The sequence below is a fragment of the Caloenas nicobarica genome, chromosome 15, assembly GCF_036013445.1.
Source record: "Caloenas nicobarica isolate bCalNic1 chromosome 15, bCalNic1.hap1, whole genome shotgun sequence".
NCBI lineage: Eukaryota > Metazoa > Chordata > Aves > Columbiformes > Columbidae > Caloenas > Caloenas nicobarica.
Genome location: NC_088259.1, coordinates 14,670,763 through 14,814,941, shown reverse-complemented (window position 1 = coordinate 14,814,941; position 144,179 = coordinate 14,670,763). Strand labels below are relative to the sequence as shown.

Here is a 144,179-nt window from a genome sequence, read left to right as displayed (position 1 = left end):
TTATTTTAGTTTAAGCATGCTAGTGTAAAACTGTAAGCCTTTGAACTTAGACCTGCTTTGGAAGGCATAAAAACTAAATAGGATCAAACTTCTCGTGAAGTTGTTGCTTAAATTGTTCCTGTTTTCTGGTCTGCAGTCGCTCAGGCTCCTGAAAATTTGGCACCAGAAACAACTCTCAAGAATACAGCTTTCCGCTTATAGAAAGGCTATATATGTTCCCCACAGAGAGATGAACCTAAAGCTGAGAGCATGCTCTATATTGTCATTAAATTGTCATCAGTGCTTGCAGTGGGAACTGAAATGGCAAGACTATGCCATTTTTTTTTTAACATAATAAAACCCACCGAACCATGTGCTTAAAGTTAAGCACATGTTTAAAGTGCTTAAGGAAATCGGAATGGCTGAACGTATGTCTTTGGAGGAACCGAGTCGATAAGACAGATTACAGTTTTACCACAGAACTGACACAAAAATGGATTCAAAACTTCTTTTGAACTAAAACCAGCTATAATACAGTCTTTGTCTACACCAGAGACTTCTGGCTGTGTAACCAGCAAACTAGATTTTTATTACATAAATTTTCCCAAAAAATGTTAACTGTGCCCTCATGCCATTTTATTTTAGCTCTTCTGAAAACAAATCATAAAGTCTTATTTATACAGTTCTGATTTCCTTAGTACAGACCAAGTGCTGACTTTAAACCACTCCAGTTATATTAATGTAACTTCATTGATGACTCTTCATTTTGGAAAACAGGCAGTGTGGTAAGTACAGTTGTATAACAGTAATCCAGTTAGCTAGAAAAGTGCCCGTGTAGACAAACCCACACGACTTTTAGTCCTGGCAAATAATCCTGTACTGTTGGCAAACAGGGCTTCTGGGGGAAAGGACTTGTCTTCCTCTTTTAGCATTTTACAGTTTCTAGCTCAAAGTTCCTGACCTATGACTGCATGGATTAATTAATATTAATCATTGTATTATTAATAATGCTACTAATTGGGAAGCTAGAGCTGGCGCCAGCACATTCTCTCTGTTCCAGCCTCCCAGTAGCCCTGCAGAGCATCACGCTGGCACTTTCCCGAGGGGCAGCCCAGTTCATGTGGATGGGAAAACACAGACAAAATGAGGGGGCAACAGCGTACCCTGAAAGAACAATATAAGGAGGACCCACCAATTCAGGCCAAACCCGCCCGTTTCCCCTACTCGTTCTGCCAAAGCAATAGTGGGTTGACAACTGTAATCTGATGGTGGGGTTTCTGGTGCCATGGCCAAGCTCAGCAGGGCATTTCGAGGACTTTCAAAAGACAGCAGGCACAAGCCCAGCTGTCCATGCAGCTATTCCCTAGCCCAAATACGCCAAACTGACCCCACGTAAGTAAAGAGCAAGATTAAAGCAGATCCGGAGTGACCACGCGTGCTGTTATCTGCCCAGAGGAGAGAAACAGTCTCAGGCAAGAAGGAGCCTTGTCCCCAGCTCAACCACAGCAGCATATTTGTCCACAGTCCGAGTTTCTTTTCTGCCACCCCTCTCTCACCCCTACCAACACCAAAAAAAGAGGTCAGTATTAAAATTAGAGGTTGTTGGGCAGCTTGGCTAAATTTATATCCATACTCAGCACTCTACTGCTTCCTTAAGGGAACAGCTTTCCTATCCGAGGGCTGTTGGTTTACATCTATCGTTCTCTTTTCCAGCCCGCACGATGGTAAACACCTGTTCATTTAGCAGCTGATAGAAGACATAATAGCTGTGTAACTGTAAATAGTCAGCAGCTGTAAACGCTGATGCAAATCATACCTAAATGATTGAAAGAGCTGACAGAGCCTATTATGCATCCTGTGAGCAGCGCTGCTCCGCTCTCGCGGCATTTCATTTTTCCTGAGCAGCGACAAGCCTGGTTTTGCTCAAGTTAAGGGATGGAAGTACATTCTTTATTAGATCTAAGAATCTGTAACACCTTACTCCTGTGGTTAAAGTTTTAAAGTGATCTTTTGATAAGAATTACTGTGTCCTGGCTCCTGTCCCAGCTCTGCTGAGGGCAGAGGCTGAATGATATATTTGAAGTTGCAATGCTAGAAAATTAGTTGCGGGTGGAGGAGAATGGTGAAACTGCCTGTTCTAACTGAAAATAACACTAGTTTCGGAAATATCTTTGGTGACATCGTTTAGCAAAACCATTTTTAAAAGCAGATCAATGCAAGTAAACTACCTCTCCGAGGAGTTTTCTGGCTCAATACTACGCCGAAGGAGGGAAGAGATTCAGCTGAAACACACACACACACGTGCACACATCCTCCCCTTGCTTTTCACAGCTAGTAGGAAGTACTAGGGTTTAACAGATAAATCGCTGGAGCGGCGTTCAGGAAGCTTTAGCTGTGTCAGTTCTATTGACTCAAGTTGTGTCCTGCTGCTCAGGGTGCTGGTGACGCGGGGACGGGGCAGCACTGGCTGGGCACGCTGTGCTCTCCTGGCTGCCTGGTGGATCCCGTCTACCCGCCTTGGCTCCTGAGGGCCACGCGGGCAGTTTTAGGTGGAGAGCAACGGTCTGCTGCTGCGGTGAAGCGTTCTTCAGCCGTGGCCATGGTGTTCGTCCTTCCACGCCAGAGCCACTGGAGCTCACCCTTACCAAACCCTGCTGCCACGGGGGGAAAAGCTGATGTGGTATCACCAAAACACACCGGGGCATTCGCAGGGAGGGCACAGTGATGTGTGGCAGGTGAAGCCACCCAGGGTTGGGTCTGCCACCTGCAGTGGTGGCACCACCGTTCCCTGACCGTCCTTCTTGGTGCTTCCATGCCAGACCAGGGAACCAGGGAGCTGATCTGGCTGGGGATGAACAGACGCAGGCAGGATTTATTCCAGATTAAAGCTGCTGTAACGCCACAGCCTGAAGGCTAACGTGTCCATTAACGATGCCGCCCGAAAATGTCATAACCTGGTGCCGCGTGACTGTATTGACAAATGTTTTTTCCCAAAGACCTGCTCGGTATCTTGTAAACACCTTATAGAACTTAACTAAAGTAATCGGAATTCAGAAATACTGCTTGAATATGTTTCTGCATCATTCATTGCCCAGATAAAATATTTATGAGCAGGGATTTTATTATTGCATTATCTGTTTTTATAAAGTCTAATTTAAAGAAAGAAACCCTTAAAATAGGACATTACATTTTAAAGCACACTTCTTTAGCAATGACTGTTAAAATATTGAGAAATTTACCTTTTAACCAACAATATAATATTATCTGTGACAACACAAAAGCTATAAAACATAATTACTTGCAAAACATTGCTTGTAAATATTTTTACACTAAATATTGTTTATTTAAATACTGATTAATTAATTTAGTGTGATAAAATGTCTCGTGTTATAAATGTGTTCTTTAACATCTTCAAGCTATGTGCCTTCTTTCTTTCTGGCTCCCTCTTCCTCCTACTCCACTAGTGTCAAATTGCATTGAAGTCAATTAAGAACTGCTCATTTATTATACACACCTTGTTAAAGCAAGATGGATAATTGAATGCCAAGACTCCCTTTCCTTCATGTCCGTGATTTAAAGTAACACGATAGGTAATAAGGATTTTCGAGATTAGATGGCTTATAAATAGATGTATAGGATTTTTTTTTTAAAGGCCCAATTGTAAGCAGACCCATTTCTTTGATTTGAACTGTTGAAGTGTGCATTAACCTGTGGGGCTGATGTTGCAGGGACAGGAGGATTAAGTCCTTTTTTTTTGAATTTCTGTACGCAAAAGGTTTTATTGGAGGAGGAGAATGAGGAGGGTGGCGAAGGCAAAAAGACAGCTGGGGAATGAATGATGAGCAGAGTCCTTTGTGCCACCATTTGGTTTTAACACCAGAACTGCTGTGAAATGGTGGCTGTTGCTAATGCAGTGGCAGCACAAAAATATCCCAGCTGTGATTCCTTCTGGTTAAGCAAGGTGATGTAAAAGGAGAGAGAAAAAGAATCTCTCAAGCATTTTTCTGACAATTCTTGCTTTTGACAATTATGAATACGCAATGGAAAATAAACTTCTGTCTCTTATGCATGCATGGTTCGGTCCACCTGTACTACGTCAACATTACCAAACAAAGGATGAACTATTAAAAAGTGCACTCTGTTGCAATACCCAAACCTGGATTCCGTGTAGTAACTTTGAGTTATTAAATAATTACATTTAAGAGATTCTGGAGAGCTACCTTGGAGCCAGACAGATCGCCAGGCTCACGGAAACGAGTTTTGTTTTAGTGGCCCGAGAGCCAAACAAAGGTGCAGGTACCCTTATCCGCGGCGATGGAGAGCGCTGCATCTGGGCTGTGATGGTCTGTCTGTGGCTGTGCATGAGGAAGTCTCCCTTTTATGAAAATCCTCCATTTCATAAGCGTCTTTCGACAGAAAAGGAGAAGGATTTTAGACAAAAAATACGGGCGCTTCCCCCCACCGCCCCCGCAGTGCCTGTTTTCGCAGTGCTTTCTTTTAGACCACTTTTCTGTACAAGCAAAAATCCGAAGAGTCACTTTTTTTTTTTTTCAGCCACGAGGAATGTACATAGAGATCAGATAAAGTAAGGTTCTGACTACTGAAATTCGCACCCATAAATTATAGTTCAGACAAAAAAGCCTTGCCTAAGCCACGTTGAAAAACTTCTCTTAAATGTTCCTTCCTTCAGAGCAGGAGCAGTCTAGTTCATCCAAGGTGACTCATTTAAATACATATTTAAGGGCAAATATCATTCCACTATTATTTATTAGCTGAACACAGAGTCCCTGAACAGAATTGGAAAGCCACAATCCCAAACTAGAAGAGTTTGCTATGCACTCACTACGGATTTATTTTGCTGTTTCTGAGAGAGAAATTTACTCCAGAGGCTTTAAAATATTAATTCTCAGGTGTAATAAATAAAATAAAATTTTAAAAAAGCCTTCTTGAAGAACAGTTTCTAGTTCCACATACAAGCTGTCTGGTAAAGTTAAATATGTTGAATGTTTTTCTCAACCAATATGAAGCAATTAGGCTCGATTGTGGTTTAATGATTCACCAAATGCCTTTTTTTGTTCTGTTCCTTTGTCCTGAGGGTCCTTCCTATCACATCGGACCCAACCAAGGGCGGATGATAAAGTGCACATGTTTGATTGGGAGGTTCGAATAAGGATTCATTCCTAACCGCTTTTTCCCCTCAAGGAAATAATGGCATGAAGTAAATAAACAAACATTCAAATAATTAGGAAACTGCCTCTGTCCTATTTCCTTGAACAAAGCAGAGCTGCTATTTTTTTTACTCTTTTATATTTATTTTGCTGCTTTTGCGCTGGGCCTCTTCCCCTAGGCATCCTCTCCTGGGCAGCAGGGCAGTTTAGTGTATTAAAGGTTTCAAATGCTGATGCTTAAATATTTTCAACAAATATCTTAATTACAATGGACAAGCCTTTAGCACTCTGCTGAAACAGCAGCCCGAACAATATTTAGCAGATCCTACAAGGTGATGACAGCTCACAAGGAGTTGATAAACACCATTCCTCAGGAAGATAAACGTAAACCAAACCTCAAACCTCTGGCAATTTATTTCACAAATCAAATTATGCTACAATAACATTTTAAAGTTAAGGGGTTGTGAATTTTAAAAAGCAACAATAGAACTTGGGGTTGGCTTTTATTTACAGGCATCGAGAAAAACATGGTATAAAATGCAAAAGTCAAAACAAAAGAAGGTTAGGAGGAAGACATTCATATTCTCTACTTGTGTGGGTGCCAGCTCCCTGCTGTGACGACTTCACATGTTCATCGTAATAACTGACTCCAAGCAAATCCAGAACTGCAGAGCAAGTCCTTGTCTTTTGCAAAGTAATAATATCTTTAAAGTATTTGAAGGAGCAGGTGGATTTCAGAGCTTATGTATCTAGAGGGCTCCAGCAAAGCTGCCATGAGCACACGAGTGTGGACTGGGCTTCCTCAGGACTGCCCAGCCCAGATGTGCACAGCTGGCTGCAGGCTCTGGGCAGCCACGCACCTTACAGGTGCCAGGCCCTGTTCGTCAGACCCTGACAAACACAGGAACCACCGGAGGAGACGCCGAGCCCCTTTTAAAGAATAAAACTTCACTTAATGATCCTGTGGCGCTGCAGAAGTAGCAGCTGTCCAAGGGTGTGAATATTCTCTCACTTTCCAGGTGTACAGTCACTAGGGAGTTGGTGACAATACAAATCGGATCTTTCTTGCACAGATCTGCACGTCACAGTGTCCCATGCAATCTCTGGTCCTCAGGAACATTCAGCAGAGTTGAGGCAATACCTGGAGGATTTGGTTCCATAAACCATTTTGGCAGCTTAGCACAGGACCATAATTCTGCATAAAGACGTTTCAGGAACATTACACCCTTCTCACAGATAGATTCTCATACAATATTATGGTTTATTTATTTAAAAAAAATGAGATGACTTATATTTTACTAGCAGACTAAATTACGCCTCAGTGGTTTTAACTTTCAGTGGAAACCTCAGACTTTGGTCATGAGAATGCTAGGTGTATTTCCCTGTTAACTTTAGAAAATGACATATGCGGGAGCCATGAAATATAAGTTGCTGACATGCACACCACAAAAAAAAAAAAAAGACTGTAACCCCTGCTGCTTTCTTTCTGAACATAACTGCATGTAAACACAGCACGACAAAAGCCCAGCACGGGCATTGGAAGAAGTTTGGTCAGTTGTGCTGTGTAATGCTATTGGCACATACAGATCTGCTTTTCCCCTTTTTTTTTTTTTCCCTCCCGGCATTCATGCAGTAAAGTGCTCATAGTTTTTTTGCATACCTGAATTGCATAAGCTAAATATTTGCTGTGCGCATACAATGTGGGTCAATGCAGGATCAAAAAGTGAAGGGCCTCAATTCAGAGCTCTGCTTTGTGAATCCTGAAGTTCAGTTAAGTGATTTTTTTTTTTGGCACTAGTTCTAAAAGAGCAATCCTTTGGATTGTGTATTTTCAGGAACACCTCCTCTAGCAAAAAAGCCCACTCAATAAACAAAATGTGCTGCTTCCTGAGAATGCTCTTCTCGGTTTTAAGAAGGATAAGCAAGGAAAGGTTTTGGGATAAGCAAGAAAAGGTTTTGGGATAAGCAAGGAAACACTTCTATGCTGGGATATCAGAAACTGAAACTGTGAATAAACAAGACATGCAACAGAGACCCAAGATATGCTTATGTGCATTGGGTCATGACAACAGGTTACTGTTTACAGCTTCATTGAAATAAAATAAAAATAATATTAAAAAAAAAAAAAAACAACCACGCACCAAATCTGGCCGTACTCAGCCTGCTTTCTAAACTCCTCACTGGTACATAAACTCTGGCTTGTTCCAGTTGTGTATACAATATACCATCACGTAATTGCACAAAACATACTTGAATGTGTCCCGGGCTATTTTTTTAGTTTTAAAAAAAAAAAAAAAAAAAAAAAAATCAACGGAGCTACATCTTTCTATCAGAGTCTTCTGGGAAAAGACGCGAAGGTGTATGAAGCTTTGAACAGGCAGCGCTTGCTGCTGTCCCAGACACATAAAAGAAAACCTGCTGTAACCCAGGGATGAGGGCCCTGGATACTCTTGCTTCTTCAGTTCCATCCCAGCCACTAGCTATGCCTTGGTTAAAATACACTTTTTATCAATTCCTCAAATTAGCAATCCTATATAACGATGTTTATATGCTCCTATAAGTGTAGCAGTACTCATGCAACCACCACGTGAGGCTTCTACAGTGAATATTTTATCTTAATTGATAAATCTAATTGCATTATTATATCTGTTAACTAAGCAGAAGCACATCTAAGGCAGAAATTTCTCATTCTGATTTCAAGGAGCACACGATGAGAGAGTCACCCTCTCTACATAGTTTAAAATTCTTTCATACCAATTGCTCCACTTGTTCAGCTCCAGTGGAAGTTTGGAATAGGTGCCACGCTCATGGGTGTGATTCATACAGATTTCGGACACACATTGTGTGACACCATTTAGAGACATTCAACACTTTCTTTTTTTTTTTTTTTTTTTTTTTTTAAATCAGCATCTTAATGACTCATTTGGAGTGCTTGCACACAAACTCACACAAAAACCCCTCAAGCAATGACTTACAGTAAAGATGTGTAGGGTATGTGTCAATGACTATAGAATGGGTAGCATTATAATTTGTTAAAAGCTATTTGGCATCTGGACAAGGTTTCTGACTAAGAAATACTTGCTATTATCTAAAATATTTGGGGGTATTTTCACTGGGAAAATTTGAAACATATTGTAATCTACTGTATCTGCTTACAGAAGGGAAATTTCGTCATTCCCACCGATGTTACAATTTATTCAGCTGCACACATGAAAGGTGGGAGTCTTTGTTTAGCCAAAGCTCTACTGAATTTCAGCATTTTTATTCTACGTCGGCTGCTTCAACCACAGACAGCAGAGGCCAGTTCCTCAGAAGGCGCTGCGCAGAGTTCGTTAATAAGGCAATATTATCGAGGAATTTACCAGTGTCCACATGACTGAGGTAGAAACACGGAGGCACAGATTACAGGATTTGCTTGCGATCATTGATTAGTTCAGTGTCACAGGACAGAATACAGACTTCCTAACTCCCGTTATAAATCCGACGGAGCAGCCTTTTTCTAGTCAATTTTTAGTTGGTATATTCCGAGTGCAGTTTCTATATTCTGAACAATGCAGGGTCTTCTGAATTCCAGCTAAATATTTGGTCCCACTCAGGGCACATAACTGCTTTCTAATTATCCACCCTATTTCTTGTTGCAATATAGCACACGAATTCTCTTCAGTTGAAAGCATGCTATTTTCTGATTATTATTTTTTCTTCACATGTTAACAGTTCAGACTTACGAGACATAGTGAAAATTAACATTCATGCCTTAATTTACATTACATCTACTTTAATTGTAGCATTAGTAAGAATGGCAATAGACACAGCTGTAAATAGTATATTACTTTGCATAAAAGTGTGTAATTTATTATTGCCCAAAAACTCCCACGCATTAAAATATTTCTTAGCCCAACTGCCCCTATAGAAAATATTTATAGAAAAAGTTTAGTTTCTAACTAAGAATGACATGTTACTTTTGTTTTGTGCAAGTACTGTATCTAATACTGTGGTTGTTTAGATCTTAGGTCATGGAAGGAAGAGAAAAGACGATATTAACATATCAATGAAACACTCTCAGGAGCCATGGAGTGGGAACAATATTTGCATCTACAGTTTGTTAACAGCACAGGCAAAACTGCTAGTGAAAATTCTTAAATTAGGGTTTAATGTGATGGTCTCCGTTTTCAAAAGAGAAGCAAAAAGCCGTCACAAACCCCATGTGCTCAGAAGTGGCTTGTTCTGTGTAAAAATCACCATAAATCTCCAGTGAAGACCTGAACCCCTTTTGGTTCGGTAGAGAACAAACTCTTATAATAACGAATGAATCCAGAACTGCTTTGCTGCTGTAGTTTTGGGCTATCAACTAGGAAAATGACGCAGCTAATCAAAAGTTGAATTGCTCAAGGTGCGGTAAATTCATGATATTAGTTATCAGAAGAAATTACTACTTCATATAGGTACAGAAATCACCATATTGAATAAGATCTCACTAGATAAGCATCTTCTCCCTAATGTGGGTCAATCTAATGTCTGGGATATTCAAGGACCTTGCAGAAGATTCCATCCACAGCAGATTTGTTTTTTAACTCACATCTGTTAACAGCATCTTACGCCTTGGAGCTTGAGAAGCTATAATTTCTTTTCTTGCCCTATCTAACATACCTATGGCTATTTCTGATACACATCTAACTTTTTTTTGGCTTCAAGAACATCTTGTGATAATGAGTTCCATGGAATATTTGTGTTGCACCACGAAAAGTATTTCCTTTAGCCATTTTAAACATGTCACTCATCTCTTAGCCACCTTTATTTATGAAGTACTGCTTGCTGAAATAAGATTGAACACAGTATTCCAGATGACATCACACCATTAACATTTTATATTTTATTTTCTATCGCACTCCTTATACGGTCTAACATTTTTAAAAAGAAATTGAAACCCTGACTGAGTGCTGAATACAGATCCCATTAAACTGTCCTCGATAATGCTCAGGTCTTTTTTCACACTTGCAGAGCTCACTGGAAAAAAAATAGACCTTTTCTCTTTGGAACCATATGTCAATGGAATTGTTAGTATGTTCACTATGCTTAGTTACATTTAAAGATTCTGTTAGAAAGAAAACAAATATCAAGACAGAGTTTTTCACAGAAGGGAACCGTTTTCTGGAGCACCCTGTCAGCTTGCCTCCAAATATTCCCAAATATTATCCTCTCCTTAGGACCAAAACGTAGCAGAAGCTGAAGGAAATTCAGTATTTCTAAAGTTATGGCCAAATATTCAGGAAAATAAATATGGAATTAGGGAACCGCGCTTTACCAATTGTTTCTGAAAACCCTTAACTGGGTGCCAAGAGCTCAGCTGAAATTTCAACTTTCCAACTGTGAGTTCAGGGCCCAGTTTTCAAAGCGAGGAGCACACTGAGATTCTACAAAAGCCACTGTGGACTATAGCACTTCATAAAAATCCATCCCCATGTTGTTTATTTAATTTATTTTTAAAAGATTTTCTTTGCTTTAGTCCACTAACAACTAATTAAGCTGCCTCCAGATTAAGCGGCTGAGCCAAGAACTACAGGATATGCCACATGCTTTCTCAAGGCAAATATTTACAGTTGTTTGTTGGGTTTATGTCTTTGACATCTATCTTCTACGCATAGGCCATTAAAAAATGCAACATCACAAAAATCGCCACATGACATTATGTGAAAGATTTGCTTTTTGAAAAGCAAGATGTATTCAACGCCAGCTTGCAAATTGTTTTGCAGATGCTATTTCTATAATGCTGGCATGGCTCCTTTTAGCAAGGGGGGTCGGTGGTGGGGGGAGAAAGAAACATAAAAGACTTAGATCAAAGATTCTTTTTTGGTAGGCAAAGGCTTCTGGCTTCTTTTTCCTAATAGAAAAAGTTTGTGATATCAGAGGAGACCGCACATCAAGCAGGGTTATGCAGCCCAGCTTTAGCATTCTCTTTATTCGTGCTTTGTGCTTGCTGCCGCTCCCTTGTCACTGAGTTGGTGTTTCATGGGGGCCTCTGCGGGATTTAGAGAACACAGGCAGAAAATGCCATAGAAATAAAGACTTCTAGTAATTTGTTTATCGTTCCTGTTAAACTAACCCTCTGACTGACTGTCCTTAATGAGACTAATCCAGCGAAAGGCTCCAATGGCTTCTTGATGCTTTCAGTAATCAGAACGCCTTTATGCCTAATGGTGGCATGGCAAACGCATCCCTGTGCGGGGGAGAACGAGCTCCTCAGAGCACTGCCAGTCCTTGCTAAAATCACATGCATCTCTGACTTCAACAGCAGCCAATAACAGCTTGCATAACTGTCTGAATCTTCCGAAGGAGCAAACAGGAATTGAAGGTAAACAGACATGTGTACAGCATGAGGCTGTCCAAAGCATCCCTCACCGCCTCAGTCCTGCAGCCGTTCAGGTTCAGGATAAAGCTCCTGTTTTCTCAGTGGGCAATGCCTAGCGTCCATGCATCTGACCGAGGCGGTGACCAAATGCTTTCCCACCAGGCTGCAGACACGCAGAGTGACCGGAGCAGGCAGGTGCCGGTGTCCCCACGCAGGTCCCGGTGTCCCCACGCAGGTCCCACCCTGGGGCTGCAGACTCCCTGGAGAACACAGCCCTGTGTGCCCCTTCCAGCCAGCTCAGCAAATGGACTTTGTCAAGTCACTAAGTATATTAAAGCACAGACTTCAAAAGCCTCTGATGGGAAAATGATGGCAATGAAGGACACCATGCAAACAAATAACCTAACACTGTAAACCTGTTTAAGAGCTGGAAGAAGTGCAGGGAAGATTTTTCTCTCCCTCAGCCCCGTGGTTTTCAGGGAAAGGTCTTTGAACTTCTTTATCTGAGCACTTATATTTTTATTACAGGAAATTAAGAGGCTGAATGATGTGTGATTCAACTGTAGATCCCTGGACATGAAATGAAGCCATAATAAAACATTTTAATATGAAATCAAAACCATAAGCTTGACTCTCTCCTACTTCTGACCTCTGCTCTATGCAGGGGCAAGTACGTAGTGGGGGCCAACAATTGCTCCTTCGTGGTATTTCACCAATATGTCTTTAGACAGGTTATGTGCTGCTTTAGATTAGAATACTGGCCATGGAGTTTCTAAGAGCAGATCTCTGTTGCAGAGCAGAAGGCAGCCCAGGGATGCTTGGCCAGCCTGTGCCCATGGCAAGGTGCCATAAGGACACCAGTGTAGTTCTGCACCAGCACACGCTGTGCGTGTGCTCATGTGCCTGACTGGTCTTGAAACTGAAGCCGGTGACTCCCAGTCCGTTAATTTACTTTGCCTCTTACTACCACAGTAAAATGAGACACTGAGAAGGTCTGAAATAGAGATTTTGGTCTTAGCTTCAGAAGGATGAAGTCAAGAAGTGAGATTAGGCAAGAGAAGGAGGCTTCAAAGTTTTTTTTGTTTTTTGGTTTTTTTTCCTTTGAATATTGCTGCTTAGGAAAAACAAATGCAGACACTTGGTGTCATGCTGCTGCTAGCTGAGCCGGCAGAGAACAAATGTGTGAACACTGTAAGCATTAGTCAAAGAAATCAAGCTAATGCTCTAATCAAGTACAGCTAAAATCTGTAATGTCCAATAAAAGACAATCAGCATAATTGGAAGAGTGCCAAGCAACTGAACAATATAAATTTAGTTTTTCAGGGCGGGCCTCTCACATTAAATTAAACTAAACTAAAAAAAAAAAAAAAAAAAAAAAAATCAAAGACTTCAGTCTGACGTTGCAGCTAAGCCAGTCGGATGGCTCGCCCCACTGCGCGCTGCCTTCCCTCTGCTGTGCCAGCTTCTCTGACCGCAGAGATCTGGCTCAAGGAGCTAAACCAGCTAACTACTAATGACATTTTCTTTTTCTGACACTCAGGCTCCATGAGATGGCAAATAAGTGCCGGTGCGCAAGGGAAGTGGCAAGAATATACCTGTGCACAGATGAGGAAAACCTCATCGTTAAACTGGGTACGCTTGGATGTTACCGGTAAGGCAAAGCGGAGAACCGAGCTGTCCTTGTTTGGGCTCCATCAGGGAAACCAATCTGGATTCGCAACAGACCAGGCCAACAAAAAACAGGCAACAGCACAACAAATTTACACTAACTGCTTTGAATTCATAGTTGAACTGCAGTTGTAAATCTGAATAACTGATGGTAGAAGCAAAAGCTCACACCTAGGCTTCCAGAACAGTTCTCCCGTGGTGGGTCGTTGACTTCTGGCTTACTGGGCTGCCCGACTTCAGGGGGAGTGTTTGGAGTCATGCTAACGTTTAAATAGCGACCTGCTTCCCACAGCCAAATACAGTGTTTTCTCTTGGTCTTTGGAAATCTGAACAAGCCACTCCAGGAGTTCTCTGGCAAATAAATCAGGTGTACATCTGTAAACTGCTTCCTATCTATTCATTAATTAAGACTGCAACAGAAACACAGGACAACTCATGTGGTGGCAGGGGATTAGACTAGATGGACTTCTCCAGTCCCTTCAAACCTGAATTATCCTACTGCCCTATGACTCTGTAAGAGCGATTTTTGTCCTCCTTTTGTTCAAAACAGCTACTTTGGATAGAAATGATTCACCTGCAATCCTGGAGAAAATAGCTCTTCCACCCTCCTCACGCGAATCAGTGAGGCATACACTGGTCAGGCAGAGGGGATTAAAAGTGTCGGTTTTCTTCAGATACCTTTCACCAGACATGGCCAGCTAGATGGGACGCCTTCCTCCTGCTACTTCATTGGGCATCCCTCATTCCGCCTTTCATCTCAAATTTCTGCTCAGAGATCTGCTCCATATTCCTGTGCCAGATCTTTCAGGCAGCCCCTTCCTTATTCCATTACTAAAATAGAAATAACAAGGGTAGACAGGGATAACCGTGTTAGGCCAGTCGTACGCCAGCTATGTTGAAGAGTCAGAAAGCAGTAGTTCAAAATACCCAGGACAAAAGCCACTGTCTGGCACTCTAAAATGAAATACTCACCTGGGCACATTATACCAGCAATGTAAACACAGGTGACGCAATGACACAGAGTGGGACAACTACTCCTTATGCAAAAGTCCGTATTTCGGCTTACGCGGTGCCTGAAGTCAGTGCACATTATCAACACTACGAGCCTTGGTTACTCAGAGAACACCACCACCAGACCTGTCAAACCTGGGCAGCAAAGGCTGCCTGTGACACAGAAACCAGAGATTGATTAGCACTGAAAAGTGATACCCAAACGGGGCAGAAACAAGACGTGGAGAAGTGAAGTGATACAGAGACAGAGACAAGGAAATAGAGGGGGGGAAAAAAAACCCGAAAGAAACAAACCAAAACACAAACAAACAAAGCAACCACACCAAAACACACAAAACAAACCAAACCAAAAAAGACCATGAAAACAACCCAAAGGTTGTTTTTCTGTTATTCACATCTGAAGTGAGGGATTTGTTCTTGTTCTGTGTGTTTTTTGCCTTCTTTTACACTCCTGCCATCACGTATGCTGTCCAGAGCACTCAAATTTATGGTCACAAGCTGAGAAGATGTAAAGGAGAGAAGGAGAGGGACTGTTATTTTTGGTGTGGCACTTGCAATAGTGTGTTTCTGGTTTGTGACTAACAATTTTTTTTAAAAAAAGAAGAAAAAACACATCTATTGTAACAGCTGGTACTACAGCATCTTCGTCACTGCTTCAGAATCAATTATTCCACCTGTAGCATTTGGCTTTCCATTTACCTTTAAAAGGATGTGAAATATACAGTAAAAAACAGTATTAGAACTAATAAACCCAAGGAGACAACTAAAAGAGGAAGTGAAAGGCTTAAAAATAAGAATGAGACATAACATTTGTCTCTGACAATATTTGCTGATATGTTCAAATGGAAATGTCATATGGAAATGGTGCAACTTTTGCCTTAGATATGAGTGAACTCGCCTGTCAGATGATTTCCTCTTGTTCTCAGTAGTCCACACACAGATGAAAGCGAGGGCTACCGAGGTAGGTAACCTGCTGTCAGCCTTCCAGACATAATGCCATGAAGCCACAGTTTTTCCAAGCTATGGCAAATCCTGGAATAGTTTTATTTCCATTCCAAAATAGAGGTAAAGGAAATTTGAGAACATCCGAACTTTGCCGTGAAACCTAATAAATGATCTCTTCACCAGCTTTGCTAGAAATTCTTTTCCCAACCATCTAACCAAGAATTTCCCAAGTGTAGCTCACTTATTTATTTTCTCCAAAGGCCATAACCGTGTTGGACCACAGAAGCCCATGGTGCGATGCTGGTTTGAATGACAGAGACATTCCTCCTTCCCAAACTTCTCCTCTCACTTGGCAGAGGAGCCAGTGGCAGCTACTGAGCCATGAGTGCTATGTGGCCAACTCCTGTCTCTACTGGGGAGAAGACGGCAGGACTCGTTATTTCCTTATGTACCACTTCAAAATGGCTCGTGTATCACTAGCAGATGTGGGTTTGTGTTTAGAAATTCACGGTTTACAACTTACAAAGTTGTAACTTACAATACAAAGTTTACAACTTAAGCTACAATAGCCCCTAGAAGCCCTGAACTTGATTTGTCATGCTCATAAGATATCCCAAATCTTTCACAATCCAGGTAAATGACTGGTACAGAAAATCCAGCTAGCAAATGCAGATACGAAACCGGCGGTCAAAGTCGGATAACCAGGAATAGGAACCAGTGTTCCCAGACCCTGGACATGCCACATTCACTACATCATATCGCCTGTCCATCTAGCATGCATGGACTAATCGCTACAGGACTCTTACTTCATATTGGAGCAGCTACAAGCTGTCATCAAGTATTTATATCTTTATATCTGTGCTATGCAAGCAAATTGTCAGGTATTAGAGTCAGTTAATTTATTCAGGAGTTGAACTCTTCAAAGGCTGGGGAATGCTTCTCAGGTCTTCATCAACACATCCTCTCAATCTATACCGCACATTGGAAGACTCAGCCTGAGTTCTTGGGGTTATCAGAAGCCCGTTGACCTTTTCTAAGCGCCTCTAAATCTATCAGCAAAACTCAAGAACAGAATGATGAGGATTATGACAGTTGTAAGATAGAAGTTGTCTTTCCTTAATTTTCAAGCATACATGCAAGATACGTGACCTTTTTACAAAAATATATTCTGAGACCTGAAAAGGGTCTTCTCCTGCTGGCTAATTTAATTTAGAAACGCAGGTTCTAAGCCTGAACACGTTCTGATTGATACAGGCTTATTGAAGTAACAGTATCACAATAGCCAAGAAGATCAAAGTGTAAGAGTCAAGAAAAGAAAGGATTTTTACCTAAATAGCAGGCAACAAATGGTGTTAATTTTGTTAAACACATTTAAACCGTTATCAATTTACATGTTAATGAAGGGATATTCTGGCAGTGTCCAAACTGTCCTGCCACTTCAAGTAATGCAAGAAATTACAGCAAACATTTTCACACTTCTTTAGAGAGGACAAAAGCTTTTTTGCTGTTAACAACAACAATAAAAAGGAAAATAAAACCAAACAAAAACACCCTACAAAACAGAAGACATTAAAAGCAAATTAATTTTTAGAAGTGCCTAGGTTTTCAAAATAAACAAACTAAAACAAAAAGCTCAACAACCCCCTTTTTTGCCAACTGCCGCTTTTTAGGCCTTCATAATTAGAATAATTTTAAAAGCCATAGAAAAAATTCTTTGCTGACATTTTCAGAGTCTTTTCAGTTAAAATGTATGAATCTCCTGAACAAATCTCCTGCATAACACACCATCTTTATTTAGGAAGCTTTTCTAAGGTTATTTCTAGGAAAAAGAAACTAGGAAATAACAAGACTTGCTGCTGTTTCACTACCCTTTTTTTTTTTTCTTCTTCTAATGTGGTCGTCCATAGATGACTGGAATGTACAGGAGTAACCCAATACTCAAAAGAATAAAGTTCAAAAATAATTTTATCACAGACCCCCCAAAAACACAAGCCTGGTAATTTTTTCTAATTCCTTCTGCCAAGAAATAGAAATGCTTTCTGGTTCATTGAGCAAATTGGTGGGTCTGAATTCCAGAAATTCAGATATCCTCACAAAGGCAGCATTATGACCAAACAGGTTACGCGTTCAGGATTCTGGCTGGGTGCCACTTTGTTAATAAATACAAGTGTTGAATTCAGCTGGATTTAAAGATTGTGTTCTCTGCTTGAGCAAGTCTGAAAGTGTCAGGGTTGTAAAATTATCATTGTAGCTTGTGCTTTGAAACTCAGAGACACCAGCACCGATAAAAACTGCCTCCGATCCTGCGAAGAGAATCAGATGGGCAGGTCTCACGCTGAGCCCGGCTGACTTCAGTGACCACGACCAGTGGTTTGCTGCACGGAGCTATAAAAAGATTGCACAACCTGTAACAAACACTGAGATAAACTGCAAAACATATTTAATCTGGATTTTATTTGTTTTTAAATTCTGATTTTACACATAGGAGAAAAAGCAGCAAAAAAATTACTATAGATCAGAGCTAAAATGGTTTCTTTTGAGGTTCTCTGTGCTACACTTCATTAAAAAGAATTTAATTTTCTTCAGTAAAATGGATTATATTCCATCATCAACAACAGCAATCAACTAGAACTTCAATAAAACCCTCCCAACAGGTTTGGGTGTCTTGGTTTGTTGTTGCTTTTGTTGTTGTTGCTTTGTTTTCTTTTTTTGGCTTGAGTTTGGTTTGTTTGTTTGTTCTTGGTTTCTCCTTCCCCCCCTCCCCAGCTGAAGTACAGTTGATTGATTGCTTTAAATAAATTATTCTGTGTCTTAATTACACAGGATAAAATGTCTATTTTTTTGTTATACAACGGCAGTTATGAGAGCTAAAAAATTCCAGGCAGATTATTCATTTTTATATCTGCTCCAGTTTGTTAAAAAAAAATCTGAATTACTCAAAATATATTTGTTACTCATAATTAGTAAATACTATTTGCAATTAGTGGTTAATAACTAGACAGATTTTTTTTTTTTTTCCCCTGTGTGCTGAATTACCAGATCCGTTTTACAGGTTAAAACCTGAGGCACAGTAAAGCATCTAACCCTGCACAAAACCAAGGAGCAAACAGCATCTCCCTGTTGGAGCCTTGACCGCACTGCTGGGAACGCTCGGATTCTTTGCCCAAAACTCCCTGTGCACAGTGACTGAGGGACGGTCCTCCCCGGATTGTATGCATGCAGGTACACATACACACATACCTATGCCAACACTCAAGTTCTATCAATACCAGCTTCTGCAAATGCAAGACTGTTAACAACTCAAGCTTAGTTTTTAATCTTTTGTTTTTAAACAAGCCCAAGTGCCAAGGAACTACCAGCACTTCAGTAGCCTAGAGGCAATTCCTCCTTCGTGGCACATCTCAGTTCTTCTAATCGCTTTATACTCCCTTCCACGCTTCCTAAAAATTTGAAACTGCACTGCTATTGGCAAGAAAGAGAAAATTCTGCCCCTCCTCTCCCCATTTCTGGTACAGCTATAGACAGACTCGAGTGAAAGCTTTGTTTCATGAGAAAAAAACAAAACAAACCCAATTATTTGATTTGAAATGACTCAAAGAAGAATCCTGTTCTGAATGGCTTCAGGGAAAACTGTTCATAAAATCCTCTTGTTATTAGCAAAGGTAGGTTATTATTGGCATACTGTAATAAAAATAAAACAAAAAACCAATACACATCTGGATTGTCGCTGTCTGCAAGAGAGATCTATGGCTCTCCCATCAGGTGCTGAGTGCTCTGGCCTCTGCATTAAAGCACATTCAACACAGCAACCCCGTAGAAAGCTGAACTGAATCTTTACAACCTGCAGTTGCAAGATGAAGACAGGAATCCGACGGGAAATTTAGAAAATTCCTATTTTTCCTTACCCTTGAAACGCCTAAGTATTCTTAAGGAAGAGATACTGAGCATCTCCTAGAAGAATACGGTGAAAGCTCCCCAGCTCAACGGGTCTGAGGAGTAAGGATGCTAGAACAATCTGCTTTTTTCTTTAAAAGCAGCTGTAAATTTTGCAGTGCCCAGGTTCCTGGGACACAGGGCTTTTCTCTGCACCGGCACCGTCCCAGAGACAGGCAGAGTCTGGCAGAAGAAGAAGAAGAAAGGTTTATTTCTGTGCTGGAACCGAATTGGGAGCAGGAGGGAAAGCAGAGTTGGAATCGGTGCTGCAGGGCCAGCCGGAGCCACTCTGAGCATCTCAGAGGTTCCTCCAGCTGCTGAAGGGTTTAATTGCAGCAGCCTAATGAGGTTCTGCTGTGCCCCTTTGCTTCTGCCTCGGGACTTGGGGAGGGGACGAGATGGAGGGGAAAAGGAGGAAAACAAAAAAGCTCAGGAGTACATTGCTTATGTGGACACTTGGCTAATCTGGTCAAAATACTCCAGAACAGCTAGCGAAAGAGATCGCTCTGCACAATGCAACCTTGCAAGACATTTGCTCTTCTTTCAGACAACACCCACGGACACGTTGGAAGATTGCTACGCTTTTTCCCCGATGAAGCACATTTAAAGTCACAACTGTACCTCATCATTTACATTGCTACCTGCAATCAACACTTGCTTTGCAAAAGAAAGTGCACGTAAATATGCATATGCTCATACACACAAAATGCAATACAACATTTGCAGAAGTGCATGCGTGTGCGTACCAAGCTGTATATTTTACTTCTGTATTTGTAGAGCTCAGAAAAAGGAACAATGTAGCTTTTACATGGTTATGCTTAAGATTTTAATTCAAATGCTTGGAGACATGTATATTACAACGTCTCACCACCGACATGTTGAAGAAGAGTGGGGAAGTATTTTTGTCCATAAAAATATCACTCATATGAGATCTGTCTCACAAAAATATTCTGTGCTCCTCAGGTGAGAATCGGTCACAAATAATAACTGGTTTGGTATCTAACAATTGTCAAGATGCCTCTGGAAGTTAGTGTCTGTCCAAATCAGGGATCTAATGGATCTATTTTGACATTAAAAATACATGGAGAAACTTCACTTACTTTAAGCTGGAACAAAAAGCTTTTAATTGCTTTACAGATTACTTGACAGTGTATACCACATCAGCGGGCAGAGAAAAACCCCTGTAATCACAGCTCAGTGTCTATTTTTCTTCCAAGATACACTTGAATCTACAAGGCAAAGTCCTCAGATCTTGCTTTTTCCTTCCAAATTTGCCTTCTACTGCTCAGTCTTTGCAGAAGGCAGTGGGAACGGAAAGGGGAATCAGATATTCCACCCAGCCTGGATGGAAGAATTTTGCTGTGGTATGCCTTGAGATAGAGCTTTCATGGTTAACCTTAAAAAAAACCACTCACTTTCTCCCCATTTCTTAGCCTTAATAAAGTTCTCATTACGAACACCCCTATATTTAATTACTGTATTCAAAACAGAACCACAAGGATCTTAACAGGGAGTCAAAAGAATGGTTCCTCCTCCTCTTACCTCGTCATCTGAGTAGTAGAATGTCCTTAAGCTAGTCAAATATCATTTTCAGGGATGTAAAAATGTTCTGAGGTAAAAAGAGCTTTGGGCTTCTCTTGACTTTAGAAGGATCAATTTGATTCAATGCACTGTAAGAAAAAAGGGTTTGCAACGATTACACACATTGCAGACCTAAATGTCTTTCTCCAAAGTACGTACTTCACATCAGACCAGTCTTGCTGCAGTTTGCTTGCCTGATAATTTATTATATTTACTTTGGCTCTCTTTCTCCCCATTTTTTTCCTGAAGTGTAGCCCACCGAACACAGATAAAAAGAATGAAGTTATTATATTTGATAAATCTCTCAAAAGTCAAAGGAGAGATTAACCTATGAAATATACAGCCCCTTAGGCAGCTGAGCACCGAGCTTATGGTTTCAGCTGTTCTGCTGCTTTTTCTTCAGGAAGTGCAGATTTTTAAAGTTTGCCAGATAGTAATACACAGACTCAAGTATTTTTGTTACCCAGTGAACAAAGGAAGTGGTTTTGCTGCGAGCAGGTACCTTGTTTGGGATATTAAGATAATGAAAGTTCATCGCCACAGACAAATTGTGACTGCACCCCAGCCAATCTGACCTCAAGCTTGAGTCACTGAACGAGGAGACATGAATTTATAACAAGACTCCCTAATCCCCCAATAAATCAAATCCCCCCCACCCCAGGCTGTTAGAAGAAATCAAACTTCTATATACATAAATTTGGAGGAGGAAACAAAAATAATCTTTGAGAAAAATAGTGCTATATATACGCAAGTAGAAGGGCAGTTCAAACCTCAATCACATTTAGCTTTTCTTTCTTCCAGCAATTGCTCATTACTTTTAACAATCATGTTTCCAAAAAACCCACAGGGAGAGAGATCAAGAGGCGAATTTACTCGAAGAGGTAGGAAACATTACACATTGACTCCCAGTTCTGCAAGGCCGGTCTCTCACCAAGAGATCAGCTGCTTCTGCAGAAATAGCAGATTTTATACTTGTACAAGGAAACACAAACACACCAGCACATGTGTTAATCACAGCAGCTGAATAACTGGGCTGAATAAATACCTATGAAAGCCACTCCTAGATTTTGCAGGCACGCCTATAAAGGATCTTCTATACAGTCTGTACTTCTCTAGTTATTTAACAGCGTTTTTATTGCCTCGCAAGAGTGGGTATGGTAAACGCATCATAATCGCACAGGATAACCTGGTCAATTTGCTAAAGACACTTTCTAACCTGAAATGTTCACTTTTTCTGATTAAATGGGTAAAAATTTATGTTGGTGGTTACAGATTAAATAGCCTGGTATACTTCAAAAGCCTGTTTACCTGTGATTTAAAACCTGTATCTTTTGATCAAAGAGATAAACTGTCTCCACACTGTCTGGTGATCACTACTTTCCTAAGGCCTTTGCTCCATTTCATTCACTTCTTTTAATTTTACTGAAGTACGAAAGGATGCGAGTTTTAAATTTGTCCATGTAAGTTTACATGCAATTTTGCTGGGGTCTATCATACTGCATCGGAGATAATATTTCAGCAATTTAAGATTTAACAGCTGCTGCCAAGAATTGCAATTGGATAATCTCGCGGCTGCTGTTACTTTGAAGTCGCCAAGTCACAATGAAACCCACGGCTTCTTGCAAAAGCTGCATGTGGGATTATTACCGCTTGATTGGAAGAGCTTTTGACAATATTGAAAAGAACACACTCAGATGCATTCGTGTTTTTCTGCTAAATTCAGCTTGAAACCTGCAGCAAAACAAACCGAAACGTTATTCTTAATGACAGCGTGGAGCAGAGAGGAAGAGATGAGAGTTTGACCTGACTTCCTTCGGTGCTTGTTTATGTCATTGGAGCAGAAAGAATCTCAGCGCTTCGCAGCCCACTTCCTGAAGGCAGAAAAAAAATAACCTACATTTACTGCAAATTGTATTGAGATCGTGAAGCTCTGATATCTCAAGTCATTGATCTGGTCGAGTGCTACAAGACAGACGTGAGAGTTCCCCTTTTCAGTTACAAATTCCAGTTTAGGAGACGACAAACCAACACCAGAATGTGTTCAGTATTAAGGGAGGGAACCCTGGGATGACACTTTTCCTCCTTGGGAAAAATACTAATGTAATTTTTTCTGATAGCAACAAACAATTTGTTAAATATAAAACGCTGTAACTGAGCTACTCCGAGGGCATCACCACTGATAAATATTTACTTGAAAATAACAGTTGAAACTCAATCGAAATGCTAAAGCTGTGTTTGCTTCCCTGCTTCAGCACAGCTGAAACAACAAAACCAGTCAGACAACTTTTTTTTTTTTTTTTGGGTCAGGTATGTGCTGAATTACTGACAAAAGAAAAAGCTTTGGGGTTCTTAGAAGAGCTGTAACACCCAAGGGATTTCTCCCAGCTCCAGACAGAATGACTTCATTTAACTATCTTGGGTGCTTTTTCTGTGATTGCATTTCACCGGCTTGGACTGAGTGCATATCTATTTTGTGGGCAGACACAGATTTTCGTGTGAAAACACTACTGGAACACGCTTTTCCAAAACATTAAAAGGTTTACAAATGACAGTTTAAGGTTTCTACATAAGCAATTTGTGAGTTAAAAGGGACTGGGTTTTGTTTTTGCTGTAAACCTCCCCCTTCACATAAATGAGGACTGTGGAGATAAAACCCGTGTCCTTTATATTCCACTCCCTAGTTTGTTTGTTTTCTGGATAAAATAAAATTTCTGAAATTCCATGGTGCGTTGTAACATTTTTGTAGAATCCTTATGTTTAGTAGCTTCATTTTTTTAAGCCTTTAAAACTTTTTTTTTTTTTTTAAAAAAAAGCTGTTTAAAGAGATGGCTAGAATAGTTGTAATTAGACAACTGCAAACTTCCATGAAGTACTTTTTGCACCTCTTTTGTGTGTGTTAATGTTCAATGAGTGCCTCCGTCTCCATTGTACAGATGGAAAATTTGGAGGCAGATCCTCAGAAGCCACCTAGGCTTGAATCTTTCCATTTGCATCCCAGGCTGTGGGTGCTCAGTCAACCTCCACTGAGCCCATCCAGGCAGATCCCACGGTTGGGCATTTAATACCCTCCAGACCTTACCTGTTTCCTTGGGTCTGGGGGTTCCAGCAGGAAACAGCTTGATGGACAGAGATGTAAGAAGAGGTTTCCGTGTGTAAAGGGGAAGGAGCAATGCCTTAGAGTATCCTGAATACAATGGGAGTACTTTTTCTTCCTGCTGACTCTTCGGAGTGCTATTGCTTACCTGTGTTACCTGAATTAAAACTAGGAACAGCTTGTATATACTATAATACTATCCTTCTTTCATTTTGGGGTAAACGTAGGCTTAGTTTCTACTGCTCCAATGCTTAAAAGACATATCTATCTTAGCCTAAAGTAATCCGAACTGGAGAAGGCTTATGGGTCAAGATTCAGGAAAATGAAGTCTAAATAAATTAAGTATTCCCAGTATTCCTAGGCAAACTGATCCTCCAGCTGAGATGAGGGGGAGCAAATATCTAACTTGCTGAGATGCTTGAAAAAACCCAGAGCTGACCAAGTTCCACAGTGTGGGAAAAATATATCGTGCTCTGAGCGTATTGTATATCCTGGCATCGTGTTTTCATGTAGCTCTTTTAGCTCTGCAATACTAGAAACGTACGTAAACAACACACAGACACACACAAAAAAACGCAAACCAGCCAGGAAACAAAAAGATGTCTCAGCCCCAGCAGGCTCGCTCTAAATTAAATACAAAGGTCTTCATGAAATGGCACACAAGTCATGAAAACCATGACAGCTTGAAAGAGCAATCGCTTGCAACACTAATGTGGGGCACAGGGTGGGGAGGACTAAGGCACGACAGAGGTTGTTTTGGCCTCCATAGCAGTTACGGTAGGTGAGAAAATGAAGAATTTGGAGAAATACAACATTTTTTTTAAAAGAACAATTGTATCTGAACAGCACATAAGTAAAGAGCATGCCTGTATCTGTTCCACAGACAATACCTTTTCAGAATATTTTTGTGTGTGTGTAGGACTTTGCCAGCACAGGTCTCTCACCTCCCTTTTCACAAGGAAAGAAAAAAAAAATATTCTGTGTGTGTCTGATAATATGTAAGATTCTATTCTGTTTCATACAGAAAATGTGGTGATGCATGCCAGGATGTGGGTGACTCAAAGGTTAGCATTAATATTATGCAAAAAAACACATGTAAGAGATGGGGAAACAAAATCTACAGAAAAGACATAAAAAAAAAAATTTCTGGAACCCTCGTTAGAAATTCTCACCCACACAAAACCAGACAAATATTCATGTTTTTTGCCTATTTTTCAATAAGCTTTTTTTCCTGTTCAGAGCTTTTTAAATGGCTGTCAGTGTAATAACCGCTGTCAGAGCGTGTCTCTTTGATTGTTGTTCCATGAGTTCTCAGGTAAGGGTTTTCAAATAAAGCACAATACAGGCATTCAGAGCTTCACAAGGCCGTACTCGGTACAACACAAGACAGACCAGTAGACGCTGACCCTAAAACACGAAATCATAAATTCAGATCACTTAGGGACAAACGTAGCATCTTATTCCACATTTATTGCCACAAACTGCAATAAAGTAACTCACCAAAATGATTGATGGCAGGATAATCATGTCAACGCTTAAGTGTTAGTCTAAAGAAAATGACAACCACAAGACCTGGATAGGCAGAGGGCAGCAGATGTGTGCAGAGGCAGGGGACGCGTCACCTGCCTTATAGACAAAACTTCTGGTGTGTTAAGAAGACTCAGTATCCAAAAAAACGATCTTTAATTCTCCATATGAGGCTTTTTCTTAGGATATTCACATCTCCTTCTGCAGATTGATTGTTGTCTGAATCTAAAAGTGAAACTGCAAGATTATTGCTATTTTTGTGGCAGTTTTTCAAGAACCAACAGGTTGCTCTGAGGCACACCAGAAACTCCAGAGCAAGTTTATAGAGCTCTGAGTTTCTTCAGAAACTTGTAGGAGAGTGCGATACATTTAGGAAGTGGAGTAAGTACCTTGCCATTTTGGAGAATGGCTGTAGAAACCTACTGGCATTTTTATATGCGTAAGTGTCTTTGTTCTCTGTCTTGAAGCACTTTGGATTTCTGAAATGGCAGTATAATGGTGGAAACCGTAGCTTTGTATTGTATTTTCAGTCGAAGCAAAACTAAAACTCAAGTTATGTATTGGTGGGGGTTTTCCCCATACACCAAATTTACTGGGGAGATTATAGTGATATTATATAGCATAATGGAAGATTCCCTACCTGCAGGTAAAAAACTAAAGGTAATGAGTGGGTGAGAAGAATCACCAATGTAAACACTAGACTGCAGAGGAAGACAGTCTATCTCTGTAAGAAAAAGCAAATAAAAAAGCAGAATTTCAGAGGGCTAAACTGTACAATCTCAGGAAAAAAAACCCAGCACATTGTACCACTCTCCAAACACCAGCCCCAGGACAGATAATTCTGTACTGTCTACCTACGTCCTTCTCCTAGCTGTCTTCTCTTTAAAGCATTGCATTTGCCGTCCTTAACAGAGCGCAAGTCAGCCTGAGAAGGGCTCCTGCCAGTCAATGCCCAGGCTGATCACCGCCCGCAGCCTCAGCCGGCCCGCGCGCCGGGGCCAACCGCACGCCGGGGCCAACTGCATGCCCGCCGGGGCCAACCACACGCCCGCCGGGGCCAACCGCACGCCCGCCGGGGCCAACCGCACGCCCGCCGGGGCCAACTGCATGCCCGCCGGGGCCAACCGCACGCCGGGGCCAACCGCACGCCCACCGCACGCTGGGGCCAACCGCATGCCGGGGCCAACCGCACGCCCACCGCACGCTGGGGCCAACCGCATGCCGGGGCCAACCGCACGCCCGCCGGGGCCAACCGCACACCCACCGCGCGCCAGGGCCAACCGCACACCCACCGGGGCCAACCGCACGCCCACCGCACGCCAGGGCCAACCGCACGCCCGCCGGGGCCAACCGCACACCCACCGCGCGCCAGGGCCAACCGCACGCCCACCGGGGCCAACCGCACGCCCACCGCACACCAGGGCCAACCGCACGCCCGCCGGGGCCAACCGCACGCCGGGGCCATCCGCACGCCCGCCGCACGCCGGGGCCAACCGCACGCCCACCGGGGCCATCCGCACGCCCACCGCACGCCGGGGCCAACCGCACGCCCTCCGGGGCCAACCGCACGCTGGGGCCATCCGCACGCCCACCGCACGCCGGGGCCAACCGCACGCCCGCCGCACGCCGGGGCCATCCGCACGCCCGCCAGGGCCAACCGCACGCCCGCCGCGCGCCGGCCCGACACTGCTGCAACTGGAGGCTGGACAGAAGTGGGAGAGCTGCATTTCTCACCAGCGTCCCATGTGCTTCTGGTGCCGTGAAGACGTAGCTAACAGGATGAGGAGGGCAGTTACGGCATTAATGATTTATTTTTTTGTACTTTGGGGATGTCAGTTGCACCTTCTTTTGCCATAGTGGAAATCCATTATTAATATTTACAAGCAATTCTCTAGCAAGCAGGTAGCGGCTCATAATCAGAATCAAATTACCATACTCCTGATGATACTTCATGAGATGAGCACTTTATTAGGAAAAAAAAAAAGCTTCCAGAGAGACTATTTAATGATAAGTACATCAGTTTCTTTAATACTCGAACGGTAATTGCTAGGGAGACAATTATTTTTCTTGCCCAATGATTCGCCCCCCAGTGAGAATTGTTGTACAACGCTTAGAGCATAATATAATTATTCAGAGTTCATTAATAGACAATATTGCTTTTCCATTCATTAAACCAGATTCGTGCATCTCTTTGAACAGGACATATAAGTCACCAACCATGGAGTACCTAGTTTAATGTTGGGGTTTTTTTAACCGTCAAGGAAGGAACAATGTGAACCTGGCACTTACTATTCGATGAGTTGAGGAAATCTGACTCCTGGTTACCGCTTGCAGTTCACGGTAGCGTGAGCAAGTCTCTGTCTCTCAGCACATCTGCTCCGCTTCAGTGTCCCACATGTCAGACAAGGACAATTTTTCCCCAGCTTTGGGAATTTAGAGATGAGCGACAGTAAATGACTTACACTCTTTTTAAACTTCTGTCAGGTGGTATTGAGGATGAAGAGCAGTGATAAGGCATGATCATATGGCCAGAAAGAGGGAAGGAGCCTGGCGGCTCTCTAGTCCCATTGGCTTTTTGGTATCAGGAGGAGAAAAGCTACAGCAGTGACCATCATTTTGGAGTGACATTCCTTTCCACCACGGGGTTTCCTTCTGAAGTCTTCCTCAGCTGGATAAGCCCCTGTTACAAACACAGTGGTTAGACTGCTGTGTTGTATTTAGGTGGATGGAAGGACTAGTCGGACGTTTCTCCCTTGGCACACCTGTTGTGCTGCCGGCCACACTCACACCAGGTGATGAGAAGCAAGGGCCAAGGACAGCGGTGTTCCAAAAGGCGACAGGCAAATCACGAAAATGCTCTAATGGATCACATCAGCACGGTCTGCCTCTCACCAGGGCAGGAACAGAAAGAAACTTCCACCATACAGGTAATTTAAGGGATCCGCTTCACCTTGAAATATTAAAACAGCCTTCTCCCTTTGTCTGAGCTCTCCTTATGGCACTGCGGCTTAGCATTGACTCCAGTGTACGACTAAAGACACCATGTACTAATTTTTCTGAAACTTTAAAATTCCTCTTAAAAGAAACGTGTTAATCCTGAAGTCCTTCGATTCAGTTTGGCCTGTTTGCCCCATAAAACCCTAGTCTTATTTCAAGTCAAGTTAAGCAATCAGAGTAGTGGGAAAAACAGTTCTGATGCTGAGCAAGCAGAGCGAGGCAAGTACTTTTACTGAATGTTCAATGTGGTGCCAGTAATTACCGCCAGTAATGAGGGAAAACAAGCTAACACATCCATCTGCAGTTGTATCATAGTACCGCAGCACATAGCACTGTTTGAGTTTCCCTTCTGTGTGTTTTTGCATGCTAGGTGCTGATAAAGATCTTTTCCTCTAGTTTCATGTTTGCATGGTATTCTTGTGTAATGGCCAAACCTGTTTGGTTGCAGATTCCTCTGTCTGTCCTGATTAATGTCCTCCTCTTTGGACCCCATGAGGGAATCTGGGAAGCTTTTGGTGCTTTTTAGGCCATTTGTTGCATTATCTGGGCTGTCATTCTCTATTTCAGCTGTGGATGGCTCAAAACCCAGCGGTCTGAGCCGTGCATTGCTTGAGGTTTTACTTCCCTGTTCTCCAGAGCAACTTTGAATTGGTACTGAAACCAACTTTAGGGGTAAACACTGTTATGAGAGTATTATGTAGATATCTTAATGCCTCTTCAGTCAAGAATTTCAAGTCCTATATCTGCAGGGAACCAAGAAAAGCACAACTGTTACAAACCTCTTACGATCCTGGGCTTGTGAATTCCCCATCACCTCACAGTAGTGAACAAGATATTCTGGATGCTTGTCAGTTTTTTAAATGAAGAGACAACATCTAGTACACAGTACCAACGGCAACGAAAAGAGCATGACGTGCAGGCATTCCAGTCCCAGTGGGAGGCAATGCAGTGGGAGCAAAGGGGACAAACTAACTACCAGAGTGGTCAGAAAATTATTAATTCCTATCAACCTTAACAAAATAAGCTCAGTGCAAAATGAGTTACACCTGTCCTGTGGAGTACTATTACTTTAGCCCAAAGAACCTGGCTGTATGGGAACACGTGGCACAAAAAAGTGAATTAAATAAAGTTACTTTGATGTGACATCCCCATAGGGACTGTTGCTAGAGCAACAAGACCTTTAGTTCCTCAAGTCACTTAAAAATAAATAATACTAGTAAAAAGAGACTTTGTTTCCCAAGCCATTATGAAGATTTCAACAAAGAAACTCTCACCCAAGAAGAACTGGGGATAAGTGTTGTTAAACTCGCTCATAACACATCCAGCGGGTGTAAAGCGTTGCAGTACTGTAATCACAACTTTTTTCCCCGATTCATATTCTGAAGGCAGTTCATCATCCTTTTAATTTAACAGCATATATTACAGCCCCCCAAACCCCAAATGCAAGAGCAGGAGAAAATGATGCATTTGGCTACAATGTACTGTTTTGAATGGCTAGTAGAGAAATGGAGCAGGGTGCACGTGTGAAAAATGAAAACTATATTTATTACTGATGCTCACTATTAAATTTGACAGATAGCATTTGCCTCCAACCTTTCAAGCCAGAAGTGGAACAGATGTTCATGAAAAGCCAGTTAATTTCCTGCCATTTGTGAACTGATTAGAAACCGAAACATTAGCACACTGACACTTCTTTATTTCTAATCTTGCTCGTGTTTTGAAAGGAAAAGAAAAGAACCACCAGGAGCTAAGGTCTGGCTTTCAGATAGGAATGGCTGCACATTTTTGTTTCCTCTTTCAACCCAAACCCTCTCTGTTAAGGAAATGGAAGAGAGCAAAACTGACACCACACAGCCAGTAGCAACTTGGTGCTGCAAACCGTGGTGTTCTGCGCAGCTGATGCTGCGGGAGGGAGCGGAGCTGCTGCTCTCACACACCTTCCTGCTGCCACAGCTGCTCAGGGCACCAACAAAGCCTCTGAAGCTGTTTTCAGACACCGCTAGTAAACAGGCAGTTGCGCTTGCATAGGTCATTGTCAAAAACTAAGCGTTCTGCCCTGTAATGAGGGACAAGGAATGAGGAGCCTTTCCAGTTTTATTTTTCCAAAGAGTTGTTACTGAGCTGCATTCATAAGAGGCCAAACTGCCTCTGCTTTAATAGTTCCCAGAGCAGAAATTCAGGCCCAAGTACAGATCTGGTATAAGCAGGCTCAATTCCATTCAAAACCGAATGCTGTCTCCAGATCTAATTCAAGGACAACTCACTTTTGTTATAAATATTTATGTACTATTATTAACCGCAGTGGGAGAACTTCGGGCATGCATTATCAGTTATTTATCTACTCCCTGCCCCAAGCAAGCTGAGGCTTTTACTCTCTTGGGTCACATGTAGCAAGTTACTCAAAAGTAAAGCCCGGTCAGAAACTTTCTGACAAAGCAAGGTTTTGTCGGATAATCACAATTTGCTAAGCCTGAAACATGTTATTTAAAGCATCCCGGGGTTTGATGAACAGGCAGCGGGGCTGGGGCAGGGTCCAGCTCGGCTGGGGCGGCTGCTGGGCCAGCCCGGCCGTCCCGCCGCTGTTCTTGTCAATTTGGGAATTTAGAGATGGGCGCCGTTTGCTGGGAATTTAGGAAATAAATTCATCGCCCCGCTACCCAGGCCAAGTTGAAAACGAGCAAACAAACATAAAAAAAAAAAAAAAAGAGGAAAAAAATCCTTGCAAACTGGAAACCCTGCTTTTCGAGCCAGCTGTTCTCAAGAGTGATTAAAACAAGATCTCTGTGTTTGAAACCAAGATTCAATAGGAAAATCGGTCAGGAAAGAATCTTCTCCAGGTCAGCACACTGGTCAATATTATGTATCCTTTGCCTATGTTATGCTTACATCTACAACTGGAAAAGCGCATGCTTTCAGGCGTGTAACGTGTACTTTGCTTATCTTCGCTTATCTCCAGCCTGAACAGTGCAACTGTGATCAAACAGAAGATCCAGCGAGCAGCAGATTTTGTCCGAGTGTGTGCATGCACGTGTGTGCTCGCACATGTGTGTGCATGAACTCAGAGTACAAAAATCACAGAAATGCAAAGCTGGCACACAGCGAGAGCTGTTGGAAACGTTGCACGTTGAAAGACAAAAGCTGATGTGTTCCCTATGAAAATGTTCTTGGCTCTGCGTTTATTTCACCCAAGGTGTGCCTTTCTGTATGCATCTGGAAAGGTATGTAATTGTTTTTCTGAGTTTCATGTTTTAGTAACAGGTGGTTGGACTAATCCTCGGAAAATAGCATGCAACACACAAAGCTTAACTCATTTTGAATACTGCTTTTACCACACTGAATCAGCACACACCCAGCTTAAAGGTTATGAAACCTCTCGAGTGAAACTATCCAAGTTACTTACCTCTCCCTTAATATGTGAACAGTAAGGATGTTACACAAATATTCTCATCTGTGCTTTATCCTAAACCACAACTGAAGGCCACACCTTCAGTTGGAATAAATCAGAGCAACTAAATTGATATCAGCAGGACAATGTATTAGCTCAAAATCAAAGCAAATGGCTTGCAAAATCCAGATTTACATTATCTCACAGGATCTAGCCCTCTTTCCAAAGATTTGCTAAAAAGCGCGCATTTCCCCTTTAAATGCCTTTCCTTACTTCACTTTCGAGTTTTCTTTACTTTTTAATTCCTTTCTTCTTCCTACTTCTACCACCACTCCTCTGCTTCCTCCCTCTCCTGGGGGAGGGGAAAGGGAAGAATAAGTGCTTTGTTGTTCCTCCCCTCCCCCAGCTTGTAAAGTTTTCTTCACATATCCCACTGGAAAACAGCATTTCCCTAACCGTTCGAAAAAATACTGCGATTTTTCGTTGACAATTAGATGTTCGAAAAAGAGAATAATAATAATAATGATAATGATAATGATAATGATAAAAGAGGCAGGCTTTGTGGGGGAGAAAGAATGCTCCACTTTTTTTGTTGTTGTTGGACACGTGGTGTGTAACTCTGCGGAGTGGGACTCTGCATGACGGTGTCTACGTTCGTGATCGTATCGCTCCCACCAGCGAGAGTCGAGCAAACCAAACTACTTGAAAAGTGAGAAAAGCCGCTCCCCTCCAGCTACCGCAGCTCCATCTTCCCCGGTTACTCACTCTTGAGGCCTTTGGGGGTTTTCCTTCTCTATTCTCTATTCTGCAGAAGTTTCCTATTCCCAGCTATTCCGGTTCCTTCCCCTGCCCTTCCACTTCATACAGCGATCAGCTGTTGAGCAATTCCCCCTGGCAGGAAGCACCATTATTGCACCGAACACTTCACGTTCCAGACACGGAGGAAACGCGGGGCAGCCTGCACCAGCCTCCCTGCCTACCCAAACACCATCCTAATATCACTTTAAAATTCCAAGCAGTCTCTTCGGTACTATCTGCTTACTCCTCTTTTAGCCTTTACTGCACTCCAAAAGCCGGTCAGTTGTATGAAAGGGGCAATTTATTGTCTCACGTAAGGCCCACTGCATAATGAATAACTTCACATAAATCATAAGTGTGCTATATTAAATCACCATTGAAGACTCTGGAAGAAAAAAAACCCAACATAAGTCACCAACTAATTTTAGAATCGTACAAATCTAACCACTGAAAGGAGCTCTGAACTGACAGGGAGGGGATTGTGTAAAAAAAGAAAACAAAAACACAAACCACCAGAATTAATTTGCACAACAGTTGTAATATTTACAGAGAGCCTTCTATCTACAAAAACCTTAATCCTTTCAATTAAAAAGTTTTATATTGCTGAGTTTATTTTAATATTTCTGTATAAAGTCACTTTGATATTAAAAAATTCCCCCTTCCCCCCCCTTGATGTCCATCTGTTTATAAGGTTCTGTTGCTAACTCAGGGAATTAAAACAAAACCACACCAAAAAAAACCCAAAAAAGAAAAACAACAAAACAAAAAACCCCGCAACAAAACAAACAAAAAACCAACCAACCAAAACCACCTAGGCTTCTGGATAAATTATTAAAAAGAAAAAAAGACGGCAACAAAAAGGTTGAATGCATGTAATTTGGTAAAATTATGACTAAGGCAGGACGTGATAACAGCCTAAAATACTTGACGTGTAAACATTAAAGACTGGTATGAAACAGTGTGGGCTGAAATGGAACGAGACTGAATAGCAACACAGTCTCCTAGACTGTGGAATATTTTGCTAATAGGAGTGATGTTTGAATCACTTAAAACTAGACTGGAGAGGGAACTGGAGAACATACTACATGGATAGAGACACAGCTACATCAAAGGGTGATTTTCAGTCTGTGAGTCACGGTGACAGCTGTGCCCCGCTGGGAAAATGCAGATCACAGAGCTCAGGATGCAGCGCGCGAGAGCAGGGACAAAGCTCTGCCTGTCCGGGGGACCTGGCTACGCAGCCCCTTCGACGGAGACATCGCGCAAATCCAGAGTCTGAGCATCTTTAGGACACGCTGCAAAACTGGCTCCCCGGGGAAGTGTCTCCACTAGGAGACAAGCACGGTATCGATAGTCCCTTCCACTCGGAAAGTCCAACCAATCGACTAAAATGAAGACAAAAGAAAACAAAATCCAAGCACACCGCCAACCCAACTTGTCTATAAACAAAGATCCTGTCCCAGAAGAACTTTGATCCTGAAATGGACAAGTGACCAATACTGTGAAGTCCACCACAGACTCTCCTGCACAGCGGTGCCCACATACGGACCTGGGAATATAAATCCTTAAGCCAAAAGAACAGTTATCCCTGCAAAATTATTAAATACATATTTTCTAGTAGTTGATTTTCACATATAAATTATCTGAAGCCCAGAGCACAGATGAATCCTGAAATGACAGGGAAGTGGACCGTTTGCTCAGAATTCTTTCATTTTTTTTACTTTAAATTCACAAATAAAAAAAAATAAATAAAATCAGATGTACGGTCTGTCCAGTGGAAGCTGCTGTTTAAAATCAGCGTATTAAGGCATATACTGATTTACACTCAGGGTCTACATATGTGTTACAAAATCAGAGTTTGCTAGCATTGTTTTATTAATGTTGTATAAATCTAACCCAGTCATCAAAGCCTCACATCATCAGTAAAGTTTGCTGTGACGATTTGTGACGTTTATATACTTCAGGTAACTCCTGGTTTAAATGACCAAAATGAAAGCAACTATTCCAAAGAGGCTCCACAAAACGAAAAGCTGTAATGACAGAAATCCCCTTCCTTCATCCCAAAGAACTGCAGCTGGAAATTTCCCATGACCAATTTCATAATTAAGAAATTCACTTTCGTCTGAAAGCAAATGGGAATTTGGAAACAGAGCGAGGTCGTTCTTATTGTCTTACTGAGACAGAGCTGCTATTGGTGCATTTCCAGGAACGCCCACCCTGCTAAAACAGGGAGGAACGCGGCCATTTAACAGGCACGAATTTCTGCAAACAACAGTTCTCATGTACTAGCAAATTCACCTAAAAATTAGAAATATTTAACACGCCGTAGTTTTAAGGGGTAGTATTCTGCTCTAACCTAATCATAGCAAAATTCATTTAGCTCTTCCCCTCTTCCCAGATACATCTAAAACCAGAAAATAAAATTATAGTTCTGCAGAAAGTTCGCCTTGACTTGGGGTCGAGAGAAACTGAATCACTGGATTCATTCCAAATGTGAGGTGTCTCACATTTTTAGACTTGAAAACTCTGTATTTTTCATTTTAGAATAGATAGCACTGTAGCCTAAACTATAAAATAGACAAAACCAAATACCATGTTTTTCTCCTAAAATTAGTTTAAAAGTAACCTTGTCAAACCTTTCTGGTTTTGACCTGAACAGAATTCTGGTTACATCGATGTGATTTTATGAAGCACTTTAACTCCGAGAGTCCTGCATATAATCAGCTCTTGATTTCCTATCGGCGAGTTATCCAATTTGCAAATTAAACCAGACTCTGCCGTCTCCAGGAGCACCTCTTGCTGCTCAGTAAGTGACAAAGAGTCCGTGCTATGCTGCCTGGCCTTATTTACTGTTGGATAATTTATAGGCTTTTAGAACAAGAATTTACTGTAGGTTATTCTTATAACCTGATATCTATTCTATATGAAAGGCAACTGAAAGTGAACCACACGTACAATTTTGTCGCTGACAGACGCTGCTTGAACATGCTCTTTTTTTCTCAAGTATCTTCTTACGAAACATACCTTTATAAAAAAATGTCTTTTATTAGCAGACATAGAATTAGTTTAGCGACCTTTTTTTTGTGTGTGTGTGTGAGATCTTATCTTGTGGTCTTTCATTTTCTTTTAAACCAACGTTAAATGCGTGGCTGAAATTATTAAAAGCAGCATTATTTAGGCTACAGGAAACAAATATGGGATTATTTTAAATCGTTCATTTAGGCTACTTTTTTCCTTTTTGGTTCAATTATTCTAATAGACAATAATGCCAGGGTCATAAGAGCATGCTCACTGCAAATGAAAGGTACTATTTTCGTATGGTCTGACAGGTCTGAAATGTTTCTGTGGCCTTTGCACAAACAGTTTCATGACTAGTTCACATTATATTGCTGCAGTTAGTGCCAGCGTGGCAACACACAGCCACTTGTGCATGTAGCTGCACAGCCTTGCTGGGAAATCCTCGAGCTGCCTTTCTGCAGGTAGATGAAGAAAGTGGCCCATGTCAATACATCAAATGAAAACGGTCCAGCTCCCAAGTTGCGATGTAGCTTTTAAACCAGAGATGCATAAAGCATTACCAAAGAAATAAAGCGAGGTATATAAATGAAGAAATATTTGTGCATCGTTTTTCTTCAGAATACTGAGGAAGAGCAGTTCCATCGTGAGTACTGATGCAAAACACATATCGAATTGAACGGTCAAGGAAATGTGTTCTTGGGACGATTCTCAGAAGCTGAGGTTTTATTTGCATAATAGATCAGATAATTTGCAAAACCTGGCATCTCTTATTTCTATCATCAAACAGGAAACAGAAATAACAGAATGTGACTTGTGGCCAATCATGTGACGAAAAACTAAACACCACGAACCTCCTCCTGGACTGTCTATGGAAAAATCTCAGGACGTGGTTGGTTTGTACAAGCTGTTTGATGAATCATTGTGAACAAATAGACTTGAATCAGGTGATTGAAAACAAAAAAGGGTTAAATTAGATTGTTCATGATGGCTGTGATCAAATCTGAAAGTGACTTATTTTATCTCATTCCACAAAATATTATTTTTTATCTAAACAGATTATTGAATGCCTAAGTTTAAGGCATTTAAGTATTTCATTATAAAATGAGCCACACTGAGTAATACTTTTAATGAAGAAGACAGTTTTGAGCCTCTTGCAGTGCAGATTTGGGTCACTTATTTTGCTCAGGTTACTCTGCGCATTCCAAACTCAAACTTGACTCTCACTGACGTTATAAATGTCACTTGCCCTCCTCCAGGTACTGCGAGTCTGTTTTCTTTTTTTTTTTTTTTTTTTCCTTTTTAAGCACACTAATATTCAAACATCTTCTGTGTGGAAACAAAATCAGCAGTTTCTATAACTATCTCTGACACAGATAGCACCAACGGCTTCTGCCACAAACAGGCAGCAGCTTTCAGATAGTTTATCAGTCACTGCACACAGGCTGGGTACAGATCCCCAAATCTTCCTGGAGGTATCAGGTTCCAGAATTAGGGTTCCCGGCTCAATTCTGCTGCCGCTTGGTAGGCTTTGAAGAAGGAACTGCTGTTCCTGCTTCACAGAATAAATAACCCTGCAAAATATTGATCGCTCGGTTCCAATAAACCACTCTGTACCTTGCAAACTATTTTCCCAGCTGTACTTGGTAGATCGTTCTTTCAGTACCCCCTCCAGAGTTTTACTGACAAGCCTAAAATAAGTGATTTCTCAGAGCACAGACACGCTCTTTCTAAGAACACAGATATCTCTTAAAAAAATCTGCACCAGGATGCTCGAGCAGCATTGCTGCACGTGGGAAGTTGCATTTCACAAGCCTCTCACAACACCGCTCTGTTGTGCATGCCAGCAAAACCAGGGCACAGGCCCTCGGAGGCGAGTGTTGCATTTATTTGGTCTTCGAGCTCTGATATTGTATTAGCTACCCTGTGATCTTTATTAGAAACAAGGAAACACTAGTTATGTAGTTTGTCGGGCAGTGGCAGATGTGAAGTGGTTTTTGTTGGTTTTGTTTGTGTTTGTTTTGTTTTTTAATGCTTAGCAAGTTCTGACAGCTCTGCAAACAAACACTTGACCAGTGTACAACGTGCATTTCTTTGGTGCTTTTTATTTCAAGCTTTTATTCACTATGGTGGGGTTGTGGTCAGAAAAAAAAAAACTATCTGAAGATATGCCCTTCCTCGCTATGCTTCTTAGTGTCGTATTAACCACAACTTTTATAGCATCTGCTTGTACTATGCAGGTACATGAACACTGAGAGAGAAGCATATAAACTAGATTTATGCTGGTTGCTCAGACTGACCCTGGTGACACTCCCCGTTTTATATAATAAATCAATACCTCCCTGTGGAGGAAAAGCTGGAAGTAGCTTATCACTCAATCTTAAACCACAGACAGGTCTCCGTCCCCACTCAGCCGCTCATTGCTGCCATCTCCGAATTTGCTGGCAAGCTGCTTTTTTTATGGCTGCCTCTGGCTCATTTGGCCCGAAATCGATGAACTTGAACACAAAAGCGAGGTGGTTTCTGCCGGCCTGGCTCTTTGCCCGCAGTGGGCTTAAGAGCAGTCCCAGAGCAACTTGGCCCCCAGGCGGGGCAGGGGCGGCACCTCCTCAGCATCGGCTGGGTGACCACCCGCATCCCTGGCCCTCGCACACGGCCGCGCATCAGCCCGCAGTGGAAGCGGAAGCTCGTGTCCACCCTGGGCATCGCTCCGCGCTCCCCAAGCACCCCAAAAGCTCAGAGCCCCAGCCTGTGCCACCTCCTCCTTTCCAAAAGGATGACTGGCTTCCAGGAATGGCACTACTGATGACGTTTGCCTGACAGAAATGCAACGGGAAAACTAAAGCACGTTATCCCACCCTTCCTTATGCCAGCCAAAGCTATGGGGAAATGTAACACCCTTTACTAGGTCAACTGACAAATGAATTTTCCTTCTTCCAGGCTGCATTAAAAACTATAAATAAAAATCTTTCTGGCCCTGGTAACTAGGCCTTTGTCCATCATAGGATTTAAGTGCATGGAGAGTCAGAAATATATACCAAACTTTCCAGGGATAAAAACACAGCAGTTGTAAACACAAGGACATCAAACTAAATTTAGGTTTTTCTCCTGTTATCGTAATTATCTGCCTCCTTCCAATAACTTCTGTTTTAATCTGTGAGCTGCGATCAAAGGGTAAGCTGCTAATTGCTTCAGCCAACAGGTTTAAATTCTTATTCTTATCTCCAAAGAAATGTCAATGCAGTGATGTGCCTGTCAGAACCAACTAAAGAACCTGGCCATTTGCCTCATTTACGCAAAAATTTGATCTGGATCCATGACTCATATCTGCCTGAACCAGAATGCTGACACCGAATACCAGGAACTTGAGACACCACGTGGAGTAGGAACCATCCTTCATCTTTAAAGAGAGTTCAGAATACACTTTTTCCGTTATTAAACTGAAATAAGTATTAGTCAGTTTTAGAAGAGTTTCTCCATTTTCAGTCTCAGGAAATAGCATAGTTCCTAAGAGCCGCAACCGCAAACTAGAACCCCATTGTGTGAACTATGCAACAAAAAGACCAAGATACTTTACTTACAAAGACAATGCCTTCTCCGATTTATAATGAAAGTAGGAAATTAAAAATTTTCACGTGTGCTGAAAGGACGCAACTGATAATACGTACCCTGTATGGGTCCTGCTGAGCGTGCTTTTTTAACCAAGATGAATTTGCACTAGAAATAATTCTGGAAATGCTGGCAAATTATTTCTCAGTTTCGACTTAGTACAGGGACTGAGAACACTTCGGACCGGTGCAGACTGCAGGATAAGAATACTTCCTTTTAAAAGCGACTGATTCTGCAGTGGCTATTCTGCTGAGGTTACACAGGTGACAAGTTAAGGATCCCAGTTGTCCCAGTATACACAAGGCTTTCCCATTAATAACTCAGCTGTCTGTCCAAGCTCAGCTGATTGAGACGGGTACGACTGCACTCCTTTTTTAGTCATGCAGTTATGATTGCATAAAGTATTTAATTAATTATGTATGTAACTAGGCAATTATGTATCTCACAGAGCAGTTATACAGTTATCTGACTTACACATGAACTGAAAGCACAGAACTGACTGTACAACTGTATATATAGTTATGACAGATGTAAAACATGAATCAGTTGTCTTTGCTTAACTGCATGCAATTGTCAGCCACCAGTCCTGTTTGTATTTTGTACCAGACATGCTTCGGTTACTTCTCTCAGGTAACAGCTTTCCCAATTGGATGGCAGTGTTCGGAGGGAAAGGTTTACAGTAAGAGATTTCATAGGTCTCAAGCAGAAAATTGAAAGTTGCTTTCTGAGAAGGATATGGTGAGAGAAAACAGCACAGTTTTCCTTCAAAGCAATGTGGTAAAGCACACAGGTAAGCATGTTTCCTCTCCAGCAGCCATCTGGCACTGCGCAGTCTTTGTCCCTCTCTTGTCACTAGCATTGTTTTTATTTCATTCTTAATATGAACACGGCAGTAAGAGAGGAACAATAACACATCCACAATAGAACAAAAAGCGACTTCCGAGTTATGGTGTTAACCAAATCTCTCTTGACCTTTTTGTTTCTTCCGCATTTGAAAGACCAAGAGAGAATGGAGTGGTGAACATGTCTTTTCATACACATGAGGCACTTATTCTCATTTATCGTCTCTTTTTAATTTAAAAGCAGTGCTGTGGCTTTTGCTTAACATTCATGTCACACTGTGCATAGATACATTTTTAGGCACGTTATTGTCTTTTTCTGTCCTAAGTGCATGAGTTTTTGCAAGGCAGCAGATGAAGAAATGAGAGCTCTCTCATTTCCCCTTTATCATCACCCCTCTCCCCTTCAGTGACACCCCTTCACTTTTGAATGCCCAGACTCACACGCTCGACATCACCTTTTAATCAGCAGGATCCCAAAAAGGTACCAAACGAAACCCCGTCTCCAGCGATACCCTGAACAGTGCTGAACAGGAGCTCTCCTGAGCCAAACATCGAGAATTAAACCACACAGTGGCATTGCTTTATTTTTTTGTGAAGGGTAGGATTAACGGGAAACCTGAACAGAGATTACTGGACGCAACATCCAGCTTGAGCTGTAAATCCTGAAAAAAAAAAATATCGAAGAGCAAGCAGAGGGAGAAGCAGGGAGGTTTGGAGGCGTGCGCTGCCGTCCTAAACCACGGTTCGGATAAGCCACCATTTCGCTGAGCCTGCAGAAGCGTTATTTACCCAGAGCACCGCTGCAAAGAAATTGCTCTGAAAACGTTTTGGAGGACTCGTTCATTAGCCTCCCTCCATGATCAGAAAGATCCTTCCAAAGAAAACAGATGACTTGGAGTTTCCCCAAATGGTGTCTCCAGCATCTTCCCCTGCAGTGACATCCCCGTCCCTGGCACATCTGCACCTACTGGCACCACTCGCCCCTCCCTGATCTCTAGATAAATTTTGATTATGTAGGTCTGGGATTTTTTTTTTTTTTTTTTTTCTCTCCTATGAATAGGACAACAGGAAATAAATTTTTAAAAAACCCTGCGAGTGCAACTACTTGAACAGTTTTAGTGCCTGAAACGTCCAAGAGCCTGAGTCCAAGTGCCCTCTGCTGGCACTGGAGAGAGCGGTGGTAACGTGGGAGGGGAGGGGAGGGGGGGCAGAAAGAGAAGTGAGATTAAGCAATTGTAAAAGGAAACTGTGTCAATAAAGTGGGTACGGCCTGAAAAATATAATCACATAGCAGAGCTATTAAACTGCTGGCAGGCTGGGTTGTTAGTGTAACAGAGTACACGCCAGAAAGCATCTTGCTGTGTGAAAGCAGTGACAGCCAGGATGTTGAAACAGCTTCTGTTCTGGGGGTGGGGAAGGGGGAGATCATGGAACTCTTTTTAATGTAACGTCTGTACTTCTAATACATAAGATCACTTATTTTCCCTCTGTTATAAATTTATTTTATTTTTGGCTTTTAAATTTCACATTGGAAAACATTAGTAAGGAACGAAAGGAAGACGACTTTTGATTACTCAGTACTTACATGTCTTTATTTTAAAGCTGAGAAAAGCAGTTATGCAACAACGACATTACCACATGAATCTGGTCTTGGAAGAAATTATATCATGTGTGCTCATGGGAACTTAATCCATGAGATCCCAGGAATGCCGGGATTGTGTGTGCGTACATGCACGCACACAACGCTGACAAAAGGGTTCATGGAAAAATCTGTTTCAGACAGTCATTTTTGGACAGAACGACTCATTCTTGCCCTGTTAGAAAAGCAGGGTGTACAATTTTATTGGTACCACTGCGCTGACTTTTAGTGAATTTGCAAGATCAAGAAGTGCTGCCTAGCATACAAGTGCAGAGCATTCAGATTTTACTGAGTTCAGTAATCCACAGGATCTTATCCACTGCGTCAATAAAAGTTACAATGAACCTAGCAATATTCTAGATAAACAGATTAACTGCAGTAGAACAGCAGGGCTATGTAAGAAAAGAGAATGTAACAGAAATTCAAGCAGCAAACTTTGATAAACTGGTGGATAAAAATATTTGTATTTCTGGGAAAGTACTTTTCAGTTCCTGTAATGACAGCAGTGACTTTTTTTCAGATTTACCAAAGAGACCATGTAATGACTGGAGAATCACACAGCATTCACAAGACACGAAGACGCTGGGGAAGTGAAGCCCAGGACAGGAGAGCAGGACAGAGATGGGATTCAGCTGCCGCATGAGGAGGCGACTTGGGGAAGTGACTGTTTTGTCTGTTTTTCTGCCAGGAAGGCAGGGGAGGAGGCTGCTCTGTACAGTCTGAACAGAACTGGATGGGATTGTGATTAATCACTGGAAGACTGATGTCACTACTGCAGATCTGTGTCCAGCGTCCTTTTTTCCCCCTGATACGTCCAGAATCAGTTTCAGAAACACTAAGTAATTCAGTAAGTAGCTGCAATGCTTATCATACCGGGAGAGGACAAGAACCGCTGGAGATTTACAGCATTGCGTCTGTTCTGCTAAATTCAGTTTAGGTAATCCTCATGTAAACCCATTTCCTCAAAGTAAAAGCAAGTAAAATTCTGACATTTAAATTCTCGTATGTTGATAGTATGTTGAAGCCTACTGGAAATGGTGACAAGACCTTTTGTGAAATCGGATTCATGCATTATACTTTTTCTTAAAAACCACGTATTATGCATTCGTTAGACTGGAAGTTGAAGTGAGGATCCTACTGCGTTCCCAGCAACCACCACCAGATCAGCCACACAGTACCAGCCCGAAAAAGCTTGAAATCTTGGTCACCTTTCACACATAAAAATAAATAAATACCCAAATTCTCCTGCTAGCCAGTTAGCTTAAGGTCTCTTTCTGTATGAAACACATGTTGATATTTGATTACTCCCTTTAATAGTGTCCATCTGTGGAAAGGGCTGCAGTGCTAATACACATGCATGAAAGTACTAATCTTATTTTCAATACCAAGGACTGTTTTATCCGCTTCATCTTTAATATTTCAGTGCTGAGAACAGGTTGTGCATATGGTTCTGCAGCAGCTTGTTTGCAGTCCATTTCATTGTGAACACCTCCCGCCTCACACCTTCCCTTTTCCACCTGAGCTGATTCTTTATACGGTGCAGCAACATTAACTTTTATATAGTGTTCATCATCTGGTCCAAGCCTAAACCTCCTCATGGGCTGGATATTAAATCATAAACTGCTTAGGACTGGTTCTGATAATAAAAGTTAAATATCCCGCCAAATGGGAGGGAGGGAGGGAGGGAAGGGAGGAAGGAGCTCTTGCCTAAGCATAGACATATCTGGCTTGAACAACAAGCCCATGTGAGTCAGGGCTATGGTGAGGCTGGAAACATCGTCCCCTGGAGATGTTTGCCGAACCTGTCTTGTGGAGAAACACCTCAGGTGTAATACACACTGTGAAAAATGAAATTTAACACATACATGTGGCTATCTTTATCTGCTCCCTGCAGACTCTGTGGGGAAGAGCCTTCCTTGTCCTTGCATGGTTCAGGGTCTGTGAGCTCCCCCGAGCAGCAGAGGACGGGCAGCCCCACAGCCCCAGTTTGGCACCGTGGCGAGAAATGGTGTAAAAAGCCTCCAGCATGTCTCACGTGGCACATCCAGGAGGCTGCGAGGGAAACGGGGAAACACCCCAAGGGCGCCGCCCTGCAGACTCCTCTCCTCTGCTGGGCAGCGTTGCAGCGCTCTCTGTACCACTGGCTCTAATGTAAAGAAGCCCAATTACATTTCCAAAGTAAAAAGAAGTGTAGGAACAATAATGCATCTTACTGGAGGTGTCTATTTTGAAGGCAGACATACGATTAACTTGCGAAAACTGATCTTTCCAGCCAGAAAATATCTTTTTTTTTCCCCCCCTCTAGACAGTTAACAGCAAGATCCAAATTCAGACTAACGACTGGAATAAAGATCTCACTTAAATATCTGAGATGTTTATTGATGATAACTGGATTACATCAGTTTAAATGCTCATCTCAGATTGCAAACTGAGATCTTTCAGAAGTACTTCTATACTTCATGTTCTCTTGTTGGTAGGGCAGAAATCAACTAGATGTGTTATGAGTAAGTCAGATACAAAAAAGTACTTGGATAAAGTACCAATACGTGGAGTCTGACAATAATTTTTTGATTCTGAAAACATAAAAAAATATTCCTCAAAAACATATAGTAAATTGCCCCCAAACTTACAAATCCAGTTCCAAACTAACATCACATTTTTCAGCTTTTATAGGACCTAACACCACAGTCTCCTGTACAGTCAACTTGAGGGAGCAAATTAAAAATAAATGAGAAGGTTGAAAGCACACTAATAATGTCAGTTTGGGGTGACCTTTACAATATCTCTCTGCCAAAGAATCAGTATTCATAAAAGGTTAAGTTCTTTGAGAAGTTACAAGCCAAATATCCCCAAATTGAAGCATGCGTAATCATCAGTTGCTTAGGAAATTCTTGGCAAATGTGTGTACATAAGAATAAAGATACATCTGTGAACAAAAAGCGTAAGGAACACTTTCTGCAAAACCCTAAATACTATTTCCATCCTAGAATATAGACATTTACAAGTAATTCTGCCAGTAACCAGTAGTAATTTTAGTACAATGTTTGTTTCCAAGTACTTGAAAGCACCTACTCTTGTGTAATGGACTAGAAATAGTAACTACCATCTTTATCCTGTCTACAGCAGTGTGTTTTATTTTTTTTTTTTTTTCTTGAAGCTAGAAAAACGAGGCACAGACTTGATGGAAGGAGAGCAAATCTTTCTAAATTCTTCTGCTTTCAGCATATGGTTTAGTTTCACATTTCTCCAAGCTAGGACAATATGCTTTACGGGAGACAAGATGACAAACGCTTAATTTTGGGTTCAGTTAAAACAAACAACTTTCTCTAAAAGCACATGCTTTGTTTCAAAGTGACATTCGTTAAAAGCCTTAGTGTCCATATTATATTACATCACTGCAGGTCAGCTCTCATGACTGACACGGTGACATGGGACAATGAAAGGCGGCAGGTTTGCCTTAACCCTCGCCACGCCACGTCTCCTGTATGCTCTGAACGCACCACAGAGTCTGGGTTCCTTTTGCACTATTTCTAAACCTCTTTGCAACAATCAAGGTAAACTACAAACTTAAGGTACGTAGAGACTTTTGCTTGTTGAGAAAAACAAACAACAACAAAAAAACCCAAACAGCAGCCCTCTCCCTCCCCCACAAGATGAACCCAATAAAAAACAGACCAAAGAAGTATTTACTATAAAGCACGCACCAAGAAACACGATTTCATTCTGTCTGGCACAGGCAGGCTTTCAGATGCGGACAAGCCAAATCCCAACCTCATTCTCTCACATCAAGACACTCAATACAAGCCCTGCCTGGGTCTCTCAGCGAGGCTTTGAAGTGACACATCCACTCATTAAATACCAGTGCATTTTGCAGGGAAAGGCAACTTTAAAAAAGTTAGCTTGTTATTTCTGTGATGAATGTTCCTGTGTACTTCTGAGCTTCAGTAAACTTACCATTCACATTTAAATAAATATTGATTGAGGTCAAAGTTGGTTATGTTTTCAGGGTTGAAGTTAGGTGGCTAAGTCCATATTTAAGCTTCCAAAAAAAGGCAAGAGAGCGCATTGCTTCACTGGGTTACAGGTGTGCAACACTTCCAAAAGGCTGGTTTTTAACAAGGGCTTGAGCTGAGGCATTGCCACAGCACTTCCAGAGAAATCACACCCCAAAATCCAGAAGAAGCTAAAAGCAGAGAAGTTTATCAAGGACTGGTGTCTCCTTGAGCAGCCGTAAATGGACACCACATGACAGGCTGAACACATACTCCGGATTAAAAAGACAACTAAACCACCTACACCAGTTTGTCCACCCTGCGGGATGGTTTGGTAACACACAGCTCCTACCTGGTCCTCTCCAAATCCAGCCTTTCTTCTGACAGCAAGCTCAATCTTCCTTCCCAATCACTTTCAAAGGAGCTTAAACCTTCTCAGCAACTCATATATGAGAACCAACTGGGCTGACTCAACCCCCAGCAGTAATTAACCCTTGCTAGGTCTCTGTGGGACTTGCAGACCCCACCACAACAGCAGATTGATGGAGATAAAACCCTAGTTTTCACTTGGCAATTTTACTGGCAGGATTGTGTGGAGGCAAGAGGGTGGGAGAAGAGAGCCCAAAATTATTTTCAAGTATAGCCACAACATCAGTAAAAGCCTCAGCATGGATTTAGTCACACTGGCATTAAATTGTGCAGCTCATGTCTCTGGCAGCGGTGCTCTGCTAGCACAGTTGCAAGCACTTAGCTGTAATCACCAAAATGCTTCTAGTGTGCACCATCAGTGGGGTCTCTGGCTACAGAGAATTGTTTCTACGACATCTAAGACCAGGTTCTGTTCCATGATTGGGGATTTGAATGTAGCTACATCCACTGTGTGTCAATAACCAGGTGTTAATATAGTTATCTAGCCCTGATTATGGAATTTGACAAAGGGTGTCTGCTAATTGGTGCTGTGGACATTTCAGAAGTTACTGTCTCCACCTCTACTTGCTCTCCTATTCTAGCAGCTGAGTGAGAGGACTCCTTTTAGTCCTCTCAGGTCACACCCAGGGATTTCAGTTTACAGAGGTAAATACCCAAAGCTGTGAAATACTTGAGCTGGAGAGGTAGTACTTCCAGGGAGAATCACCAGGCTTTAGGAACTTACTAGGTATCTATTTAGCTAGATGCTTACGTGAACCTGATCTCCTCAGCAGCCAAGCATGATGTGCCTTCAGATATCATGTGGTATCACCATCAGAGTGGTGGCAGCACGCACTTATGTTCATAGATTTACTAGAAATAGCGTAAACTATGTAGAGAGAAGAATTTATGGTCTCCTGTACAGAGCTGAATAAAGAAGACTCTGAGAAGGAACAGATAAGAGGTTGGCAGCAGGACATCTGCAAGCCGAACTCGCACCGTTCCCACCAGCCTGGCATTGCAGCAGCGACTCCAGGGCTGCCCCGCGAACCCACAATCCCCCCCAGCCCGTGGAGGCTGCAGGCAGCTGCTGCCAAAATCCCCAAATCCCACACTTTCTTCCAAACCCTCCGTTTGTGCCCTTGAAGGGAGACGCTCCCCAAATGCAACGCTCTATGGCAACCTGCCCGCAGAGGAATCGTGACAGCAGTGTTTTGATTTGAGCCTGCGAAAGTGAATGAGTGATAGGAAGATTGACACTTCTACCAGACAGACATATGTTCTTATTTCTATCAGACTTCTGCTTATCAGGGGTTATATAATCTATTTGTGTAGGAACAGGGCATTTGATAATTACATGCTTTTCCAAAACTGAGGATCAGTGGTTAAAAAAGAAAAAAACGATTGCTCCAGAGGCAAGCTCAATTGTACAAGCAAATTTTTCACAAGCAATTCTTTTCCTCTGCTTATGACAGTCACTGCCAGAGCTCAAAAGCTGCAAAGAGAAAGCTCCCTGTGATGGCAGTGCCTCAACATACTGGGTTACTTCAATCTCATTTACTCAAGCGGTACAATTTCAGTTTATACCAACTAAGGACCTATTTCTCCAATTGACTAGAAACTGCTGACAGAAAAAAAAAAATAGTGAGAGCTCTGCAGTTTAATCCTCAATTCCCTTACATTTCCCAAACAACTCTAATGAAGAAATCACAGACATCCTTGAAATCCATGAAATACTGCAACAAATACGAATCCACAAATTTAAATGTCCTGAAGATTGTGTCCAGGGTTTGTCTTTATCATTCTCCATGCATTGCAATAATCATAAAGAACCTTAGTCCTGCTCTGTGTAAAGGTAGGTGAAGGGGTAGCATAAAATGCCGCATCACCTCCTTACAGTGGGATGTGCTAGAGAAGGAATTTGGACTTTGTACCTTTCCGGTTTGAAGTCAAATTGCTAATGCTTCCTGTGCAGGAGGCTCTTTTTCTATGCAGTTTAGTAGGTGACAAATTTAATAGGAAATGATTAAGTAAAAGAGAAGAGTGTTGATAAGGTTTTTATTCTTCTTCAAGGCTTTTGATAATTTATTTTCAGAAAATAATACAATCTTTAAGGAATTTAAACTCATCTTCAGCCTCCGTCAAGGCTGCTGCAGAATTTCCTGTTTTTGTGTTCTCAGAACTGCTAAACTGCTGAAGTTGTCAGTAAAGACCTGGGTGTGTTATCCAGAAGAGGTGGAGTCTATAGCAAATCCGGATTCTTCACTGATATTCTCAAGTGAGTGTACTCAAATTAGAGCTATTCCATCTCCAACCCCACAAATGGAGTTGGTACCCACAGCCACAACTCATCTGTGCACTAACCCTTTGTGTTAATCTTCTGTTGTGCTATCTTTTTTTTGTGTATGAAACCATGGATTTTATTGCATAAGTCACCTCAAAGCCATACATTATGTAAAAAGGTGTTGAGGTAGTCTTAAAACGTGTTTTAAGTCCTGGGTGCAGAACTCGCAATGTGAAACACATGCACCACGTTACTCCCTGAGATGTCAGATCCCGGTCTCAGTGTGAGCAGAACAACCCCTCATCTCTTAAAGAGAAGAATCTCGTACGTAACAAGGGGCAAGACCCTAATCAGATTCCCAATGGAAAGGCTGCTTCAGCTTAACACCAGGCTGAGTGTAGATACAGGTCTGATATGGTCAACAAGGAGAAAGTCTGTACTTTCCAGATACTCTCAGAGGTGGTTATTGCTTTGCAAACCTCTCTGGGATTGCAAACACAGCGTGATTGATGGATGGATCCACACAATTCAACAGAACAAGTGGCTGCAGCAGGCAGGTGGCCCACCGGGAACCTCCAAAGATCCTATTAAGCAGGAACGAGAGTATAATCATATTATGGTATTTTCAGGCATATATTCTTCCGGAGCTGGGACCTGCAGGAACCCCTCAGCAGTCCCCTCGCTTGGGTCAGGGCAGGAGCAGCAAGTGGAGGAGGCAAAGGAGGGCTGAAAGGCTGTGCACGAGGGGGTGGGACACCGCGGGGTGGTGGTGCCCCCACACACAGCCAGCACCGCGGGCACAGCAGCACTTCAGCCCCCGCAGGCAACGAGGTCTCTTCCTTCCCGTGACCCCCCGAGCCATTCCTTACACTTTGTGGCCACTTTGCAGCCGCCAACAGGCCCTGTCCCAGCGCTCCCGCTAGGGAAAAGCCAGGCTGGGTGACAACAGCCGTCACAAACCTACTACCCCTGAGCACAGACACGGGCCAGGCCTCACCCTCAGCCCTGCCTCAGTTTCCCTCTATACCCTAAAATGTGGGGGGAGTGTGACAACGCTGCCAGTCCTCCTCCCCACCCTGGGGACAGGGACAGGTGACCCTGGGACAGGTGATCGGCTGGACATTTTTTTGGGCAAGGGTCTGTAGACAGTGCTTACAACAAATAAATATTAGCTGCTAAAGTGCAATTACCTGTGTTGTGCGTACTGGTAATTAGCTGCCGGTTACGTGCACAATTAACGGGCACTGTTTAATACCAGAAATCACATTGTTCTGCTCGGGCTGTGCATCATAGCAGTCGGCACAGGGCAGTTTTGCCAGGAGTTATCCATGCAAACCTTCCTGAAGTGCAATGAAGTTGAACATCTGGACAGCTTCCAGAGAAGAACAATTGAACTCAGACTTTCGCGGGAGATAATTTGCTTTCGGGTTACGAAAACCCGCAGCACCCAACCTGCTGGGAAGCTGCTGGCTTCTCCGTGCTTCAGTGGTGGGACTGGCTCGCTGAGGGCTCATCCCAGAGACAGCGGGATGCGTGTGACAGAGCCCTGACCCTCAGCTGGGAACGTGCTCTTTTACGTAGTGGAGAGCTAAACATCTGTCTGTCGGAGAGGAGCATTTCTTACAAGAGAAGTAGCAAATTGAATCCATTCCCTGGGATTTTTATATTTATCAGAGTGCATTAGCTTCTTAAAATTCTTCCAAAATGCCTACATGAAACACACCTTAAAATCCTTGAAGCAGTCCGATCTGCTTCGGTACCCCTCAACAGAGCCTATGCATAAAAGCAGAGCTTATTTGTTGACAACAGAGTCTAAATGCAAGCTATTGCTTTGGCTGCTCTTCCTCTTTGTCTTGGATTGCAGCCTCTTCCAAAGCTTTGATTTCCAAATGACTTGCTAAGCTTTACCAGGATTGAACATAAAAACTGTACTTTCATGTTTCTTACACGGCATGTGGAAGGAGGAAGCTCAACCTAGCTGTGGATGCATCTCCTAAGACCTTTCTTCCTCTTGGGGCTCCATGTGTTGCTGCTTTATGACAAGGCTGATTCACTTCAAAGCTTGTGCTGTTCCTGTTATCGGAGAAGGATCAAGCAAAACGGGGAGTTTCTACGTGGGAGGCAGTGCCAACACTAACCGTTATTTCATCTGCAATAATAGCTCGGTGGCATAAGGGACATCCACAGCCAAACTTACTGTTTTTCTTGATTTTCTGCCAAGAGGATTTCCTGATTCCTGAAATTAGTCCCATTGCCAAGCGATACGGTCAAATCACATGGTCAGCAGTCCCAATTGCCTCAGGAATACAGAATTCAATCAATGCAGACCTGCTCCTAAACTGTGGACTAAGGAAAAGGTTTTTTTCTCCCACAGAAGGCCTGATCTATCCATAATATAATAATAATATCTACACTATAATATAATAATATATGTACAGTCTATAATATAGTTAATTAGCCAGAGTATATTTTTATTTGAAAATCACTTAGTTGCTATTCTAATACAGAGGCAATTACAGCAGTATGAAGTCAACAAAGAGCATGATAGCTTATTCCTCTTTTCTGCTAACATTTTCTATGCTGACATCTGGCACTTTAACACCAGTATGTGGTTGCCTCAATATATGTAGCTTTATATGCATTGACTTTTTAATTAAAGCTGTTTACTCTCGTAGTGTAGACAGAGCCTGAGACTTCTTTTGTGGAGCAAAACTGGCTATAACAAGCCCAAATTTTCTCTCATGCCACCACAAATGGGGATGCACAGAAGTCACTGGTCCTACACAGATGTAGAAGCAGGTCGTTACAAATCAGGTCTGAAATCTGTAAGCAGTCACTCTTGATCGATATCACTTTATATGGCATCAAAGGCCCGTTGTGCTAGGGAGGAGAACAGAAAGTACTATTATAACTAAGGGATCTTTTGTCTGTGCTCTCTGTGCATAGAACCACTGGCAAGGTTTGGTGTCCGCCGCAAGTCCACGGGTTTGCAGAGGCCAGTGCAAAAATACCACCTCCCTACAATGGCTCCTATGGAGAAACAAGGCTCTTTTACCTCTGTCTTCTATGACTACTTAGAAATTTAATTCTGCAGATTTTACAGAATTCTCGCTTGATTTCCAGTTGTAATCTTTACTCAAATAAAGAATGACACCTATTAACTTAACAGGCAGGGTTTTTATGTGTTGATTTATGCATTAATGTCACATCAATCATCAGGAAACAGTGATGTAAATCACAAACTTAGTTTTAAGATTAAAGCAGCAAATTATTTTTTAAAAGAGTAAGTATTCGTCTGTTCAATCATAATGAGGTCAAAATATACAGTACTCTATCATTCAGATGCTAGTGTGGATTAAAACGTCAGGCCCACGGTTCCCTGTCCAGGTTAGCCCAGGGTTGAATAAACCACAGTAATCTTAATTTTCTGTAAAATTTATTAACTACAGTTACTACAGGAGTCTTGTGAAGCAGGGGGGTGCCTGGATTTTGGGTTTTATTAGGATTAATTGCAAGTACGGATATAAACAAATATTTGATGAAATAACTAAGTTTCCTATCATCTGAAAAATATTAATACCAGGATTGTAGGTACAGCCTTGGCGTTAGGGCTACGGCGAGGCCGCGGGTGCCCCCTTGTGTTCTATTAGAACCTTAAAGAGTTTTTAATTTGTTACCCACCTCACCAAGATGAAAGAGAAGTTGTCTCGATCATGGAAAGCCTTTGCATTTTAGCGTTTTAATTTACATTAATAACCAAGATGAAGCATAACTTTATAACCACTGATTCAATTATACTGCAGACTTTTTGCTAATCTCAGCTCTATTGAAAACCACAGAAGGTGACTGGGTTGTTTTTACATTTAAGTATAACATTTATCAAAGGAGATTTTTTTCTTGTTTTTCCTGGCCGCTTTAAAGTTCTCTAAAGCTGAGGATTTGTTGCTCATGCCTTGCTGCACAAACTGCGTTCCTTTGTCACATGCATTTTTTTTCTGCCATTTATTTAATTCACTGCCACTTTCTTACCTTACATACTCTACCCTCTGTAGACTTGAAATCATCCACATGATCTTTCTTTAAATATACTATGCATTGCTCGATGATCTTTAGAGTTGCTTTCTAACATCTAATGAACAAACCCTGTAAATGATACACCTCAAATGACACACCGGTGTTTGCTTTAGCCTCAGGCATTTGATGACAGCCATGTAAAGGAAAATAATGAGTCATCTCTACTGCAAGGGAGCTTAGAGAGAGCTGCTGATCCTTCAGCAGCCAAGCGGATTCATTACTTGGATTTCCCAGCAGGTAGGATGGACACTGGATCTGTTTGCACTTCTGCATCAGACATCCTTTTGGAACCCTGCGGAATAAGATACAGAAATTTATAAAAAATGTCAAATATTTCAGAATAGTTAAGTCTGGGATTAATGTATTAGAGTTTTGCTACCAGATATTTTCCACTCATTTCACCTCTCTGCTTTTCTTGATTTGCCCTGTATTTAATATGCATAAGTATATAAGCACCATCTGTATAACGATAATCCCAGAAAGCTACTGCTTCCAGCTTTGCCTAAATGTGTTGGTTATTTTAATATAATTTTCCCAGTCAGCATGGAAAGCAATTGTATTTAGAAACTGGATTAACATACCAAAGACACGTTGCTGTGTACTTGTAGTATTGCAGTTTTGATATAACTTTCTCTAAAATACCCCTGGTTTAAACGGTTTGCTGAAATCATGCTAGGAGTCCTTCAAGCATGATTAATAGTGTATTATAGCTGGCCTTGGTCTGCTCTAAGTTAAAGGAACATTAAATACTTTTATGCATGACAGGTATTTGACAATGTTAGAGTGAAAAAGCTTTTTTACACTACAAATATAATTCTGATTTTGGAACCAGTTCAAGACACTAATCTGGCTTAGATGAAGGAAACGCATAGATCTAGCTATACCAACTAAATTTTTGACTAGTAATTGATAAAAACTTGGCTTAGGATGCCTTGAACTAATTCCACTGGCCTTGAAGCCATCAAAACTTCAGAACACGACAGCAAAATGGATCCACAAACACTGTTTCAGAGGTCACTGTTGACATTGCATAGGATGCCAATCCTGTTTGTAGCCAGATGCTGAAGTCATTACGTGCTAAACAGAAAAAACAGCACGACAAAGCTAAAGGTGACTGCTGTGTGCTTTCCCTAGAATAGGAACTGTGCAGAATCATACCCGAGTTGTCCTTTCACACAGTGCGTTTCACACTGGAAACCTGACTCATCACTTCAGGTCACCATAGGGCTGTTCTGTGTCAGACCCGGGCAGTGAAAGAGCTGGACTTCCTCACCTACTGAAGGGAAGTACAGACAGTGGGGTTTTCATGCTGATTAGACTCCCCCTCACTGATATTCTTTTAACTTTTCACCTTTGAAAATCTAAGTATAAAAAAGAGCAGCCAAAAATCACAATGGACTAAAAGAATCCCTGGTCTTAAACTAACTGTAACCTCATGCAGCTCAGCTGGCTGCAACAGGTTTGCTTCTGCTTACATTGGTGTTGAGTTTGGAAGATGCTCTAGAACAGAATAAAATTTTTTGGCCACTTATATGTAGCAACAAATGGAAGACAAGTTAAAAAATGTAATAGTTTCTAGTATCCATCAAACAATACCAAACGAGCTAGTCATTCCAAATTTATCCAGCAACCCTAAAACCCTACACATCACTTAGAAGATTTCACATATTACAAGAATAATGGAGTCAGTCAACTGTAGCTGTTTCTGTCTGATGCATGAAGATTTTAAGTGCTTTCTAGACTGATCTAGGAAACAAGATGATACTATTTGCCATTCTTCCTATAAACGGGTGGAGGGTCAAGTAGAGAAAGGGGAGTTTGTTTTGGAAAATCCCCATTTTGGCTCATTTAGCACATTTGCAGAAGTATCATTTGTTATTTGCTTATATTACAGTCTCCCTGCTGCACCCATTTTCAGGGTGGTTGCTGATTAAAGCAGGAAGCTTTGAGGGAGGCTGGCTGATGATTCTTGTTAAACTGGAATTTCCAAGCTCAGTGTGAAATAAAGAACTTTGTTCCTGCCCTTTTAACTGACAAATTCCAGCTCTGCATCTGATTCAGAGGCACAGGTCCCACCAGCTCAGGTCGTGCTCTCAGTTACTCTGCAGAACCCCTTTTGGTGCCGTGGAAGTTGTCTGCATTTGGGACAGCTAAGTTGGAATGTATTATTTTGGGCAGAGCACTTTCAAGTGCACACACAGGAATGTCATGGTACTGGAGTATATTTTTTTTTTCCAGCTTGTGCTCAGGAGAAGTTTGTGTCAATAGAGCAGCTACTCTGATCAGAATAGGTCAGAATAGTTTCCACATGCTAAGCACTCCCAGCTTCTGACAACTTAAGTATGAGTTATTCCAGCTCAGAAAACAATGCCATTAATCTTTTTCTTTCTTCTCTAATCTAATCTTTCTAAGGCTCACTAAATACCTTTGCATTTTATATAGCTTATAAATTAATCTCTTTTACCATAGGAACAACCACTGGACCTTATCGCCTGCGCTAAAACCGCGCAGCTGGGCCGTAACACTGTTTGCTTGCATAAGTGGCTCCATTTGAATCGAAAGTTTCAGCCGATGCTTGAACCGAAGCGTCCTCATCAGCTGCATTCCTGCACTCGCACATCCCCGTACTCGGTGCCCTTTCCCAGAGGAATCGGCAGCTTCAGGAGAGAGCGGTGTTAAAACAGCTGCGGTGGAAACAGCTCGCCAGAAATGAGGAAGATCTCGGTGGGCACAGGCTGTGCGAGCATGTGAGGTCTGCTGGACCCCCTCTTAAATATCTCCTGCTTCCATTTTATCAGCATAAAGCTTAGTATTTCTGATGAGTTGTTACCAGATATTGGAGCTGTTAACTTGAAATGGGAATTTCTGGCGTTGGTTTTTGTGTGATCTAATACTTTTAGATTAATGATTGCACCTTCCTGGGACTTAGTATGATTGCCTAGGAGATGTGTAGATTATCTTTTAGAAGCATTGCAGAACCAGGTTTCTTAGGTGTGGGTGATCTTCTTGGGGATATTCAAAAAGAGGCAGTAATTTTCTGAGAGAGATTTTCTATACACAGACCTCATTGTGTTCCACCCCCCTCCGCCTTCCAGTTCAAAAGCACAATAAACTGGCCAAATCAGCTAAACTCTTATCACCAAAAACTTTTCTTTTTTTGTTAAGTGCCATGCTCTGTTAATGGGAGAGGGAAGCTGTAGGAATGCTGTTGGCCTCTATAATTGCAACAGAAGGAACTATACAGCCAAACTATCTGGCATACTACTTGAGCAAGCACAAATATCTCACAGAACATCTCTACTTCCTCTACATTTATTCTGCATTTTTCCCTCAAATGGTCTTTTTACCCCTCCGTAATCTCCTCTCTTGATCAAAAAGCTTTTTCTTGTCTTTTAAATCAGAGACACCTTTCCTGCTCCTCTCTGTGCCTTTCATGAACTTGCGCTTGAAAGCGTGTTTACTCCCTAGCTTGCACTTCCTCATACCTCTCTTCTGGAATAATTCTAAATTTGTATCTGTTGTTAAAATATATGGAAGATTTTTTGATACAGCTTAGATGAATGACACCATGCAAAATAAAGTGCAATTCCCAACAGACCAACCGTTTCTCACACAGTGGCTACAGTGAGAATTTTGACAACGGAGAGTTGTCAGTGCGTAATTTCAACAAATCTCCAGACCAGAGAAACAAATCTCGGTTACCTCCAGAAATAGTAGAGGAAGTTAACGTTTGCCCCATTCCTAGATAACCTATGCCAGAAAAACGTGGCTGTCTTCCGCCCACTCCTGTTGACGTAAGAGATCTGTTACCATCATCTAAGCAGTTTAAGTAACAGAATTCCTGATTTCAGGGCTGGGGGGAGGTCGCCAATACCCAGAGCGGGATATGACACCTACACATCGTGCGTGTGAGCAGGGGCAGCTGTTACACACGTGCACCGATGTTGTGTACAACGGGAATTTCAGACAAAATTTGGAGTCAAAGGGGGCAAGGAAAGAAAAGCGCACATGAGCATGCCTGTGTTTCATAACTTCGATCAGCTAGTATAACTCACAGCTACATATAAGACAATACCCTGGCTTTTCCACGTTGTGTTAGGCAAAAAGATTTCTCCTTTTGACTTCACTGGGAGTCAAGATGAGTGGAAGCCAATGCAAGTTGTAGTTATTCCACGTAAATTCCAGGACTTCCTTGCTCCATTTTAACTACAGGAAAATCCCACTGATTTTGTGGTGGACGAGGATTTTAGCTCAGAACAAGCGGGGTGAAACAGAAAGCAGAAGTGGCTGAACTGTTGCTAATGAATATTGCAGAAAGTTAGTTTTCTTTTGTTCTTAATTCCCCTTCTAATGTATAATTATTTTGGTAATGCAAATTGCCCTCTGTAGGATACGTAGTAATTCTGTGAAATGCGTGCAAATTGAACACTTCTTATGATGTGGAAAAACATCTGTCTCTGCATGCGTCACACTGGTCTGCATGGCAGCCTAACTTTATAGCCCAGTGTCCTAACAAGGCTGATTTTTAAATCTGCAGTGCCATTTCACTAGATATTGCCTGACCTTTCTTCTTTCAGGCCTGGAGGATTGCCTAGCTGTCGTGTTCTTTCCTGACAGCCCTAGAAGCAGGGTAAGGAAGAAGGAAGAAAAGCTGCATGTCGTACGTCTCAGGGGGGCAGATTCACTAGGAATCACTGCAGGTAACAGACAAATCTGTTTAGGTTCTTTACATCACTTGAAATTTGAGATGACACTCAGTTTACACACAAGGTTTCCAAAAGAAGCTGAAAATGACCCCATTGCTCTTGTGACAGCGTGAGGACAGAGGAGCAAATTGCATCCTTCCAACTGACTTATAACAAGCAATGGAAACCTCTTGCAGACACTTGAGAGGCAGTTGCAGGTCTAAGTTGTGCTTTAGTTTCTACATTGGCCTTTGAATATGGACAAGGGGGAAAAAAAGTTTCCATCTATTTAATTATCTGAGGAACCACTAGCTACATCAGTAACTCCAAGCCTCACAGAAACCCAGATTTTTAGAACGCTGAATGCTTTCATTTCCACATTTCATGTTTTAGTGAAAGGGGCATAGCAAATTTAGGGTAAGATCTAACAAAATAAAGCAGGGAGAAAAAATACTACGTGTAATTTGTTTTGGTGCGCTTTAACTAGTCTGTAACTGATTGCTAACACAAGGTGCTTATCTTGTGAGCACTCTGCTGGTTCCTACCCACCCGGTGGTCTACGTTGGTTTTGTCCTTGCGGGGATGTCTCACCTTGCATGGATGTCCCGGCTGCTCCGAAGCAGCAGCTGAACCTCCACCGTGGCAGGCAGGTTACTCCCGTAAACCAGCACCACCTCCACTTTTCCTCAATAAACACACTAATTTGTAGGTGGTTCAGCACCAGCTACAGGAAGAGTTGACTCATCCCTGTAGACAAGGCACGAACCTCTAAATCAGGGGTGTGGGAACGACTGTAGCTCTGCCGTATTAAACCATACCTGCCTGTGCATCGGTACCCTGCGGCGCAAGTTTTCTCTCCTTTGCCCAATAACTTGCTCTCGTCTGGTCTTAGCGCTGCAAGCTGCTTGTGCAGTTGCACTCCGTGCGAGCACAAACCTCGCACGGTTAACAGCTCGCAGGCTGGGTGCTTAAATCAGCTGAAAAATTACTTAAAAAGATAAGATCAAGTTAACGTACAAGGCCCTTAAAAAACCCTCCGAGCGACTGCCTCTTCTCTGTCTTCTTGAAGGAGGGTTCCTTGGAAGCGTCTCCTCCGTTCTGGATGGAGTCGGTCTCGGCTGCCGGCTGCTCCCGGGAGTCCGGCTGCTCCCTGGGCTCCTGTTTGCTGCCCTTCTGCTTGCTCAGCTCCGCCGGGGACTTCTTGTCCTTTGAACTCTCTTTGCTCTTTTGGCCCACAGGTTCGCTTTCAGCTGGGGCAACTGGCCTCTCTGTGGCGTTCAGTGTCTAAAGCAGTTTCAAACAAGGGTTATTTTTAGTGCGTAACGTAAACGTTTTAGAAAGCGATCCATAAATATGGTAGAAAAATGAAAGGCCACCTGGCAGGGAGAAATCCTGCTGTCCAGCAAGTTTTCATTTACAGAGTTTGGGATGAACTCCTGCAGCCTTGACTTGGGGAAGGACTCCCAGGGAGCTGGTAGAATTACATGAGCAAAGACTGCAAGATCAAACCATCCCTGCATAGACTTGCTTTATTTACATATATGTCTATGCTGAGGCTGTTTTAGGAGGCAGAGAACATGCATGGGAAGGCGCAGAGAATCACAAGCGTGCAATGCCGACAGAGGCTGCCCCAGCTTTTGCATCCCAGGCTCAGAAAGCACCCAAAAAGTGCAAGGGAAAGATAAATCAAAGGATGAAAGCAAGTCTGCTATAAAACTGCAACACTCCACCAAATGATTAACATAGAGTTTGGCCGCAGTGTCGTAGAAAATTTCACGTACGAGCACAAAAGAAGAGACAGCAAATATTCCAAAGACGAACACAAAGACAGAGCACCTATTTATAGTAAAGGAAGAGATTCTGAACCTCAGAAGTACGAGATATGTTTGAAGTTCACGGGAGAAAAATAATGTCTGGCAAACAAAGGATAAAGCAACAAAACTGTCACTGTTTGCAGAGTAGCAAATGGCTAGATATGTTTTTGCTAGGAAATCTGTTTGCAAATGAGATTTTCTTTTTTTCTTATGCATAAAGTCATGTTGCCTTATTTATTAACATAATAATTAAAATAGCACACGAATTTACCATGTTGTAAAGCTGGAAATCTTATATCTACGCACAGAGCATGGCCCAGAGCATAATGCTGTGTAACTTTCCAATTTTGGGGATTTTGCCATGAGTCTTGAAATATCTGGTGTTCTTCTAAAGGCCTAGAGTTATATGCTCACATGATAAGCTTAGCTTTTGTTAAAAACAAACCCACTTTTAGATATCATGATTTCAGAGAAAAACCTGAAAGCAGACACCCTAGAGAAACAGAATGCAAACACATCTCAGATATCTATCTAAAAAAAAAAAACCAAAAAAACTCAAGCCACTCTAATTTTGGAGAAACAAGAATGAGAAGGGGTAGAAATACTACCTCTGGCCTTTTTCACTTCATTTGCCTTTCTTACCACATTTAAATTATAAAAGCTACAGCCATTTAATACGGTCTTGACCAGTAGGCTTAAATCCTTGACAAAATGCGTGTTTTTATTTAACTATTTCCTATTCCAAAGGACAGACATATGTGAGTATATATTTGCTTCCATCTAGATTTATCTGCTTTTAGACTTCTCACTCATTTTATCTATCAGACGGGGAGCTCTCAGTTGCTGAACACATTGGCTAGTTTGACAAGACCCTTCTTACTCTAATTTGCCTCAGCTCGCTTTTGAAATGTTTCTCTTCGGTACAATTGCAAATGTGCACATTCAATTCAAAAACAACCACAGCACCAAAAATACAGTTATGAGACTGGATAGGTCTGAGTTCAAAGGCGCCAGAACAACTTCTAACCCTTATTAACACGCTGTGAAATCTGTGGGTTTATTCTGCGGCGGTAAAATTAGAGTCAAGCCTTCCTCACCACGCACGTGTCTGTGTAGGTGCCTTGGTTACAGCACTGCAGCCAAATCCGAACTGGATGCACCAGCGCTGTATCTGTGAGCAGCTTCGAGCCTTTGATGTTAGTCAAACTAAACGCTTAAAAAAAATATTCATCATACGTTTTCCAGGCAAAATAACAGGAAAAAAAAAAAAAAAATCCAATCAGATAATCTCTTTGAGGTGTTTCATATTAACCTTGAAAGGCAGGAAATTGGCATATTTTATATTGATGGGAGCAGCTCAGGAAATACAAAGTGAAGCCTATGAATAATGAAACATGTTAATGTTTCTTATTTTAAAGGGTGATCTGCACCTGACAGATTGCTTTTACTCTCTCAACATTGACAGTGCCACTGAAAAAAGATTAGCAGGATACTATTTTTCCCCATTGTGTTACAGAAGACCTTAATCCAAGGCTGCTTTTTAAGTGCAAATAGCAAACCCCTAAATTTCTGTGGATTTTGGATCGGTGTTGTAGTGCATTTCTGTAGCACACAGAATGGTGCTGATGAAAACCAAAGAAGAGTCACAGCATTCCAGAGATGCAATAGCATAATTTAAGGAGGTCGCTTCACAGAAATTCTAAAAAAGGAAAAAGCCAATAGCAGATAAAATCTTCCTTGAGCTCTTCTGTGTAATAAAACTGTGCTAATTTACACCAGTGCAAGTGAGAGAAGAAGGAAGACAATAAGTTGATTTAAAAAAATGGAAGGGAAACTGGCTGCTAATTAAAATGGTAAAAGGTAGACCCAGGACTGTAACGTGCAAAGTTTTGGTTTAGCTTTTATGAACATAGAAGGAAAGAAACAAAAACAGAATAAGAAAAAATATTTACACAGCTTTTGTTAAACGTCAGTGAACGGTTTTCATTCTCACTTTACTTTCTGTTCTACAGAGTTTCCACCTAAATGGTTCTTTCCTCAGCAGACAAGTAAATCAACAAAGTCAAAATTATTCTAGCTGTGTGTATTTAGTTTCACTGCTGAAGCCAAGGTACATGCAGAAAGTAAGAGAATAGCAAGAGAAACAGGAATAAAATTGAACATAAACCCACTAATGTGAAGAAAAGAAACACACCTGGAAAAAAAGCATTTCTTAAAATCTGATAGGAACTCTTTAAAATCTTGTTTAATTGTGTGAATAGATAAAATAAATAGATAAAGAAATATGTAAATCTATGAGGCTCAGTGAGCACAGAGCACCCTTCTTTCAGTGAGTTTTACATTTCAAAAGCCAGAGTTGAGTTGAAGTAGGTAACAAGAAGCCATCACCAAAAAATGAAAAAATCCAGGCACTTACTTGGTGACTGGGGCTCGGACCATTTACCTCTTCTGGACTGGTTGTCCCTCCATCACCCTTGACTGACTAAAATAATAAAGGATTATAGGACTTCTAACTGGGTTGCTGTTCGAGATATTAGTTCAATATAAAAACACACACGAAGCAAAAAATACAAGGTTTGATTGAAGGATGCTCTTTGCAACACTAAAACCAGACCAGACATTTCAGAAACTCTGCCACCATTTCTGAAACAGCCGCATCTCCAAGGCAGATTTCTGCTGCTGCTTTTCTATGTGAAGTGATTGTCTCTTGCAAGTCAATTTTCCCATTAAGGCCTGAGAAATATGAATGAGGTCTCAGGGGACCAGAGATCATATCAGCCAGTAAACAAGGCAGCGCTATCAGCCCTGCCACTGGAGTTTTCTAGGAAAGAGCTTTTGCTTGCTTTTCAGAGGCAAATCTGTCTTACAAGATCTAGCGGGACTTCTTTTCTGTTTAACGATCATACTGAGTGCGTACCCCGTGAATAATTAAACCCCACTCAGCTTTATGGATATATTTTTACATTTTAGCATCGGCACCCGTTTTCCACAATTTCTGCTTTCCAGTCCGTGCCTCCTCTCCGGACACACCTACGGAACGGCGCTCCGCTGCCCCTGCCCGGCCAGCGCAGACCCTGGGCCACTGCTGCGGCATTCACAACAAACCCTGACTCCGAAATTTGGTTTCCTGAGGCGTGATCCCCTGTTTCTGTCTATTTATAAAAATGAGAAAAACCTGTTTGGCAAAACCAGCTCAATGAGAAAAAAATGACAAGATTTGTGACGATCAGATTAAGGTTTAGTTACAATTAGTAACACCGGATAAACAAAGGGAATAGCATGAACGCATTTAATTAAAAAGCGTGTTGGAAGGTGCAACATGGTATTCTCCTGAGTACCATATAAACCACAGAGCTTAGCAGTAAAACATAAACGCCAGAAATTCAAAGTGCCCAAATTTAAATGCCATTTTTCATTGTATAAGTTCAATGAAAACAATGAAAGGATGTGACTTTTGTTCTAAAGATAGATCAGGCGGGTCTGTGGTTTTCTGCAGCTTGAAGATTTGTTACTTGGAGCACAACAGTATCAGTGTGATCCTATGTACGGTGCTATTGCAAGGACCTATATAATTCTCCGATTTTCTTATAAAACCACAGAACACCAATATGTAGCAGCAGCACGATAGAAAACTAACCTACTCCATGACAATTCATGATTTGTCACAAATTCTGGGAAAAATTCTCTTTCTGGAACACGCTGCTGCACAGTCTCTTGCATCTTTATGCTAGTGACTCTTCATCTGTGTAAGAGGCTGCAGAAATGGAGGGGAGGAAGCACAGTGTGGTCTGTCTTAACATTACAGGACAGAAACTCAGTCCAGAGTGTATGAAGATGTGTTGTGACAAGATCTAGTTGGCACATTTCTATTTCAGTAAGTCTTTAAATGCCTTCCAGGAAAAAAAAAAAAAAAGAGGAAAAAAAAAGGAAATAAAAAGGAAAAAAAAAAGGAAAAAAAGGGGGAAAAAAAGGAAGAAAAGAAAAAAAAAAGAAAAGAGAGAAGAGGAGGAGAGGAGGAGAGGAGGAGGAGAAGTGAGAGAGAAAAGAAAAAAAAGAAGAAAAAGAAAAAAGGAAAAAGGAAAAAAGAAAAAACAAAAAAAGGAAAAAAGAAAAAAGAAAAAAGAAAAAAGAAAAAAAAAGTTTGTGCTCTAACAGTAATCACTCTGTTACTTTTTTCCTCAAAAAAAAAAAAAGGAAAAAAGAAAAAAAAGCCCTGCTTTAGCCAATCTTTAGTAATCCATTATTTTGTTTACAAGAACATGAGTGACAGAGTAAAGTCTTTAAGGTCTTTGCCTAGACAAAGTTTCCTCCTGCCCTCAGTAAGACACTGTAGCGACGACAGGGGTTTCTCCGGGTGCTGCTGACCTCCTGCCCCTGCCTTTGGCCAGTTTTGGATTGCTGCTGCTGCAAGCTTCCTGAAGGGCTTTTCTGCTTTCTGCGGCAGTAAGGGTGCATCAGCGTATCTTTACATGGAGGAGGGTGGGGACAGGTAACAGACTTGCTACGTTTTCGTGAACGGTGAAGGAGAATTAAGGTGGGACAACATAAAATAGTTATTCTTCATTCCAGATACTATTTATTACGTAAAAGTTTATTTACATGGGGAAGTGGGCCAACATAGACACTGGCCGCGATTTGGAAATAATCTTTACGTTATTCGAGAAAGAAATGTTGTCCTTGGGAGCATCTTCATTGATGCAGAAACAGGACATTTTATCTGACCGCACTCAACGCCATCTCAGACCAGCCCTGCTGCCAGTCACCTCCCCGGCTGAGGACAAAGGCTACGGCCTCAGTTTACAGTTGGTAATTCTGCTCGTTCTGATTCAAAAATGCCATTTTACACCCTTCTTATCTCCGCAATATACCTCAAACCAGATATTTTGAAAAGATTTATCTTACTTAGCTTTGCATGTGTTTGTATTCTATGGAGAAAAGTGGGAACTTTCAGGGTGCACATAATCTGATGCGTCCTAGACCTTAAGGGGCTCTCAGACCTGCTCACCTCCCCTCGGGGCTTTTAAGGGGCCTGATCTACCCCACGCAGTAAGTAAAATAGTTATTTGTTTGTGAATAATGAGGCATGAGTGCCTTTCAACGGGCAGTACAGGATTTCACATTCGTGTGGGTGTAGCCTAGTTAGATAAAAGAACCGTGGTATTTCTTCATCTCATTGAACCACAGGCCTTTAAACTAATACCTTATTTATTTCAATAATTTCCCAATAGCTTTTATAGCACTGGTTAACCCTCTCCCGTTTTAACCGCAGCAGTCGCTTTTGTGACCTTTGCAATTGCAAACAATTCATCACAAATAAGGGCCATCTGCAGTGAGCAAGTCAGCAGGCAGTCTCAGAGATACACACTGCCTTTCCCAGAGTAAATTACTCCTAGTTCTTGCAGTGGCTATCCTTGTGGCAACAGTGTTAACTGTAGTGCGATGGATCTAAATGTTTTACTTGCTCTCAGTCTGTTCCTGTACTTTCTGAGCAAAATATGTCAAAGCTGGGGCACATGGACGAATAACTGACTTGCCTGTCTGAGGCTTATGGTAGACTGAAGAGGAATTAAACTTGATTTCTGAGTCCCAGTCTTGACTTCTAAGATGAGCTACCTTCTCTTAGGCACCTGGGCGGTTAACCCGTGTAACACAACTGCGGATGTTATCAGAATACCTTGGGATCATCTTCTGCAGGCAGAAGAGAAAGCCAGCAGACAATCACGTTAAACTAAAATTAAAAGTCAATCTCTTTCAGACGCCAGAACAGTAATCCATCTATTGCCTGAATGAAGACCAAACAATAAAATATATCAGTAAACAAGAGCCTGGGTTTTGCTGAGGAAGTCCTGCCACATTCCTTCCCACTGACGAGCGGAATTTGTTTGAGAGACCAGAAGTACCCGCGCTGATTAAGATCTAATCTTATTCATGGCTCGATTCATCGGCAGCAAGGAGGGAGGATTGCTCCAAGGGGAGCTGCTGGGTGAGCCAGCCACCTGCATCCCGTGGACGGCGCAGTTTGTACAGGCTCGGATGCCACCTCCGGGCATTTCCCGCGCCTCCAGGAGCCTCCTGCCCCAGTCACCTGCGGGAGGTGGAACACCACGAGGTCTATTTTGGGCGTTGGCTGAGGTTTGTCCAGATTTGCAAGTGAAAGAGGTTGAACTGATGCAACCACCGTGAAGACATCATTTCATCCCCAGTGCTTCAGGCGAGAGGTGCTAAGGATGGAGTTCCTCCATGTCTCCTCCTCTGCAGACATTCCAGCCCGCCTGGACACAACCCTGTGTACCCTCATCTGGGTGTTCCTGCTCCAGCGAGGGGATTGGACTGGATGAGCTTCCGAGGTCCCTTCCAACCCCTGACATTCTGTGACGGTCTGAAGTCAGGCCCTTTGCTGTGCTCCTCAACAGTCTAGCATCAGTCCGATTAACTAGCGTTAGTCTGAACAGCAGACTAATGACATGAGCATGAGGAGCGAGGAGGCTGCAAATGGCAGCTCCCTAAAATGTGCAAATTACTCTGCTCCAAGCTCCACAGTGCCAGAATTACGCTGCTACCAGGACGTGAGCCAGCTGGTGCGAGGCTGGCTGGGGAACTCCTCTTCTTTATGGCTGTTACTGTAAGGTAGCCAGACCTCAAGAGAAAACTACAGTGGAAATGGACCTTTTCTGAGTGGAAATTTCACCTTCCAGTATGCAGTCTGCCAGTATAGCTATGCTGAGCAGAAGGGCCCTGTTAGACATCTCCAGAGTACTCAGCTCTCGGCCGCACAGCACTGGAGCTTGCCCCACTTTTCCTTTTGAGAAAATCAAGCCTGTGTCGGAGTCTTCAACATTTCGTGCATTTTCAGCACTCACCATTAGTTCAAAAGCTTTACAGAAGCTAATTGTTTAGCAGTGGCTTAAAATCCTTCTGTCTGCCTCAGGAATCAGAAATACTGATTGAACAGCGGTCATGAAGCTGTAGGGCAGCTACATAGCTCCGATTGTGCACAACAGTGATCCAGTAATCCAAAAGTTATTCAGAGGAAACAGCCTGGGACATACTTCAAGGACAATAAATATATTAAAATAATCAATGATCTGTTTGGAAATTGATAGCAAAAGTAAAGCAGATTAATACTAAGGGCTTCAAAAAGCTGCAAAACCAGTTAAACAGTTAATACAATTTTGTTTCCCATGGGGGTAGGTATTTACCTACATACTAGCTTTGCCGTCTAGGCTAAAATCTAGATTAAACCCCTGCTCTGATTAGAGCAGCGTTACATCTACCGCTTTTAACATAGCTGTTTTCTTCCATGGTTACTAAGATGAGTGTGGAACAGCTTTTTTTTTTTTAATTGGTGCTATTTTTTTTTGGTAGGGTGACATGATTTGACGTCACGGTTGCCGCAGAGGTCACTGTTTGATATATGTTGCTCCTGAGTCACCTTCTGCATGCCCAGCATGTGCCATGGTGAGGAGCCTCTAGGCAGGATGACCACAAGTCCCCTTGGATTTAGGATTAAGGTCGAGATTTTTCCAAACTGACTGATTTTGTAAAGTTATTTGGAATTAAGGGCACAGAGGGTGCACGATTCTTGGCTGATATTGGGAATTTTAGCTTGGATCCTGAAATACACCAGAGTGGCTATGTAGTAAAGTAACTCTGAAGAAGAAGTAAATGCACCCATCATGGACTGGACTTAGGCTGATAAACAACTGAAAACAAAAGAAACACTGCAATCTTTTGGAAATAAACAAATAAACCAGGATTTGAGGTGTTGCTTGTACCTTCTGGGATCTGACTCAAGAGTTCTAACCATTCGCGATGTGACTGTTCACAGCTCTATGTACCAGCATGTACCTGAGAGCAGACAGTTCAGACGACCTCTGCTATTGTGTCACAAGAAACCACGGTTTTCACGTTTTAATGTAGAAGCTACTCTGACTCCCACACCATGTAGCTGCCTGAAAACAGCATTGATTAAAAAAATAGAAATCTTTCCTACACATTTGTAAACCTTGCCAAAATAGATCAATTGCTATGTAAATCCTCAGGGTCTACTACAGTTTTAATCAGAGGAGTGTTAGTTCTAGACTTGGATTATTTTCCTGGCTGCTTTTCTAGACTCTTTTGAGGAATAGTGCCTGGCTGCTGCTCATGCACTGATCCGTCGGGATTATAACCCACAACCACAGGATGATACCAGCCACACCATCACCTCATCTTCTTTCGGGAAGAAGGATTAGATTCTACTTTGTGCCTTTCTTTTTTTTTTTTTTCCATCTAACGTATGACATCCTCGAAGAAGCAACTGTATCCTTTTACGTGCCAGTTTAGCTAACCCACATAAGCTGCCAAAAAAAAGGTTTCGCTATTAAAAATCTGACTCTCCGAAGCAAGCACAGGACTTGACAACGGCGTGGTGCGGCGATGCTCGGTGCTGCCGTGGCTAACAGTAGCTCTTTCACACCAGGATGACCTGCCCAGCTCTCCCATCACCCAGCAGAAGTGGTTTGAGAAGCTGGAGGCTCCTCGGCGACCATCGCGAGTGCTGCCCCGAGCCCCTCGACCTGCCCTGGGCCACCTCGGGGGGGACGCGGCCACCGCGGCTGTTCCCGGCCGGGCCACCAGGGGGCGATACAGGACGGGGACAGAGGGGATGGGGGGACACGGCGGCTTTGGGGGGACACACGGGGCTGGGGTGTGTGACAAGGTCTGGAAACGGGCAGGGCCGCACTCCCCCCCTCTTACAGACATTTATTTTCAAAAGATCTGCCACCCGCTTGCAATGAACGCATCAGTCTGAACTCCCAAATTCGGCGTTTTTGCGTACTTACCAGCTTGAAAAACTTCCTCAGGTTTGCTTTGGGGGTTTTACTTTCTTCTCTTCTAGGTTTCACTTCTGCAGCTTGTGGGCTCTTACTCTCATCTTTGTCAGGAGCCACAGCTTCTAAAGATGCATCTGCTTTCTCGTTGCTTACGATCTCCGCTTCTTCCGACGCATTCTGGGGTTAGTTTTGGTAAGTATAAAGAAAATGGAAAAAAGCATTCAGACTTAATCACCAAAGTGGTTTTTTGTTTGTTTTTGTGGTGGTTTTTTGTTGTTGTTGTTGTTGTGTTTTGGTTTTTTTTTACAGCCAAAGTGCAGCACAGTAAGTTAGTACATCAGAAACAAACGTGGCATGAAAGTGTTCTCAGCTTCACTGAATCTGTGCACGTTTCTTCAGCGTTTTGATTCAGTATATCAGCTGGCAGGATTTTAAGCACTTGTTTAGACTGGAGAAACAGCCTTTCTTGAATTGCAGTAGCACTTCCCATACACAATAATTTATCTTTGATTATAATTCTAAAAAGAAAATTTAAATGAAACCACATACAGTGGTATGTGCCCTACACAGACAACGCTCAGGTAAAACCAGGAAAAATGAGAAAGATCATACCCAGAAGTCTGCACATAAGAGCAGGAATAGGATTAATTAAGACACACCACGGACATTATTAATTGTTTAAACGCTGTTTAGCAACTTTCTTGCTGAAATATGGAAGTACCAGCCTTCTCAGGCCGGTCACATTCTCAACGCCAGCTCCTGTTCCCGGTTGCAAAGACATAAATGACTTCCTGAGGTACGAGGTAGTTGAGTAGCTCATCTATTATTTCACCTAATCCCATGGGTCACAGTCGCCCTCTTTGACAGTGTTGACCCTCATTTGTGTTCAGGAAAAACTGCCGGGTACTCAGCAACATTCTCTTTATAGAAGGGCTTTGGGTCCCACTGAGCTTTTGTCTATTACTGGAAAGTTTCTTCTGTTCTAATAGTGCTTCGAACAGAGGCGTGTGTTTTGTAAATTCCTCCGAAATGTGGATCCCTGTAAGATTTATTTATTAATCTCCCGCACGTCTCATTCCACAGCCTTCTCGAGGCTACCTGGGCAATGCCCGGTGTGTTTAAGTGAACAACAAAAGCTGCGGAGCAGAAAACGTGAACAGGAGGCACATTCCTGCCGGAGGACGGGAGGCAGAGCGGGGCAGGATGCTCAACCTGCCTTTCCCCAGCCGACCCTCCTGCCCTGGGAAATAACACCCGTCTGCGCCCTCAAGAACCACCAACTAATTCCTATCCCACTGTAACTGTGTAAAGAAGTACCTTTCTGCCGTAAAAAGAAGCTATTATGCTAATAACCAGGTAATCTGACCCGAAGCAAGCCCTTCATCAGCCTATTGCAGAAAGGTACAGAATGTTATAAAAGCAGGACAAGTCGCAACCTCAGCCTCTAATACTGAAGCAGTTACCCGCGGTATTGGCATTTCGACACATGCTGCTGCTTAAAAGTACTGCATGGTTAGAGCTGAAGTATATACTGTGGTTATTATGGGAAAGAACTGCTGTAAATGAATCTCGATTATTTGTATTATGCTATTTTTACACATACTTGCAAAACTTACATGTAAAGCATACTCATAACTATTCTGAACAAATTAATTTTAGCCACATGAACATGAGAACAATCTAAAAGATAACACCACAGATTCACCCCAGCCCCACAGCCTGTCTCCGAGCAGTAAAAAATGGTTACCTCCTCCAGCAGGAGCTCACACTACTGCTGCCCTCATATACCTTCCAATGGTCTTCAACTCAACAATTCCCATGTAATATCTTTAATAGCCCTTGATGGATTTTTGTTTCCTACAGAAATTTAGCTAAACATTTTTTGGGGTTGATATAAATTCCTGATACCCAGCAGCATCCTGTGGGAAAGAAATCTGCAGCTAAAATGTCTCTTTGTTTTTTTTTTTTTTTTTGAAAAGTACTTCGCTTTTGTTTGTCAGAAAATAATTCTATTTGATACTGTACCACTTTTATTTTGAGCCATGACTGATCTTTCCTGTTCACCTTTTGTGTTACAGTAGTCATTCTGTACACTGCTGGCATCTTCCTTTCTGCCAACCTCTTTCTGAGCCAAAAAAACCCAAAACAAACAACCAAAACCTAATCTATGTAGTTCTTCATACAGAAGCCATTCAATGTATTTATGCATTTTTCTCTCGGTATTATACCTTTTAGTTCTATCATATTCTCTTTCAGTTGGGGGACCCCACGTGCAAGGTGGAAGATGGGGACTCACCATGATGGCTACAGCAGCGTGAGAGATTTTGCTTTGCTCCTCACCCTTTTGTGGAAGAAATGAACATTTTAGGGGTGGAAGGGGAAAAGAATGAGGAGGGAATAAATATTCCTAGTCCCCTGCTGCCTGAGATGCCCGCAACACAGCCTGCTTTCCCATGGAACTGTAGATTTAATTTATATTTATAAACATTTTTGAGATAATCAATCTATAATAAGTTTAATCTATATTTCTGCCTATTCACACACACATATAATCAATTCGCCATCTATTTGCTTGAAGGAGATGATTTATTGCATGAGATGAAGCAGTGGCTCAATAAAGCAGCAACGTAGCTTCTGGGAGCATCTCGTTCAGAGATCAGGGGTTGGGATCACGTCACTGCTGCGCCCTGACAGCTGCAGCCCAAGTGGGGTTTGTCTCTCGAGCTCTGGCTGTGCAATGGTGGTAGTGCCACTGCTGGTAACAAACGCATCCTGGGACAAAACGCTAAACTCTAAAAAGCACCGTCTCTCTTAATAAAGAGCTAAGTGATAGTCAACTATTCTGAGACTGATTTGTTTAAAGTAAACAGTGACTTTTTGTACATGGATTCCATAGGATACTTTAGGAAAGCTTAAATCTTGTTTTAGTATATCTAATTTTTTTTTTTTTTTTAACCGTAACTATCCAACATACCTACACAGTTAAATTCGGTACTCTATTAGCCATATCAAAGTTGTTGCAGAAGTTACAGGTTATCTTGTTTGAGATCTTAGGCTTGCTATTAAAAAAATTATGATAGCTTTATTGTAATTATCTCCAGGAATCATTCCTGTATACACGTCTCCCTCTGTAAGACTGAATTAATGCTGAAGGCTTTTCTTTTATGATTTTGTGATCCCAAAGATATCCCTGGAGGCCCAGTCCAACCTCCTGCTCAAAGCAGGAGTTGCATCAGGTTGCTGAGGAATTTATTGAGTTTTCAATATCTCCAAGGCTGGAGACTCCACAACTTCCATGCAATCACATCAGAGTATTACAATATGCTGCAACAAAAGGAAACTCTAGACACATCACCAAATCATCTCAAATAAGATCGACCACGGTGGCAGCTTCTTAGAGACTGATGACACATAACCACGGTATATTGTGTGACATACTTTTAAGAATAGAGTTTTTAAATTTTGTTCCTGTTTCCCCTAGGAAGCTAGAAGAAAATTTTCCATTTGTGTGTTCAAGAGAATCACCAAGGTGTTTCTGGCAGGAATTGAAAGCATAATAGGAAGAACCTGACAAAGATAAAGTCAATAAACCTTGAATGATGTTACATTAACATAAACTGTTCTCTAGAGCAAGAGGCTCAGTTTCTCTATTTCACCTGGGAGGAAAAAAGAAAAATTATGTCAAGTTTTGTGACTAGCTTTAGGACAAAACTGCAGTTTGTGTATAATAGTAATTTGCAAACAGCCTAGCTCTATCAGCTTTATGAGTCTTAATTGCATAAGTGTAAATTATCACCTTATACCTATAAATTGCATCAACTGAGGTTACCCAATTAACAGGTCCAAATTCTGCCTCCAGTTTCCTTAGACACAAATGGTAATAAATTCAACCTAAGTCAGCAGCTACTGCTGTTATGTACCATGGAGACAGAGGTGCTATTGAGTTATTTTCTTTTTCTTTTTTTAAAGGCACTCTGCCAAGCTCAGAAAACATTTCAGGATACATTTGTTTGAAGGACTTAGAAGAGCACCATCCTTTGTTCTTTGTGTTACAGAACTACCCGTGTTTCCTTTTTCAAAATAATATTTTAATTTATAAACCACAACTAGTAAAGATCAGAGTAATTTACTAGGCTGTCTGTTTTCCTATGTTTGGGAAGCATTCTTTTATTTCTTAAATGATAATGTCCCTAATTTTCTTCTAGTAATAAGCCTACTTAAAGAATGTTGTGGGAGAAAGTTTGTTTCTACCCTTCGAGTCCTCTTTCTGGTTCTTACAAACTCTCCTATTGTTTTGGTGAAGTATTACCACGCCACTTTCTTGTCTAGGTTCCTGACCATATGAATTTTTGCCTTGTGAGAGTGTAACTTACTTTGTGACCTGGATAACTTCGATAGGAGTTTTTCTTTTGCATCTTTCCTCAAAACTGAGGTGAACACCGTGTCCTGCTTTGATCTTGTGCTGGGCCCTGAGCGGGCGCTCTGCGCTGCATTTCATTAGACTCGGGGAACCGTTCTTCTGTTTTTCCTGGGTCACACCTTCTGTGGGAAGCAGCTTTGCTTTTATCTTAACAACACAGACAAGAGCTGACCTTGCGCTCAAGAAATCTCCACTTAAAAGAGCAGCCGCGCTCGCGGTCGGTTCCCGCGGCTGGCGGGCTCGTGGGCAGGACACAGAGGGGCTCCATCGCCCGTCCTGCGCCCTGCCGTCCTTCGCCAGCGCAAAGATGATGGAGGCAGCTCCGCTGTAGCCACCAACCTGCTCTCAGACCTCCCCCCCGCAGCCCCTGGGACCCGCAGCTGCTGCCCGAAGGTGCCGCCCAGCAGATCTCGAGCCCTGACAGCTCAGACCGTCAATTAATCGGTATTCACAACTGTCAGCTTATGGTTCAACCCACACCGCTCCGCGAGCAGCCCAGCAGCCTGGTTCGGGCTCGAGTTCTGCCGGATTTACCCGCTGGGTTGAGGAGGTTGGGGTCCCTCCCGGCCGTCAGGATGGCAGCTGTGCCAGGTTGTGAATTGCCCCCCAAAAGCCCATTGCCTGTTGTCCTCCTCACCCCCTCGACCGGGCGGAATTATCTTTCAAGTGTTTTCATCCATTTACCCAGAAAAAGAAAAAAGGCCAAAATCTCCTTCCCTCCTGCCTGATACTGCTCCCACCCCAGAATATACAAGAACTTAGTAGTTCCTGGGTAATTTTAACATATCTCGCACACTCCGCCCAAATATTCATCTTTGCTTTCCTCTGTCAGAATGTGGTTGCAGGCTCAGCAATAAAAGGTGTTATTCTCATTCGCTTAATAGCTAACCAGGTTGCTGTTTGTATTGTCCATGCATAAATACCCCTCAGTAAAAGGAGCGCAATTTTTCTGCATTTGTGTGGCAACAGAATTGCAACAGCTTAAAATTCTAGTTTTTTTAAAAAATACATCCACTTTAAAGATAATGCACAGAGTAGTCTGCTAAATAATGCTCCCTCAATCACTTTTCTCCATCAGTTACTGGCATGCTTTGATCAGATATAAATGAAGTGTCATGTTTCTCTGCCCTGATCAGATATCTAGAAGGTCTTGAAAACCAGGTTTCCAACACAAATACATGAAATAACTAACTGTAATTTTCTATTGATATTCCTTAGTATTTACAAAAAATGTCAGTATGACAAACATTTGAGTAACAGTTATGAAAACTTTTGTACAGACTGATCAGGAAATGGGGCAAATGCAATCAGAGTGGTTTCCATCTGAGGAGTGGAATAAACATTTTATTTCTTTTTCTTCTACATTTATCCATCTGTAGTCAGAGCAACGGCATTAACTGCACCGTGTTGACAGGTACTTCATTAGCTTTACTTTGAAGTGAAATCTCATCAGAAGATATTTGAGAGATTGCCTGGAAAGAGAGGACTTGGATCTGAATCCTGGATTTATCGAGTGTTGTGGTTGCGGTTTGTTAGTTCAAAAGGGAAGACTATACATCACTGAATTATGCACCTACTTGGAGTTGCCTGTTTTGTTTCTCTAACCTAGCAAAGGACAGTATATTAAAGGTGCCGGAAAGAAAGATAAAATCACTGCAGAAAAAAACCCCAATGAAACAATAACAACAACAAAAAAATAAAAACAAACAAAAAACACCCACAAAAACCCCTAAAATCCTCAAACCAAGCTGAGTTTGAGGTTAACCTGTAGTCTAAGGATGGGGTTTGTTTGGTTTTTTTAACATCTATGGTCCCTTTTTTAATTTTTTAGCTTCGAGCTGACTGGGTCACTGAGGTCTTCCGTCAAAGGAAATAATATTATTCTCTAACAAGAAAATCCAGTAAAGCAGCATCAGCCTTTTACAGGTAAAGATTCAATGCTCAAGCAGGCAGATTTTGTTGTTGTGTTTTTTTAAAATCTGTAGGAACAAATTCAGTTCTCTACTGCAGAAATTTACTCCAGAAAACTTGCAAAAAGTTTCAGAACTTACTGGGTTTGGAATCATCCTAACTAAGCAGAAATGGCCTCATTTATACAAAGTTAAAAGTCAGATTTCATACACTATTGTAGTTTAATGCATTTAGGTAAATTATTTAACTGACCCTTAATACTTTTTGTAGCAACCAACATCTACTCGGAGTTATAGAGAGGTCTTGACACTTCCCATTCACTGATGTAATTACCTTTAGCTTAATGGTGATGTAGGATAAATCAAACCCATCATCATGAACAAGCAGAAGCAAAAGACAAAATTTGGGTGCAAGAGTTAAGCCCTCGAGATGTTTGAGATCCCAGAATTTCCCCCTCAAGGAACAATTTTTCCACTATTTTTTCCGCAAGAAAACTTTCCCTTCTTCTATGCTTTTTCTTCCTTTCTCAAATACACAAAAGGTCTTGTTACTTCATTATGAAAATACTGAAGTTCAGACCAGATTTATTACTCTCAGTTTTACATTGAAGCTGTAGACAACCATCTGCCAGAGGGCCTTTTTTTTTTGTTTTGTTTTCTTATTTCATCCTGATGTTCAGCATACATCCTGCTTCCCATCGCTGTTTTCAAATAAGCCAGACTACTCAGAGGTGGTTTCCGTAGCGATAATAGCTATATTATTTGGAAGCAGTTCATTTCTGGGATTTGAACTTGAACAGAAGCCCAGGAAAGCAGTTATTCAACACTGAGTGATTCAGTAAAGTTCAGTACAGCTCCTCTCTTAAATGAAACAAGGAAAGAATAAGCCTTCAGGTTATAAACCACTAAAGATCATGGAAACCATGTTTTCAAAAATCAGTCCTAATTTTAGTTGAAATAATTATTTAACCTCAGAAAAACACGTGTCTTGCCAAGCAATTGACCTCAGTCCCAAACTTAAAGACTGATCCACTCTGCTATGAAACTTACTCTATTGAATAAGAATAGACCCAAGAGATTCCAGGTTTTCAGACTTGAAGAACTAAATAAAAAAAATTCTCAGAAATAAAATGTGGTTTTATACCTATATCTCTATTAATAATGTAATTTGGTAAAGAATACTGTAATCTCTGTGGGATTTTTAACAAGCCTGTTGAATTGACAGAGTAATATTCCTTCTTCTGTAATATCACTCAAAAATAGCATGGAGAGGTTTAAAAGACTGCAGTTTTATGAGATTCTTCTGCAGTAGTCTAACCGCCGTCGTTAGCCACGCGTATATATGATTGCCCAAAGTCCACATATGCGTCTGTAACCGCAGATATCACTTATGCCCCTCAGGCATTTAGCATGCGGGACACGCTCAGCTCTGCGGATTCGGCTGCTTTACCGTGACTCCTGACGCTGTATGAAGATGGACCCGCGGGATGGACCCGCTCCTGAACCCAGACGTACCTTTTTCCAAAAGAGCTTGCTCAGTGGCATGGGAGCGGATGACGCTTTCTCCTTCGTCACCTCTTTGGGTGCCTCGCCGGCCACCGCCGGCTGCTGGGCTGCAGCCTCGGGGGCTTTTGTGTTCTGCTTGGTCGGCTGCGGCTCTTGGGAGGAAGGGGCATTTTTGTCTGGTTTTACAGAGGTAACAGGCTGCTGCTCAGTGCTCTGGAAAGAGACAAAGACATAGGGCTGTTGGAAACCTCCGCAGGACAAGATAACTCGCAACGCCGTGGCGCAGGACACACCAAGCAACAGGGGGGCAGCTCATGAGCTGCACTGCTCTGTCCTTTTAAATGAAGTAATGTCTTAGAGGAAACAAAATGCACAGCAACCCACCCTTCATCACAGATAATTAATTGATTAAGAAATTAAAACAGTGTCTTTCAGACTGAAAATGACAAGAATTCCCCCTTGACTGCATTATTCATACAGATAACTTGAACCATCCTACTCACTTTGGTATTAGTTGTCTGTTGGGTCTCTTTTGCAGCCTGAAGGGAAACAAAACACAAAGGCAAGTCTGTCTCTGGCAATGTCAGTGCTCACACAGTTCAGGAATTGTCTGTGTCACATATTATTTTATTTTTAGTGAATGTTTGTGAAAGTTCTGGCTCCCGCAACCATGGAAACTGGTCCGTGGCAGAGGCGGCGCTGCCTGCAGGGGCTGCCAGCTCCCGTCCTTCTACCTGCAGCACCATTGCTGCCTCCCGTTCGATTGCTTTGTGCTCATGCCACTGTGCTTGCAGTCCTCAACTCGTTCTTTAAAAATGTGCATATTTACATAGGCATTCCCAGTTTCTTCAGGTAAGACATTACACAGGGTTTTAAGACAGATTTTCTTTCCTGAGCTGGGTCTGCACATGCAACTTTAATGCACATGGACAAGGCAGAGCTGGGTGTTTTCCACTTGGGGAATTGCATACCAGTCAGGGATGTGCTAACGTCACCTTCAAAGCAGGAGGCTTTGCTTTCTGGAATACAAAACATAGGCAGATGACTGCCTGGGTATGAAAGGCACAGAACAGCAGTGGCTTTATAGCTCTACAAAGAGAAGCTCTGCGAATGCTGGAAGTTAGTTTAGTCTGCCCACTCGCTTTTGTGCATCAGGTGGGATTTACTCTTCTGTTTTAAAAAAACCCAAAACACCCCCAAAACCAAAACAAAACCCAAAAAACCCCCCAAAACCCCAAAACCCAACCAAACAAAAACAACCCACAAAACATTCACAATCATGGATCTCCTGGTTTCATCAAAATACAGGAAGCCAGGAGGGATCCAGTTAAATTCCTCTCTGGCCAGTGATGCATATCAGGATCTTTTGACCCTAACATCCAGCACAGCCTACACCGAAGGTGAATATCTGCGCTGTACAAAAAGAGGAGCAGCAAGCCACAAACTCAAATACAAGCCCAGCACCCCTGGGTTTAGACAGTCTGCCCCATGCTTTGCGGATTTCTTGAAAGAATAGGTGCGAGTTATTTTGCAGGAGCCAAGAACTTCTTTCTGTGGTTAGCTCTAGTGCACAAGCGGTAAAAAGTAGTGTAATGCCATGAGCTGGCTTCAGCAGTAATGCTGAAAATAAGTGATTAACCCTTCCAAGTGAAAATTCCATAAGTCAGTCCAGTTATGCTGCAAAACTGACATGCAATGCAAGGTAAATATACATGGATGGGAATAAAAGAGCTGAGAGGGACCCAGCTGCCAAATGCCATCCAAACTCAGCCTTTGAGGTCAGATGGCTAAATCCCATTCCATCAGCTCATGGTTTATATTAGGATGTACCTTGCTGTTTGAAAACAACATTCACACTAGAGTTAGTATTTTGTAAACGCAGGACATTGAAACCCAATGTTTATTAAACGAATAGTAAATCCTAACAACTCATTGTCAGATTTTGAACTATTGGAGAAGAGACATTGCACCTTAAAAAGTGCCAGCCAGTTACGTTTTCTACCAGGAAGTCCTAATTCATCATGAACAAGTAATTAATATTTTAATTGTATTAAATATCAAAATGATTAGCTATCGATGTAGTATATACAAGATGAGATCTTAACTTTAACCTGTTGACAAGAATGGTAGATTAAAACCATTGGGAAGATTATTATTCCTTCAGTAACACACAGATGACATTTTTATCTCAAAAATGAGACAGTAGAAAGAACATTTCTGTTTTGAAAAGATCTTAAAGAACTCTCTTTGCCTCATGTCCTTGATTATAAAGCCCCCTACTCACCAGAAATTCCACGTGGGTGTTTTGAGTGAACATTAAATATTAATTACTTTCCTCCTCCAGTGGAAGGGTCTCTGCTGCTGCATTCTTTGGGCTAAAAAGCTAGAATTCTCTCAATTCTGTTTCCCTGCCACTTTAAAGTATCCTTGAAAATCAAGCTTTTTCCTTCCAAACTAAACTTGGAATTCGATCAATTATTTTTCTTGTTTTCAGTAAAAAGTAACTATTTCTGAAGGAAATTCCATGTTCCAACCTTGTCTGTGCCACATCAGATGCCCCAGTTCCCCAGTTTTAACCACATCACAGTGCATGCTAAGGCAATGTGGATCACAAAGCCTTAATTGTCGTTGGACTGAGCACTTAAACCTGTCCTACAATCGCAGGCACTGTTCACATCTGCATAATTCTTTGTTTATCAGTACCTCTTATTTTGAGCGTCCAGGGAACTTTAGTCAGCGTTAGTAACTGGGAAGCACACAGTAAGGAAGGTTAGAGGAATTGTTTCAGAATCCTGAATTCACAGATGGTATAACAAAAGAAATGTTGCACATAAAGATGGTTTTTATAAAGCATGGCAGAGAAATACTCGTGCCAGTGGTTTTCAGTGCACAGCACAGCTGGCCAGATGCTGATTGCAGTTACCAATTAAATCACTTTGCTGTGCGACAGGAGCCATCTGTTACTGCTCAGGGTTCTGCTCTTGCTGGAATTTCATACAGACCTTATGCCTAAAGAGTTTGCTAAATGTACTGTGTCCTAGCTTGGGAGACTCTGCCTTCTTTTTCTTGGCTCCTTTAGTTTGGGATTCTGCCGCTGTCTTCGGAGCAGGTTGCCCACCATGGCCTTTTTCCGCTTTTGATCCCTTTTGTAAAACACCATTTGAAGTTGAGTACTTATTGCACAGTTCTTACTTGGTTCATGAAAAACATTAAAGCACTCATACATGTTGTACTGAAACCAAACATTTCCTTATTTCCCTGGACAACAAAATGCATTTTTTTCTGAATGATTGCTCAGTTCTTCTAAGACTTTCTTCCACTTGAGTAGTGAAATAAGTCGAAAACTAAGGCAATCCAGCTGACTCAAATCACAATTTGCCCCTAAAATCTTCATTAAATTGAGACCCAGGTCCCACAAAGACTGAGACTCCTGAACTTAAAATTCATGAGTAACCAACTGCGTTTGGGTTTTATAATTTTAAAATATGCAGATATATGAATAAAAATATTTGAAAATATTTTCGTTCTTTTTATTGTCGTATTATAGGGACTTAAAATTGTCACATTATTTAGGAAAAGGACAGTATGAGTATTCATGATATATGCTACATAAAATATTTCAAGTTTTCACTGATGTTCATGAAATTAGTTAGGAATGATAGATAGACTGATACTAAAAGTGTTGAGTGAATACCGCTTCCTTCTCATTCCATTCTAAATACCTGCAGGAGGCACTTGTTTTGGGGATCATCACCCGCTGATGTTAGATACGAGATCTCTAAAAAACTAGGCAGCACTTTCAAAAAAATTCTACAAAGGGCTATAAAGTAAAGAAATATTAATGTTTATATGGGAAAGAAACAGTATCAGGCCATTTTTAAGAAGTGGTAGCAGACTATCTGCAGCTCAAGGCAGACCAAGTAGCCCTGCATAGGATAGAGGCGAGCCTGTTCAAATACATGACTTTTCTACAAGTCTTGTAAAAACTTGACTAGCATTTGCTAAAATGTTCCATTTAACTTTCACAGCATTGGAAAAAAGTATTTTTTTAAACCATAATTCAAGTACGTCCTCAAAACTTACTGAAGTCACAGTTGTTGTCCCACCCCCACATCATCAGCAGTCTTAACACAACCCTCTGGATTTATCAGTGCAGGAAAAAAGGCTTGAGTTTTCATGTTACGAACAAGAGGCTTTTTTTTTCCCCCCCTCCTTCCACACCATTTTTATGTTTTCAGTAACAAAAAAGGAGGGGAGACACAAAACCAGAAGTATCCAAGGTTGCCTAACTAAGCTTCAACATAAACAAGTTAAGGCAGGTGTCTGTTCTATGGTAACTGCACTGTATATGCACCCATGATATACGACTAATCACAAATAATATGGTGTAGCATTGTTCAGTGTTTCACTGTGTCAGGTTTTAGAGCAGTAAGATGACTTTGTGAGTAACTAGTATAAAAGAGGATATACCATTTCTTTTACTTACTACTTGCTAGTATCCTGGACTTCATTCTGATTTCCCTTAGGCAATTTTGTTCCCAATTTACTTAAGAATCAGGCCAACATATAGTGAAGAAATACAATTTTTTAAAATTGTATTTCAAGGGATGATGACTCGAGCATTCACCCTCTGGGTAATTAGCTTGTTCCTTTGCAAACTTCATTCTGTTTTCTCCTGCACTTGAACAAGGCAAAAATAAAAGCTTCCAACTTAGTAAAAAGCTTTGTCAAAAAAATTTTTTGAAGTGAGTTCACAAAAAATTCTAGGAACCACAGAACCACGAAGAGATCCAAAGTCTGAAGAAACAGCCAGCGTACAGTATCTGCAATGCAAAGCATCAAGCACTGTGGTAGGAGGAAAGGTCCAGAGTACCAAAAGTAGCAGTTAAGAGCACGTTGAGATCTTGGTCTCAAAATTGTTTCATTCAGTGCAATTACATGCTTTCTACAAAGTGTTTTGTGCTATGAAGAGGCTGGGGTCAGTTGTGTAAAAACTGGCCATTTTTCCATGCTGTACTTGGTACGATTCCCGGTATTCCCTAATGTACAACAGCGCGGGAACAAGTCAGGATCTGCTGGAGAAGGGTCAAATAGATAGTCGGGGGCAGATCTGATCTGAACGCCACAGTTAGTAAGAACTCGCAAGGGATCAATTAACCCAAGGCACTATGACTCAACTCATGTTCTACTCGTGTGTTTACACGGATGAAATGACAATTGCTAAGGGTGCGCCCCGGCTGCTGAAAGCATACCTGTCTTTAGCCAGCTGATTAGAGCCAGAGGCATCGCTGACGACAGCATAGTGGTGCAGAACCACTGAGTTCAGCCCCGCTGATGCCGCACACCTCCGCGTTTCTGCAGGAGGGAGCACGCCGCCCTGCTTGGCTTTGCAGCGGGCTGGAACCGTTTCTCAGAATTAGGAGAAAGCTTGTCTGTTCTCTCAGCCATGGGAGAGCACTGCTGAGACACTGGGAGCGTACCAGCCCTGGTGCGATAAACCCCAGCTCCTCCCTGCAAAGGGGGTGCATGAGCAGCCAAAATGAGAGTGTGACCAGGAGCCAACGTCGCCGCGGTCCCCGTGCCGGTCGAACCACGTGAAAGCCCCGTGGCACGCAGGGGAGCTCAGACTGCAGCGGGGGGAAAGCCTCGCTTCAGAGCGCACCTTTACCACCAAAACAGAAGTTATTTCTCAGGGGGAAAATGGCCATTATTTAATTATACATGTCAGCTGTAAAATCCACAGCTTCTTCTGTATGGCCATTGGCAAGTGAACCTTTTTAAAGGTATTTTTCCTTTAATATAGTAAAAATGTCATTATTTGTATCAGGAAAACACTAGTGAAGATAAAGGAATTCTTCATAAAAAACTACTCCCATTTAACCTCCCTATAATGAGTTTGCATATCCTGCTAGTCATCCGGATTTGTTTACCCTCCCAGGTGTGACAGCAAACCAAACCCAAACAGCATATTTGTTTCCAAATTACAGTACACCTGCACCAACAGGCACCTGTTACAGAAGCACACGGGTGCGCTTGAGAAAGTCAGGTATGCAAAGGGGACTGAACAACTGGATTTTTCGGGAGCTGTTGAAAGAGCTGCAAGTCTCACTGAAACAGTGCATTTTGATAGATGCCTTTTCTGGACATCTTAAAAAACACCCGTCGGCCTTGGTGACAATTTCCAGAAGTACTGAGCTATAATCAAGGAGTGATGTGTATCCCTCATGTACTCATCAAGCTTTCTGGAAAGACTGACTTCAGTCTATATAAAAAGTCGAATCAGACAAAAGGAATTAAAAAAAAAAAAAAAGATGAAAAAAGTGTTGATGCCAATAGTGATTTTGGCTATCTAATAGCTGCACGGAAAGACCCTTTCCTTTTTTTAGAGTTTTATTATTTATTCATTAATTAAATTTTATCATAGGCATTGCAAGAAAAGCTTTAGTTATCACAGTCATAAGAATGTGCAAGGACATTTAATTTGGAAGTTTCCAGTAATTCAGTGATATGCGTGTAAGCCACCGAAACACCACAAGTCAGAAAGCAGCTTAATATAAATCATCTCAGTTCTGCTTCTGTTGAAAGTATTCTGAGTTTCAGCACTAACTTAACAGGGAAAAAAAAGGGGAACGGAGAAGTCTTTGAACACCTATATTTTTCCACTTTAAAATATCGTTTTCAACTTCAACTGTTTTACAGTTTAAATTTTTGCGGAGTGTGGTTCCCCCCCTCGCCCAAGTTTGGCAAATACTTTGGGTCGATCTGATATTTTCAATATCTCTAAAAATTCAATCTCTCTAAAAATCTCTGCCCGTCCTTCTGTACCCCCAGGGGGGACCTGCAGTAGCTTTGGGCTCCTGCCCCCCCAGCTGCCACAGGCTGGGACCTCCTGTGTCCTCCCCAGCAGGACGTGGCAGCTCCAGCAGGTGTGAAGACGGATAAAGGAGACACACACACACACCGCTGGAAATGAAAAACCGGCAGCTTTGCACAGCCCTATGAGCAAATGGATTTTTCTGTGGACTCAGGAGGGTTTCACTGCAGAGACCTGTAGTTTTAGATCAAGGACAAGTCAGAATAACAACCAAAAGCGTTACCAGGTCATCATCAACCTTCCAGAAAATGCTACAGTTCAGACCTTCATTGCAAAAGTGCAAAGAATTGCACTATTTAAGCTCATCTTTCTTACAAATTTATTCAGGGGGAAAAAGTATTTTAATTACTTCAAATGGTAACATCAACTGGGGAAAATCAACACAATGAAGAGGAAATACCTGTGTCAAAAACATCTAGTGAGCAGTGACAGAATGAAGAATCTGCCTACCTTGTCTTCAGAATCACTTTTGGCTTCGGCTTTGCTTGGGGAGACCTTAAATGTATTTGAGAAAAAAAACCAGACCAAACCAAAACAACAAAAAAAAAAAGTCACAACCAATTCCGTCTTTCAAAATATCTGAAAGATTATATGTCTGAAACTAGCAGTTTTTTCAAGCACAAAGGCGAAAGTAGTACAAATATTGCTTCCCCCCCCCATATGAGAAATATTGTAAATGTTTCTTAAGAACAGTTTAAAATCAATGGCTAAAATGAAATATATTCGAACCAAAGATATACTATTCAAGCTTATATGTCTGATTAATCCATAAAATTGAACTCTTAGAGCTATTACAAAATAAAGTTTCATCACGCAGAAAATCCGTAAGATGGCTAAATACCCCCAGGTCTACAAGTATCTATGCAGCAGAAATTTTCCAGAGCGGGTCACCATGATTTGATCATCACTGCACTGTACATACACATCTCTATCACTCTCAAGTCATTTTCTAAGGCATCCTTCTCGGTTACTTCTCGGTGCCCATGACAGTGAACATGCTACATTTAGCTCAACACGTCCACGTGGGATTTTTATAAGCAATTTAAAGCATAGCCTAGAGATGAAAAGGGAAGGCAGAAGCTTACCAGTGTTTTAAGGAAACTCATGACGGGGTTATCTACTGCAGCAGCTGCCTGGGGGTCGTCTGGTTTTACCTCTGCTAGACGGTTGACACCTGCTGAGTCCTGCCGTAGGTCTTTTTGGTTGCAGTCATCTATCTCCTAAAAAAAAGAGGGGGCAGAGTATCCTCAGTCCTAGCATAATTTCCAGTGGAATGCAAAAGTAACATTTGTGACTTGCATTATGTTGCTCTGAGAGTCACAACCCTAATTCCAACCATAGTTCTCCAGCCTACGTATTCCGAACAATCGAGCATTTATACATCTCTTTCCCCTCTTTTCTAATATATTCAGCATTTGCTGTTGGTTGAAGGAACATTGTTCTCAGCTACCAAGTATAACAAATACAAGTAAAGTTGCACCCAGCACCCCAAACAACACCACTTTTCTCTTTTCAAGGCTGAACTTGTGAATAGGAACAAACACTGAGATTTTGGCCTTTGATGGCTCAGTGTCTGATTGTACCATACGAAGATTGCTTCCGATACTTTGTGTTCTGCAATTCCAGATATAATTTTAACCTAGCAAACACAAACATGGTACAAAACAATTAAAAAAGCAAGAACCAGAAGTAATTCTTCTGAGCCAGATGGAGCTGCCTCCTTTCTTCCTGGAACTACAGTTGCCAGAGCCCAAAAATAGTTTTCCAGTGCTCAAACACAACTATGTAATATTAAGTTATTCAGTTTCTGTTTAGACACCTAAACAAGGGTCTGTTTTTTAAAAAAACCTCTCCTTAGACCAGTTTTGGAGAGCCTGGCACCCTTTTATGCTGAATTTTTCTGCCATTGTGGCCACTTTTGGCATGAGCCTGCACAGGTAAAGCCAACACAAACCTTGCTCAGGAGAGAACAGCCTGAGACAGGTTCTCATGTCCCATTCAGCATTTCCTTTTTAAAATTTCCGTACTACATCAGGCTAGTAGTGTCTGAGTCTGTTACCAATAATTCTGCTCCCTTTTGTCTATCTGTCTACTTTGTAAATGCAGGGCTGGATCTGGCAGCTATTCTTAAAGTTAATTGTGCCTAGCACGATGGCGGCCTCGACTTTGGTAGGGGATTTGAGACATTGTTGAACAATCACAGCAGAGCCATAACTCCTCAGCAGAAGTTATCACCCCCAACTATTTAGACAGCAGGAAAATAAAACTTAAGAACATGTCCAGGTGCCTCCAGTAAACAGCATCTTTGCATTACTGCTCTCAAAGACTGTCTGGATGTCTAAGTGACATCAAGGGTGTTTTCCTAATCTGCCAGTTAGACATAGTTGTTCAGTGCCATTTTTACTAGGAAAAGTTAAAAATAAAATTATACTCTTGAGAGCCTTTCCCTATACTGAGCAATTAAAAAGGCCACAATATTTGTATAGGATTTGCAGGGGACATACATTTCTGTAGGTCACTAAAGGAATGAATAGACTAAAGATCTGTAAATGTTTTAAAACTTTGGGGGGTTGATTTGGCGTCAGGAAATATGAGCATGGGATGACCAGTTTCCATGCAGCATTTAAAGAGTTAAAATACACAAGGTTCTACTTGCAAGAACAGACTTCTATCTAATTCTCCACCCACCGTTTTCCAAGTTTGCCCGGGAAGAAACACAGCACAGTAGTTCAGAGTGCTTCAACAGGCTCTTAAGAAGTTTCTGACAAGGGTCTAACACACCACTTCGTCCAGCTGCCAGTTACGGGTCAGAGCGGCTCCAAGAACAATCTGTCCCATGCAGAACACGCGTGGCCACGCCAGCTTTGGCAGCCCTGCTGCCAGGAATGCCATCTACAGAGCTCTGGTCATATGAAAGATGCTGGCTCCATTTCAGATATTAAAGGCGCAACAAAGGCTTGAGGCAACAGACCGAAGAAGGAAGAGACAGAAGATATGTTGCTAAACAAAAGGAGCTTCATTACTAGAAGTAGTTGATTCTATCAAACTCTTCACTACTTGATGTTATCAAACAAAAACAAGCAAACCTTATTTTTACACACACGAGCTCAAGCTCTGGTGTTGGGCTGTGCTCTGTTTAGGAGGAAGGGATCTTTTTGCCCAGCACTGGGTGAACACAGGTGTGAGCAGCAGCAGATACCACCTGGGACAAGTGCAGAGGTGACAGGTACCGCCGCGGGCAGCATGTCCCGCCCAGGGCATGTCCCTGCTGAAGCCACACTTTGCCCGGCAGATGCAAAAGCTCTTGCAGACTGTGCAGAATTTGAGGCACGATACCATCCAAAACCATCCCTGAGCTCTGACTTGCAGAGCTCAAATGGCCCCGTAATGACTCTCTACTGCACGGGGAACCCTACATCAGGATTCCCAGGCCAAGGCTGCCATTAGCTACCAAGACACAACTCAGATCTGGGCTTTGATAGATGCTGTGATCCATCTTGGGCTTTCCTGGGAATACTGCCGTAGGAAGGAGCACAGACTCAGGCCATCAGCATATAAATCAGGGAGAGATAATGTGGAGTCCTGCAATATCACATTTTCAGAGCCATAGTCAAATAACCACAAAAACTCTGTAGCAGCTCACTGCATAATATGCTGCGCAAAGCCCTGGAGGCAAATAATAATGAAAGAAAACTCTACAAGGAACAGAAGAAAGTCAGTATTAGAAGTTAACAGATACTGTGTAAATGTTCGATTCATTTCTTTGGGGAGTCAAATTTGGGAGTAATAAAAACCTTAAATACTTATACTGTAGTTTCAGTTCAGTCATTAAAAAAAACATATCAAAAGAATGTATTCCTGCCAGCACTTTTGTTTGTATGAATCATGGCTCAGTGAAACATTTCAGGCATATAATTTATCTTTTCTTTGGCTTACATAGTAAATGCTTCATGAATTCATGAATTCTGTCCTTGTTTTAATTATGCTGTGTTCTGAATGTAGTTTTGTAGACCACAAAAATAAAGAGTGGTTCACCAAACACAGAATGTTTGTGCAGCTCTTAAGCTACAACTGTGGAGCCTCTCTCTTACTTACCAGCAATGCTGTTTGTTTTGTGTTGGCACTCAATTCAGGGAAACTTTGATTTGCTTTTAGCTTTTACAGATACTACAAGTCATAATCCACCAAAAAAAAAATAAAAAGAGACACTGTTGGCAGCAATATCTGGATTTTTAGTACAATTATTTGGTAACATTTGTAGTTACTACAGTAACAGCAATTAAATTAGACTGGGTCATTCTCCCACCCTACACGAGAACTAGCAAATTTAGAGGGAACAGAGGGCGACTGTGCTGCACAGCAGAGCAACAGCCTTTGTTTTAGAAATGGACTTAAAGTAAGTTTGGCAATGTATCAGAAGTGTTCGGTCCCAGAAAAGGTCCTTAACACCTCCCTGCCCCCAGCATATGCTGCTTTTCATATTTGAGGAACGAAAGACAAAAATTATAGGCTGGAAATTCAAGGATAAGGTTAAAGTTCCACTCTCCCCTGTGCTAGAGTTCTGCTGCTGTCACTTATGCTGAACAACTTGAACCCCGATTTTGTGAGTCCTCACAGATTTTCAGTGGTACAGCTTTAGGCTCACACGGAAAAGATGTACAGGCGCTTCTGTTGAACAGGAGACTTGTCCTCAAGCAGGTCCCCAGGCACCAAAAAGCTGTTGTGTGGGCGAGGATCCTGCAAACACACACATACCAAACGTAACCTCCAGCTGAGGAGTGCCTGGGATTTCCAGATTATTCCCATTAGTGAGGTTCAGGATGTGAATGGGTATACGACGAAGATGAAAACAGAGTTCAAAATGAATAACAATTCAGAACGAATAAGGGAGTATTGATATAAAAAAGCTCGATCTGAATGAACAGTGCTTCTAGTAGCTGTTTAAATTGGCAGAGCAAGACTTAGATTATCTTGTTCTGTCCCCTGATGGTTGCTCGTTACAAGCACTTACTTGAGCTTTCCCAACATATTTGCTACCAGAAAATATTTAACTCGGACTTCTGGTTAAAGTCACTTCAGATTGTTGTTTCATTACAGAGAATTTCATGCTGTACTACTTCCACAGCACAACCCATCACCTTTCACACTCTGTAGCCTGCAATCACAGCAAAATAGGAAATGATGAATTTTTCACTTGATTGTAAAAGTAACAATTCTTGCGAGCCGCAGGCAAAAGTTATTCTTCGTGTGTATTAGTCAAAAATATTTGCAGGAATTTACAGTGCTGAAAAGCTACAGTCTTATAAGCTACAAACAGAGGTGCCAGTAGGCAGTGAATAGATTATTCATTCTGAATTGCTTACCCCATTCTGTTTATGTAGTAAATGAGTTGATATTCTGCTAGGTTAAGACTACGGAGTCTTTAAATGTGCATGTGTAGCTGTCTGAAATACCAGTAATGGGTCCCGCTTTTGAAAGGCAATGGTCAAAACCACAACTGTTTAGTCTTACAAATGAATCTTCAGGAGAATATTACAATTTATAAGTTTATACAAGAAATGTGATCTTCAAACTTGAGGAGACATAGGACAGAGCAGACAAGGTAGAAGAACAGAAATTGAAGACACCATTTGGGACAACGTGCAGTGTTGTCAGTGCAAGCAGTGAGCATCTTGTGAAGTATGTCTGACCCTGTGCAAAGCCTTGGCGATCATAGAGCCGTCTAATTTGAAACCCTGAACTAGGCCGATAAAAGCAGTCACTATTAAAATGGCATTTACACAGATTCGGATGAGAGGGCCATGCGGGAAGTTCCTTCCTCCTGTTCCTGGTGTTGGACAGGATTTGAGCCGGATCACCAGGCAGTGTATACTGGCACCTCCCCGGTGGAACTGCTAAGAGTTATGCCACTTATTCTCACCCAAGGATGGATTTTTTTCAATAGTTAATTAACTGAATATTAGTCCTATAGTATATTTGCCGATATTAATCTTTGCAGGAAGTGTAAAATCTAAACGCACGTCTGTTTTCAGCTCCTTTCTTTGATTAGTGTGCTCTCTCAGATGAGTTACTTAATTTCTTATGTCACATTTTCATCCTGTAAAACCAATTCTAAGGACCACGTTTCCTTGACTAAAAAACCCACAATAGCTAAGAGTGCAAAAATTGCTACTGCAAAATATTCCTTATTCTGGTATGTAGGGTATGCAATTAGCAACTATTACTCAAAATAAGTAATTATTTTATAATAATGGCACAAAACACAGTAAAGAACTCCTTTGACCCATTCAGTGTCAAACTCCAAGCTCCTAAAATAGAAGAAACTATTTTACTTTCAGGTATTTTTGCTTTCATTTGTAGCTGGCTGCTGTTCATCGTCTTGGCAACTGGAACATGAACACAGCTATCCCGCCCAAACCTTTTAGAGAAATACAAATGACCTCAAAGTCAAGGTCAGACGCCAGCATTTAGTCATGTAGCAAACACCAGAGCTATTGCCGGTCCACCACAGGGTCTCCCATAGCTCTGTTCAGCCACCCCTTTTGGGGGTCACCTGCCGTAATTTTTCGAGCAACACTGGTGAATTCACACAGCCCCCATCGCACCAAGTTGTTCCTGCGCTATTAATATTCCTAAGTGGTTTCATTAAGAGGGAGATGGATATTCTTATTCAAGCACTTGCCTTCCCCTGCGGGACGCTGTTTGATGTGCTCCGTAATCCCGCAGCCTCTTTCGCTGTGATGTGCCCGTCAGGAAGGTCTGAAGTCTGTCTTTCCTCCTGGGTACCAATTTGCGTTCTGCTCCTTTCCTTTCCCTTCTCCAGTTTGAAGATCCTGTCAAAGAAGGTTACTTGTTTTGGCTTTGAGATGGCCACGTCCTCTCCCTCAGGTGTCACGGATGCCGTGAGATCGATGTCATGAAGCGATGCTGCTGACGGGGCCCGGGGCAGGTTTTTATGTGCGCCCTCCTCCCGCCCAGCTGCCGCGGGAACCTCCGCGCTGTCACTTGCTGCTTTGTTCGCTCCGGGCGCCTCCGAGCTGACATCAAGTTTTGCCGATCCAACCGATGAATCCGTCGCTGGATCTTCAGTACGGCCTGGTACAGACCACGCAAACGCGAAGACAGAGCGGGATTTAGCAGATGGCAGCGCTCTGCTGGCAGCGCTCCCGGGGCTCTGCCCGCCCGCCTCGGGAACCGGGCTCTGCTCCTTTGTCTTCGGGGAAGAAACGGCCACATTATCCCGTGCAACACTTGCCTTTGCATCCGCTACAAACAGAAGCATAAAACAGTAATTATCCAGTACAGCAAAGGAGTTATACTGGTTGTACAATTAATCATGGTGGTCTCGCTCTTTAATAAACTAATTCCTAAACGTGGAGCCTCGGGGAGGACCACACAGAGTGGAGCTTGTGTACAGACCCTGTTGTCTTCCCATGCTAAATACAAGCTGCCGCTCATCTATCAGATCTGTCCATCTGAATTTCTTTCCTGTCATTCCTCATTGAAGTCAGTGCAAATTTTATGTTCTCTGTAGCTCTCTCAGCTGCCAAAAGTCAGATAGGGGCTCAGGTTTTTGACCACTTAGCCCACTGGACATGCTAGGGATATTTTACTTCCCAATTAAAGTAGCGATACACACACACACAAAAACTGGAGACAAAGTTATGTATTAATATATTATGCTTTCCTCTAAATGGGAAAAAAGAATGGAAACTGTGAGGGCTGATTTCATTTCCTGGCTTGCCAGATTCCCCAAGGGCTTTGCAGTCATATCCTATTTCATTCATTTTTCTAATGCTGTTCCTTGCCTTGCTGCCCGCTCTCCATAGTGCAGTTTCTACTTGCACTTCTCCTCTATGTCTGTAGGTTAGTCTAAGCCTGATTTGAATAGTTATAAATCACATCTGAGCCAGGCTTTTTATCCTTACGTTGCTGACTCTTTTTACTCACAAGCAATACGGCTCTTAATCACATTCCCCTCCTCAAAATTCTCACAAATAATCTCCCCTTGCGTACACACATGGCCACACTTCAGATGCAAACAAATCTTTCATCTTAAAAGTCTATTTTATGACTTATATTACAATGGCACTTTTATAATACAGCTGAGGTGAAAATCCCTAATACTGTATGTGCAGACAGAAGGAAAAGGCTCCTGCGTTACAGAAGACAAAAGAAAAATATTTCTTCTATCTGTCTTGCAGATGGGAGATTGAATCGTCGATTACGTGGTGTGAAAGCCCAGTAAAGAGGAGGCGGCTTGTCGAGAGGTAATCCTTACTGCTCCCCTCAGCCCCAGCCTCCCTTCCCTGCTTTGACTGGAATATGTATCTGATTTCCCTGTCAATCACCACCACGGATTTCAAGCGTGAATTTAGATCTACTTAATTATAACTGTGAAAAACTGTCAGCCTGAAACTGACTTGTTAAATTAGAATTTTTAAATTGTCAGTTTCACTGTGAAATTGAACATATTTCAAATTATAATTGTAATAGTCTCGTCAATATTATGCCCTTCACATTTTACCTTTACAGAAATAAAACCCCAGATACCAACAAAACCTAAAGCGCCTGTCTTCAATTTCATTTTTAAAATTCATTTGCAAGATTAGAAAAGCAGAACATTTTTAGAACACAGCTTTCAAAACTACCCATTTGCTCTTCACAGCAAAATTCGCCCACCTTTCCACCCCTCTCCTGCCCAGGACTTTGCATAAGAGCACAGAAGCGCCAGCAGGCGCTGTGGAATGTGTGTCCTGCAGCTGCGCAGGGACCCTGGCCACCGCCCTGTGCAAATGCAAGAGGTGTCAGAGCCCCAGCATCCAGCTGTGACATGCCCATGGCCTTAGCTCGGTAACCAAGGGCCCCCACCGGACCCTTTCCTCGCCATCCAGGGCTCGTCCTGACTGACAGGAGGTGGGATCCTCCGTAAACCCCAGAGACGAGAGGTACTGGAAGATGCCAGCGTCGGTCTCGAGTGACTTCACGGAAATCCTGGCCAGCAGCAGAGGTAAGAGCTGACGAAGTCAGGGCTGTGGCAGCAGCATCCACAACCGCAGCCGGTGTTTTACCAGCTGCCAGGGGGGCTGGGGCTCCTAATTTCTCTACTTTAACATTTTTCATCAGACATTTGCTTTCTTATTGTATTTTGGGCATATACAAGAACACAGGGGGGCCAGAGTACTTCTGTTCAACCAAATAGATTTTCACTTCTTTGTGTGCACTCTAAGAGAGAAAACGTCTTTCTGCAGGTCCTCTGTTACTATTCATGTAAGAAAGTGGCTCACACTAATAAGAATCCTTTGCCAGTAATATTCTTTTGCAATACTCCATGAGCACCATTTTTAACATACTGACATGCAAATAAAAGGTACAAATAACTACCTATTCAACTAACTATTCAGCTATTCAGTCAGGGCCACTAAATATCAGTTATAGTTTCCTAAGCCTCCTGTAGTACAATATGAAAAAAAAAGAACTGAAGTACTAACTTCTAATTATAGTTGGAAACTTGGGAAGGAAGTAAAAAGCAAACCCTTCCCCAACTAAAGAAAGCAGAAACTATATCCACTGGAAAATAATAGTAATAGATGCTGAACTTCTGCTTTATGTAACAGATAAAAACCAAAACAAAGGAAAACTGTCTTTAGTATAAAAAAAAGGAATACAAGCTCATCATTAAGAAAACCAATGAAATAAAAACTAGCTCATGAACCTACCAAGCTCCTTTTATCTCTAATTATCATGGAAGGAATGAAAGACCTGGAAAATATCACCAGCATGAGCTCTGCAGCATGTCTCTAGTGTCAAAACAGTTCAAACTGTTTTAGGGAAAGTCTGCTCAGACACCAGGCAAAGCAGATCCCACCACCAGAGAGGAGACACTACAGTGGTGGGCTGAACAGGAGTTTGATTCATGCCATATTCACAGCAAACTGTGAAGGGGAAAGGTTTTGAAACTGCAGGATTTGGAGGAGAATGTCACAGTTTTGACAACACTGTCCAACCTCTCAAGATGTTCCATTTCAGACTTTGTTTCCACATAGGGTTTAATTTTTTATCCAGAATCCCTACTATTGCTTGTAAATGCACAGTGATGCCCAAAAGATTTAAGAGCATCTTCACAGGTATCTCCTTCCAACTGACTTCTCTGAATTATCTGATTAAGGCTTAATTCACTGCTCAGTGACTTCACTGGCACTTAAACTGGAACCCCATGAGACAGAAAACTCAGCAACTCCCAACTGCTTGCTCCTCTCTCAATCACATTTATTTTGGAGCACTCTGAGTCTCTGTAGGCCATTGAGGTTTCCGCTATCCTCATGGCTAATACTTACGCATAGGTAACATAAAATAAGCTCCTGTGATGTCTTACATGGGCAGCCTCTCACCTCCTGTCATCTATCCTACTCACTCTTCCATAGTGCAAGTCATTTTTAGCTGTTGAATAAGGAACGACTTGAATTAGCAAGGTCTTCACCACAGATATCTCCTCCTGTAGGCCACTAGCGTGTGAACATGCCATAAAAAGAAATACTACGAGAAAGTGTTTTCTGATATTGTTGCTTTTGACAACAGGAAAAATTTCAGGTTTTCTGTTGAAACTGAACCGAGTGGGCCATTAGCTACAAAAGTGGTTTTAGTATCTTTGACTATTTTGAATACAAGCCTGTTACAAACAGATATTTTGCTCAGCAATGTAATTATAGTACCACAGCATTATCTTGTTCCCTGGTGTTCAGATCATCACGGAGACAACAGACTTTAATCGCCTTGAAGGAACCATTAGGGGCTACAAGACAACATTTGGCACTAAGAGAAATCTGGAAAAGTCAGGATCAAATCTGCCATCGTTTTACTTGCAAAGCAACATGCCATGAAGTAGCAATAAGGGCACCGCTACTATTTAAATGGCGTTACAGGAGAGGGAGGTGGGTGCGAGCAGTGTGCAATGTCTGCATCGCTGCTCGGGGCAGGAAAGGCAAGTCATGGAAAGAATCCCCAAGCCCACACATCTGTCAGCCTGTGTGAGCAGGAGCAGCAAATGTAGGGAACCAGCCACCAATCTGCTGAGCCAGATGTGAAGCAGATGGTGACAGGGCTCTCCCAAATAACGTTACTTCCTCTGGCCATATTAAGTTAACTCTCTTCATTATATTAGCAGATCTAGATTTCATAGACTCATTTATCAACTATACCATTTAATGCACAGCACATGGTCAGATCACTGGCAATCACAGAAATGCAAACTAACAAGACAAAGACCACAAACATACATCTAACACTATAAATAAAATCCTCTTGCTCCACTTGCCTTTTTGCAGCTCTTTTGTGTTCTCCAGAAGTGCTCACTTTCTGACTGTAGAATAGATTACAGTACCCATTTCTTGCATTATTTCATTTTAGAAATAGTATCAGCTACATTTTCTACAGGAATAGTATCTATTGCCAGACAATACTTGCACTTTTATTTCACAAAGACCTTGATTACATTACAGAAACCAGTGAGATTTCAGTGGTATTTAAGTAGTTAATGATTTTCACTTTATTAATGTTTAAAAAGCAGTTAAGATATGAGTAATATCAACACAGGGCAGTCCAATTTTTCAACTTGCTACTTAAACTGATTTAGTAATTACATTAATTAGGTTATCCATTTAAGTAAAACAATACCATATGCTTCATTTTATATGTTAAGAGCAAAACGTACACATATTTTCAAGGTCTTCAGACAGTGTAAATCATCTGGCTTTTATTTACTTCCCAGAACTCCTCTGGTTTACACCAGCAGAAACACACAGCTACAGGCTTTTATTTTCTAGTAGGCAACCATTTAAACTGACTTATTATAGCTAGATGGCATTAGGAAATTAGCCGTGGAACAGAAATTCTGAACTGTAATCAGTACCATCTGCATATTTCCATACCAGTCTGATTATTTTCATCTAAGCTTAGATTTTTCAACTAGATACCAAAGGCTGAGAGGATTCACTTAATAATGAATAATAAAGTAATATTTTATTTCCTTACAGAGATTGGAGAGATTTTTTTTTTTTTAAATTGTATTCTGAAACCAGAAAGAAACCCAATGTAAGGAAAACACCGGTAAAATTAACATGGCTGAACGTGTAGAGAAGTAAAACTGAAGCAACACGCTCCAGATGAGGAGTGCTGCCCAAACGCTGCCCAGGAAGGCTCCAAAGCCAACAAGAGGTGGAAGGAGAAGTTAACGAGGTGCCGAAAGGTGAGGCGAGAGACAGACATCTGGATGAGGCTAATTGCCCACGAATATGCGGAGATAACATTTCAAAACTTCTTGGAGGCAAATTTTTAGTGCTCAGGCCATATAGTTGACACCAGGGTTTGAAGGCGCCAGCTCTGCAGGGGGGCTCAGCTGCTGCCAGCACCCGGGGAGCCCGCGGTCCAACCTGCCACTGCCACCGTCACCCCAGGACTTGGTTACGGTCCTGAAACATCAGCTGCTGACGCCAGCAGCAGGGATGCCACAACGCTATTTAAAGACAACCTGTTCTCCCGGCACACAAACTGCTGTCTTATTCTGTTCTGCAAAATCATGTTTCATGATGTTCCCCGCAAACACAGAACTTCACTAACAAGCCACTGACCCTTGCATTGGTTCCGTTGCTGCATTATACTCCTTTCAAAAGCCCAGATTTGTGCTCCTTGCAGCAATGATTCCTCCAAGGCTTGTCAGAGGTACTATTTCCACCAGAGCCTAAACAGAGATGGTTTATCACAGGACATCCTGATGTTTGGGCAGCAACCTAAAAGGGACGAGTGCCAAACCACTCCTGCCCTATAACTTCACACTAACCAAAATCTTCAGTCTAATAAACCACTTTTTGTGGGCGAGATGCAGAATAAAATTCCTAGAACAATTAAACAAATAGCTTCTAGAGGAACTTGGCAATATTTTCTTATTTTACTCTTTGTTATCTTTAAACTTTCCAGCTTCTGAAAAACCACGTGTATTGATTCACAAGAGCTGAAACACGAGTTCATCTTTTAATTTGAGACCACACACCAATATTTATTGTCGCTCCAGCATAAACCTCTCTCTGCCTGTCTGGTGGCAAAAGAGGCATAAACATGCCACCCTTTCCCCATACATACCTTCACCGTTCATCACAGGAGAATGAGGCTGAACAGTTGCCACAGATCCATTTTTGATATCGTCAGGAGATTCCGATAGAGCCTGAAGTAGCAAATAACACAATTCTTAGGACAGGATACATTATGGGTTTTAAAAAGTAGTGGTAGCAATATGCAACAGCTAAGGAAGATGAGACAGGCAGCTCTTGCTTACCTGATAACTCTTTACTGTGCATGTATTGTCTTCTTCAGCTTCCTCTGGGACACTCATTGCATTCCCCATAGTTCCTGTAAGATGGAGTGGAAAAAAAAAAAAAGAAAAAAAAAAAACCAGCCCAAATCACTCTTTCTCATTAATATGAATTTACTGCCAAATTCGAATTAAGAGACAGCCAATGGTGACAGACTTTGGCAGGCAGTTCAAATTCCTAAAAAGCCCCACCTGCTCCCCCAAAGGCACCTGCCCTTGTCATCAGCCTGCACCAACCAGTCTTACTCAAACCCAGTTATGCATAAGGGCTTGCAGCTGCTTGCTAAAAATGGTACAACATAACAGACTTTTCTGGATTTCTTCATTAGGACCCAATAGGTAGTAACATGGAGTTAGCAGCGGAATAAAGTGAAAAAGACCAAAATATATGAATAATCTACAGCAGCTTTGTGGGTATTTGTATTTCGGTTTGGTTTTCATTTCGAAAAAATATGATAGAAAAGAGGCAGCATGTAAATAAATAATGCGTGTAAACTCTGAAAATCAGGCTCTGTATGTCCTGCAGTTATGTATAACAAATCCTCTGGGGAAAATTGTCACCTGTGGAAGTATTTGGCCTCCTCTAGACAACTTCACTGGTCAGCTCCGGCTCACAGATGTACCTGAGCTATGTTTCCTTGGCTAGTTCAAGCACTGCCAAGACTGTAGCTGCAACAAGTCAGAGGCAACACGAACCAGCCACCCCAGCATTCACCCGTGCTCCTGGATGTGGTTTTTGAGCATCTTGTGTTGTCACAGGTGCATACCTGAGCTAGTCAGCTTAAAATGACTTTCCTATGCTCATACCTACAGGAGTCACAGCTCTGACTACAGTTTAGGCATAATCTTGGCTACTTAATTACTATTAATTACTTGGCTAGTTAATTACTATTAGTCCGTTAGATAATTCACCGCTTAGTGAAACTGTTTTGATTTCTTTAAACTTTGTTTCAGGAGCGATGTGTTTAATTCAATTTTATCCTCTTTCCTATGTACAAGTACACGTAATGATTTTCTTTTTTCCTTTTCTTTTCCCTCTTCCCCTTTTTCCTTTCCTTTTCCTAAATCACGTCCATTAGAGTTTCAGTGGGAGAACTGGGGGCAGCTCTCCTTTCAGCCCCCAGCCCCATGAGTCTGCTTCCAGCCACTGTTTACAGAGCTCGAGCTGGTTGTGGTTTTTTGCTAACCCAAAGCTACAAACTGTTGCTTGACAGGGATGGTCCAGATCTGGTTTCTATTTTATGCTGCGTCCTAGCTGATGTGAAATCCAAGCTGGGCCTCTCCCTAGAGGTGGTTATTGTTCTCCAAGTGCCTGATGCTGCGCTGGACACCGAACGGCCCCACTGATGCTGAAACATGAACTGCAGTCGTGCGCTGCTGAGAATCCCTGTATAAAGAGTGGCTGTAGGACTCAGCCTTGATTTCAGAGTGCAGAGTTCTTTTACAGGGCTTTTATCTTCTCAGCTGATATTTCCACTATAAATCAGAACTTCTGATTTACGGTGGAAAACAGCCAATGTTTCCCCATGGATGTACAATGGCCTCTTGTCCTTGCTATGTAATTCTGTTTCCTAGCAACTTTAAGTATTATCCTATCGGAAGAGAAGAAAACAAGATTCAAATCCTGCTGCTTAATCTTCGTGGCAAATTTAGTATCTGGTTGAATCTAGAGGATTTACTTTTATTTTCCATTCACAGGGCTGCCTGTTTTATGCCAGGAGGCAACTTAAGCAAAGAATGGAATATCTGCAGGTTACGTGCTTCCTTTTTCACATGTCCTGTAAAAACAGTACATATCTGAGGGGAGTGAGAGAAGCAAATTCCTTTTTTTAAAATTTTATTTTATTTTCACAATGATTTGTAGCTTGATTCTCAATTACTCCTGTTGATGCAGCTCTACTCATGTCAAGTAAGTTATCTTTAACTGATACAGAGCAGAGATCACAGGCTCTGATCTCTGGCATATTTTACTCTAGGAGAGAATATCCATTTTCTACAATCAAGATTATAATTCTCACTGAAATAAAACACACATAGTGGTCATGTAGAAATTTTAGAGATTTTCACTCACCAGAACCCTCTCTTTCATAGAAAGCTGGATAAGACTTGGAGGCTATTTTTACTAAAAATGGGACCAACTTGCTGCATAACCCCCTCAGCATATGATCCCAAAACACCAAGCACAGTTTGCCACCATGCACGTACACATCTTCAGACTTTTTCCCTCCTTGCAACTATAAGCGATTATTGTGTTGCACTGATTTTTGCGTTGCATGAACAGTATGACAACTGTCTATTTGGCGTGCTCTGAGGCTGAGTGGCTACTGAGGAAAGGTGACGAGTCTGTGGTGGTTCGTTTGGGTACAGAGCACAGCCTCACAGTCCTGGCCCAGATCCTGTAGTAAAATCAGGAAGATCTCTCTCTATATATGTATACTCCTGCCCTATTTTACAGAAAAAATGAAAGGTCACTGCCACCTATAGACAAAACTGAGAATCAGCAGAAGTGATTATTGTATGTATGATATACATACAAAACAGCATCAAATAGGCAGAGTCTCAAGTTGCCGAGCAAGTAATTTCACAGCTATTCACTTCTGCCATCACAACTAGAAATCGCTGCTGCAGAGACTATTGCATCTGATTGCACCCACATATGGCTCTAGGTTTGCATAAACGAGCAACTCCAGCTCGGTCATTAACATGATATGGTTACGTTTTTCCCAAAGTGCTCAAGACTCTAGTTTATATGAACGAATCAATTTTTCTCTCATTTGAGACATGTTCTCTTGAAGATAAAATTATTAAATATAAAGAAGAGGAGGTTTTTGGAAAAATAAGGGGGTCCCACAAGTCTCTCATTTGGAGTCTTTTTTCATCAATGAATTTATAAAGACCACCTTTTCGAACATGGGCTGCCAAAAGCTAATCACCAAGCCCCATTTTGGCACCCAGCTAAAGTCCTTAGTCAAGGAAACGGATTTTCAAAAGCGGCTGAGGACTTTCAGTGTCCAGTGACTTGCCCGAGAACCACAAGTCCTGGGAAGCTCTCAGGATCTGGCCATGTGCTTGTGGGCAGAATCAGACACTGTCAGGCACTGAGGACCTCTGTCCAGCTGGGAACCCCACAGCCTCTCTTTGGATGCTGACTTGGTCTCTTCATTGGGTGTTTTTGGTATGTCCCGGTTATTAATCGTGGCTATTTATTAGTGGTACAGCCACCAGGCAGGACCTGTTTGTACCCTTGGTTCTACATCTGAAAAGCACAAAGCTAGTCTCTGTAGTAAGGTGTGAGTACGGAGCAAACCTCCACCAGATGTGGGAGGTGTCGCTGGCAAAATGTCTGTTTTATGAGAGGTTTTGACAACATTTACAGAGACAACGCAATTTCTGAGGACTGAGAGGGGAAAAGAGATGATCCTCATGCAAGAACTTTTTTCAAAATTAGAAGAAAACCCTTAGATGTTGAGAGGAACTGGAGTAAGCTAATTTTCATCCTTAGTCTTTCTTTCTAGATATAGCTATTTCAATTAAGTTTCAAGGATATTATCCTTGTGGGGGGCTCATTCAGACCAGCTGGAATGCAGCCTGACTGGTTTAAAAAGGAACATGAACTACCAGCCTCCAGATCAGACACAGCTCTGAAACAGTTCTTTTCCCAGATTATGCTTCGCTGCTTCTACTGTAACGCAGAAAATAATCCAAAAGAGAAGTTGTATTTTTTAGATTTTTTTTTTTTTTTTAATGTTATATGAACTCTAGTGTGCCCTGAGCATGAGCTCAAGTCTTGGTAAACTCCTCCTTTTTCTCTCACTCTCAAAAATCCTTGTTTTGGTCCTGTCAGAGTGGTAAAAGCTTTGAAAACTACAAGAAAAAACTAGAACAAAATCCACGATCTACTGTGTACTCTGACTAAAGCCAGACAAACCTGACCTTTCCAATGTATTGACCAACCCAGAATATTACAATCGCATATGTCACGGTGTCTGTTGATATAAAAAGTACACAATTAATTCCTCACTAAAACTTGCCATATGTTGTACTTAAATATCAGAAAAAATAATCAACTTTACTTAGTTCTCTTTACATCTCATTTCATTATAGATATGTCCACTCTGCAAGTGTCAGGGAAAGACTTAAGTAAACTCACTTATATTCCAGGGGCAGAGGAAAGACCTAGCATGCACTGATTCATGCAAAAGGCAGCCAGCCTTGTGGCCACAGGGCAAGAGCTCGATCCTCTTTACTCTGTTTCCCTGAAAATAAGACCTACCCTGAAAATGAGCCCTAGCATGATTTTTCAGGAGTTTTGAGGATGCTCAAAATATAAGTCCTACTCCAAAAATAAGCCCTAGTTACAGTTCATAAAAAAGTCGATTTAAATAGTGTCCAGGCAGCTATACATAAGAAAAAGTAGTACGTTTCAGAGCAAAAATTAATATAAGACCCTGTCTCATTTTCAGGGAAACAGGGTAATACGTCCCTGTCCCTCATCCTGCCTCTTGGAGAAGACGTGAACATGGGGGCATGTCAGTCAGTGTCCAGTTAGAAAGGCAGAAGCTCCTGCTCTGATTCATGTGTAGCCAAGGATAGACTCATAAAAGGATAAGATTCGAGAAAGTCTCCTTACCTTCCTTAAGTGCAGCTCTGAACTGCGCTCCTGCAGAAAGAGTTAACTCAGACGCGTGTTGGGTATGATGAAACCAGGAGAGAAACGCATCTGAGCATTGTTAGTGGCCAGAGGGGAGAAATGGACACACGATAGATAGTGGTGAAGGGGCAGGAGAAGGAAGGATCGAGATGACTCACCTCAAGCAAACAAGAAACACCCAAGAATAATTTGAATAGCAACCTGGCAGCTGGCTGTGCACCCAGGACATACGGAATTACAGTCCTTAAGGCACTAAGGGCAGTTTTTAATACAATTCTTTCAGCCACTCTGCATTGTAGCCAAACGTGAAACACAAAATGGTTCAAACATTCGCTCCCTGGGCTTTCAGGGAGGGAACAGTTCAACGATGCCACAAAGGTGAACGATTCCAACCGAGCTGGTAGAAATGCTCTGCCAGAAAGCCGATCTTTTTATTCTTCTGTCCTTTGCAGAAAAAGCCAGTGCACCAAAAGGGAAAATTTACACCAGGTACTTTAAAGCCCGAACAAAATCAGCCAAGCACTTGCAGGAGCTCCCAAGATCGTTCAGCATGAGAGCACATGCAGGACTCTACTCAAGCGTGGGACAGCAGAGGAAGAGTGAGAGCGGAACCCAAGAAAAGCCAAACCGCGGCAGCAGTAGGAGTTACCTGGGGGAGGTTGATCGGGGCACCCAGCACCCCTGGGAGCCGGAGCTGGTCAGGGCGAGGTGCTGCTCACCCAGCCCCGGTGGCTCTGCCCCTGTCCCTGCCGCTGCCTCCCGTCAGCAGCCCAGGGAGTGCTCGCAAACACTGGGTGCAAACACAGAGGGGTGGAGTAGTCCACCTTCCCATCCCTTCTTGAAATATTTTCTGTCTGGCCACCCAAACCTGTTCAAATGCACGCTTGACTTTGCGGCTTTGGGGCAGCCCGATACCGACGCTCTGTTGTTGGAAATTGCAACGTTTTGCTGAACACCTAAAAATCCTTCCAAATACAGATTTTTTTCCACAATGGCAGAAGAAAATGCAGTACATTTAACAGCATGTCTGTTTGCTGTACTCAAAGTGGCTCTTAATATCTTTCCGCAATGTGCAAACTGGCTGTTTGTATTTTACGCCTATTGTCACAGTTTACTGCTCCCTTATGCGAGTCACTAAGCCCACGCTCAGACTTGGGGTGTCTGGAGCAGGAAAAGGCTTTTTGTTCTGAGTTTTCACAACACCTCTGCCAATAAAACTTGGTTTCAGGTATTGGAGTTCCCACAGGCTGTCATAATACCAACAAAAAATTCCTTATTTTATAGTTTGAGAAAGCGATGGCAAAGAGTGGTGAAAGGCTCACACGGGGCGATACCATAAACCAGTTTGGGGACTGGCTGGAGCTCCTGGTGCGGGAGAGCCCAGGCTCCCCAGCACAGCGGGTGACAGCAGCAGTGCTGCTCATACTGTCACCATGTGGCGATACTAAAAGCACAATGTCAACTTCTCCTTAATTATTAATGAAATATCCCGAGGCCAGCGGTTCCCGAAGTTCTCTTTAGGCTTCCTTTCATCCAGGCCTGGTGCACATAGATCACTCGACTGTCAGCTTCAGGTGTTCTAATATATTAATCAGCTCATTTCAAGTAGTGCATTGTCTGCACAGAGTGTGTCTCAAGATTCAAATAAACTGGAATACCATTGCAACCCCTGCGATCTTCTTCCCTATTGACTTGCTTATATCATCCAAATGGCATGTTTATTTCTGTGTTGCCTTGTGGTTTTGAATATAACTCTTTTATTAGACATGACAAAGAAATAGATTTGTAGCAAGGGTGATGTGCTGGCTGTGAATGGTGTCAGATGCTTCAGAGCTGCTCATTACCAACACCAGCTCAGCAGCGCATGGGAGGGTGAGTGGGCATTCCAGCTCCTCCAGTTCTTCAAGCATCGGGTCAAGCATCTTTATCATTTTGCCCTTAATTTATTACCTTAGATAATGCAAATCCATGCCTACAAGCTCAGACGATACCCTGCAAGTTCAGTCTCATAATCCTGTCCAGAGAAATAATATGATTTTGGGAATGGTCTCTGGATGGCACATGCGGTGGTGACAACAAAACTTATCTGTGTTCTAAGGTACAAAATACCAACCTGACTGTGAAACCAGTCACCCATTCAGTGATTCCGGAACAGTTTTCATTCACTTTAAAAAAAAAAAAAGTTCTTTCTCCTTGGTCTTAAATATGATCATGTAGTAATTTTGAAAGGCAAGATGTGAATATTTAATTCCAGAAATACTTCATTTCCTTTAGAAAATGTTGTTAAGATTCAGTATATGTTTGCACTATATTTTGTTTTCCATGGATCTATTTGCTCCTAAAGAGTCATCAAATTCAGCCTTAAAAACTTAATGTGCATCATGAAAAAAAAAAATTTGGATTATCGTAAACTTCACCTTATGGCATGTACTGTGAATATAAGAATAAAAATACTTTTCCTCAAAAAAGTCTGTTCTTAGAATTGAGCCCAAACAGATGGTAGTATTGCTGAAGGATGTTTGTACACTTTCCCTTATTTTCCACAGAATTGTGTTTGCCATTATTCATCTAGCCATTTTTTCCCCTTCATGACTTGAATTGGGCAGGAATAATTTAGATCCTTTTAAAAGAAAAGGTCACTGCCCAGCTTTGGGCATTTAACGTAAGTGCTGAAGCGAGGGGACGAATCTCGTTCGGATGCTGCAGAGGCTGTGCTGTGAACCTGTGTTAACCTGGACAAACAGAGGTTGTCGTGACACCCTCTGAAGCACCTTTCTCTCAAGTCCGATCCCTGAATTTTGGCAACTGAGTTGGATACCTGCAGCCAAGCAATGTGAATACTCTCAGTGTCCCCATGTGTCTTTCCACAGGACCAAGGCCACTTGTGTTGAGATCAAAGCCGTTTCTCCCTCCCCTCCTCCTCGTAGCTCATCCTTCTCTGACCTGGTTTGGCAGCGCTTGAACAACAGAAGGAACTACAGCAAATATCAGAGGAAATATCTTTCTGCTGTGACTCCTCCAACATCAGTGCAATTATCCTGAGAGCTAATTCGATGTGCAGTCATTGAGATGCTCTTTTGATTACCCTGGTGTAACCTTATTAAATTAGAGAGATCAGAGCAGGGTTTATAACAATTTAATTTTTCCCAGTTATGTGATCCTAATGGCCAATTATCCATCCGTTCTTTGAGGCATATTTCAGCTCCGGTTTTATTATTCTTTTACAGCTATTTCAAAGACATCCCCTGTATTCATCAAGGACAGACCAGAGGTGCACACAACGAGTTTTATTTGCCTTGTGCTTGGGAATTATTTAGCTGGGTGGCAGTGGAGGGAGGACACGGGGCACAGAGGAGGATCCTCCCCAAAGCAGAGGAAACTCTGTGCTTCTTTCATGATTCGGTGATCAAAATGCATTTTTTTTCTATCCAAAATCTGTAATGAAACTCTCACCAAAAAAAATCTTTCTCCCCTGCAGGAAATGCTCAGCTTGTGCATCTGACAGCTGCGTAAAACCTCCTGTTAATTAATGGCACGGAGCTCCCAACAATTATATATGATTAGCCAGCTTCTTTTATTACTATCCAAAATGAGAGCCAACACCATTCAAATATTGACAGTTGAAGATTAGGTTAATATTGGTCTATATTTGCATCTCCTTTTGCTAGATGAAGTCTTGAAAGGGGCTGACGTTAATTTAAGGTGAGGACTTCCATCTGGCTGTCAAGGTTTATTTAGCAGAACAGGAGGGCTGAGCAGCAATACACCATTAGCAACACTAGAGAGAGCTGAGAGAAGGAACCTGCAGGAGAACAGCTGAGGGGAAAAAAAAAAGGCACAAATCCAGTCAAATTCTGACAGTTTCAGGCGAAATACAAACAAAGCTTTGACTCAGCCTTTCCCATTTCAGTCCCAGGAGGATGGATGAAGTGAGTCATGGACTTCCTTCTGCTCTCTGATGAGGGAGGACCAGCCCAAAATTTGCATTGCTTAATTTACTGCAGGTCCCAAGCGGGGAGAGCCGTGGGAGCCACCTAAATCCCAGAGCCAGCCCCTGGCAGGACCCGCCTGTCCCCTGTGCCCGGGCAGGTTTGGACTGACCGCCCAGGGGGTGACACACCGGCCTCCGAGGTCTGCAGGGTTTGTCCTGAGCTGAGTAACAGCCATAAACAGGGACGAATTGTGAAATAAAAGATGCTCATTTATGCTGAAAAATTCCAAGTTCGTTGAGTTTGGTTTCATTCCTATCCAAGAAGACCTTGGAAAGGGTAAATTGGCTACATTTCTGCCTTCTTTGGTCAGAGAAACGGGCTGATGTACAAGGAATCCAGAAGGGCTGCAAATCCGAAACAGGTGATTTGGTTCTAGGCAGCCCTGGAAGGAAGCAGACACTAAAGTAAAGGGAGTTGGTGACATCGAATCGTTTCTCATGGAAACTCAATAAATCTCTCAGGAGGTACATGGGCATCTCCCTTTCTACCATTCTGTGGTTTCAGCTTAATCTGAACATCCAAACCACTTTTAATGTCATCTGAACATCCCAGTGGGAATTTTCCTTGTGAAAAGGTTGGCCAAACGAGCCAATCGGACGCATCACATCAGCAACACAAACATCCCCATCTTTTGGAGAGCAGGTGCTGTTCAGAAGCAGACAAAGAAAAGCACATCTGAACTCACGTGCCTCCAAAGCTGCAACGCCTGACTTAGAGTTACAGGGAAAACTGTTTCTGCTTAAGTTTTAAGCTTTATTGGATCTGGCTTTCTTACAGTTAGTGATTCCTAGTGATTACCGAAGAGTTATGTTTTCAGCAAGTAGGTTTTCCCCACTGTCTCTTATGGAGTCCACATTAATTGTGGAATCTGTCTTGTATTTAGCCAATGCAGTCTGAATGGGTAATGAAAAGGAGAGAATAATTGCTTCAGCGCAGGGAGCTCCAGGGAAGCGGAATCACCAGTAATTATTACCATGTTCCCCATACTTCTCAGCGGGGACCACGAGCTGTAGCCTGAGTTACTGTGGTCTCGCTCTGAAATAACTCCCCCAATCCCCATGGAGTCCGTCCAGATTCATGCTAATGGGAAAGCAGAATTTGGCTCACGCACTTCGGCTGAAACACCGTGCTGAATGAGAAACATTCGCTCGTGCTGCTTACCAGAAAGAGCCCAAACATGATTTTTTTTCCAACTCTGTATTGCAACCTCTAGTTTCTCCAGACGCTGACTGTGGTTCACAGTGTTGATGTAGGAAGAGAACTGGTAATTTGTTATTGTCTCCTTTCCCTCGTCACCATTTGTTTAAAGAGGGAGAATCACAAAATATATACCAGCTATTTCTTCATGTGGGAGCTTCTAGAGCAGATAAAGGTTACTGTGTCAGGACTGAAACAGAGACTTATTGTACACATAGTGCCTTAGTGAGTGGGACGGGCATTTGAACCACAATTATTCTCCTGCATGAGCATTTTATGTTTCCATCAAATATGCACTGATGATGACAATACTATGTTAAATATTTCACTTCATTAATACAGCTTCTGCAAAGGCTGGGTCATGACTTTCACTGGCTGTCACAGCTTTGATGCCTGCTAGCTGTACTTTCCCCCCATCAGTCTATCACCCTTCCCCAGCCTGAAATAGAAAATGTGAGGGACTTGGCTTACTAAAAAGAAAAAGTAGAGGAAAAAACAGCTTATAGTAGACCATGTATTTCATTCTTCATTTTAGTGAGAAACTAACCCGGTCACAATCAGCATGAACCTGCAGCAGCATTAGCAGTAAGAGAAGTAATTATCTTTGGATCATGTCTACGATGCTTTTCTGTCCTGAGCAGGAGACAGGCGAGAGGTTAAGCTTGTCCCTGGCTGAGCTGGGGATAAGTGCTGGCTTTAGGCAGAGGTCACATCTCCACCGCCAGGTTTTGGATCGGCAGATGCCTGGTGCTGATGGCCACACAGGTGAGGTGTTGTCAGCAGTCCTGCCCTCTGTCCTGGTGCTGATTTTAAACCTGCGTTTCACCACCAGCTGCCCTCATGGCTTTGGGCTGAGGAAAATGTCCAAATTTTCTTTTCTTTTCCTGTCTTTGGATTTTTCCCAAGAAAACAATATTGCTTGGCCTCCTAGGCACCTTGTTTTGATGCTTCACGCTCACAGAGTATGATCTGGGAAAACTCTGTGGACAACTCTGGTTGTGAATTCCTGCAGCTGCCGCGGTGTGCGGAGTCAACACTCCTCTTCAGTACATGGATAGCCCTCAACTTTAGGACACTGAAGGTATAAAAGCTTTAAATTGTCAAGGAAAAGCTAATTTCAGTAAATTGCTGTGAAGTATGAGAGTATTATATAGTTTTATTGCTACCACTGGAGATGAGCTTCTGCTGAAATATCAGATATGACCTCTGCTGGCTCCTGCACTGCCCCTTTCCCTTTCCGAAACATCATCTCAGCACTTCAGCTAAACTCCCTGACCCCGCCAAATTACTCAGCAAGTTCTTGATTGTTACAAGCTCAAGCTTTATTTCAGGATAACTCCCAGATTTAAACAGAACGGGCCTGTCCTTCAGCGCAGCTCCACGGACATCGGTGACATTACACCCGCAGATCAGCTCAGCAGCCGGGCTCTTTGGAACTAACTCGTTATACAGATGCATGACCAAAATGAGATTCCCTTGGATTTCGGATTATTAACGTCCTAAACGTCAAGATTTTCTCTCATTACAGGTCTCTAGCCAATATTATCCAAATTCCTATAGTGTCACAAGGTCTTGCATGTCTCTACAAATCAACATGGAGGAAACACCGTAAAACAGTCCAGGTGATAGCTGAATGAGTAATGCTCACAAAAGTAAGCAAATTATAGATCAGATAAGCAAAGCCTGGAAGCAAATGTGGGTTGGGTGAAAGCACCGATCGGTCTTGTTAGTACAGGGTGATTGCACTTTGCCTTTGGGAACGGTGCCAAAGGGAATGCCTTCTGGGTGGAAAAGCATGTCTCCTGCCTAGCTTCGGTGCTGCCTCGGGTCGAGACTACGCAGTGAACTCCTCCGCTAGTTTAATCCTCCAGCGGGGAGGTGCAATGTGAGCAGCACAGATCTGGGCACAGCTGATTGTGAGAAATGTGAGTTAGCCACACCTCCTGCGGCAATAAACACGAACCGAAACCTGGAAATGAATGGTCGAAATGTCTTGAGCAGCAACACCACGTACAATGAATTGGTCCATGTGAGCTCAAGACAGGACATTCTCCTACCTTCCCACGAACCGCAATGCATATCTTGCTGCAGCGAGGCGCTCACATTGATAATTAGGGCTAAGGAAAGATATAACTGCATGGAAGCAACTGTACTTAAAACCCCCCACAACAGCACAGAGTGGATTGTTGCCAGAGAACTTCAGCTCAATAGGAGCTACCAAGGTAGACGTTGTGAGATGGTGTGGTCAAAAGACAGTGACCCCGAATTTACAAGGGTCGATTCCTCTCTCATTTCTTGCCCGCACCGTCACACAACTTTCGCTGAGGCTGCTCCCAGACGGGGCTGTTTGCAGAGCTGGGAGTTGGTGTGTGCTGGCACCCAGCCCTGCCTCTGGCGGTGACCGAACTGGGTGGCACCGTGCTGTGTCCTCACACAGACCGGAGGTCCCTTGGTGGCTCCCAGGGAGCCTCAACGTGTGTGTTCCCTCCATACACAGGGAATATGTGTGTCTGGATGTGGCCCTGGCAGCCGTCCTGCACAACATGCTCCCTCAGGAGACCCAAAACCCTTCCAAAAGATTCCTGGTATTTTGCCCATTTTACGATATGAAGTAGGCAGTCCAGCTTGAAATTATCCAGTTAAGAAGATTTCCTTACATATCTCAAAAGTATGAAATACAGAGTGCAAACATGTGACTCATCTACCAATTTCTTTTTCCCCAACCTGCCTTCTGTAGGAATAGCTTAAGGGCAAGACATGTAAGAGATTTTGTTGACAACTGTCTCTTATTGCTTCTAATAAAGACTCAAGAATACGTCTTCTCACTCCATGGTTCGTTTTAATCCAATCCTCCTCTGATAACCATGAATCACCCAACTTTTCCTCCAGTACTTCAACCTGAGTTCTTTTAATATTTCTCTTTCTCTCAAACTCTAGTTAATTTAAAGAATTCTTCCTGGACCTTTCTCTGCTTTGCCAATTTGGAAATTATAAACATAGACTAAATGCATAAATGTCATCTTCATTGCAAAGAGATCACAAGGTTAACTTGTTTTCATGAATACAGCTTGATATACATTTAAAAGTCTTCTATATACTTACATTAGAAATGAAATGATGAAGTTGCTCTTTGCTGCTTGTGCCTATTGGTATTGATTGTATGCTACTTTTGTTCTTCCGCATAAGTCTTTACATCGAATCGTGTTTTTTGTTTTGTCTTGTTGGGGTTTTTTTGGTTATTGTTAGGTCTGTTTTGGGTGGGGTTTTTTGTTTGTTTGTTGGTTTGTTTGTTTTATGGTGTGAACTATTTATCCTCTAAACCGCTTCTTGATAGGCTCTTTACAGCAGTGCACGAAATGGTGCCTGCTCTCCACATATTTGTTTTCTTGCTGATTCAATAAAACAAAAGTTTACCTTCAACAAGGTGAGCCATCATCAGGTGAGTCAGGGCTAGTGAGAAATCACGTGAATTAAACACAACTAACACTAAAACCAGGCTTTCTATAGCTCTGTTGTTCTTTGTGCACAGAGGTTCTCTAGTTTTTGAATTCTGAGTATTTACAAGCTCGGACGGCTCTCTAAAAGAGAGCTAAGCTTTCACCTAGGATTTCTGCTGAGAAATAGGCAAGAAAAAATTAATTCTTCACTAACTAATATCTCTTCCACTACAGAGACTTAAGCATCTTCCTGTTAGTAAGCTTCTCCAGCTGTTAGTAAGCATATCTACTTAGGGAAGTTGATAACCTTTGACATCTCTTTTCACAACTGTAAGAGGGCTGTTACCTGCTTTGCACCATTTATGCCTCTCTGCTCAATTCTTCTATGGCCTTTAGTCACACATTAAGATTGAACAGGGTAGGAAACAATGTGGGCTGGAGTTTATAAGGCAGAAAGTGCAGGGGAATGTAAATCCAGAACCGCGGTTGGGAGGAACTACAACACTAAAAATTGTAACTTCTCCAAGCAGCATATTTGAAAGACTAGACTTTTTTTTTTTTTAACAAAGAATAAGAGCACAGGTCAGGCTGCGGCTGCTACTGACAAAATTCGTTCATGTATAGTGGCTAATTTGCCCCATAAATTTTATTTGGAAACTATAATCAGATCATTGAACTACCAATACTACTTTTGTAGTGGTGTAGGGTTTTCGTATTTTGTTTGTTTGTTTGTTTGTTTCAATTATAAGTTAGAGGGATGATGGCAACTATAATGCATGAGACAGCAAAAAAATTATATAAAACCCCACAACTTCCATACCATTCTGAAACATAAAAATGGGGTTGAATTAACCCTGCTGGACACATTTTCCCCATTCGGACAGCAAAAGCCGGGAGAGGCGTCCCAGAGCCCAGGGACATTGCTGCCTGTGTCGGGCAGCCTGACAGCAGATGGCAGCCTTAAATCGTGCAGAACGAGGCGTCCCGCACTCTGTGCAGTATGTGCACTATTTTAGACCAAGAGGCAGCAAGGAAACAGTCCCTGGGATTCCAAAGGCAGCGTCCACTGGAGAGGGTTTGGCGTCTGCCACCTGCTTTGGAGCTGAACCCGGGTGCTGCGTGACCCCCCTGACCTTCCTAAAGAGGTAAAACCACCCCCGGGTGCTGATGCTTTGGGTTGCAGCTGCTCATTTCTGCATCTGAGTGGTTCCACCTGCTCAGCGCTATTGTGAATGGTCAGAGATGCTCCCGCTAAGATAAAATGCCTTCAGAGAGCAATGTCTTCCATTGAGGGTGTTAGACTAAAAGACGGGAATGCCTTTTTCTTTCTCTGCATAGTTCTGTCACACATTCACAGGTGACTTGGCAACATCTAACACTTAACAACGAGCGCTGCAGTTCAGTGAGTGAAAAAATTACTCAGGGATGACTACAAATGAAAATATTTCTCCAAAAAGTGAAAAAGAAACCCTCAAATGAGCTAGATCATCTGGAAAACTTTATTTGATCAGAAAGTATGTGTTACATAACCCCCTCTAATTTGTTTAAAAAAACAGATGTTAAGGATTTACAAAGTGAAAACAAAACTTCTGAATTTATTGGAACATTTTTCCCTACTTTTTTTTCTTGCCAAAATTGTTCACAGGATTTAAGTAGTTTCACCCATATCTAACAACAATTTCCCTCTCACCTTATTTTCCAATGTAAGAATTACTTGCTGAAAATAGTTCATCTTAATCCTTACTAAACACAGGATGATTTTGGCTAGACTCTCACACTCAATACACTTTTGCGTGTGTAACCTTACCTGAATCACTTTGTATTCACCTCTTTACAAACTGGCTGAGTCCACACGCTGCAGCACAAGACCAGAACGTTTGAGCCAGACAAGAGGTCATTCTCTATTATATCTCCTTTGTGATGACAGATGTGTAACTCTCGCACTTGTTCGTACTTACAGAAAGAATGCCCCTGGTCAATGGGAGCCTGTTGTCTGGCAATGTGGCTGCTACTGCTAATTTTGGAAATGGATTTGGGAAAACACGTGCCTGGCTAGTTACAAGTGAACGATGTGGGCAGCTGGAAGGAGCGTGGTCTCTCGGAATTACAAATGAGGATTCTCGGGGGCAAAACGCTCACTTGAGCTGCACGCTGGCATTTCTCTGTTGCTCTGAAAGCTGGTGCGAGCTGCGGGCAGGTGATTGACAGGAAGGAGCTGATCAGAGGAGTACGTTCAACAGCATAAGAAAGAGTGATTTGTGAAAGGCGATGTTAAGGAAGCAATATCTGGGGAAAGAATGGAAATTTGGCAATCAGCATTTCTCATTGATGTTGTCTGCTGCAACAGTGACTCATCGGGGAGCGCCTGGAACGCTGTGTCTGGTTTGCATTTCACTTTCCCCATCAATCTCATTAGTAAGGTCAGGTACACATGTCACCGGGTGAGCCACCACAGCTAGCATTTCTTATGGACTTGGGTTTTTTTGGATTTAATCATTAAAGCAATACTTTGGATATACATAGGTGTGTCATCATTTCGCTCCTTTATATCCCTGATAAGCTGTAGAGTTTATCAGCTTGGTAAATGCTGTGCCTTCTGCCACACCTTTCTCCTTCATGACTTCACGCCTGGCACTTTTAGGATTGGCATCTCCTTTTTTTTCAAATGCTGATGTGTTGGTGAACACAGTGACTATTACAAATGGCAAAGGTTGAACCATAGCACGTGCGAAGCTAAGATTTCAGAAACCTTCGAAGGAGATTGGCTGCCACATGAAAAAAAAAAATATCCAGGGTAACAATGGCTAATGCCAGTGTGCTTTTGAAATAGTCTTAAATTAAACATTGTAGGGTTTAAGACAATCTCTTACTAGAGATTAAGAGCGCTTTAATACAGAACAATGTGTTTGGTACCTAGATAAAACCATCTTTCTCGTGCCTTGCTTTGAAGGTCTTGGAGCACTCCTGGAGGCAGCGGGATCATTGATTGACCAAAGGTCTCACGTGGAATAGGAATTCCAATGATTCAATAGTCTGATTGTTCAATAATTTAGATGGCACCTAGGTAACTATAGTAAAGAAGAACATTCCTAGCAACAAGCCTTTTTCTTTAATATTATTTCCACCAAATGAGAGTATTGTATCCACCAAAAAGTTCCATCGTTTCAGCAAGTTTCAATTGTGTCCATTATTTTCTCTCAATCCAGGTTCAAGTTCCCAGAGGACATTACAGTCAGTACAATCTGAGCATGTGGACTTCTGGTCTTCTCAACTCATCCTGCAGGTATGACTTTGGAAGTTTGCCTTTCCAAACCTGTTTGGTCTGGTTCGTAGCTGTCCACCGTGTTTATCTTTGCACAATTGTTTTGCAGTCAGTTTATGAATTCTGGACTAGAAAGAACTCAGTGCCTCAAGAGAAGTCCTGTTAAAACCACCAAATTTTTTCCAAGCCAGTACAACTTGCATAATTTCCCCAACAGAAACCAGCTTTCAGCCATACGCTGTCCTTGACACCAAGCTAAAGGCCAACTGAAATGTCAAACCTGGGATTACTTGAAACAGAGATTTGGACTGTCCGGGAATTTGGCAGAGTTTACCTTGCCATGGGGTTTTTACTCATTTGGCAACGGATATGGGGTAGTCTGAAAATGAGTTTGCTTAATCTGTCCTCAAACCTGAGTGTCAGCAAGGGACTGACATTCAGAACATAATTTACACAACTATAAAATTTCTGTGTCCCACAACTACAAGCCTTGCCCTTTCCTCACTGACCGCAGGTGTCATGAGGTGATCAGTCTCATTTTTAAGTTTCTGAACATTTCTGTGACTCTAAATGGGGTACTCTCATGCAGTCTCATGCCTTGTAACTCTTCACAGGTACTTCCAGCCACCTCCTCCCTCCTGCAAGGGAATTTTCTATCCGCTCTCCTTTGCTGTCACCCAAGGACAAACTTGGCCCATTAACTGCACACGTATGTGTATGTTTGTACAGCTCAAATTGGAAATGACATTTCTACTATTTGATTGCCAACCCTGAAAAAGACTCATCTTTTTAAGCACTCTGGTTTTTCTTCACGCCGCTAAAATGCACGCTGTTTCCCTTGTGTTATTAAAATAGACAAACTGTGGTAACTGTGGTGACTGAACAGAGAGTTTGGCTGCAAAAGAGCTGTTCTTATGACATACTCATGGTCAGGATAGTTTTTTAGCATCTGTATTAGAACCATAAGTCATAGCTGTGAAAATAATACGTAGACATCAACTGGTCAAGGATATACACATACATCCTTAAAGAAAATTAGGTAGCCCCCACAGCATGTTATCATTTTAATGGCCTTTTAAATAATGAAATACAACCAAAATCCAGGAGAAGCTAAGACTTTTCCTTGAGACTTGGCTAATTAAGAATAACTTGAACATTTCTTTAACTGGCTATCAAATTTCTCTCTTTAGCATAGACTAGACAGGACACAAATGCGCCAGCTGTTAGGATCAACTCATTGGGCAGCCATAGTATTTCTTATTCTAGCTTTATTCTTTTTTCTCCTTTTGAACAAAAAGTCCAATTTAGGCACGAGAAACTTTCTGAAGATGCATCTACTTTCCTGTCTTGTCCAGCCACGGCCCCACTGTGTGTAAGTCGTGACATGACTCAGGTTGTCTCTCTACCCACATGACTGGCTGTGTGGTCTCAACAAGTCGCATTCTAAAGTTAGCTTCTTTTCGGATCAAGTTTTTCTGTCGTTAAATTTGTTCCCTGGGGTCATAGAGTCCACGCTGACATTTTCAGGTGGGGTTAATGATTTAATGTGACTCATATGTCAGTGCTAACTCATTCAGGTCTCACAACAAACCCAACCAATGACTCAGGAAGCCTTTTTATCATTGTATTTAGATGATGTGTGCTTACAGTGCCCAAGATTTTTAAAAGAAAGAGAAGTAATATGTATTTGCGAGATTTTTTGTCCCTACTATCTCTTTTCAACTTCGTCAAGTGATTAGATAGCCCTTATCAGAAGTAGACCACATCTCCCAGAAAACACCAGGTTATGGCCTCCCTGCTACTGATAATGGGATGGGTTTAAAGAGGACATAGTGGTTAATGGTTTTGCAGTTAGCATGTGACTCCAGCCAGAGGGGACACACAAGTAAGAAGAGAAAGCAGATCTGCGTATCATGTGGCACCGTCAGGGCTGCTGAGTGCAAAAGACAGAATCGTTTCAAGCCTCAGCTAAACATGTTCAAACCCAACAGAAAGGAACCCACCAATTTTAGTAACCTTTGGAAACCACCTTTAATGTGCATGAAGATAAATAAGAACATTATAGAAATACTATTGTGTTTTGCAGGTGATGGCATGCACAACCTTGGCACTCAGACTCGTGCTCAAAGAGAAGAATGGCCCCCAGCTTAGATGTATGTGTGCATCCCAGGTCCATGCCAGGATGAGACCTTTGCACAACTCTTTTCACCCTGCTCCTGATTTCCCTGGGGTATGGCACAAAAAGGAGCCAAAGGATATTCCAGGTAAATAGTCACCACCTGCCCTGCAGCTGAGATATAGCCAACAAAAACGACTAGTTCCACTGGAGAAGCATTTATTCAGTAGGATATCTTAAAGTACATTCCTTTCTTTATTTCTGAAAATGAGCTATAATAGTTTTTTCTGTGTGTAACCAAAGGCTATTGAATGCTGCAACTCAACACTGAAAGCTTTCTTAGCAGCCTTTTTTTTAACAACTACAAACAAGAACTTGGTTATGAAGCATTGAACTGAATTAATTTTCAAAATGGCACTGAGCAGGGATGATGGTACATATAATGGCCACATGTCACTGTCCCTGTTGATTTGGCAGAGGCAGAGGCAGTATAAATAGAGGCTGGGTTTTTGGACAAAAGTAAAGAATGAGCTTGAAACATTGAGTCGTAATTGACCCCATATTGGAAAGGCATGGGCACAGCGCTGGGCTGCTCATAAATGGGACATCTTTAGCACATATTAGTAATAGCTTAAATATCATGTTATATAAGTCTTTGTCATGCTGGGGAGAGATAGACACTTCTTATTTTTAAGAAAAATTTTGGTTGGCAATTCTAAGATCGTCTTTACTATATTTTTGGATCTTGCAACTTCAGAAGAGTGATCTTGATATTTATCTTACTCCGGATTTTTAAGAGTTATAAATAACTGGTAGGAAGTACCACACATACCATTAGTTTGTATAATATTTAAAAGAGGTCAGTGTGCAATGAACTCTTCAGGTAACGGAGTGCAGTAGACAATTATTGCCTGACACTTCAGTTTTCTATTTGGATAATTTGACCTTTTAATTGAGCACTTAACCTGAAAGTTGACACAGTTTGGGGCCACTTTCAGGGAAAATAAAACCCCTCTATTACATATATTCTCCTCCAAATTTCTAATTGAAAGGAAAAAAATTTAAAAATGTAAGAGTTTTCATTTAGCTGATGACTCATGTTAAAGCTCACAGGAAAAATACAGGGGTGTTTTTCACCTCAAGCAGTAGCGCCCGTATTTTCCATCAGGGCAGAGTGGGTCACGTACTCCCATCAGAGCTGGGATGGGCTGCACTCTTTGGCCTTTCCCTTATCGCATAAGGGATTCCTGCCGTATATTTGTTCCACACACACATAGTAGACCCAGCATGAGGCAGGTTTGCTGTGCATACATGACATGACTATATTTTGTGTTTTCCCAAAAACTTGATGCTTTCCTGGAAGCACGGGATTCACCATGTTTGTGCAGTTAATTCACGCAGCAAATTCTTAAGGACGCGCCGGGAAAAGTCTTGAGGCGGCAGCAGCCAGGACTGGGCTGTTGCTGCTGCCCCTACAATCCAGCCTGTCTGCAACCTGCTCCCTGTGTGTTCCCAAACTGCCCCCAAGAAAAGGCGTTTCCAAGACTGGGCCGAGTACTCTTTTAATTGTCTTGATGGTCTAGATGGTCTAGATACTGCCTGCAAGTTGCAGGCTGAGTTGCATACCTAAGGATTGAGACTGGTTATAAACGTGAATTCTGCTGAAAACATTGTTTGTTTAGAAAAGCCACATCTTGATTAAATAAAAAATAAATATTCTTTGTGTACTTTCTGCAGCAGCTAGTTAATTTTACAGTTCTTATGGGCTACCCAGCCGGTAAAATGGGTGGTAACACTACCAAGGAACTAGCACGGGGTTCTGTGGCCTCAAATTCCAATGTTCTTTTTTCCACCCTTAATAGTGTCTAATAAAAGATAAAGGATGAGAAGCAAACTGTTTTCCTTTAGATCAATGATTGCTGAAAGCAAGGGCAGTGCTCTTACTCATAAGCAAGCGTGATAATCCCAGCAAACTCAGTCATCCATTCTCTGAGATGAATATATTCCAGTTCAGATCACGCAGTTCATTGCTGGTAAGAAGGAGGAACAAACTTTTGTAATAAGTTCCTATGAGCTGATTTTCATTTTCTATTAGCTGCTTTCTAACAGATTGCTCAAGAAAACTAAAGAAAACCCTGACTAGACTTTCCCACACCACTGACTACCCAATGCTTTTGTTGGCTGCAACAAACCTGGACTTGGAAGACTTTGTGCAACATGTAGATAGAATGGGCAGTGGGGAGAAACACTGAAAATGCAAAAACACATTCAGGGTTTAGGATATGGGATTTAGGATACTTCTGCTTTGGATGAGAGAGAGAGTCAAAGATAAAGAAGTTTGACACAGAACCAGTCCTAGCAGGAATTTCTTAGTAAAATGTAGAGAATTCAGGAAGAAATCAGCGCCGGTGATAATTTTTATAACAGTTCTCAGAAGATTGGCATGGCAAAGGAAGAACAGTGGCGATGAAGATTTTCATGTCTTTGTTGCCAGTTAGACTCTGAATATTTTTAGTATCTTCTGTGCAATAAGAAAGTGGTCTTGATGCAAGCCTCACTGGATGAGATATCCACAATTGTCCTCATTGGCAGTTCTAACTAAAAAACCCAAGCAATTAACATGCAAAACTAATGACAGCCTCTCTCCTAGAACAAGACCATCCAGGTAAAGGCTAATGGAGCTTTAATGATGTCTATCTAGAAAACTGAAATGGTCATTTCCAGCACAGCCAGCCGTATCCTTTTTACTAGCAAAACCAGGAAAGTAACGCTGCGCATCTGCGATACTGTATGTTGTCATAAGATGGAGGTGTACAATTAATAGAGACATAAGCTTTAAAGTAAATATAAAGAATCTTGTGGAGCAAACATAGTAACTTGAACCTTCTTCTGCTGGGGCTAGTGACAATGACCATATGCATTTCCTTGTACTTGGTCAGTTTTCTTTAATAGTAAGCCATCAACTAAGTCATAAGTGGAAAACAGAGAAAATGGCTAAAAAACACTTTACAAAGAACATCACATAGCTGCATTCCTTTTTTTTCACATCACTAATAAATAACTTGCACTGACTTTCCCAGTGAGAGTCGGGGTCCTCTGGGCTGGCTCAGAACAGGCAGGGGCTGCTCGTCAGTCCTCGGGGTGAGGGTTAAATCACCTCCTGCTTAACTGATCAGAGCCAGAGGAGTTCACATGAGCTAGCAAAGGAAAGTCATAATCTCTATATATTTATTATACTCTCAGCCAACTCATTCTGCCTCCAGCCTAGCCCCAGGACACAGCCACCCCAAACCTTGTGCTCCCACTATTCTGGCTGTAAGAGCTTTTTCACCTTTACCCAAGGAATGGTATCTGTGTGCTCTGAACTGATAAGAGCTGGTGGAAATCTTGCTCTGAGAGTGCCCGTGAGAAGGAATGTTTAACTTGTAAGAGCAGGGAAGAGCAACCAGTTATTCCGTATGTTTTTATTATTTGTGTCTTAATCCTGTCCAGTTTGGAAAGTATAAAAACAAAGGATACTTTATTTCTTATGTGAACATAAATATGGATTAATACCTCTAACTTTACAGAAAAGTGGGAGGTGTAGAGAGATCAAAAGGAGGGGAAATCCACATGGGCCTGGAAAAATGTTAACATTTTTTACAAATAAACGTAACGTGTAGTCGGGTGATCAAAGCTGCTGGATTAGTTCAAATATTATTCTTGGAACAGAGTAGCAAACACTCCGTTTCTGTTTCTCACTTAACCTTTTAAATAAAAATATCATAAGACATTCAAGTGTCATATATTGCTCTGGAATAAATGCAGCTCTCCTGGCCCGGTTTTCCTACTCTTTTTCCTCCTATCTTCTGTGTTGAGATGGCTACAATGTGCTGGGTACCTACACGCTGGCACTGACTCCCCCTTGCTGCACCATAACCCATGGTGGCATTTTTGGTTTATACACGACCCACATTATCTTTGTGCAATAAGGCACCTTGAAACGATCCGATCTTTTATTTCCTCTGAAATCATGACTCTTGCTTGCTTTTCAGACTCAAACCAGCCCTTAACGTGTTGATATTAAGGGGTCTGGGAGAGAAGTGCAGCTGAGACCTGTGAGCCTGCATCTGCCACTTGTCCCCGCATCCCTGGTCCCTGGGACACATCCTCCGACAGCCCCACGCTGCTCCTCTCCTGCATCAACAGAGGGGTTGAAGCTGGAAGCCTGTGGCAATTTGGCCAGCGCGGTGCCACCGGCAGCTCTGCGGCACCCGCTCCTTCCTGCCAGCCACCCTGCCAGAGCCCTCAATGGCTTTTTAAGTGGGTACCAAGTCATAAAGTTCACAGAAGCGGAATGCAAAGGAGTGGGAATGTATTATCACGCACTGTGAGACTGCTTACTTATTAAGCCCTTTTTCTATTAATAGTAAAACACCGCCAAGAGATTAAAAAGGCAAGTTCAGCCAGTGCGTTTTTCAACTGAATGATGCCAAAAATAGACACAGAAAGTCCAATCCTGATAAAACTTTAAGCTTTTTTAATTAAAAACACATACTATACTAACCCTGTGAGCCCTGGAGGCACTGATCCCTGATACTCATTCACTAGTTCCTCAGAAGCTATGGAACAAACATTGTGTTAAAAAAAGAGCAGGCGAGCATCATTTCCTTTATTTGTAATCTCTCTTGTCGCGGTATTTCCAAATTAATAGATATCAAAAGTTTTTTCTACTTCTCAGCTTATGAAATGAAGTTCAAGGGTGTTTAAATGGATTTTATTAACTATAGTCAAAATGAAGACAAAGCAACAGTTAAGTCAATTCTGAACTAAATAAAGTATTAGATATCAGTTTCAATGTTACGAAGCTGGCAATACGAATCCTTTGACTGTGGTAATTGCTAGTTTGGCATGTGCTGACGTAGCTGAGAACCTACCTGTTCCAGAAGATATTCTGCTTAGGACTTAAGCCTACATTTCTTGCACACTTCCCAACTTACAAGAAAACTGACAAATATTTTCAGCATTCAAGAAAGACAGTATTGAACATTGTGGTATATAAACACTAACCAAAACGTTACTCTCCATGTCTGAAGAACTGTTCACCAAAAGCACAGGGGAAACAACAGCAAACAAAGGAAAGAGAAATTGCCACAAAACTCTCAAGCCAATTAGCAAAGCACAACTAAGTAGCAAATTGTTCACATAAGAGAAGTTCTTCCTCCAGCTGGAGCTCAAAGCAGCTGCAGAAAATGTTTTGGAGATGGCGTTGCCAGTCATATCTTCCTTCAGGTCTTCCTTCACCGTTGACTCTGAGATTGACTCATTTGGTAGAAGAGTTTTGAAATAAGCTTCTGAGGACAAAATAATTCAGCAGGTGACACTAAGCGGTGTCACAGGTCATTTTAGGAAAACATTTAGCACAAGTCAAGCCAGTTTAGTGAAGAAGACCTACCAAATGTGTGCATTTTTGCTGGAGAGGAAATGTACACCAGCCCAGCTCATTCAACCCAGCCTTATCACATGGACATTATAAAGCATCTGCCACCTGTATCACTAGCAACGTCATGATAAGATCAAAATTAAAAATACAATGAAAATACAGTTTCAAGTCTCATGACTTTTCCATGCAGCTGAGATGCACAGGTCATTGTCTGGCTTTCCAGTCAGAAGTCCCTATCTCCATAAGAATCTGTGACAGACTCTCACCCAGTAATTGACCCACTACGGCACCCTCTGTGTTTATCCAGTTGTAGGCCATCTAAAAGTATTTCACCTCAATGGCAATATTTACACACGGAGTCAAGCATCTTTGCTCTTAAAATTCAGTCAACCGTTGGATCATCAGTAATAGTCCTCACACAACTGATTCATTATTACCTGAACTTTCAGGGATTAACAACGAAGTAGTTAAATCTCCTCATTCATGGATATGCTGAATAGCACAAATATTTGCGGTAAGAGCTGCTCCAGGTCCCTCCAAACACAATCTTGACTAATTTTTCTCCATGCTCCTCTATGAGAAGAAACAGTGACAAAACCAAAAAGCAGGAAGGGCTCAGAAGAAAGGAGTCATACTGGCTATTCCGTCTCCCCCCAGCAGTTGCAAGACATTGCAGAGATTATGAATCATCATTTTGTCTAGACATATTTTGTAAATTTTTCCTCTCCTTAAAAAAGATCAAAATCCACTACTGGATGTCATTCATCAATGGCAACAGGTTCATATTCTTTCACACTCTACACAGGCTTGCTGGGGCAATAACTGTGCTAAAACAAACCTTCTGGCCATAATTTAATAGTACAGTCATGGACATGGGCAGAATGCGTTGTCTTCACTGCCCTGTCTGGTTTTGCTCAGCTTGTCCCAAGGAAGACATGGTGCAGGCTGGGAAAACTGCCCAGGGGATGCTAGAAAGTGGGTAGCTGGGTGAAACACCTTATGTGGGGATTACCCAGGAGTGAAGGAGAAAGGTCTGACAGGCTGAGATAAGCACTGAGGGTGAGAATTGGTGGATACTCGATTTCTGTCCAATCGCAAGAGATAAAGCGGGAAAGGTGCAGCAGGAAATGAGAGGACGGTTCCCTGAGAGGAATCAAAGGAGACAGACTCTGCCTACTTTTGAACAAATACAGAATTAACTCTGAGCCAAATGCTGTTGCCTGGGCTTTAAAAATACCTGCCTGCTTCAAGTCACTAATAATATAATATTTATGATTTCTATGCAAGCTAAGAATATTATGAACTTGTATGCAGACTGTCAGAAACGGTTCAGAGGACGGGTTTCCTCCATGAGTGACACTGCCTGATTGAAGTCTGGTTCTCTGCGCCAGGTGCCATATAAGCAAAACTCAAGCTCTGAGCTAGCAACTGAAAATGAACTAGTTGATTCTGTGTGCACATGTTAAGACAAGAGCACGTAGGAAAGGGAGCAATGGTTACATATTTCTGCAGAATTAAGTGTTATCCACGCACTAAGAAAAGGTACAACCTTTGACAGAATTCCAGTGTAAAGTTTTCTGATGAATGAATATTTTTTCCTGCTAACTCAAATAGTGTTTGTGTGAAACCTTGCATATGTCTGACAAGCATGGTTAAACTTCTGCATCTGATCACAGACTGTTTCACTAAGGTCTTCTCAACCATATGAACAGCGAAAGGTTTCATGGGGCAGGTTGTCTATCCAGTCAGTCAGAAGTTTGGCGCTGAATGAACTACGTACACCAAGAACACATCTGTAGAGGTGGACAGTGTACCTGGTCCTTTCACACACAAAATATCAGTAATTTAATCAGCATCTGCAAAGTTTCAGATGGCTATCATTCATGCTGCAATCATTAATCAAGGACTAGAGGAGTGTTTCTTATAAAGCAAACACAGAATTAAAAGTCTTGGGGCAAGGAAAGTGTTTTAAAAGCAGGCTCAAGAGTTCCTTGGACACTTTCTGTTCAGAACAACTTCGTCTCCAAGGTTTTTATACAATTTCATGTGGCTGAATTGTGCCTGATGATGCTGTTCCTGAAGATGTTTGGACAGACCTACTTTCTTAAAATCAAAACATGCCATGAGATTTAGGTGGTTTTCGTGAAACGTCCTTTCAAAATGAAAATGAAGAATTGTTGACATAATAATGTTGAGAACTACTAGTTAGGAACTTGACTGAAAGAAAAGCCTTTGTCTTGGCATACTTGCTTGTAACAACCCTGCTATTTCTTGAAAACAAGTCCAAGTTTTCTAAAATATTCCTTTCCACAATATTTGCATTCACCCTGATGTCCTTTCTCTCTCTTAAACTTGATTTTGCTAAAAAAAATCTTTAATTTCATTTCATTCATATTTCCAAGCACAAAAAAACTTGAAATTTCGAGATTGTCCAAAAAAAAATAGCAAACCTAGTTCCCATTTCTCCTTCAGCTGCAATAAAAGGCACCAGCCTTATGCAGAGTGTAAAGACAAGGATCTGTCAGCTTCAATGCACATTGCACAGGAGCAAAACATTCCTCCAGAAAGAAGAATAACAAGTGAAGGAGTTTGAGCATGGTCAGCATGAGGGATGTGGCTTTGCAGGGCTGCACGGCCACTTTGTCGTAAAATTTTGAGCATCGTGTGAGACCATTAGGGAAGCCAGCGGGGGTTCGTGCTTTGAACAGGGCATTTTGTTACAACCATACGAGCACATTTCTTGGCAGCGTCAGCCCAGGCTGCCCTGCTCACCAGCTCTGCCCTGACACGAGCGCTCGGGCAGCCAAACAACATCCGTTTCCCTTCATAACCCCCATCGCTCTTGTACCTGATCTCGACAGACGTGTTAGTGATTGCTGTGTGATCTGTCTGAACACCCTCTACTTCAGTTTCCCTTATGAGCACGTTATTTCCATTGCGCAGAATTCACACCTTTGTTCATTTGCCCAGGAGCTCTGATTTTCCCCAGAACTGCCAGTTGCTCCTTTTATTGTTTTTTTCGCTGGATCCCATTGACTTCTATATATAGCACAATACCCTTTGTGTCCTCAAAAACCTGTCACCTTTTCCAGTGAAGCACATTGGGTGCCAATCACAGCCCAAGAGGGGCTCGGAGGAAACAGTGGCTTCCCGAGGGGCTATTGAATATGCATAAAAATGTGTGCTCTGTTTTCCTGAGGGCACTTGCCAGAACTCTATTGTTAGATGAAAACACAGATCAAATATTTGGCATCAGCCATATCCCTTCCCGAACATCTTCACTTGCAGGTAGTGTAATATGCTATTTTTAAATATTTATTCCATTCATTTCTACCTACACACAAGTAAAACTTCCCCCCTTGCAGTGAATGCTGAATATCCGCACACCGTTGGCTCGCAGCTAATTCTTTGATTCCTCAAGCAATGAGCTGATCTAGTTTCTCTTTCAATTCTGCCTTTGGGCAAGAAATGCTTTGCAGGAGTTATGAATCAACTATATTCGAAGCTACCCTGCTTCCTGGAAAATGTCCTCAAGCACATCTTCCCATGCATTAGCTGCCAGACTTCTCTCTGCCTGTGTCCCTTTGCTGGAAGTCTTCTTTGCCACAATTCAGCAACAAGGACATATTTTGCAATTAGTTTTTCTTTTCTGATTTGTTCAAAATGGAATAAAAGTTCCTGAGAGGTTCCCACATATCCAAAGTGAAACTTTGGCACTTAGAAAAAAAGATCCTCCTGATTTAGGTGGCTTACTTTCACCTAAATATTTAAGAACCTGAGGGTCTGCATCTCAAACTAAATGATTCAGCACCCATATTACTCTTAAGAGTGATCTTGGGAATCACTCTCTATGTCAATCTGTGCAACTACAGCTATGGTGCAGTCCATAATTAGTCTGTGAACCCACAAAGTTATCTTGGGGTGCAACCTCCACAGGGCTTTTATTGCAGGTTAACTACCACACCTACAAAAATTCATGCAGATACCCTATCTATTCTTTTGAATTGGTGTGAATGGCTTCTGTGGACTGGTCCTTTCCATTTTCCTAGAAGCTGCAGAGTTTAACTCTCCTTGACAGCTAGTTAACATCATTGAAGGCCCAGATGTCTAAATTGATGATGAAAGCATCATTTATAAAGATGCCTCAGAAAAACAAACTAAAACAAAACCAAATCCTTACAATTGTGGACTTGCACTCTTCTTGTAACTCTGCTCCCTGAAAAGTTGTCTTCAATCTGCATATAAATAGGTATTTAATAGACAGGTAGAGGTAGGTTAAGCAGAAGATGCAGCACTGCTTCTGGGTTTAATAAATTTAAATTTAATAAAGCTGATAAAGCAATATTTCACTTCTCTGCACTCAGTCTGCACTTTTTATCAGTCCTTTCAAGAGAAAGCACTTGGACGAGAACTTTAAAATATTTAATTTTCTTAGGAAAAGCAAATGCCTGATATCTTTTGGAGGCAAATTCTCATTGTACATCTTGAGTAATGTATCTTTCAATTTCCCTCTTTTGTGGGAGTTGGTGATTAAAAAAACCCCACAAACATAGTTATTCTTAGTCTGATTAAAATTTCATTCTTTCATTCAAGCTTTGGAATGGATAAATAATCTTTAGTGAACATTTGTATGGAGTACTGTTTTGAATTGAGCTGGTTGCCATTAATAGCAATGTGTACCTGGATGCTTGTTATTTAGAATCGTAACAGCTTTTCACTAAATAAATCATTAATGGCCAGAAATTATCTTTTTCTTTGCAAAAATCCAATGTTTATTCTAAGGCTTCTCTTCAGGGAGGTGTACTTTTGACTGTATAAAAATGTGACTTTTTAATAGCTTCCTTGATGACCACCCAGCATTATTTTGTGTTATCTAACAAATTTCTATTCCTCCAATGATTTCCCCATGGCCTTCAAAGCTAAATGTCAGACACTGCTGTACATCTCCCTTACTAAAAACAAACACCCTCAAATTCCTTTATTTCTCATGTCACAAGTAATCTCTTCCTCATTTACTGATGAATAATGTCTATTAAAATGTAAAAGTGATTTTTTTTCTTTAACAGAAACTCCATTTCATCAAGAATTTTATTTGGTCACTATCACTGCTTGCAAAATATCCTGAGTTTTTACTAAGTGTTTTTAGAGATGTTATCCATGATTCTTTCAGTCTTTTGACTTTTAAACACACACACACACAAATCTGTTTCATTCACTGTGATTTTATAAAAGTGTAATCAGTGAAAGACTCTTATGAGAAAATGCATGCCTGTTTCATCCTGTAAAAATATTTTTAAAGAGTATTGGTTTCAATTTAATTTTAAAGCAGAAAAAAATATATTTTTTCAAAGCTAGAAATTGCAGCTAGCACCCAGAATCAGTATGCTATTTAATATAGTAAAGATATATTGCTGTGGATCAGATAATATTAGCAATTCAAAGATGTGAAGTATTAAAAAACAAACAAACAAACACCCCCTCCCCCAGCCTAGCAGTTAATTCTGTTTTCTTTGAAGTTATTTAAAGATTTCACAATTCTGTAAGTTGCACAACCTGCTTCCATCACATAGAAAATCCAAGATGATCCAGGGTTTAGTCTTTAATGATTAAAAACACCTTTCTGTGGCATTCCAACCTCTTGTACACTTATTAAAATATGCAGATGCTACAGTGGAAGGTTCCAATAAAAATTTAATAATATGTCCAGGGTGTCCAATTACTTGAGAAATTTGTATCAGAGTGTTCAGTGACTGCATACAAGATACCTCCTGGGTTTTTTTCTTTTTTTTTTTTTTTTAGTAGAGTGTGCTTTGAAGCTTTTCACTTGCCTTGAGATGAGATACTGAATGTGTGCATCACAAGGAGCAATGTCTATTTATAGCTTTTCTTTCCTATTGCTCTGACTTTCAGACATAGCCAGAGGGAAGACAAGATCATTCTGGAGTACCAAAATTCGGCAACTCCTGAACCAAGCAAAATATATGTGTGAACCAAACTATCTTCATGTCTTCCTGCCCTGGAAAACTAGTCCCAAAGTATTCCTTATTCTACTTATTTTCTGTAGCTCCCATTAAAAAAAATACTGAATTTTGGGTCGTAGCTGAAGCTTTCTTCTGCGCTTTATGGTAGGAGAGCCAGTTCATTCCTATCAACTTACATCCTCAACATAAAGAGTGTGTTGGCAACGTGCAGTTGGGTATCTGCAGCCTGTGGTTGAAGGTTCCTGCAAAGCCACCGAGCTGCTCCCAGTTTTAGGCCTGGGGCTGGCCTTTGTTTTAGGCCCAGGGCTGGCCTTTGTTTTAGGCCTGGGGCTGGCCTTTGTTTTAGGCCCGGGGCTGGCCTTTGTTTTAGGCCCGGGGCTGGCCTTTGTTTTAGGCCCAGGGCTGCCCTTTGTTTTAGGCGCAGGGCTGCCCTTTGTTTTAGGCCCAGGGCTGGCCTTTGTTTTAGGCCCAGGGCTGGCCTTTGTTTTAGGCCCAGGGCTGGCCTTTGTTTTAGGCCCAGGGCTGGCCTTTGTTTTAGGCCCGGGGCTGCCCTTTGTTTTAGGCCCGGGGCTGGCCTTTGTTTTAGGCCCAGGGCTGGCCTTTGTTTTAGGCCCAGGGCTGGCCTTTGTTTTAGGCCCAGGGCTGGCCTTTACCCACACGTGGATCGAGCTGGCTTTTGGCTGACCCTGATCAGATACCTGGGTACCTTTGCCCTGAACCAAGTTGGGACTGAGCTTGATTCAGGCACTGATCTCACAGCAAAGCTATTTGTGATTCCCATTGTTATAACTGAGACCAGAATAAAGGCTTTCGTCTGTAGGATCTTGAAAGTCTAGATAAGTGTAACTCACACTGCCCAAGGTTTGAGTTTTTCAAAGACTTCCTTCCATTATTTCCATTAAATTTAGAGAACATTTTTCCTTTCGTCGCCTTGCGCCAGCTCAGTGCTGCTGGAAGTCCAGCTGACAGCCAGGATACCCTTTCGTTCAAGGTAGGCAAGACCTGCACCATTCCCCTGCTTCTCTCCTATCTCCTTTCTTTTAAATGCGGAACACAGTTCAATAGCAGGATGAATCAGATGTGATTTGTTTGATTTACTATCGAGTTTCTGGCACCAAAGTTGATAGCGGAGGGTAAAGTATCACAAATGTGCGCAGCGATTTGGGAAGACCAAGGGGTAACTCTTGTGCCCAGAGTTCCCCTTTATTGCCTTGTGCTCCCTGCCTCCGCTGCCTCCCCTTCTCTGACACACGGTGCCTGGAGTTTATTCAACGCTCTTAACAATTAGAGGCAAGGAGTTCGAACTTGTCGAGACAAACATGCCCAAGAAAGCAAAGTATAATTTACCCTGATTATAAAATGCATTCCATTCCACACTTGTTTTGACATTGTCCCTTGGAGAAAAATATTTTCCCTCATAAAGAACTCTCGTTGTTGCTATTCTTGTCAGGAGGAGGATTGCTCCATCCAAACCTCGCAATGTAAAGATTTCTAAAACTCCTTCTGGATCCAAATACTATAGCTTAACTTTTTATGTTGTTCCAAAGCCACGGGCTACTGATCATATAGCTGAGAGAAAAAGTATAGAGAAGAGTTGAAAGGCAATTTAGTGCTTCCTCCGCTAGCAAAGAAGAATATAAGAATATAGAAGATAGGGTCCAGATAAGTATTGTATGAGGTGTTAATGCACTTCTGGAATAACAGACAAAAAATAAGTGAACAGCAACATTCACACAGAGAGCTGGGCTGTCTTGGAAAAAGTGCACTGTAAGGATGAACCAGGTCCCAAGTGCGGTCTCCATCCATGCCTGTTACACTGCCCTGCAAAAAGAATTGTGCTGGTTCTGTAGTGGCTTATGCCAGTTTCAGGTCACTTTACATTTCTCAGTGTCAACAAATGTATTGCCAGTTTATATCTCGTTGTGTGAAAGGGATTTAAGGCAGTGGGACCGCGGCCCCGAGCTACTGTACAAGAGAGTAGAGAGTTGGCAGGAAGGTCAGGGCATGTGCTGTTTCTGTGGCAAGAAAACCTCAGCATCTCTCTGTTTTTTACTTTCTTAAAATATGATACTCAGAAATCTGATACTCAGAAATACCCAAGAATGCATGTAAATGAACAAGCATAATGCTCAGTTTCGTAATATAATATTAATACTTTTTCCCGAACCATGCCTGGAAGGACAGATCAAAAAAATTTGAATGCACCCACCCACACTACAGTACATCAATCCACGAGTTATCAGAACAACACAAATATCCAGGATAAGAGAATAATGAGATTACTTGTAGTCTCAACTCAATAGGTCCTTTGTTTCAATTATCTGAAGAAGAAAGGCAGCTTTTTCTTCTAAAGCTACAACTCTTACATGAATTCTGGATATGTGTTCCACAAATGATATGCTAGAAATTGTTAAAATTTCTCCTTTTATAAAAAGTAGTAATGCATTAAAAACCCCACACATACACATGCAGTCCCACTGAGGTCAAGAAGTTGTTTCACGTATTTAAAATTAGGCACGTGCTGAGTTGTTCTCTTAAAATGTGTTCTGAAATGAACTCCAGCTATTAATATTTTGTAGAATTCATTTTTCAGAGCTTGGCCTACTTTGCCCCATTAGTTAAAGTCAGCACCAACAGGCACTAGTTCTACCTCTAGTTGTTGAGAGCAAAGAACTTTCTCAGTGTGGAAGAAGACAAACTAGAACACATTATCTGTCATCTAATCACAGCACTGAAAGGTGTAAGCAGAGACTGACTCAGAGCAGTTGATAATGAACAAAACATATGCAAAAAAATGCAAGTCCTGAAAACTGTCAATATTTATTCATTAAAAAAGAATAATTAAAAAAAAAGCACCGATTAGTTGGCTCCAACTTTGTCTATATCATTCCTACTAACATGCCTAAAGCCTGAACAGGATTAACTTCCTTTTGGATATGTAAACCTCGTTCACTTCCTTGTTGAGAAAGTTAATGTGGAGGCCAATTAGTTCCATTCATTTTACAATCCAACTGTCTTCCCCTGAGGAGTAACGGTAGGAAACGATGACAGAGAAGTAGTGTTGTCATTGTGTTTTTAATGTGTAATTCTGAATGAGCCAATCATTTCAAAGAGGCAAAGAACTGAACTGAATTTATCCAGCTGACCATGAGTAAAAGGTTTCAGAGACATTTATTAATCTCAGAAGCATTATGCTGGTTTTCATACTTCCGAAACACGAGAAAAAAAAAAGAAGCCTTAAGGCCTTAACGTGCAAGTCTGGCTTGGTCATTCATTATCTGTGTAGTTTGATAATTACCTATTTCCTAGGCAAATTGCTTTGGACATTTACTTTGAGGTAGCAGATTAATGAAGTTCTTTGAAAACTTCAGGAACTCGAAAATCTACAAAGATTCCGGAACAAAATTTTCCAGGTCAGTGGTTATTGTACTTTAAGAAATCCAGAAGACAGCACACATTTGTACCTCTGCATGTATAGACTTGGTCAAAACCTTACTCAGAGCAACACTCACGTAGATCTTTGAGTCCACTAAATTTAAACAGCGAAAATAATAAGCAGTCCAGTAAGCATGAACCTGTGATTTACTATACAGAAATAATAAAGGATTTCGAAATAGCTGATAACCAGGCTGTCAAGGTCAGTTCAACTAGATAACACCTCTTCTCTTTGGTTGTCTTTAAAAGTTAAATCATCAGAACATTTGTGAGCAACGTGATATGCCTGGAATTGAACAATAGTCCTGACTTTCTGTTAACACTTCTTTCAAGTTGCCACAACTCCATTGACTCTAATCAAGTAATATTAGTTTATAATGCTAGAAAAAGAGACTTAATGTATATTATTGTCATAGCAGCTTGGGTAGATCTGCCCACGCAGTCTTGCACCTTAGCATGAGCAACCCCAGCTCCTTGGGACGGGGTGAGCTCCTGCGGTCTCCCAGCCCTCCTGCCCTGGGCTCGGGGACCCCATGCTCCTAGTTGCCAGATTAATTCCAGCAGCACAAGCTACGGTCACTGTGAAGTACACACGGCAATATGGTTTGCAGAAAAATGACATTCTCACCTAGTGCTGTGCAGTTTTTCTTACACCATCATTCACTCAATCAGAGGCAGCCTGCACTTGGCAAAGACAGCATGGGTTTGATATCTGTCAAATTTGCTCTTTGTGTAACCATCAGGCTGTCAGTCACAGTGCTGAGTGGATGGCTTTTTTATATATACATCATTTATTCTGATCCTGCAAAGGTTCAAACTAATTTATCTTTCCTCAAAACTTTATATTACAGAATTTATCTTGTAACAGCAGAGAAATGTAACAATCCCATCCCTGGAGACCTGAGTATTGTGCCTGCTGCAGAGGAACACATTTGGACTGTGCTATGGATGCAGAAAGCTTGCATTCACTGAGGTCTGACAGGATCATACAGAGGGAAAGCAACTGTAGGCATGGATGTAACGCATTCCTGGACACCGGTGCTAGCCTGGGTTGAAGGAATGGCAAGAAGATTAATGGCACAAGAGGAGTTTGGCACCCAAGCTCTGTGCTGCAGGGCTGAACTCCCCCACACTTGCTAACCCGGGATGCAGCTCCCTGGGCTGGTCCTGTGCCAGGCAGCACCCGCTGCACCCTCCCCAAACACCTTCCCAGCTAACGCCTGCTTATAGAACACAGTCACGCAGCTTGGGGGTATCATAAAGCAGATTTTTTTCAGCGTTGAATTAAAGTAACTTGATTTTGTAGAACTCCAAGTTCAAGCCCATTGAGGATATTAAGCAGAGGGGTGGAAGTACCATGGCAATTTTTTTTGGCAAGAAGTTACCATGAAAGACAGGATTTCTGTAATGTTACAAAGACTTTATAACAAACTGTGGAAGACTGTTTATAGGAAAAAAAATATAAACCTTTATTACAAAATTGACCATTACCAAATTGACTAGAAAGATTCAAATGATGCACAAATTGCTTTACACATCGTAATATGGCTACATTTACATGTCTGAGTATAAGAGCAGAGGAAAACAAACAAAAAGAACTGCAGGAGACAGACCAACAAATGCTAACAACTTGTATCATTTCAGAATGTAAAAAAATAAAAATAACCATTAATGGTTATATATATAAACCTGTACTTGAAACTGCATCATGGGAAAAATACACTAGTGACCATAATAGCTAACACGGTGTTTCATGCAGGGCAGTGACAACTTTAACCTTTAGATACAGATATTGAAATCTTCACAAGAAACAGACCTCTCTGAAATGTTTAGGGTCCTTATTTCCTGTGTTTTTTGAAACATACATTTAATATTACTTATCTGATGAATTAACTATCCTGTTAGGATAATCATCATTTAATAGTGGCAGAACCCATAGGATTCCAGTGATTCCATTTACGGATAAGGCCTCTCATGCAATAAAAGGCCACTAGGGTTTTATAAAAAAGGTGTGATAAAATGGCTTGTGTGGGAGCTGGAGCCATGAAACCCGCTATGGATATGAGCAGGGTATGTGGCAGGCACACTGTTGGAACCGTCCAAATCAAAGTACTGTGCAGGCATGAAGAATAAATCCTGTTACACAGCTTTGTCCTTATTTCCCTTCTATTAAGATAACACCCTGATTTTCAAGCCCTGTTGTCAGCGTTTTTACAGACTGCCATCTCACTTCTCAGTTTAATTCATGACATTGGTGATCTGATAAGGACTAAGCAAATTTCTTGTTAAGCTGATTCGTCAAAACTCTTCAACTCTGAGCTAACAGGACCAGTTCAGAGTGGCCGTTGTTCCCCCAGGTGTCCTATATGATACCCACAAACTGGAAACCAGCTCTTTCCAAGCCAGCCTGTTCAACAGCCTGAGGCTATAATAACTTCACCGTGTGCTAAGAAGAACCACACATAACACTCCACAGCTCGTTATCCAGCTCTATCCCGCACAGTCCCTCAGCTGCACTAAATCCGTATTTTGCATAGGTATATGAACGTGCATGGTATTTTTCTTTCCTCTTAACATTGCTAACTACAACTGAAGTAACTAACCACATTTTCCAATAAAACAGTATGGGAGCTTTTGTTGATACTATTTCTGGCTCAGCAGCTGTTCCAGGGACGTGTGTTGCAGTTTCTCCACTGGTTACTGTAGGTTTTGGCTTTCCCAGTCAATGCATATTTTTCAGAGAAGGCAGCAGTAGGATTGTCATCTGTTTTCTGCAAGCTGTACTAATGAGAAAAATAATCTATATAGTGATTGATTGTTTGAAAGCAAAAGCACTGCACATGCTTCAGTTAAAGTAGTTAATGGAAGGAATAGCCTTACTCAAATGATCTTGGGTGTTTTTTTTCCTGTGGTGTTGGCCAGCAAAAAAAAAATCTCCCATGGTATTTAAATGTCACTTGACTTCTAATTTGAGGACTTAATTCTAGATCAAAGACTCAGTTTTCCAGTTTAGACTTTTATACAAGTAAGATTTTCTTTTAGCTTGTTTGTATAAGTTTGTGAGCAGAGAACATGTTACAATGTATAATAAGTTGCAACACTGTACAACTATTTACAAATAGATATTTATTTTATTTGTCCTTCTGCCTAAAATCAAGTTTTCTAATATAAATTCTGTAGTGCCCTGGCATACTGTTCCTTCACTAGGGCATTTTCTTTTTAATTTGTACATTGATGCTCAAAATCAAGCGCTATTTTCCAGGAAATATCTTTTAGAAATGCAGTGGATAAGTTATATTGTAACAAAATAATGGCTATTATTTTCCCCAACAGTACATACATTTTGATTCCCCATTTCTGATCTGTATCATGCACAGAAGACATGCTCTCTTGGAGTTTAAAACTAGGCAGCTAACTTCAGAACCTTGAGACATACAAAATTTGTCTTCTTAGCACATCGAATGTTTTCTGGTAAAAGTAATAAAATGTGATGGCATTTAATAAATCTCACATTGTGAGAATAAAGCTTAGAAAAATGTCTGTTCTCTTACACTCACAGTTCTATAAAAATTCTAAATGAGGCTCAAAAAACAGTCTCACGTACCCCAGAGACCCTCATGCACATACCTTATCTCCTGTGAAAGGCAATGGGAAGCTCCCGGCTGGGAATCAGGATTCCAGAGTGGAGCGTTTCTACTGGTTTGTTGTCAGTTGCTACAATTTGGTATTTGCGAATGAGCTGAAACACAAACATTTCAGTTAGCATGCTTTGGCTTCTAGATCTTCCGACTAGACGTAGGACAACAGCCAGGCATTGTGTGCAGAAGAGAATTTACCCAGCAAAGGGCCAAGTGAAGCTGCAGCTCTGCTACGCGGCGCCCGATGCACATCCTCTTCCCAATGCCAAACGGAACATGGGAAAAAGGATTTATTAAATTCTTCTGAAACCAGCGCTCTGGCTTAAACTGAGTCCAGCCGTTGAAGTACTCTTCATTGCAACCCAAGGCATGGCTATTTATCATCAGCACGGTCTATAAACAAAGCAATAGAGAGAGGCTCATTACAAATTGGCTTAGAGCTACCAAGTGAATCAGCTTGTTAATGGGAAAAAAAAAAATGCAACAGCAAAGGCAAGGCAGTTTCCTCAGAAGATGCCGTGTAATTCTCTGGAGATTAGTTCAAACATAAAAAAGTCATAGTTTCCTCAGAAAATCATAGGAAAGTTTGAAAAATGTTTTTGAAATAGCACACTAAAATATTTTTGTCTAAATCCAACAGCAGTGCAGGCATGTATGGTTTTCAGTTTACGGGAATTCTTGGTGTGAATTCCTCATGCTTTATCCGGGGACTAGTCCTTGGGCAAAGTCATTTTGAGACTGAAATATGACCAGCTCCAGTGGTTTACAGGACAGTTAATCAACGACAAAATATTATAATAACCTAAATTAATTGACTTACCCCTTTGGGCAGTACATAATCTCCCAGAACTACTTCTGTGTCGATGGTGCGAGTGGTGAATGGCACTGACGGTGTTAATCTGCAGGGAAAAAAAATAAAATGGGTTAAATTTCCAGCATTTTTGTCTTCCTGTATCTGTCGTAGTTTACCCTAAACAACAAAGTGAACAAAATTGTATTCTAGAAATTTCTTTCTCCCTAGTACACACTAGCTGGTAAAAAACTTTGTGATCGTTTTGGTTTTTTGCAAATTATTTGAGAATTTTACCTCATGGATTCTTTCAGACATGCTTTTAGGTAAGGCATATTCTTCAAGTTCTCAGCACTTGGACTCTCATTAGCAGCCAAAACGCTCTGTATTTCCTGGAAAAGCTTCTGCTGAACATGTGGATTGCGCGAAATGTTATACAAAGCCCACAGTAAACTATTGGCCGTCTGAAAGCAACCAAAAAGAAATGTAAGATCTCCATTTGTGATGACAGAAACAAGAAGTTGCCAAAAGCTCAAAGCAACATTTATGGCTGGTCACTGCCTTATGGTGTTTTGTAAGGCCAAGGGACTGTGAGCCATCCCAGTTGTTCTCTTGGGGCAACGAACAGAAGAAAGATCTAGAGATTTCAGGTAAAAATTAACTGGTATTTAGGCCACAGAACTACAGAACTAGCTCACTCTCGAATGTTGTGGAGGAAAGCAGGGGGTTGGCAGGATGGTCATTTTAACCAGCTCTTGGAAAGTCGGGTTTACCGTTTCGACGCCGGCGATCTGGAGCTCCGCGATGGCCGCGTACAGCTCCTTCTTGGACAGTTGTCCCCCAGAGTAGATGTCGCACAGGAAATCCTCCCGGGGGTTTGCAGAGTGTTTTTCCAACCGACAGTCAATTGAGTGCTTGGCTGAGGAGGGAGGAGCAGGAGGTAATTAATGGAAAGTCACTAAAAATACTACAAAAATAAAAGCAAAAATACATCTTACATGCAGGATTTTGAAAGAGGACACCAAGCTGTGCTCTTTTTTTTCTAGCAATTAGAATGATGCTGGATAAATAATGGTATTTTCACTTTTTAAACAAAGAACTTGGTCACGAAAATCACTTCTGAACAGAAAGAGCTCTTGCAAACTATTAGGAATTCTGCTTTCTTAAATTAAGAAAGGAAATCAGTGATGTGTTCAGTGGAATATTTAGCAAACAGAAATACAGCGTGTAAAATTCATAAGGTTGAATTTTCAAAGGGGATCAAGGTGTTAAAAAAATCAAAGAGACTTAGCACTCAGACTCCCCGAGTGGAAATTTAAGCCTCTGATTTACTAGGGGAAGATAAAAATATATGTCAAATTTCTACATGCTATTTTTTAATATAGAGAACTAGCTTTTGTCCGCCCTTTCTTATGAATATACCAATTGTCAAGACCAGTTCCTAGTAAGGAGCTATTCATGTCAAGTGAAGGTGTCAAACTGTTTTTTCTGAGCAAAACTGGTTTAAAGTGTCATTCCTAAAACCCATAAACTAAGAAGCAATAAAATAAGTGCATGTGTGGCTAGCATGACCAAAACTCCTGAAGTATCAAGTATTCAAATACATGAGAGAAATATATCCCTTAGTCTTACAATCATCCAAGTGCCAAAACCTCTTAATCTTTAGCTATAACTATCACTGTCTAGCGAAATACTGAAAAATATAAACTTAAATTAATATCTGGAGTTAGAGTAATTTTCATAACCTTGAAGGCCAATTCATCTTAAGTAGACAGAAAATGTTGTCAAAAAGCCAAACTGTACCTTATGATTTCAATTGCTTCTGTTTTTAGAACTTACAACTATATTCCAGGTTGTTCGGAAGACCTATAATTTTTTTTTTTTTTTTAGCAAACAGTCTTTTGTTGCATGTAAAATGTTCTCATGTTCTCAATAAAACAACTCCCTTTGAGGTCCCTTTGAGGGAGGTCCCTTTTCTCACTTGTCTACCTTGCCTTAAAGAGATTATACACTCATTAGCTATTTACTTCTATGACAGATGAAAGTGGACTCATGATGTTGCTGGCTCCCAAATTTCTGGGGCTTCCCTGGGAATGAGTTATTGCTTCACTGAGCCAAGTGTTAGTCACAAGAAAGCAGTGCTCCTATGCTTGGAATAGGTTTGTGGTTCGCTGCAGCAAAGGTGGCTCAATCTGGGCAGCAATTAACAGCAGTGTAGGGCAGTAGCAAGTATGAAGAAAGTTAATTGCACCCAGTAGGAAACAGAGCAGAAGGGAAAGGAGAGAAATCATGTTAAAAAAAAAAAAATAACCTGTTTTAAATATATCATCCCATGCTTTAGTATGAGCTTGCCAGACTTTTGTGTTCAGACCCTTGTGGAGTTCCACAGGGGTCACCATCATCATTCCAAAAGTAGCCATCATCTGTAGTGGAGAAAGAGTTTTTGAAATCTTTCTTTAATCTAGCTGCTTGCAATCTGTGAACAAAATTAGACTGTAAAGTAAGGGGCAATTTTCAGGAAGTCATGATTCTGACAGATTTTCCATCCTGGACAGAAAGGGTGGGTCTCAACCCACTTAAACTCTATCCAGCTAAAAATTAGGGACAGCCAGTACAGGATGGGAGGCCTCTCTGGTGGGTGATTCATCTTATCTATTTTAGGCAACTGGTTTAGAATTGGACAAGCCACCGTTTGGCAGTGACACTCTCTCCCTTGACAACGGATGGAGCTAAAATACTAGGCAAGGCTAGATGCCTATCTTTTAGATGGCTAAAATTAGGCAGATACATGTCACTGGAGTCCAAGTTGCAACAAGATGCATGGCAGGTGTGCTCGCAGGAATGACTAAACCTCCACATCCAGCGTATTTGCATAATCCCACACAACTCCAAGAGGCCCACCCAACTATCAGCAGTGTTGCACAACAGGTGTCTCAGAGGGAGAGGAAAGTTACCCAGCTAATCTGATGACTCTATTTCCAGGATTACCCTGGTGCCCACACAGCGTTTTTCCCCTACAGATTTAGGCATTTCATAAATGGGACAGTCAGATGACCAGTACTAGCATTGCACATACAAGTGTTGCCTTGGATGTGCAAAGTTGCCAATATGGATGTAGCACAGAAGCCTGAACTTTTTTCAGGTGACCCATTTAAACTGGTACCCTCTCATTATCAGTAGGGGTAGAAAATCACTACAGTAAAGACTTTTCCATACCGTTTTTACAGCCTTGATGAAGTTCAAACTTTCTTCCTCTACATCCTTCTGTAAAAGACCAAACCTCCTTCCATACAGCACCAAGCAGATACCTGTTGTTAAGCAATCTTATCATTAAATGATATAAACAAAAAGGGTGCATGGTGTCCCCCGTTTATAATCAAGGAATGGCTTGGGTTATCCTTCTGAAAAATGGTCTCTGTTCTATGATACACATCCATGAGAACAGCACTTCACTGTCTGCATGTTTGCCTCAGACCTAAGTAGCAGCATATCTAGCTAAGGTGCTCTTACAGTAGCATTTTCTTCACAGAATCTAATTACCACTGATCCCCTTACATAAGCAACAGATCATTCTGCCAAACAGGGCTGGCATATTTAGCAAGTAAGCTGCTTGGCAAAGCTACTGAAGAGAACAGAGTAGTAGGAAAACAGGATCTGTGTAGGCCACCTAGTCCAGCATCTCCCAGCCCTTTCCACAGAAACCACTTGCCAACACTGGCAGCATCCCACACTCTACCAGTTTCCACCTCTTTCCACTTGATCTCTTTTTTTTTTTTTTCCTAAAGTTGTCACTTCCTATTTCTTCCTTTCCAAAAGCAGCCATCGCAACTGAACCATTTTCAGGAACTCAGCGCACAGGTTGCTGAGATGAGCCAGCCCAGAGCACACAGGTCTGGCGGAGCTCGTTCAGTTACACACTATACTCAATCTTCCCTCTGTGATGGGAACTACTGATGCAGCTGCTTCTGCCCGAAGTCATTCCCGGCTCCTTACTGTGCTCTGACAGGTTTCTAAAGCTGGAGGCTCCTGTCTTGGTAACTTATTCCAGTGCTTCCCAATCCCAATGTAAACATTTAAAATAGGATTTTCCAGCCCTTGTCTACAATGAGCACTTATTCACCATTACAGGATCATTCAATTGATCTTGTGCTGCTGATAATTAACAAATATCAGATGGACAAAAATGGTCATGTGCTATCCCACTCTAGCTAAAAGCACTGTGATTCCTCCAGGTTTTGGATAAATCACTGTTCATATTTGATTTATTTATTATTTTTTTGCGAGCCCCATAGATAACCTGACAGAACCGAAGAGTTTGTATAGATGCTGATGAATTCTGCATGTATACTGATGGTCCCCTGGCTTTTATGCAACCCACTTTCCATGATACTGTAGCTGATAGTTTGGAAACTATGAGCCTTCACCATCATCATTGATTGTGCTTTAACTAAAATGCCATGGCAGGTACAAAATGTGTATCATTCTCAGGCAAAAACAAACTTACTTTCGAAGGACCATTTGTTGAATTCTGAATAGACATCTTCTATTTGTCCGCTGTGGTTACAAATGTCATCTATTCTGTGCATGAACTCCTCTAGGACCTAAGTGGTGAAGAGAAGAGAGGGAAAAGAAGGAAATAAAATGACATTAACTAATAAAAATCCTGTGTAATTTAGCATTTCAACTGTCTTTTAACTAGATAACAATCTCACATAAGGGAGAGATACTTAACATTTCCTGTTCTTTGAACAAGATTACATTTCCCCCTGTGTTAACGTATGTTTGGATTTTACATGACTCTCATGCTATTACTGTTCGTAATTTGACAAACCGAGCTTTCCTCCACAGGGATACTGGATTTTCACAAAAAGAGAGGATTAAGCCGCTTATCACAGATGTTCCTCAAACTCAGTGAGGAACACAGAGGTTAAAGAAGGTGTTCCCTCAATGGAGGAACATAAGAATGTACAAGGCAAAAAACACTGAATGCAAGAAGAGTAAGTAAAAAGTCTGTTTGCAGGAGCCTGTATCATTGTGGAATCATCTTATTGTTCTGTGGAGACAGACAATCTCAACTACAGGTTTCTGCCTGGTCTCACTTTTGGTCAGACCCTGATAATCAGTTTGTACTTCTTATTCCCTGATTTCAGAATATTAACTCGTGGTTTTACCACTATAAAGCAGACAACAGCTATCCAGGTAAAACGGATCCCTTGATCTGCTTTTACTTCCCAGGTTTCCAAGGGGAGTGGAGCGAAAGAAAGAATTTCTCCTAGCGCAGTACCTCATTGATCGTGCTGTCCAGTTTCGCAACTTCCCTGGGTTTCATTAATTTCTTTTGAAAGGCACTTCTTACCCTCTGCCAGTCCTTTCCTTCCCTAGATTGAATTAAAAACAGCGAGATTGGAAAGAGAAAGGCTTAAAGAACAAAGAAAGCGGAAAAAACCTCAAACCCGCAACACGTGCAACAAGACATCGCCGGGCGCCGGTTCGCCTTCATCGCACCGACGGGCGTCAACCTGACGCCGCAGCCGCTTCTCGGGGGGCAGGGGATGGAAGCTGCTCCGGGCGGCGGCTCCGCCGGCACCGCCGGCCCGCGGGAGCGCAGCCCGGCTTGGGCGCCCCGGTCCCCGCGGAGCCGGGCGCGGCAGGTTGGCGGCGGCCGCCCGCCCGCAGCATCCCCCGGGCACCTCGGAAACCGCCCCCCTGCACCGCAGGGAGCGACCGGCCCTTCCCGCACCTCCCCAGGGACGCTAACAGGATCCACTTACAGGATCAGCAGCCCGTAGCCCTCGTCGCGATAGTCCCGATAGGCTTTCCAGGGCTTGATCTCCAGGCGCTGGGGGCAGGCGCTCTCCCGGCGGTACAGGGCTTCCAGGAGGCAGGGGGCTGCGATGTGCACCGAGTCGAAAGCCCCCAGCTTCATGCGGAAGATCTTCCCGAACCTCCTGTGGTACTCAGCCTGGGGGCGCAGAAGAAAGCACCCCCCTGGTGAGTGCGGGGTGCTCCCCTGGCTCCCCCCGCCGCAGCATCCCCCAGCCCTCCGCCCGCCTCACCAGCGTCTCATGCTGCCTCTTGAGCCCCCCCTTCCAGAGGACGTCGGGCAGGCTGCCCATGAGCGGCCAGCTGGGGGGGCCGGGCAGGGCGGCCAGGGGGTGTCCGCGGCCCCGCGGAGCGGGGGGCGCCGCCGGCCGCAGGGCGCTGAGGGACGAGGCGCGGAACCGCTGCGCGGGGGCTCCGCGCCCGGCGGGGCTCCTGGCGGCGCGGCCGCAGGTGAGGGCGGGATGCCGGAGGAAGATGCTGCAGGCTGCCATGGCCGCGGCGACAGGCACCCATCCGCATATATGTATATATATAGCAGCCGGGAGGCTCGCTGGACTTTCATCGGGGGCCAATGGGAGCTCTGGGTGGGGTGAGGTGGGGCCGGCCCGGCCCGGGGAGGCTGCGGGGCAAGCGGTTCATGAAAGGGTTCAGGCGAGGCAGGAGGGCACCGAGCCAGCGCCGGCCGCGCCTCCGCCCGCCGAGCTGCCCGGGGGCTCCCGGCCGCCCCGGCCCCGCCGCCCACGGCGGGTCCCGGGGGTCGTCACGGCGCCGGGGCGAGCGGGGTCAGGAGGCGGCCAGCGTGGCAGGTAGCGGCTCCCGCTCCCTGGAGAAGCTGCCTGCCGTTCGTGTGAACAGTCTCATCAAGCATTTTCTCTTTCTTTTTTTTTTTTTTTTTAATTTGGACCTTTTGCACGACACACACCGGGGCGGGGGGGCTCTGCTGTTCCTACCACGATGCGCAGGTGGCTGAATAGTTCAGTCTTCCTTCAGCATTTGCACTTTGAAACGATGGAATAAAAAAGGCAAGGAGCTGAGGAATAACAAGTTTTGATGGGTGGACTGCTCTTACCCTATCTGGCTGACTAACCACCTATTTATGCAAAGGGCATGTGAGTGCATCATCTGAGAAGGCAAAATTCCCTTCACTGTTAGTGCTGGCAGCCGTTGAATTCTGACAAAAATCAGTTAATGCCATGAGTCTTTTAATCGGAAACTGCACAGTGACCCTCAGAGAGAGCCAAAGGCTTTCACACTAAGTGAAGGCAGAAGATGTGCTAGTGTAGATAAAACAGCTCAAGTCACCTGGTGCTTACTGCTCTGTCCTCTCCTTGCAAGAGAAGTCAGAGAGGCTGTGGACAATAGCTACCTGTAAACCAGAGGATTTCCGGGAAAGACGGGTATGCTACAATGAAGACTTGATTTTCTGACACCCCACACTACCTTTTTTCATCTTTCCCAAGTTGTGTTTTGTGACTCAGCTCTTAATCTCCTGTATTTAAGTTTCTGACAGTAAGATGCAGAGTGTGCAGATAGATGGGTGTGTTAGACAAGTGACGAGCAGAGGAATAATCAGAGGATGAGTTTGACATGGAACTTAAGACCCATGAAGGTACACGTCTCATAGTAAAATTAACAAGGTGGTAGTGTACAATACAGATGAAGGTGTACAAAAGCATAACATCTCACTTGGAGATTTTTCCTGTGGTTTTGGTACTTCCTTCCCAATCTTGCTCTTCTGTTTCAATGGTTTTCTTCTATGGGATCATACTATATGGGCCAGAAGATCACAGCACTTTCTAGGTGGGTTTTAAAATTAAAGCTGGTTCAAAGGTTTGCACTTTTTTTTTTTTTTTTCTTTAGGGAAACACCACAGCAAGTTGACATTCTTGTGATTTGTTTTCTCGGAACCAGCTCTACTGAAAATGCATGTTGCTGTCCTCGTGGACTGAGTGCAGTTCGGGCTTTGTTCAATGATAAGTTCTTCTGAGAAACAGAAAGAAGAAACAATTAGTGTGCTCGCTGGACACCTGTCTATTTAAGGAATCAAAATGAACTCATTTGAAGGGTCATAGCTTAGTGCTTGTGAAACAATCTCTTTAGAAGAGTCTGGAATAGGCAAGTCAAGACTAAACTGGGCGCAGGTCAATTTTTCCATGTTCATCACTGCTATGGGGAAGAAACCACCCTGTTAATACGAAATCTTCTCTATTAAGTTGTTTTTAAACTCCAGAATGGAAAAGGTTTTATTTAACTTCTGTGGTCGTGATGTAACTCTCTGGCAGGGAAGCTGGGCCTGAGCTGAGAGAGCTAATGATTGCCTCAAGTTCTGGTAAAGTGCAGTTCTAAGGGCATTTTCAGCCTTTACTTCTTCCTCCCCTCCCTTTTAAGAGATCTCAAAAACAAGTCTTTAATTTTCAGCAAGACCTTTTCTTGTGACCTTTAGAACATATCAAGGGTTGTCATAAGAGTAAAGCGACACTAGTCACAGGGTTCTCAAATTGAATTTTGGGGGCATATCATCACAGGAGTATCACTCCACTGAGGCACCTGTAACAGTGAAGATGTCACCATTGTCCCACAGATGTCTATCCACCAGATTCCCCAATATTTTCTATCAATTGTAGCAGCTAATGACAACTGTGAGAGAAAAACCCTCTTCACTTCTATGGCAAGGAGTAGTTTTAGACCAGGAAATATCTGAAAAACAAAACTAAATAGCTTATGATACATATTTTTCTATGCTTCACTTTCGCTACAGACAAAAAAAAAAAAAAGGCGTTTTGATTGCTGCAGTCTCAGATGTTAGGAGATAATGTTCCTCAAAAAATGGTCTGTCGGTGTGATGCTTCTGGAGAAGATCTGACAGGGACTGCTGCAGAGGAACAGAAAGGCTGTATCACAGTGGAGCTTTTTCATCACTAAAATATTTAATCGGTACCTGAAGTCCAAGTTTTAGAGCTCCTTCCTAATGACAATTGCTAGTCCTACCTCCTGAGGAACAATCATAACGCATTCTTTAAATAAAGCTTGGAAATCCCATCAAGTTAAGAACTCCTCAATAGGATGTAAGAGACTGAGGTGTGCTTGGAAATCTCGTTGAAACACAACAGCTGAACTTCCCATACACTGTAAAACACTGAGCTCACACAAAACGAGCCAACTGCTTTTCATATAGTGAATTTCAAATACACTAAATATTACCAAAACAACTCCTCAGTGGGAAAGCGCTTTAGATTGGTGGTTGATTTTCCTCAGTACGTGTAATTGCAGGAGGTTTCTTTTGTGACATATTACACAATTCCTGTCTCCTGACCTCTACTCTTCCTCCTTGTTGGAAAAAGCTTTCTGCTATTTTGGCCCTAAAAATGCTTTCCAAGCCTCCTGTGTTTTCTAAAATGCTACAATGTAAAAGTGCTATAGGAGAACGGGCAGGCTGCACAGGGAGTATCTCTGTCGTAGGAACGTATTTCACAATGCTGGGGAAGACAAGCTGGATGCAACTTGTAAACACTGGTGTCAAAACACAAAGTTGTTATTCCAGGTTTTTGCTCATTTTTGTTTATACACTTTTAATTCTATGTCCCTTTGCAGCTGAGAATCGTATGGTTTTGTAAATATTGATGAATTCAACTTAGGAAATGGGAAAGTACAGTAATTCCCATTCTACAGAAGAGAAACCAAAATGTATTTGATAATTGAGATCGCAAAGTTGTTATATAGACACTCACTGTAAATTGAAAGCAAAAGAAATCTTCATTGTATTTTTTACTCAAATGCTATGTTTTCAAGATTAAGCCCTTCCGATCTCACTCCACACCAGATGATCACGCTCCTACAAGACAACAGCAGCAGTGTGGGAAAAAAGGCCTGCTGAGCAAACCGAGAATGAGGTAATCCTTAGAGAGATGCAGAAAAACAGAAAGGTGGATGAACAGCTCAAACTCCACCAGCCAAGGAATCTCCCAGCTGGCCATGACCTGTTTGAGATATCTACCTCGGCAATAAACATTGCGACATTCAACTATTGAAGGAGTCTCTAATTAAGTACATGGCTCAAGAAAATTAAGAGGTTTCTTGATTCAAATTAAGCACAGTTAATGTTTACTTAAAAAAAAAAGTGAACCATTTTTTTTCTGTGAATAACTGTTTATTACCTGATTTACATGAAAAAAGCACCCTTCATTCTCTAGAGAAGATAAGCTTGCAGGAGGATAAGTCAGGGAGCAAGTGAAGTGATGACCAGAGACCAAGAAACCAAGGTCCATGACAAGATGTTCTGATGGTCAGCTTGGAAATACTCAGGACTTGACTGACTCTTCTCTTTTGTTTGGCTTACTAGAACCACTCTCTGGGCTTTTTCAGTTTCTTGGCTCTTTCAGTGCTCTTGTCCTTCTTGATCAGGGAAGAGAATTCTTGTAGCAAAGGATTTGTGCATTAGGAAGGTGTGAGAATGAGTTACTGTCTCAGGCTGTCTCTTTGGACAGGACTGACAGAAGTCTAGAAGCTTTCTTCACCTTCCACACAGCACTGTAGAAAGGCACATTTAGTTTAAAAAGCAGTAATATTTAGGAATCTGACCAAACATTTCATTTTTTTGAAGCATATGGTTCACGTTCAGGAGGTAGGGATTTCACTAGGGGATATTGTGCCGTGGAAGGTGATACTGGAAGTCCTGGTTTCTCTTTACTCATCTTCAACACTTCCAGGGGGAAACTGAGGGAATCCAGAGTGAACTGAATCCCTCAGGATGGC

The 144,179-nt window shown here is 42.0% G+C and overlaps 2 protein-coding genes across 2 annotated transcripts; both read right to left on the bottom strand.

Annotated features, from left to right (window-relative positions):
- Positions 1 to 50,732: 50,732 nt before the first annotated feature.
- BCAS1 (brain enriched myelin associated protein 1) lies at positions 50,733 to 95,716 on the bottom strand. Its single transcript, XM_065645685.1, has 12 exons — positions 95,648 to 95,716; positions 95,455 to 95,536; positions 89,003 to 89,586; positions 83,406 to 83,540; positions 82,771 to 82,815; positions 78,449 to 78,589; positions 75,950 to 75,985; positions 75,456 to 75,659; positions 67,620 to 67,787; positions 61,211 to 61,276; positions 57,998 to 58,264; positions 50,733 to 52,587 (listed from the first exon to the last, which is right to left on the bottom strand). The coding sequence occupies exons 1-12, from the start codon at positions 95,714 to 95,716 to the stop codon at positions 52,513 to 52,515; spliced, it is 1,872 nt and encodes a 623-aa protein (XP_065501757.1). The 3' UTR covers positions 50,733 to 52,512.
- A 36,159-nt stretch (positions 95,717 to 131,875) lies between these two features.
- On the bottom strand, positions 131,876 to 139,918 carry LOC135994910 (1,25-dihydroxyvitamin D(3) 24-hydroxylase, mitochondrial). Its single transcript, XM_065645843.1, has 12 exons — positions 139,661 to 139,918; positions 139,376 to 139,566; positions 138,889 to 138,982; positions 138,109 to 138,205; positions 136,821 to 136,912; positions 135,916 to 136,027; positions 134,378 to 134,523; positions 133,902 to 134,068; positions 133,635 to 133,713; positions 133,013 to 133,207; positions 132,804 to 132,915; positions 131,876 to 131,959 (listed from the first exon to the last, which is right to left on the bottom strand). The coding sequence occupies exons 1-11, from the start codon at positions 139,916 to 139,918 to the stop codon at positions 132,805 to 132,807; spliced, it is 1,542 nt and encodes a 513-aa protein (XP_065501915.1). The 3' UTR covers positions 131,876 to 131,959; position 132,804.
- Between the last annotated feature and the right edge of the window lie 4,261 nt (positions 139,919 to 144,179).

What these genes read in the sequence shown, in the direction of transcription:
- BCAS1 (XM_065645685.1), bottom strand. Translation starts at nt 95,716, where the DNA reads ATGGGGAATGCAATGAGTGTCCCAGAGGAAGCTGAAGAAGACAATACA. An exon ending in GCAAGCTCTTTTGGAAAAAG is followed by an intron (nt 67,788 to 75,455) that starts GTACGTCTGGGT and finishes AACTAACCCCAG; the next exon opens with AATGCGTCGGAAGAAGCGGA. An exon ending in GTCCGAGCCCCAGTCACCAA is followed by an intron (nt 58,265 to 61,210) that starts GTAAGTGCCTGG and finishes AAACTGCTTTAG; the next exon opens with ACACTGAACGCCACAGAGAG.
- LOC135994910 (XM_065645843.1), bottom strand. Translation starts at nt 139,918, where the DNA reads ATGGCAGCCTGCAGCATCTTCCTCCGGCATCCCGCCCTCACCTGCGGC. An exon ending in CAACAAATGGTCCTTCGAAA is followed by an intron (nt 136,913 to 138,108) that starts GTAAGTTTGTTT and finishes GCTTAACAACAG; the next exon opens with GTATCTGCTTGGTGCTGTAT. An exon ending in AGATCGCCGGCGTCGAAACG is followed by an intron (nt 134,069 to 134,377) that starts GTAAACCCGACT and finishes GGTTGCTTTCAG; the next exon opens with ACGGCCAATAGTTTACTGTG.